At 44.5% G+C, this 144179-nt stretch overlaps 1 protein-coding gene across 3 annotated transcripts; it reads left to right on the top strand.

Moving 5' to 3' along the window:
* Positions 1-56681: 56681 nt before the first annotated feature.
* On the top strand, positions 56682-109474 carry OGN (osteoglycin). Of its 3 annotated transcripts, none has more exons than XM_078661393.1 (7): positions 56682-56865; positions 57513-57783; positions 75563-75632; positions 83551-83709; positions 88188-88390; positions 96219-96314; positions 108978-109474. In XM_078661393.1, exons 2-7 carry the CDS (start codon positions 57607-57609, stop codon positions 109146-109148), a joined length of 876 nt encoding a protein of 291 aa, XP_078517519.1. In that variant the 5' UTR covers positions 56682-56865; positions 57513-57606; the 3' UTR covers positions 109149-109474. The 3 variants fall into 3 exon arrangements, with proteins under 3 accessions (XP_078517519.1, XP_078517521.1, XP_078517520.1); XM_078661395.1 differs by lacking the exon at positions 56682-56865 and adding an exon at positions 57198-57274; XM_078661394.1 differs by lacking the exon at positions 56682-56865 and adding an exon at positions 57292-57389.
* The last annotated feature ends 34705 nt before the right edge of the window (positions 109475-144179 follow it).

The raw sequence follows: 144179 nt of genomic DNA on the forward strand, positions 1-144179 counted from the left end.
GAACAATAACCACAATATTATTACCAAACTAATTACGTAATCATTAATAAATATAAAAATTTTACGGAAAACAATTAATTAAACGAAAACCTTTTATAGACGGTTAAATTACATTTAAATATATTACATCAACAAAATCTTTACCATTCATCCGAATATATATTATATACCTAAAATCATAGCAATGCAACCACAACATTTTTTTAGCATTAACTACAAACATCTAAACAACAACCCAATACCCAATCGCCACTAGGTAGTTATAATTAAGACTTAGTTTCAATAGGAAGAGGTCACATTCAGATACCTATATCTCTAGCGCCTCTTGATGAATCTCTATGAAATGTGCTAAAAAAAATTGCCCGCTTCTTCAGATGGAGTCTGGAAAGTTTTGGGGTGTTTTGTGTAGAAGAGGCTGAGAAAAAAGGGTGTTCCAAAAGGAGTTTTACGCATGTCAATTTCCATAGGACCTTTGAACAAGCTTACAGCCCAAACGGCTGGACGGAAGTACACCAAATTTGACAGGAAGCTAGATTGTGGTTCGCAGATCGCGCTTCTTTTATTTGGTGTAAATCTGTTAAGTAGTTTGGGAGCTATTAACTGGAAAACAAATTTGTATATCTGGAAATGTGGATTATCCGCTGATCCAACTGTCCCGTGCTGTCATCTGATGGGCTAGCACCACTTCAACTAGGAAGTGTTGGCAGCCATCTTGGGACACGGCTTGAGCTGGTTCCCAGAAAAAACGTTACAAAAAAAAAGAAAAGGGGGCAGGGTTGAAATAGCATGACCCCTATGCCTCTTGAGGGGTCCCACAGGTGCAGTGGAAAAAAAGCATGTTTTTCAACGAATTTTGGTGGGAGTCATGCTGGATCCGCGGCTCTCGACGAAAAATGAAGCACGGGCTCCTGCACTTCATTAGTAATTGCCCCTGGGTGGTCCAGGTCCCGGAGCATGTTGCTAATAAAGGAGGAGGGTGCACGGGCATAATGACCTCCCCAGGTCGTATTCATTTTAAAATGGAGGGCCTGTCAACCTCCCCAGGCGCCAGGGACCACCACCTCCCCATAATGTATTATTGTTGGGGGGGCCTCTTGGACCGACCCTGGCCCAGGGTCCACTACCTCCCTAGGGCCATTATGAATTTGTCGGCTCGGACTGTGACTCTCAGGATGAAGGAGAAAGAATCAGAAAGCTCCCAGCCGGGCAAAAGAATTATAAAACGTTAAACTTTATATAAAAATAATTCCTAATTATTTTACTTTATTAAAAATTAATTTTAAAATATGTTTAATTAGTTCAATAGTCTAATTGTTGTAATATCTATTTTGTTACGTAATACTATTAAGATATATTTAACTTAATAATACATTTACATTTATTAAAAACTATAACAAAATCAATGTCAAATATTTGTATTATTTAAAATTATTTTCCAGAAGAATTATACAATTTTAAAATTCCATATAAAAATAATTCCTAATTATATGCATGAAAGTTTTAATTTTTTTTAATTTTAATAAGTCAAATGTATTAAAATGTTTAGATCTAATACCATTAATATATATTTTAAATACTGTTAAATTAAAATATATTAAAAACAAATTGTAAAATATTATTTTGCATAAACTTTTTTAGGAGTTTAACAGGCACCACTATTCACTGTAAGAGAAGAAAGTCTCTTGGTGACTCACTTTTACAATAAAGAAAAGAAGGACTTCTCACTTCAGAGCTTCTAACGAGCAGGCATAATGGAATAGCACTGAATTGATTCTGCTCGCAGTAATATTGGTAGCCTTCTTCTCCACCATTCTTAACCTACACTTGTTCTACACTGCCTCTAAAACACCACTGACAGCACTCAAGCATATGAGAGAACTACTTTTGTATATGACTATTGCCTGTAGACTCTCAGCCGGCTTATCTATTCATTTAATTTCAGGGTCCCTTGACTAATATGGAGACAAACAACCTAAGCTCTAGTGATAATTTTATGGTACTGGTGGGCAGTAATGCTTTCAAGATTAATTACCCCCCTAATCTATCTAAGAAAGCTACCAAGTGTTTCAAACATAATTTTCGCAAATGGAAAGCTGAAACACTCATATCTAATACCTACTGTTGTGCCAAAAAGTGAGTTGTAGTTACTGATCTAATTGTCTTCATCTACAAAAGAGCACAATGGAGAAGAGTTATAGGCGCAGCACTCCAGATAGGAACCAACAGGAAAATACCACATGGCCTCTGAATCACCATATCTCCCTCTGCGGTTTTCAAGGCAGAAGCAACAATCTCCCTTTACAATAATAGGAACGTTCTCATCCAATCTTCTGACCATAATCTAAAGACGTTTGATGAAACGTTCCTGAAGATCAAAAACATGGTTTCAAACAATGTTCCCATCTCCTCTCAAAGTCAGCCTCTACCCACCCAATCCGCGATCGAAACACAGGCATCACCCCGACCCACCTCTATCTTATCACCTATGCCTTCTCACACCCACCCGTGCAGCTGCAACACAAGAACCACCACCGATGGCCCTAGATCACCTGTTCCTAATGATGAGTCCTGCCCTGCCCCCATCACCCACGCAACTGATTTGAGCATGCCCTCGACTCATTGAAGGCTGGGAACTGATAGCCACAATCCGAGATTAGCCAACATTCTCAACTCAGAGATAAAAATGGTTACTGCACGGGGGCGTGGCTACGCAGGCGAACGGAATGGCCGCCTGATTGTAGAGCTCCGCCGAGCGAGAGTGGAACGGGGCCATTCGCTGGAGATCCGGCACTGCGCTGGGGTCGGGATATGACTGAAACTGACCCCTAACACCACCTGATGCAGCCTGCCAAGTTTGGAGGACGGGGGACGGCGAGAACGGGCGGAACAGCGGAGGGGTGCTGAGGCCGGCTGTGCCTCGCGGGCCGTTAATCTGCAGCACCGGAGCGCCTGGTGAGTCTTCTTGGCGGCCTCTGCGTTGCCCCCCTCGGCCCTGGGGTCGCTGTTGTGCTCTCCCGGGTCCGCTGCTTGGCCCCGGTTGTCTCCGTTGGTGGAGGTGCGGCCCCTCGGTACGCGACCGGCACTTGCGGCCTGGTCCGGCCTTGGGAGCCGGGGCCTCGATTTTTGGAGGCCGCCTGGGACGTGCGGCGGCGGGCGGGGGGAGCGGGCGGCGAGCTCCGGGGTTGGGGGGTGTGTGACGGGGGGTGCGACTGGCGGGCTCTGAGGCGCTCTCTGGACGGCCACGCATCGCTGCACTCGGTGGGGGCACGCCACCTTTGCCCTCACCATTAACGTGCACCCCATACCCGCGCCTGTCCCCCTGCAGGCCCAGAAACGGCACGCTCTCCTGCTCCCCTGCTGCTACGACTGGCCACGATTGTCAAACGCCTGTGCACATTTCCACGTCCGGCGCTGGCTGCATGACCTATGTGACTTTTGCCCATTTTGGCTGCTGATGCCTCGATGGCCTGAATACCTGGTCCCCCTACTACGCCACCATTTGTTACCTGTCTCGGCGGAGTCCTGGTCCTGCCGGCTGCTACTGAGGGATCGCCACGGCCATCTACTGGCCCTACTTACTACGCAGGGCCTCTAACGCTTTGCTCCAGCCGGGTTAATACCCCGACCACCTGCGAGACTCTGCCTTGGCGTCTCTGAGGCCCCTGCGGTGCGGCACAGCCCTAGTGCGGGGAGGTAGCGGGAGCCCCTGTTCCATTGGTCCCGACCTGAACACCTTGCTGTCGGGGGGCCCTGTGTCTGTGCTTGACGCTCTGGCTGGTCGCAGTTGTCTTTGGGTCCTGCGGTACTGGTGACCTGCCCGCCATTATTTCCAACATGGTAAAGAAAGATGTTACCCAGAAGAAGCTTACCTTCGGCACAGCGTCCCTCCGTGCGGCTGCGGTTTCGCCTGCAACTGAGGCAGACACCGGGGGCCAGGCTACAGCGAAGGACACCGCTGGTATGGTCGCTGAGATGATGGGTGAGATGCGGGCTAGATTCAAGGCCTTGGACTCCCGCTTCGATACCCTCGAAAAGAAAATGGCGGACATGGGCGCGACGATTCAACTGCACGATAGGCGCCTGGACTTGGCGGAATCCAGAGTTTCCGACATCGAAGATGGAGCTGCGTCGACGCTGAAAAGACTGGAACGCGTGGAAAAGATCCTTAAAGACGTCGCAATTAAGAACGAGGATTTAGAAGCGCGCAGTAGGCGCAATAATATCCGTATAATTGGTGTGGCGGAGACGACAGCAACTGGACGATTTGACACTTTTGTGGAACATCTCCTAATCGAACTGTTTGGTCGAGACACGTTCACGGCTGGCTTCGTAGTGGAGCGCGCACATAGATCGCTGGGGCCCCGGCCTAATCCAGGGCTGCCGCCCGACCCATTATAGCCAGGCTCATGAACTTCAGAGACAGAGACGCGGCGCTGAAGGCTGCCAGAGAGGCGGGCGGGGTTAGGTGGCAAGGTGACGTGCTCTCTTTCTACCCTGACTTCACAATCATGGTCCAAGATGCGCGCCGTAAGTACACTAGTGTCAAGGCTGCTTTGCGCAAACTGGGGTTACGTTATGGAATGCTGTACCCTGCCAGGCTCAGAGTGGACGTGGATGGCAGGTTTCGCATTTTTGATTCCCCGGCGGAGGCACAGGAGTTTTGTCGAGCCTACAAAAACAAGGGGTCGCCTCGAACCTCAGGCGATGCACAACGATCTCCCCCACACACAGACTCGCAGACTAGTGCTGACCTTTTTGCTGAAAGCGGTCAGGGTTGACTTGTTTCCACACCATCTTTTCCATGACAGGCCATTTACTTCAGTATTGTGCATCTAAAGATGTTGTTATTTTTCTGCAGTGCTTTCCATATTTGCTGAGAATTGAATGTTGCCCCGATTGCGGTTCTCGCATGGCGGAGCGTTGCCAACCCCCATGGCACGAGCCGTACTGTACTTTTCTCTTAATTTGTCTTTATTGTTCAGGTACGATTTTGGACAACTGTTTTTGTCTGTTGCTCTTGGTTTTCTTCTTAGGGGTGGGAAGAGCCTCCTGGGGCTTAAGGAGTGGCTGGGTGGTGGGTGGTTGGGAAGGGTGGTTTTATGCTCTGGTTCTACTGGTTGTGCAAATGCACTGTTTTTCTACGTGAATGATGCCTGTTTTGCGGGAGGGAGACGGCGGGTCTGACCACACATGTTTTATTGTGAATCCTACGGGTTTGAATGGCTAAGATAGGACAGCAGTCTGGTCCTTCCAGACTTACCTGCATGTCTTGGAATGTCCGGGGTTTGAATGACATGAGGAAAAGACGGCAGGTTCTAAACTACGCAACGCGACACGGGGTGGATGTATTGTTTCTGCAGGAAACACACCTGGTGAGGGCTGACTCTTCCTCCTTTGCAAAAGGCTGGGGCATGCACAGATTTTTCTCTAGCTATAGCAGATACGCAAGGGGGGTGGCGCTCTTGATACATAGGCGCGTCCCATTTGTGCACTCAGACAGTATATTTGATGTGGATGGCAGATATGTTGTAGTTACAGGGATACTTCTTGGCTTCAAGATCACCTTTGTTGGAATATACGGCCCCAACTCAGATTCCCCTGCCTTCTTCCAAAATCTCCAGGATGTTCTGCTACGCTTGGACACCGATATGTTAGTAATGGGGGGCGACTTTAACCTGTTGATGGACCCTACCAGGGACAGCACCTCCTCTTCCCCAGATTGTAAACCCCGTTCGCATGCTGTGCTGGCGGATATGTGCGCGCACTACCCACTCATTGACATTGAGGCCCGTTTACACTCCAACACACCCGCCTATACCCACCACTCGGGATACCACAACACTAGCACCAGAATCGACTATTGGCTCCTTTCCCCAGGGGTGGCCGGGTGGGTGAGGGACCATTCGACACTCCCACGCACGCTGTCTGATCACTCTCCCATTGTGCTGACCCTACTGATCCCCAGGTTGGGAGGATATGAGAAACAATGGCGCTTTCCTGGCAAGGCGTTATCTGATCCGGTCTTCAAAGAAGACATTCGTACTGCGATAGAGGAGTATTTTGAGTTCAACGAGGGCACGGTGGACACTTGGGCTACATTGTGGGAGGGATTCAAGGCCACTATTAGAGGGGTTTGCATCAATAAACATGTGGGGGCTTTGCGCGAGATCCGGGCCTCCCTGACCCGTATCGAGACTGAAATTGCTGCGCTAGACATGGGCACGCTCACAGATGCGGACGGCAGGGTGGAGGCGAAAAGGCTAGAGCTGCTGCAAGAGTTCAGGGACACTGCAGACAGGGAACTGACATATCTCTGCACACAACACTCAGCTAGACAATACAGTGAGGGTGACAGGCCTGGCAAACTCTTGGCCCAATTGCTCCGTCCTCCCCGCCAGGCTTCATACATCTCTGACGTGGTAGATGAATTAGGTGTTCGTCATCAGACCACCCCCGCCATTTGCGATGCCTTCCTATCCTACTACAAGGACTTGTACACCTCCACTCTGACGGCTGACTGTCGCGACCCAGGCCCCTATATCAACGAGATCTCTATGGTGTTCCTGGAAAAACATATGCAGGAATTTCTGGCGATGCCTATCGATCCAGACTGCGTTGTAGAAGCCATTGATGCATTAAAGGGCTCCTCGGCGCCGGGTCTGGATGGCTTTTCGGCCGACTTCTATAAGGAGTACAAGGAGGAACTGGTCCCTCGCCTGATCGAGGTGTATGCGGAGGCACTCGAGACCGGGGTTCTGCCGCCCACGCTGCGGGAGGCAGTCATCATTCTACTCCCTAAACCAGGCCGAGACCCCACGAGCTGTGGATCCTACAGACCCCTTTCCCTACTCAATCTGGACTATAAGATTTTGGCAAAAGTCCTTGCAACTCGACTGTCGTTACTTATGGAATCTATCATTTCGCCAGCCCAGTCCGGATTCGTCCCCCATAGATCCACCTCCTTTAATCTACGGACGCTGTTTTCTGTACTTAACAGAATTGACCCAGGTACACCGGCGGCTGCGGTGTTTTTGGATGCCGAGAAGGCATTTGACTCCCTGGAATGGTCGTTTTTTCTATCAGTCATGAACCGGATGGGCATGCCATCACTGTTTGTCTCCACGGTCGAGCTGCTTTATACCGCCCCTAGGGCGTGACTGTGCCTTAACGGCACGCTCTCTGATAGCTTCCCTCTTTCCCGGGGCACCAGGCAGGGATGCCCCCTGTCCCCCCTACTGTATATTCTGGCCATGGATCCCTTGGTGCGACACTTTCAGGAGCGCCACTTGCACCGCGGGCTCCAGTTTCGGACGGGTCCGTTACTCATCTCCCTCTACGCAGATGATACCATTCTATATGTCAGGTCTCCGGAGACCAACCTGGCGCCCTTGCTGCTTGAGGTGACACGCTTTGGGAAATATTCCGGCCTTCGTATTAATTGGCACAAATCTGATATCTTTCCACTCACCCCCTCCACTGCCCGCTGGGAATGTCCGTTCCCGCTTGAGTGGAATACTGATTCGGTGAAATATCTGGGTATCCACATTCATCTAGATACGGTATCCATGATTCGTCTAAATTACGGCCAGGCGTTAGACTTTCTAGAGGATAATATAGCGCGCTGGATTCGCCTCCCTCTCTCGATGGCAGGACGTATCGCCATAATCAAAATGATTATACTTCCGCGTTTTCTATATTTATTTAATAACTTGCCGATCCCGCTCACTCAAATCTTCTTTACCCAACTACGCTCTCTGTTGTTGTGGTTAGTGTGGGGGGACAAGAACCCGCGAGTCTCGTGGCGAATCCTGACGCTGCCTTATGAGAGAGGTGGCTTTGGAGTGCCAGACTTTTATATTTATTACCTAGTCGCGCAATGCGCCTATGCGCATCCTTGGTTCCATCCGGACGCTCGGATCCCATATATGAGGCCTGAAGCTGACTTGGTACTGCCGCTTGCCCTCAATTCGATACTGCCCAAAGGCTTACCCCGAGACCCGTTTGACATACAAACTGTGTCCACTACATCGTGGGCTTGGTTGCAATTGCGTAAACTGCTCCAGCTAGACGTGTTGTACTCTCCGGCTCTTCCACTACCTAACCCACACTGGCTCCCCATCACCGCGGAGGCAGTGGTCCGGAAAACGTTGTCCAAATTCCAGCTCGCCACAATAGGAGCTTTATTCCCAGACGGACATGTTTTTTCGGTGTCCGAGGACCCGCGATTCACGGACCGGACGTTTATGGATTCCTTTGTCCTGACCAGGGTGAGATCCATGCTTAGAGCTCAGTTTTCCTCGTTCCCACTACCGCCAGATGACATGGCAGCGCTGACTTTCCTACTCCAGTCACAAACGGGAGCTCACATGGTTTCCAGGCTGTATGGACTCTGTGTGGAGGCCCTTCCTGCTTCGGATGCGAGGGTTTGTGCGGCCTGGGAAGCTGATCTGGGTGGTCCTATCACGGACGACCAATGGACTGCCTGTTGCCGTGTCACTAAAGAGGTATCAGTCAACAGTAGGCATAAGCTAATACATTTTAAATTTTTGAGGCGCCTATACTTCACGCCGGCGCTGGCCCACAGAATTGACCCGGCCAGACCTCATCACTGCCCTAAATGCACGGCTCCACATGCCGATTTCGCACACCTCACATGGACTTGTCCAAAACTACACACCTACTGGCTACAGGTACACCGCATCTTGGGCGACATTTTAGAATGCGAACTGCAACACAGACCGGAGATTGCACTACTTGGGTATGTCGCTGAGTTCCCCCGCGCCACGCGTAAGCTTGCTGCCATAGGTTTCTTGCTGGCAAAACGGGAAATTGCTTTACTCTGGGGGTCCAGACGAATCCCCGATTCCAAGACATGGCTGCGCAGCCTTGCCCAATGCAATACCAACAGTGTGGAATACTCCACACAGGTCCCAACTGCCTCACGCCCGATCGACATCTGGGGCCCTTATCGACAATATGTTAGCAAGATAACGCGGGATACCCTCTCCCAAGCTGCTAGTTCTATTGTCCCGGAAGGGGTGGGCTAGGTGGTTTTGGTGGGACAGTCGTGCGCTGCCTATAACGTTCTAAAGGACTTAGCATATGCACACTATTGGAGGGGGGTATGCGTGAGCTGCTGATTTTAGTGTATATGCTGGTTGGGGCCAGAAGGTTTCCCTCCCCCGTTTCCTTGCATGTTTTGCCCCGATTGGAAAGGTTGCTTTACCCAAGTCTTTTCATTTGTCGTTTTATCTACCCTCGTATGCCTATGCCACTGCTGATGCCGTCTTGCTCGTAATTGCTGTGTTGCTTGCCGCTCTCTCTGTCACGAAGGCTCATTCGTTTTTGTTATGTTTGAAACAGGTTATGTCTCTTTGCATCAACTTTCCACATGTGCTATTCTCCTTGCGATCTGGAAAACGGAAAATAAGACTCTAGACTGTGTTACAATGCTTGTAATAGTATTGGTTTAGTCCTCCACTTACTAACTTTGTATAATGACCACTTATGTTTTCATTGTGAGCAGTTTACTGTGTGATTGTATGCTTGCACGAACCAATCTGATGCTAATAAAGAGATTTAAAAAAAAAAAAAAAAATGGTTACTGCACAACCTTCTTCAAATAAGATCACCCTCTTCGCCTTCCAAATCTGCCTGCAGTCAGTGACCATATAGATCATCCCGACCTCCAACTGGCTTGAAATGGCTCACCGATTTTGGAAAAGGGGGGTGGTGATGGACAGAGTTTCTGAATGATGCAGAATACTCTTACCAAGTCAAGAGATCATGAATTTAATCCATCACCGTTTTTTAGCTCAATGCACCATCCCAGCTCAGAACCTGGCTATATGCAAATTAGTCTGTTCCTGTCCCAGTGCATGATGGGAAAAGGGCAAACCAAACTACCAAGCCAATTCTTATACTGGGAAGGAAACAAGCTTCCGGGGACCGGTTTCTGGCATCACAGCCTTCTTCGGCCCGGCTTGCTTGAATCCTGATGGTGCAATGAGCAAGGGACTCACGTCTGAGCATACCCTCCCACACATAGTGTGGATAAAACCGATTTTGGAAAAGGGGGGTGGTGATGGACAGAGTTTCTGAATGATGCAGAATACTCTTACCAAGTCAAGAGATCATGGTTTTAATCCATCACCGTTTTTTAGCTCAATGCACCATCCCAGCTCAGAACCTGGCTATATGCAAATTAGTCTGTTCCTGTCCAAGTGCATGATGGGAACAGGGCAAACCAAACTACCAAGCCAATTCTTATACTGGGAAGGAAACAAGCTTCCGGGGACCGGTTTCTGGCATCACAGCCTTCTTCGGCCCGGCTTGCTTGAATCCTGATGGTGCAATGAGCAAGGGACTCACGTCTGAGCATACCTTCCCACACATAGTGTGGATAAAACCGATTTTGGAAAAGGGGGGTGGTGATGGACAGAGTTTCTGAATGATGCAGAATACTCTTACCAAGTCAAGAGATCATGGTTTTAATCCATCACCGTTTTTTAGCTCAATGCACCATCCCAGCTCAGAACCTGGCTATATGCAAATTAGTCTGTTCCTGTCCCAGTGCATGATGGGAACAGGGCAAACCAAACTACCAAGCCAATTCTTATACTGGGAAGGAAAAAAGCTTCCGGGGACCGGTTTCTGGCATCACAGCCTTCTTCGGCCCGGCTTGCTTGAATCCTGATGGTGCAATGAGCAAGGGACTCACGTCTGAGCATACCCTCCCACACATAGTGTGGATAAAACCGATTTTGGAAAAGGGGGGTGGTGATGGACATAGTTTCTGAATGATGCAGAATACTCTTACCAAGTCAAGTGATCATGGTTTTAATCCATCACCGTTTTTTAGCTCAATGCACCGTCCCAGCGCAGAACCTGGCTATATGCAAATTAGTCTGTTCCTGTCCCAGTGCATGATGGGAACAGGGCAAACCAAACTACCAAGCCAATTCTTATACTGGGAAGGAAACAAGCTTCCGGGGACCGGTTTCTGGCATCACAGCCTTCTTCGGCCCGGCTTGCTTGAATCCTGATGGTGCAATGAGCAAGGAACTCACGTCTGAGCATACCCTCCCACACATAGTGTGGATAAAACCGATTTTGGAAAAGGGGGGTGGTGATGGACAGAGTTTCTGAATGATGCAGAATACTCTTACCAAGTCAAGAGATCATGGTTTTAATCCATCACCGTTTTTTAGCTCAATGCACCATCCCAGCTCAGAACCTGGCTATATGCAAATTAGTCTGTTCCTGTCCCAGTGCATGATGGGAACAGGGCAAACCAAACTACCAAGCCAATTCTTATACTGGGAAGGAAACAAGCTTCCGGGGACCGGTTTCTGGCATCACAGCCTTCTTCGGCCCGGCTTGCTTGAATCCTGATGGTGCAATGAGCAAGGAACTCACGTCTGAGCATACCCTCCCACACATAGTGTGGATAAAACCGATTTTGGAAAAGGGGGGTGGTGATGGACAGAGTTTCTGAATGATGCAGAATACTCTTACCAAGTCAAGAGATCATGGTTTTAATCCATCACCGTTTTTTAGCTCAATGCACCATCCCAGCTCAGAACCTGGCTATATGCAAATTAGTCTGTTCCTGTCCAAGTGCATGATGGGAACAGGGCAAACCAAACTACCAAGCCAATTCTTATACTGGGAAGGAAACAAGCTTCCGGGGACCGGTTTCTGGCATCACAGCCTTCTTCGGCCCGGCTTGCTTGAATCCTGATGGTGCAATGAGCAAGGGACTCACGTCTGAGCATACCTTCCCACACATAGTGTGGATAAAACCGATTTTGGAAAAGGGGGGTGGTGATGGACAGAGTTTCTGAATGATGCAGAATACTCTTACCAAGTCAAGAGATCATGGTTTTAATCCATCACCGTTTTTTAGCTCAATGCACCATCCCAGCTCAGAACCTGGCTATATGCAAATTAGTCTGTTCCTGTCCCAGTGCATGATGGGAACAGGGCAAACCAAACTACCAAGCCAATTCTTATACTTTGAAGGAAAAAAGCTTCCGGGGACCGGTTTCTGGCATCACAGCCTTCTTCGGCCCGGCTTGCTTGAATCCTGATGGTGCAATGAGCAAGGGACTCACGTCTGAGCATACCCTCCCACACATAGTGTGGATAAAACCGATTTTGGAAAAGGGGGGTGGTGATGGACAGAGTTACTGAATGATGCAGAATACTCTTACCAAGTCAAGTGATCATGGTTTTAATCCATCACCGTTTTTTAGCTCAATGCACCGTCCCAGCGCAGAACCTGGCTATATGCAAATTAGTCTGTTCCTGTCCCAGTGCATGATGGGAACAGGGCAAACCAAACTACCAAGCCAATTCTTATACTGGGAAGGAAACAAGCTTCTGGGGACCGGTTTCTGGCATCACAGCCTTCTTCGGCCCGGCTTGCTTGAATCCTGATGGTGCAATGAGCAAGGGACTCACGTCTGAGCATACCCTCCCACACATAGTGTGGATAAAACCGATTTTGGGAAAGGGGGGTGGTGATGGACAGAGTTTCTGAATGATGCAGAATACTCTTACCAAGTCAAGAGATCATGGTTTTAATCCATCACCGTTTTTTAGCTCAATGCACCATCCCAGCTCAGAACCTGGCTATATGCAAATTAGTCTGTTCCTGTCCCAGTGCATGATGAGAACAGGGCAAACCAAACTACCAAGCCAATTCCTATACTGGGAAGGAAACAAGCTTCTGGGGACCGGTTTCTGGCATCACAGCCTTCTTCGGCCCGGCTTGCTTGAATCCTGATGGTGCAATGAGCAAGGGACTCACGTCTGAGCATACCCTCCCACACATAGGGGACGATTAGGATGGAGGATTTTCCGCCTCCTCCGGGCCGGCGGAAGCCACCTCCGGCCCGGAGGAGGTGGAAAATCCTCTGCGGAGTCACCAAAGACCCACCGCCGCATTACGATGGCTGGTGGGTCTTGGTTTCTGTCCGCTGCTTTTCCGCCGCGGTCGGATTACAACCGCGGCGGAAAACCTCTCATTTGGCTGGCAGTGTCTATCAGACACCGCCAGCCAAATTAGGAAACATTTGTAAACATGCTTTTCCGCGGCGGTTTTTCCGCCGTGGAAAAGCATGTGTACTTTTGATTTTGGGGGCCCGTTGCGGGCCCCCAGGGTGTAGGCGGGTGGGGGGTGCACATGGGGGGTACCTATGGTACCCCCCAGCATTTACATGCACAAAGCGGCAGGCACCGCGCGGTGCCTGCAGGGGCGTAACACAGGCCCCCGCAGCCCACGCAGTGCGGGGGGCCCCCAGGCTCCAGGGGCCCCCTCACTCTCAGCAGAGGAAGATAGCTGCAACCATTGCAAGCAAGGCAGCAAGCATAAATTAAACGACTGCGCGCACGTCATGGGCGGTGTCGGCTTCTTTTTAAACATTAAATTACAGGAGCGTATTAACACAGGCCCCCACAGGGGGCCCCCATGCTCGTGGGGCCCCCTCACTCACACTCTCAGCAGAGGAAGATGCAGTAAGCAGGCCTACAAACTGCTTACACACCACGGACGGTGACGGGACTCAGCCTTTATTTTAAACATTCATTATGGTTCCATGCGCACGCCCTGCCGGCCTGCCTAAGTCTTTTTAAATTAATTAAATAGTTGGTGCGCACTGCGCAGTACGCCCGGGCTGGTGGCTCTTCATAATTAAAATGTTCTGCTGTCTGGCCCGCTCACCTCCAAAGCTGCAGGCCAGCCAGGCCTAAGGTGAGGGAGTATGTCGTGTGTCCTGCTCAGGACTCGGACTCGGAGGATCTAGTGATTATGGAGCCGGCTGTGCATTCTCAGGTGCTGGTGGTCTGGAGAGGCGCAGAAGGGAGAAATGCCTTCTATTCCCAGTTTTCAGCAAAAAATCAAGACATAATTTACAGAATCGATTTTTAACACACCAAATTCCGTATGTTTGCATTTTTCTCCGGCCTTTTGCACCCATCCATTTCGGCAGGTGGGATAATTATAATACAACTGGTAATTTCGATCCTTGTGTAAACGTGCGTGCACGAGGTTCAAATTGTAGCCCTGGATTCGTGATAAGAGTTTAAGTGTTAAAAACGCATGCCTTGACTCAACCTCGGTGAGATTGGAGATGAACGTTGTTGAAGTAAGTTTTTTTAGCTCTTTGCTTGTTTAGTATGTTCTGTGTAAAACTTTTAGGCATGCTTGCCCAACTATCAGGGCCCATAAAATATCCGCAATAGTTTATAATCTAATGCTCACCCAACATGCGAAAATGTGTAGTTGAAATATATTTTGTTTCTGAACAGGCTGCTGTGGAACCGTTAAGGAAATATCCCTTAGGCACTGGCAGGGTTGGATGTCGATGAGATTGGGGGGGGGGGGGGGGGGGGAGGGGGGAGAGGGAGCAGAGATGGAGGAAGGAACGAGTGCCGGTAGTAGTGCTGAAAGCAGTAGAGTAGGTGGACCTGGGAGGGGAGGGGCCAGCAAAGCTTCAATGTTCCCCCTCAAGTGCCAAAGAGATGAGAGGACCCCAGCGCGAGCGTGGGTATAAAACCGGGTGGGATCCAGATAGCTGAGGGCTGGTGCTGTCAGCTGCAATGGGTGGTGATGTGGAGACAGCATAAGACCCCTAATAGATGGCGTAAAAAAGGGGGACCACGATATAGGATTGCATTACAGTACCGCTGGCAGGTGATAAGTGCAGGTGTCGCAGTGAAGTTGGCTTGCTGGAATTCCACGTCATCATGAAGGGGGAAGATCCCACCTAGAAAAAGGTCTCCTTCTCTGGATAGACCAGTCACCTCATTGACGGGAAGTCGACATGCCTGCTTCATCATTTGGGCATCGTTCACCAGCAGCACAAAGTTTATCAAGACACAGAGCGAGATCTTCTTAGAGAGTGACCGCTCCATGGGCCTTCCTGTAGTCATGGACTCCTTTGTCCAGGAGGCCACATTTGCCTCAGGCCAGAGATGGTGCAGCCATTATAAGAGCGAAAAGTTAGTCTAAGCTTAGATAAATCAAGGGTGGACACCAGAGTTCCTTCCCTCTGAAGAATTACTACTGGTGCTGATGCTGTGTTTGGGCAATTAGATAAATATTACTGCAAATATCTGCAGCAGATCTGTGGGGCTTCTATTGGTCTACTCACTTCAAGAAGTCATTAGCCTATGGATGATTAAAGGCTGGCCACTATAGCTATCACACTAGTACGGAGAGGGCAATCTCAATGTCCCTGGCAGTGCTCTACCAACACTGTACATACCTAAACAATATATTATGGTAGGACAAAGCATGCACTTAGTGTTTCTAACTAGCCCTGTCAACTACACTTCAGAAAGCAGGGACAGTGGATGTACAGATATTATCTGAACATCAGACTTGCTGTTTATAGTGTGAGGGGGAGCAGAACTCCAGCTTGGGCGTCCCCTCCTGCAAGCAGAGTGCCTTCACTCTGTCAGCTGGGCCTAGGACCAGGTGTGGGTCAACCAGCGAGTAATGTAGAAAGCCTCAGGTTTTATATACTTAGCCTGGCCTTTGTGTATGTGTGGGAGGGGTGAGATGAGAGGAGAAGAGATGTTCACTTTAAGTGCATAATTGCAGAATATCTTAATTTCTTTCCTTGCTATTATCAGAACTTCACCTGGGAAAACGCCCTGTGACTAGGATACAGACATTAGAGACTTGTTTTCCTCTAACATGCCCCCCCCCCCACTCTACGTGATGTTGTACACTGTGCAGGATGTAACACACATGAGCAGGTTGTGAGTCTGCTTCGATATTTCACTTCAGTGTTTTAAAAGCTGGTCACAACTGACCCTGTTTGCTCACTCATACCCAAATGCAATGTCTCACTATTCAATATAATCTGTCTTCTAAAATAACTATGTCCTATCAGTATGATCCACTACATAGTCTAGGTCCCGAATATGTAGTTCCATCGATAATATGCCGTAAAGATTTAGAGGACTCATTTACGAGGTTTTGGCGTTGGGCAGCGTTGCAAGGAATCTTGCACTGGTGCCCTGCACCAAAAGAAAAGGGGAGGAATGTGTCGTATCTATGAGATTTGCTGCATAACTGTTCTTTTCCCCTATGCCCTAGAAGTGCTCCGCTGTCTCTTCCATCCGAGCATCTATTCATTCATCCTTTCACCCTCCCATCCACCTTCTGCTATCAATCATTTCACCTTTACATTCTGTCATCCATTTATTATTTCATCAAACTTTCAATCGTTCACCATTCCATCCATTGGCCATTTTATCCATCTATCCATCCTCTAAGATTTTCATTTACTCTACCCTCTTTTCACCCTTCCTCAGATTTCCATTTACTCTGTCATCCATCCATCCTCAAAAATTTTCCTTTACTCTGTTATCCTTTTATCCACCCATGTATCTATCCTCTCACTTACTTATCCTCTCACATAACATATGCATTTGTAAAGCACACGTTCATGCACAAGGGTATCATGGCATTGAATAACAGATGTTTATTGTTACCCAACTCAATGGTATTCATTTTATCGACCCCAGAAGGATGAAAGTCTGAGTGGACTCGCCGGGATTTTAATCTGTGACTATGAGATCAAACACAAGCCCCTGCATTTGACGAATTAGTCCACTGAGCTACCAGACCCACTCATACACCTATCCTCTCACCAGTGACATAAAAATAGCCCCTGCACACCCAATGGTGCAGGGGGCCCAAGCTCCAGAGGGCCTCCTCCAGCACTGTGCATGAGTGGCTGGCCCCTGGCTTTAGATTTCCTGAATGGGTCCAGAGTGTGGGGGGGCCCCCTCAATGTACTTTGCAGGGGGGCCCCCTCAAGTTTCGTTACGCCGGTGCCTGCCGCTTTGTGCATGTAAATGTTAAATATGCACTTTTAACATTGCGGCGGGTGCTGCTTGAAGCAGCACCCGCCGCAATGTTAAATATCCAGGATGTGACCGCCAGGGTGGCGGTCACATCCTAATTTGCACGGAGGGACCACCGCAGCCCATGCGGACAGTCCCTCCACCTCTGGGATAACGAACGGACGCAAGTCCGTCCGCCATCCTAATCGGCCCCTTAGTGTGGATAAAACCGATTTTGGAAAAGGGGGGTGGTGATGGACAGAGTTTCTGAATGATGCAGAATACTCTTACCAAGTCAAGAGATCATGGTTTTAATCCATCACCGTTTTTTAGCTCAATGCACCATCCCAGCTCAGAACCTGGCTATATGCAAATTAGTCTGTTCCTGTCCCAGTGCATGATGGGAACAGGGCAAACCAAACTACCAAGCCAATTCTTATACTGGGAAGGAAACAAGCTTCCGGGGACCGGTTTCTGGCATCACAGCCTTCTTTGGCCCGGCTTGCTTGAATCCTGATGGTGCAATGAGCAAGGGACTCACGTCTGAGCATACCCTCCCACACATAGTTTGATGAAACGTTCCTGAAGATCAAAAACATGGTTTCAAACAATGTTCCCATCTCCTCTCAAAGTCAGCCTCTACCCACCCAATCCGCGATCGAAACACAGGCATCACCCCGACCCAACTCTATCTTATCACCTATGCCTTCTCACACCCACCCGTGCAGCTGCAACACAAGAACCACCACCGATGGCCCTAGATCACCTGTTCCTAATGATGAGTCCTGCCCTGCCCCCATCACCCACGCAACTGATTTGAGCATGCCCTCGACTCATTGAAGGCTGGGAACTGATAGCCACAATCCGAGATTAGCCAACATTCTCAACTCAGAGATAAAAATGGTTACTACACAACCTTCTTCAAATAAGATCACCCTCTTCGCCTTCCAAATCTGCCTGCAGTCAGTGACCATATAGATGATCCCGACCTCCAACTGGCTTGAAATGGCTCACCATCAGCATATGATCACCGTCACTGACACCCTTGTAGACCTCTTCCTAGCCCTCCTATCATCACATCCAGCAGTCCCTCTCCTACCCCCATTACACCAGTATTATCCCCAATTACTTCCCACACCACCTCTGATCCTTTATGGCAGCAGACCACCCCACACACCCTAGAGCGTAGCACTTTTCACCCTAAGTGGGATGGATATGCCCAGACGCGGGTCCCTTGCTCACTGTGCCACTGGATTCAAGCTAGCCTGGCTGATGAAGGGTGACATACCCTGAAACCGGTCCCAGGATGCTTGTTTTTGGTCCAGGGAGGACCTGGCTTGGCAGTTCGGTCTGGACTGTTCCTATGAGGTACAGGGTCAAGACTGATTTGCATATGGCTGGGTCTAAACTGGGCTGGCATGGTGAGCAAAAGAATGATGGATTTGCCAGAGATCTCTTGACTGGGGTGAATGTATGACTCATTCAGCATTCCGTCCATCATTTGCTTGCATAACACTTTTCACCCTAAGTGGGATGGGTATGCCCAGACGTGGGTCCCTTACTCACTGTGCCACTGGATTCAAGCTAGCCTGGCTGATGAAGGGTGATATACCCTGAAACCGGTCCCAGGATGCTTGTTTCTGGTCCAGGGAGGACCTGGCTTGGCAGTTCGGTCTGGACTGTTCCCATGAGGCACAGTTTCAAGACTGGTTTGCATATGGCTAGGTCTAAACTGGGCTGGGATGGTGAGCAAAAGAACGATGGATTTAACCCAGATCTCTAGACTGGGGGGTGAATGTATGATTCATTCAAGCATTTCGTCCATCATTTGTTTGTGGGAGCATCTGTGGCACAAGACTGTAATACCTGGGTATTCAAAGTAGTCTGTCCATATGAGGCATTTGTACATGGGAGTACTTGATGAAAATGAAAAGCTGATGTTTTGGGACCGTGCATTTCCCTAAAATCTGAAAACGGAAATTCTAAAGGCAGTTTTTGTTTTCAAAAATTGATTTTCTTCTGTTAAATTGAGTTTGTTTGCCCACAGTGGAAAGTGGTATTTGATAGAAAGAAGTGCACTTTCGGAAACTGATGAATAATAATTCAAGCTGAGCTAGGGAGACCTACTGCTGTATTTATATACTTTGTGCCATAGGGCATGTCTAGATTTGAATGTTACTTCATAAGTCAGGTGGAGGCATTTTATATTGATGAATGTTTTCCTGGCATTGCTGATGGTAACCGCATCAAGAATACTTGGGTGGTAACTACTGATAATCCTGCTTAGGGTGGTCATAGCGTAGTCACTCTTTTACAGTTATAAAGTTTGCTAGTAGCTCAGGAAGACTTTCCTTCAGCAGACGTAGCTCTCACTACAGAAAAGGTTGGAGACCCCTGTCCTAGAGAGCTCACAAGCATCTTCCACTTCTAGGTCACACCACACTCTCATCCAGACTGATGACCCCTCTTTTCTTACAGAATCCACGAGGTGTAACAGGCACCGTAGTCATAATTGGAATACATTTTGGACTACCCAGCTAAGCAAGCTGGAACACAAAATTGATAACCTAATCAAGGGATTAAATATAGCAAATCTGAACATCAGGGAAACTTCGTAAGTGGTCCAACAGATTAAGTCATACACACTAGATGCATTAATCCTAAAGGTTAACAGCCTTCCTCTTTCAATCACAAGCTATGTCACCCAACCATCCACTCTGCGGCACAACTGAGAGCATAACAATCGATTCACATCAGACATCAAAGTCCTGATGCTATACTTCATGGCTTCTGCACTGCCAGCCCCACCACCAATCTACAACATGCCATCTATCGACAGCAAGAAAAGTCGATGGCCACAGGATAAAAGTCAGAATACAAACCACAGGAACCTGATTGAGATCCCGCTAACACTAAATGTTAACCCCTCTCAAAACCAACCCAGAAATGCATGCTTATCAAATCCAGTTCAGCGATCAAACATGCCACACACATCGCCGAAGCTATCCTCCATTATGATTTGGACACGCTATTCCTGATAGAAACCTGGCTAAAGAAATGGTCAACATCCATGCTTGACATCATCGTGCATCCTAACCATCTAAACCTTCACTGACACCAACAACAGGGAGTAAGGATCGCTATCATTCATGAGAAATCCCTACAAGTCAAGACTTTCCGAGTAGACACTCTCACATCCTGAGAATATATAGGTGCAGAAATCTTCACAGCAAAGAAATCACTAGCCAAAGTACACCTCAGTTACCACCCTCTATTAGATAACCAGCTGTTCATTGAAGACATAATGGAAATAATTTAAAAAAGACAGCCAGCAGTGGTGTTTCTCGACAGCACCAGTCAAATATCCCAATCTTATAGTTCTCTTATGGCCACTCCTGGAGTTCTGCCTGCCCACAAAACTCAATCATTGGTAAATGCTTTCACAATAGTGGTTAGAAAAATGTGAGGTTTACAGGGGATTTTGGGTATGAAAACATTGCGGAATCCATGCACATACCGTTAGACTTCCCCGGGTGTATAGTTTTCAGAAATGTTTGGATTTCATAGGTTTCCTGTAGTAAATAACTCAAAAATACGATTGAAGTTCCAGGTAAGAGAAAATTTATTTTAAGCAGTTCTCCAACTGTCAAACCCTCCAGCTCACCAGAATACCTCTGAACATTCTATCATGCACTCTCAGTGCCTTCTTGGAAGGATCCATCGAAGTGGTTAATAGTTAAATTCCTAAAGGACATTACCACATTAACCACTATTAATACTTTGAAGGAAATTTGTGTGGAGGAAGGTGTACCTTCAGTTTTGATAACGGACAATGTCACTCAACTGACTTTTGTTGAGATGCCGAATTTTTTGTGTTCTTTTGGTATTAAGCACATTCGCACCTCCCTTTACAAGCCATAGGGCAATGGTATAGTTGAGAGGGCAAACCGCCTTGTCTTAGGCACTATTCAAGTAGCCATGTCCTGTGGGAAGGACGTTAATGTGCTAGTGTCTGAAATGCTTTGGGCATATCGCTCCAGTGTGCATGGGGTTACTAGCAAAACACCATCTGAAAGGATGCGTGGGGGGCTTCCTAATACTAAACTTGTTCCCACTTGGATTAAAGACATTGTATAAAAAGATTCTACTCCCATTGATGCTTTTCCCTCTTCTTCTCAACAAGGAGGATGTAACAAAAAGAAAGATGAAAAACGTATTTGCTCTGGTGTTTGGGTGAAAACACGAAGTGGAAGACCAGGTGCATGTTTCTCCAAGTTTTTAGGACCTTATAAAGTCAAGCATACTTGACCTTTTTGTGTTGTTTTGGATAATGGTGACAAATGGAATTACAGATGTGTAGCTTTGTATCAGAAAGGCAATACTGGTGATAATGTTAAAGCTAATTGTCAAAATGTGTGTTCTAGCAACACCTTCCTGTCAATGTCTGATAATGATCTCATTTGCAGTCCTCATGTCAGAAATTCCTCACACGGTGTTGTGCAAGGTTGCGGTGATGCTCCGGTTCCTTCCAAAGAAATTGAACCTATTGTGAGTGATGTGAGACATAATAGAGGTCATCATTCTCCAAGTTACCTGAAAGATTACATATGCACTTAATGTTCATGCATATGTTATTGTCATATTAATCACTCTTATATGTATAAGTGTTAGCAATATTAAAGTTAAAAAAAAGAATATTAATTGGTGCTCTAATCATTTCTTTTGCGCCTCACTGTCTGTGGTCTCATAGTGATTACCTATTTGTTTATCATTAATTATCTTAGATTACACTCTTTATGGTTTAAGGTTTCTCTCTTCCTTTTTCTGTTCCCTCTTTTCCTTCCCTTGATTTCTCTTCCCTCCTTCATGGTTTCTTTCATTGTTATAAGAGAAGAGGATCTGTAGTAATTTCCTGAAACTGTGTTCATGACACTGTGTTCTCTTCTAGCGCGGAGCGTGGACCACTGAGCCTAGTGCGTTCCACATTCCACCTAGGAGTGAATAGTTACACTCTTGGCAGTTGGAGACAGGCTGGCTTGGGATGAGCCACACTTTCCACACAGGCTACAACTCTCCAATAAAGAGCTTATTTATTTACTTACTTGACTTCAAGCTGCTCTTCAAATATACTTCTCAACAATATTCTTCCCTGATTTAGAAATATTTTCCAGATACAGCAGGTTTTATATTAAACTGGCCAATTTAAGGATGTTGCATAAAATCATAGAACGTAGGTCAGCATATTTAGAACTTTTTAAAATCTCCTAAAACACTTTGGGATGCAACCTCACATAAGCTCACATATCGCCATTCACCTAGGATTGCTCTTGTATTGAAATCTTGGCATAAGAAACTGCTTCTTAATAAGGGTAAACACATGTCCAGAGGCAGTACAGAAGTCAAATTGCATCCAGTTAAAGACACTACAATGCCTCCCTCAGAAAATACTTTGCAATGCTTTATTTATTATAACTCAAATTGCTATTTTAGACGAGTACTCTTATTTATCCAAGAGTAGTTTTTCTGCTAATCATTTCAGAGTGGTGTGGAGGGCACAGGTAAAGCATTATGGTACTGGGCCCCAACCGTGGGGGTTGATATTGTTTGCCTCTGATGCCCGAGGGACCTCCTTTGTACCCGCATACTCTTGTATTAGCTTATAGTCTTTTTAACTCAGTGATTGATTCACACCCAGGGAATATCTTTGAGGTCATGGACAGGTCTGAGCTTCCTGGGTGCCTGCCTCGTTTCTCTTATGCTCACCCGCTCATCCTGTTCCGGGCTGAATGTATGCCTAGAGTGCCTAGAGTGCCTCTAGACCTTCTCAGTGGTCACGTCAGGGTGATGCGCCTGCATTCCAGGGTGACTGCTCAGGGGAGTGCTAAATCATCTCACACTGGTGAGTGCTCGATGCAGCCCAGCTTGAGCTGTTTGGGCCATATTGGTGGGTCCCACACACAGCTGGTCTCAAGCAAATGGTGAGTCCTTGCATAGTCCTCCCTATTTAAATGGTGGACCACAGCTTCAGGCCCGCCATGATCTTAGGTCGCACAGCAGTTCTGGGTCACACTACAGCATGATGCAGATGCAGCAGCATCAGGCCACACTGTGAATTCACAACTCAGGTACACATTGAGCTCAGGCTATGCTTCAACCTTTAGACTGAGCACAGCAGCTCAGTTCACACAGAAATTTCATATTTTCCACCAAGAATCACACTGGAGGGTCTGGGGCTGAACAAACCAGGGCATACAGATCTCCATTTTCCATAGTTCTCCAATTCTGTAGATCCACCACACCGGGATAACACAGAATCTTGCATTGCTGATGTGTCACTTTTAACATGGGAAAAATTGATGTACGGGCGGCCCAAGGGGCTGCTTTAGAACAGTCAATTCTGCTGCAGGTTGTGCAGGCTCCTTTCCTGTCTCAGCAGGCAAGCTGGCTTCTGAAGGCTTAAGGACAGGTACCGAGCTCTTGCATCAAGGGGTGGACTCAGGTGTTTTCCCTTCACCTCTAGTAAGTAGCCTGTCAGGCACACCAAATATGATTTCGGCAGAGGTCCTCTCAGCAGCCATTTCTTTGTGAGGGTGGGGGCTTGTCACCCCCAGCCCACTGTGAGCAATGTCAACAATAAAAAAAGCAATGAAATGAGTTCATTGCCATTTTATTATTCACAAAGCGCGCTGCAGCTATCAGCCAGCCCAGGAGCTGAGATAAAGGAGGGGTGTGTCCTCTGCCAAGCGGAGGACTGGTGACGTGGCTTGCATGACACTGCAAAAATGCGCAAGTCAGTCAGTCCGGTTCTCTTGAGCCGACCAAAGTGACATGCCAGTCACTTTGGAGATCTCCACACAGCTTTCCTACAGACCAAGCACAGGCCTAAAGGAGTGTCTAGACAGTCAGCTCCACCAGATCCAGGCGCTTCTCTCATGCAACATCAGAACAGCGTTAGGATTGGTTAGGGAGGTTTTTCCTTCCACTGTTGCCCATCGTAGACTGCAAGGACACAGATGACTCAGCCCAGATAAGTGTTTATATTTTATTTTCTATGTAATTTAATGCATGGGAGTGCTCTTATTTTGTATTGCTCCTCAATGTAAATGTGTTTTGTGATGCAGTGGGGCACTTCACTCACCCCACCACTTTTATAAGTTACCAGAGGCTCCAGAGTCCTCTGAGTACTCTGCGGAGCATACCTTTCCCTGATCTAAAATCCAAAGGCTAAAGTGACGTTGTAGTTAGAAATGGTATTAAGATAGTTTCTGTTAGAAAAAACTTAGAAATGTATTTAAAATTCAAACATTAACATTACATTATAGTTAGGTATGGTAATTAGATCACAGCCTACATTAAAAAAAACGAAGGAAACCCCCTACAATTTCACTGGGGAAAAAAACAAAGCTTAAATGTGAGGTTACAGTTAGGTGTTGAAATAACAGAAAAAAAGTTTACAAAACAAAAATTCACCAGTTATAATTTAGTGAGCGAATTATAACGGGCACCCTTGCCATCACATATTACATCACTCATGACATGCTAAATGAAATCAGTGATGACATCAATGATGACATTGAAAATAACATCATTGATAACATTACTGATGGCATCAAAGCTACTGCTCCTCAAATTACTCTATCTATGGCTAGATCAATTAAATAAAACAAAGGTAGTAAATTGCCCACAGACATATACAACATAGATTGACTATATGTAAAAGTGTACAAAATAGAAACAGTGATAAAAGTTGCATGGTACATATATTAGCTACCAGTAAAGTTTCAAGTACAAACTTTACTCCATTTAAACAATGTAGAGACTGAGCACAATGAATGTGAGTTCTACACATATGTTTCAAATAGGCTGTGGCTTAAACGTAAAGGTCTGTTGCCAAAGCATGTGTAAAAAGGTGATTTTCACCTGTGTAAAGTACTGACCCTCTGCTAGGATTTGATGAACCATGTTTGAGAGTAAATCTGTTTTTTTCTACCATGATTTTCTTATAGAGGTTATGGAAGGTGCTCCAGAAGTTTAAATGAGAGTATATTTTCAGTAATTTCTAATCTTCCTCAGCCATATAGGAATAATATCTGATACACTAAGTAAAACGTACTTCCAACAGAAGCGGCAGCCTGTCAGTTGATTCCCCAGTGTTTTAATGTAGCCCCCCAAAGTTTTCTAATTAACATCTATAGGACTTACATTCTTATTTATGACAAAACTGTGGCACACCTAAAGCCAACTTGATTTTGTGATAGCACTTTTTCCCTGGTCTCCAATCTTACGCACTACTGATGAACCGCAAACAGTGTTAATCCCATAAGGATTTTGTTGCTCTCCAACTGGACTTGGTTAACAAGTAAATATACTATTACATAACATTTAAAAATTAAATGTAAATCACATTAGGCTTCATAATCAAAACTAACAAGTATTTTAGTAAAAACCATGAAGGTTTATTAAAAGTTGAAATCATTAAAAAAAGCAAATACATGGCTAAGGGCCTTATTACAAGTTTGGGAGTCCAATAGACCACAGAAACTGTAGTGTCGGTCCGCTGACCGCCAAATCGGCGGGTCGCCCACCTCATTTGGACTGTGGCTGTTGGACTACCACAGGACCACTGCTGCAACTGGGGATCCACGATCCAGGACAGTGGTGCAGCGGTCTGAGGTCCCTAATATGTTGGCACAGCCGCTGTGGCACTGTCAAGCATATTGAGAGTTTCCTCACCACCGCGCTTTTTGTGACAGTGCGACTACCATGAACAGTGTGGCAGTGAGGAAACAAAGCTGGCCTGCCTCTGCACAATGAAGTGCAAGCGGGGGGCACATAGTGTTCCCCCCTGTCTGCATGCATGCCCATGTCCCTGCATGGAACGAAATACACAACATGCTTTGATATTCCCATTGCTGTGCCTATTTCAAAGGCACTGCCATGGAAACGCCAAACAACTGCAGGCAACTCACTTAAAAAGTCATAATCTGGTGGGCGCACAGTTTTGGCTTTGGCAGTGTGGGAGCAGGCGGCATTGTAGCAGCCCCACTCCCACTCCGCCAAAGTCATAATAAGGCCCAAAGAGTCAGTTATTTGTCATTTGTCATATAAAAGCATGAAGCACAGAATAAAATGCAAATCATTAAAAAGCAGAACGGAGAAGATTGCAGCCCAGTAAATGGTTTAGAAATCAGACCAACAGAGTGTCGCCTGTTAAAGATCAGTGTAGAATGAGCCCAAAACCCTATGGGTAAGACCCATTTTCAGGGTAAATACATGACCCTTATACATTTTGGTGTGAACGTGCAAAGGCCCAAAATCCCCAAACAATTATATTACAGAAAGAACAATACAGTTTGAAACCACATTTGTCAGCACTCTCCCACAGATTGATGTAATGAAGTTCTCATACCAGAGTGCTGTTGTGACACGTTATGGTCAGTATAAATTCTTTCACAATCAAGGTAACAATTTAATAAGAAAATACATTGCAGTCCCAACAGGTTCGAAAAAAATAACCAGGCGAGACTTTGGGAAAGCATTAACTTTGCTAACACAGCATGAAACAAAGTTTCAGAATGAAACATCATGTTTTACTTGTGAAATGACATTGTTCCTATTGCCTGCTGAGTTAATGACGGGAAAGGACAGAGTAGACTACGTGTAAAGGAAGATGGCTACAGACTGCAACAACCATTGTGAATTGTAGCTTAAATTATTTATATTAAAATTAATACAGTTGGGAGGCGCTAGGGGGCGCACAGCGGAATGGCTGCCTGAACTGCAGCTCCGCCGGGCGATCCCGAATGATGTGATCCATTGACACCAAACCCTGCCGACTCACGCTGCGCGACCATGTACTGGTGTGGGAAGGTGTGGAGCAGCGTCGGACCTGTGCAACAACGGATTCTGCCCCCGCTGTGCTGACAAATACCGAGAACATCGCGGCGAACGTCGGACTGCCTGACAAAATGGCCGACGGTTACAGACAGAAACGCTATGGGCAAAAGCGTTAACAACAGCGGACTGTCCAGGCATCCAAGAGAACGTTACCGGAGGTGAGCGCGTGCTGCCGGGACTGACTGGACTGAATTGCGCTGTATTTGTCCCCGGCAATTACCGGCGGTACTCGAAAATGCTCCGGCTGGATGCCTGACAAGATGGCGGCGATCGTTGCTGGAAAGGCGGGCTCGGCAGTCTAACTTCGGCGGACAGACACTCGGCTTACTGTACTCACAGCCGGGGAACGATCATGTCATAAGACATAACACAGACGTTCTGCTACCAATCGAACTGGCTAGCGGGAGAGAGCGCGCCCATGTGACGGGCAGATAACGAGGTGTAGTCTCAACTACAGGGCTGATTGCAAAAGAATGCCCCCCCCAAGCCAAGAGCGAGCCCATCCACCACACTTCGTGGCAAAGCTGGAGTGACCAGTCCGCGCCCACATACATACCCCCTACACGCTGGTGGGAGTCAACGGCGGGTGGCCCTATTTGAAGCGGACTTGACCCACGTGCAGCTGCAGGCCACCGCTAACGAGGAAAAACGGCGGCGACGGCCAGGGTAACGAGGGCGTCTGGACCCACGGTTCGGAAGGTGCATTCACCGTCAACCGCAATGGGAAAACCTGATAAACAGCAACCGAAACTTTCCTTCGACAACCGGAAAGCGACTAAACCTACAGACGACATGGCGGAGGCCGGAGGATCTTCAGACTCACCGCCAACTACCAACATAGAGAAGATTTTAATAGCGATTCAATCAAATCTGCAGGACATAAATGGCAAGCTGGACAATCTGACGTGCAGGATGGATGGCATGGCTGCCCGCCAAGAAAAACATGACGAACGGTTGGACGAGGCCGAAACGAGGATATCAGCAGTTGAAGATGTAGCGCGAACATCCACCTCTAAATGCGCGGGCATGGAACGCATTCTGGAGGTCATAAAGGCGAAGGAGGAGGATTTGGAAGCGCGCTCGAGGCGCAACAACGTGCGTATCGCAGGCCTGCCGGAATCGACCAACACGGGGCGCATGGAGCAATACATAGAAGGTCTATGCAGGGATATTTTTGGAGCGGAGGCCCTGTCGCAGATCTTCATTGTGGAACGAGCCCATAGGTCGTTGGGCCCCAAGCCGCCACCCGGCGCTAAGCCCAGGCCGATTGTGGCGAGGATCCTAAACTACCGTGACAGGGACACGATCCTCCGGCTGGCAAGGGAGAAGGGCAAAATCAATCATCAAGGCAACTCGCTGGAGTTTTATCCTGATCACACAGTCGCCGTACAGCAAGCACGTAAGGAGTACACCGCAGTGAAGGCTAAACTACGAGAGTCAAACGTTGCGTATTCTATGTTATATCCTGCGCGACTTCGAGTGGTGTGGAAGGAACAGACGGTCGTTCTGGCGACACCAAAAGCAGCTCTTGAATTTGTCAAGAAGATACAGCGTGAGGCGAGGTCCGAATCCCGGAACGATCAGAACAGAGACTCGGACTGATGCAGCCGGTAATGTCCATCGTCGAACAATGGTAAGACTGACTGCACGAATGAATGCAAAGGCCGGGTGCGGTATCGTCCTCGGCTGGATTGAGCAGGGCTGGCTGGCATGAGTCTATTGAAGGTGAGATGGTGGTGTTGCATTTGACATTGTCCAGCGGCAGGGTGGTGATCGGCAGAGGGGAGGTGAATATAACGCAATACTATATTGCACTGTGTTGGAGGCCGTTGGCTGAACACTGATGCTGCGCTTCCCCGCTGGATAACTGGTTACGCGGCCGATTAAAACTGACAATAATGCCGCCACTGTTAAGCCGGGTCAGGGCCTGTTATATGAAGTATGCTCGCAGATGCTTTAGACTGAAGTGGGACAGCGAAGGTGGTGGTAAACCATTGAACACTGAGACGCGTTTCACGTTGCAGGGCATGGACAAATGAAGATGCATAGCCTCTGCGAGTTGCTGATTACCGTACTATATGTGGCCAGACAATGGCGATGTGGGGGGGGTGTTGTACTTTGGCGTTACTAAGTCTCATCCCTTCCATTGGCGTCTGTTCGTTGCAAAGAACGGCTACATCTCCTTAATGACTGCTCCACTACCTGCATCTGGGTGTGGGATGTGGGTGGGTCGGAGGGCCAATGGTTTAATGGACACATACATTGCGACTATTTCGATTCTTACTAGTATCGCCCGCACCTGTACACCGGGTGTAGAGGTGTGCCACTGGCGGTCCTCCACGAGGGTAATACCCGACACAAGTTTTGATATGAGCACCAAGTTGTTGTTTAAATGGTTGAGGGGAATGTGCTCTGAAGGGATATGGCTTCGGCAGGTTGGGGATGCTGGAGTGGGCGGGATGAGGGAGGGGGGGGTGTTTGACTGTTTAAGAAGACCGAGAGTATCACAAATGTACACATTATTTGGATATACACTGAGAAGTGTTGTGAATGCAACTTACGATCGATTTGATGGATGGGGTCGGGATCCGGGTGTGTTATTGGGGAGAGCAGGTATGAGTGGTATTGTATCATTTGAGGACCACAGGTTCTAGAAGTAAAGGCAGTAACGGTTTGAACGTTCTTACTTGGAATGTACGCGGACTCTCGCGCCCTCAGAAAATCAGACAGGTATTTGCTAGCCTCACTAGATGGAATATTGATATAGCATTCCTGCAAGAATCACATCTAGCGCCGAACACTCACGCTACATTGGGATCGAGGTGGGCAAGTTCATCCTACAGAGCCTCATACTCATCTTACTCAAGGGGGGTGATAATATTGATCAAGAAAGGGATCGACTTTGAGGAGAAGCAAGTACTACAGGACCCCACTGGCAGATATGTGCTGGTGACGGGTACACTGAGGGGCCAACACATAACACTCCTTAATGTGTACGGCCCGAATATTGACGCACCGGAATTCTACCGTGAAGTTTGGGGACACTTACAGACACATGCTTGCACGCACATATTATGCGGGGGAGACTGGAATGTGACACTACAGGATGGTCTGGACCGCTCTTTACAATCAGTGGAACAGCACAAACAGTCGAGGCAAATGGTGGGCCACATGTTGGAGGACTTGGCGCTAGCGGATATCTGGAGACTGCACCACACGGACGACCCAGGCGCTACACACTTCACCGCACCTCACAATAGTTGGTCCAGACTGGACTATTGGTTGGGCTCTAAGGACGTAGCTCTGTGGGCAAGTAAGGTGCAGGTGCTACCGCGCACATTGTCAGACCACAACCCGGTGCTATTGCAGCTGGATATCCCACATTACACACCCCCCCCTTTCAATGGCGTTTCAACTCCCAAGCCCTCACAGACCCAATATATGTTAACGCAGTGACTACGGCAATCAAAGACTACTTTGCTAATAATGCTCAAACTACTGATGACCCATGTCTCCTCTGGGAAGCCTTTAAGGCCACGTTGAGAGGCTTCTGCATCAGCACTACCATAGGAGTACTCAAAGACATCAGGGGCCAAATTCGCCGCTGCGAAAGTCAAATGAGAGATTTAGAACTGCAGTACGAAAAAACACAGGACGTATTGCTATTACCCAAGCTGCGCGACTTAAACACCGTACATGCTGACTTCCTAGCGTCAGAACTCAAATACCTAGATCGCAAACATGTGGCCAGGGCTTTTGGCGAAGGGGGTAGACCAGGAAGAGTGCTAGCGCGTAAAATTTGTGAGGGGCGGGGACAATCGGCGATACTCCGCGTCAAATCGGGGGATGGCATGCTCCGAACACATTCAACAGACATAGTGAACTGTTTTGTGGACTCCTATAGTGCACTGTACCAATCTCAACCCACAGCTACAACAGAGGAAACGTACGACTATTTACATGATGTGGCAATTGGCTGGCTGTCGGATGCCCACAGGGAATATCTAGCTCGGCCAATCACAGTAGAGGAAGTCACTGAGGTGATCGCCTCGCTCCCCAATGGAAAGGCGCCAGGTCCCGACGGGTACACGTCCGAATTCTATAAAAAATTTGTGGATATAATTGCCCCATACTTGGTGGATATGTATGGTGCTTCCTTTGATAATGGGTTACTCCCTCCCACGTTACGAGAGGCAATGGTAATAGCGCTCCTCAAACCATCTAAAGATCCTGAAAACTGCGATTCCTACAGGCCCCTATCCCTCATAAACGTAGACTCGAAAGTACTCGCGAAACTACTAGCTGTTAGGTTAACCCCTCTGATGACTCGACTGGTGCTGCCGGACCAGGCGGGATTTGTTCCCACTAGATCCACCTCACACAATACCAGATCCCTGTTTGCACTAGCACACTACCTGAAGCCCTCGGTTAGGGCGGTGGCTGTAATGCTCGACGCTGCAAAAGCGTTCGATTCCATTGAATGGCGCTATATGCTACTTGTCCTCAACAGGATGGGTTTCCCAAAACGATTTGTCCAGTGGATCTCCTTATTGTATACTAAACCGAGTGCGAGGGTCCGAATCAATGGCTATGTTTCAGATCCTTTCGATATTGGACGAGGAACGAGGCAGGGCTGCCCCCTGTCACCTCTGCTCTTCGCTTTGGCGTTAGAACCACTAGCGTGCATAGTGCGTCAAAATTACAAGGAATCGGCATTGCAATTTGTGTCCAGGCCGCTGCATATATCGCTATACGCAGACGATATGCTGCTGTATGTACGGGACCCGGTAGTACATCTGAACCCGCTACTTCGGGAGTACATCCGATTTGGGGGCCACTCGGGGTTAGCGATTAATTGGTCCAAGTCCTCACTCATTCCTCTCACTGACGCCACCGATTCCTTTGAAGTGGACTATCCACTAGAATGGCAGCAAGACCCGATCCGCTACCTGGGGGTCATGTTCCACAGGGACCCTGACGAAGTCATGCGCGCGAACTACGGTGTGGCACTCTCCAGACTGGAAGACAGGGTCCATCGCTGGATCCACCTACCATTATCTATAGCTGATCGAATAGCGATCGTAAAAATGAACATTTTGCCCAAGTTATTATATCTCTTTAATAACATACCTATTACACCTCCACAAGAGATCTTCCGTCGCATAAAGTCCTTGGTTCTAACATTGATATGGGCGGGTAAACAAGCTCGTATTGATCTACAGACACTAACACTCCCGATTGCACAGGGCGGATTCGGGGTGCCTGATTTTCTACTATATTACCTCTGTGCTCAGGCGCAGTACGCAGCTTATTGGTACCATGAGGTCCCCTATATCACTCACGTGGCCATTGAGGAGGGAGATGCCCATCCTGTCCCCCTATCTGCGATATTGTCGCACAAAAGACCGCCGCTTCACATGAAAGATATCAACACTGTAGACACAACAATCAAAGCATGGCACAAACTAGGGCAATTGGCTCACAAAACCCCTTTATATGCACCGGACATGCCGCTACGGAACCATCAGGCTTTATCAGTCACTAACGAAAAAGTGGGGATGTCTCTGCTGCACAGAGTTGGGATCGACAAAATGGGTGATGTGTTTCGAGAAGGCAAATTTTTGGACATTGACGACTTGACTTATATCCAAAACCAGACCCCCATGTTTAGATTCACATACTACAGACTGACGAGGGCATTACGGGAACACTACCCATCATTCCCAGCAGAGCCAGAAACCCTAGCCCCTTTGCAAATGCTGATCACTACAAGGGACCTCTCTCACTTGGTGTCCCGGCTGTACACTGCTGCACAATCCGAAATAGCGGGACACACACTCAAGGCTAAGGGAAGATGGGACGGGCTTTTAGATAATCCACTAACAGACACAGAATGGTACAGCTCATGCGCACTAACGCAGATACTGACACCAAATGGAAATCTGCGGATTATTCATTTCAAGTTCTTGCACCAGGCTTACTACACTCCTGTGAAAATGCGTAAATTTGGGCTACAAGAGGGAGACAGATGTAAGCGTTGTAATAGGGAAGGAGCAGACTTTGCACACCTGGCATGGAAGTGTGCGAAAGTGGCTGATTACTGGACGGAGGTCACTGCCGCACTCACGATTATGTTAGAGGATGAGGTGAAGTGCACTCCGCAGATTTGTCTACTAGGTATTTTACCCCAATTCAGGGCGCTGAAACGGAAATTTTGTGCTGTCGCCTTGCTGTTAGCCAAAAGGCAGGTGGCGCAATGTTGGCACAGCCGCAGGGTGCCAACCACGAAAGTATGGCTGCATGACATGTCCATATGTCGGGATAAACTCCTAACGTATGAGGAGGAATTACCAGCACAATCAAAACCCAAGGACATATGGGGTTTTTTGACAGACTATCTGAATTCCTTGCAGGACACTGAGGAAGACTAGCTGATACACTGGTTGTGCTGGAATGAATGTTGTCTGGTATGAGAGTTGGAGACGTCTGTGGGCTACACTAGGGATACCAAGACACGATCGCACTCACTGTATAGGGTGTATATGAGGGTACAGTAAGGTCTTAAGTTGGGGAATGTTGTCTTTTACTGTTTATAACATGTAAAATGTAAGACTCATATTGAAAGTTTGCTATGAGACCTACGTAGAACATGCGTGGAAGATACACTGAAAGTACAAACACTGTTTTTTCAGGACTAACATATGATGTATTGAACAAACAACGTGGAGTGGCGGGCCGGCCTCCGGGTTGTAGGCTCATGCTGTGTCAATTGCATTGTGTGAATAAAGGTCTTACAAAAAAAAAAAAAAAAAAAAAAAATAATTAATACAGTTCGAAGTGTCTCAAATGTATTATGTTAATCACATTATACTAATACAATTATGTATTTTATTAAAGTCACTTTACCAATTGAATCAAATGGAGGGGTTGGGGGGTAGGGGGGGGAGGGGGGGGGACTGGGAGCGAGGGGGGTGGGGGGGCGGAGGGGTGCAGATGGTTGAAAATGAAAAATGGGAATATAAAATGCATTACTGTTTTGATTGATTTGTCCGGACAAAAAGAGCAAACAAATAAGGGTAATAGAATTAAGTGTCAGGGCTCACAGGGTCATCAAACCTTTAGCTACGATGTTAGACTGTAATATCTGCACATTGAATGTGGGCGGTTTAAATGACTGGAGAAAGAGACAAAGATTGGGCCACTTTGTTAAATTCAATAAAATAGATATACTCTGTCTCCAGGAGACGCACCTCCCTTGGGCAAAGAGGCACCTTCTGTTTTTGAATGGTTATGAGCTAGTTGCATGCTCCTCTCAATCTACAATGATCAGGGGGGTCGCCATTTTGGTGAGGAAATCCCTGTGCGGTGTTAAAAGGGTCAAGACTGACAGTCATGGGAGATGGGCTATCTCAGAGTTGGAAATTGGCATAACTTTATGTGTAATTTATGGCTCTAATGGAGATGACCCAGAGGTTTTTGATTTTCTATAGATCGAATTAGCTGGCTGGCCGGGACCTCTAATAGTTTGTGGAGACCTAAATATTTCAGCAAACTGGGGGAACAATGCAAGGTATGGTGGTCGGAAGCCCAGGGTTTTCAGGGCAATTAAAGCACTTATGGGATCACTGGCCTTAACCGATGTTTGGGGCACTAAAGAACCACTAAACTCCGGCTTCACATATTTCTCGAACCCAGCCCAGAAGCATTCTAAATTGGACTATTTTTTTATTTCCTCCTCAGAAATTAATAAAGTTACCATCACTAGGCTACCGAGGGTGTTGTCAGACCACAACCCATTGGTAGTCCTGTATAAAAGGGTTGGCGGTCGAAGAGGTAAATCCCCTTGGACCTTTGAAAGGAGACTATTGGCAGACCTAAGATTTGTAACCCACTTAAAGAACTGGTCGGAAGCTTTTTTTGATGCGAATAGATATAGCGCCTCCCGTAATATTGTATGGGAATCTTTTAAAGCGGCTTTGAGAGGCGAGACCATCAGTTTTTCAGTAAAAATAAAAAAGGAAGATAGGTTGGAGGAAACCAAACTGTTGGAAAGACTATCTAATATTGAAGAAGAGCATGTCAGGGTTATAGCATCAGGTGGTGATGGAAACAATAGCTATAATGCCCTCTCCGCTATTAAGGCAGAGCTACAGAAATTGATCACCCAAAAGGCGATAGGGGAATATCAGGCCACTAGAACCAGTCGTTATGAAACAGGCGAACATGCCAGCAGAGCTCTCGCTCTCCGCTTAAGACAAGAGAGGTCTAAAATTGTAATCTCAAAGATAGTGGAAAGGGGTAAAGAATATACTGAAACCAAGGAGATTCTAACCGTTTTTAAAGAATTCTATAAGAAATTATATGATGAGGAGAGTAGGGTTGGAGAACAGCAAGATAGTTTGGAAGATTCAGGACCACGCCTTGATACCCTATTACGAGAAGAATTAGATAAGGATATTACTCAATTGGAGATTGACAGCCCTACACGACCTGGCATCAGGGAAGGCTGCAGGCCCCAACGGCATCCCTCTGGAGGTCTATTTATGCATAGAATCAGAAACTATTGCTCTCCTGGTAGATCTTTTTAATGGGATAGCCTGCACAGGTCAGACCCCGGACGCTTGGAAAGAGACGAATATTATTATATTCCATAAAAAGGGTAAACCTACTGAGAATCCGGGGTCTTACAGACCTATTTCGCTTATCAATTCCGATACGAAGTTATATTCTAAGATTTGGGCTTTGAGGTTGGGCAGGATCATAGGCGGTCTCGTCTCTCCGTGGCAGCATGGGTTCATTCCCGGACGTGGCACGACGGATCATACCAGCAGAGCTATTGCTCTATTTGACGCCCATGCCGCCACGGGGGGGGGGGAGATGGCCGTGATCCTGCTCGACGCGGAAAAAGCTTTTGACCGGGTGGTCTGGGGCTATCTCTGGGATATCTTAGCAGGAAGAGGGTTTGGACAGAAAACTATAAGAGCACTTAAGGCAATGTACCAAGATCCAGTTGCCTGTGTGACGGTTATGAGTGAGAAATCGAATTTGTTCTCCATAAAGAGAGGAACCTGTCAGGGATGCCCGTGCTCCCCGATTCTCTCCTCCCTTTTCATTGATCCACTAATACAGGCTATACTTGGGTGTCCTAGGCTAAGACCAGTGGTCTTTAATGGATATGAAAACAAAGTTTTAGCTTACGCGGATGATATCGCGGTATTCTCATCTGATCCTCAGCAGGCAATGGAGATTCTGTCCGATCTAACGAAAAAATGTGGTGCTAGGTCAGGATACTTATTAAACGAAGCTAAGACCCAGATTATTTGCACAAGGAATGTGGTGAAAGTTGATTCTAGATTTGTGGACGCAGCAGTTTATCTAGGGGTAACAATCAATGCTAATGTAGATAAAATTGTGGAAGATAATTTTACACCACTTATTAACTCAATCAAATACGATCTGAGAAGGTGGGACGGGCTACATTTATCATTGATTGGGAGGGTGAACGCTGTCAAAATGACTTTGTTCTCTAAAGTATTATATTTATTTCGAGCCATACCACTATTTCTTGAAGAGAAAATGATCGCGAATCTAGAGTCAATTTTTATTAAATTTATTTGGCAATTTGGGAAAGTCAGACGGTCCACTAATCTGTTGCCCCTACCAAAAGACAGGGGGGGTTTGGCTCTCCCCAATATAAAGCTGTATCATTGGACCTGCCTCCTGACCCAAATGACTGTGCTTTTCCAGCCTGAGACATTCCAAAATGATGTTACCTTAGAAATTGAGCATCCTCCTTCCATATTTGAGCTATTGTTAGTAAGAAAGGCGCTGGGGCTAATGCTTTGTGAGATTGACCGTAGATTCTATAAGAAGGCAAGGTTCAAGATTATTGATGGTGTCTGGCGAGTTTGGATGGGCTGTAGAAAGTTTTGTAATATCCCTAAAATTAATCCATACCTACACATTTATAACTCTAGTCTGCTCTTAGCGACAGAAGCAGATAGGACTTTCAAAGTATGGGGAGGGTTGGGTATCAAATCATTGTGGCAAGTAATTGACGGAGAGGGTGTAGTAAGCTTTGATGTTTTACAAAATAGGTATGGAATCCCCGACAACCATTGGTTTGTGTATACCCAACTGATACGCTCATTGAAGGCTCAGAGACCAAAATTGACACCCCCCGGTATTTGTCCCTTATTGGAGGCTTTGACTAGAGGGTGTAAAAAAATTAGGATCATGTATAACATTTTTATATCAGAGATCCAAGATGATATTGATAAGACCGAGGTAGCCTGGGCCAGAAAATTGGGCAACCCCGATATAGACGTTGATCAGGCCCTTCTATTGAATAAAAAGATTTTTAGAGCCACGAACTTAAAGGCCCAACATTACAAAACGGTATTTAACCTGTATTATACCCCGGCGAAATTATTTGCCTGGGGGGTTAGGACCGAAGATACGTGTCCAAGGTGTGGGGATGGCCAAGCAGACTTATTACATATGTTTTTCAATTGCAACCTTTTAACGCCTGTTAAAAATGAGATTGAAAAGTTTTGGGAGGGGCTGCTAGGTCTCAAGATCGACCTATCCCCTACCCTAATGATTTTGGGTATGGATTCTAATTTAAAACTAGGAAAAGAAGAAGCACTGATTTTTATTTCTGTGGCTGTACTTAGGCTTTTAATTTCGGCAGGATGGAAGGACACAGTGGCCCCCTCCTTCCAAATGTGGCTATCTAGGCTGCTGGGAATCCATAATATTGAGTCCTGCCTTTATGAACAAAAAGGACTAAAAACACGGAATTTTGGAAGAAGGCTCGGGGCACCCGTCACAGATTGGAGGAGGGTGAAGTTGTAGGAGCATTGATGACATTTTTCCATTACCACCATAACTACATTTTTAAGATCGAACTTTTATGAATTGTAAATAAGTCATACTTAGCCCTGCTGTATTGTGCTCCCAGAATATTTATATTTTAGCACTGTCGTAGCACCCTTTGACTGTGTATTGGTTATAAGTCTGACTTTTTAAGTACTACTGCTTTTACGTCCGGATTTTACCTGTATTGTTCTTCTTTTTCTATTCACTGTAAATGCATTAATATTTCCAATAAAAAAAATTTAAAAAAAGACATTCAGCCTGATTCATGTACGGGCCGTTTTGCGTGGCCCTAATAGCGAATCATAGCGACTCGCTATTGAGGACACGCAAAACGGCATTCATGTAGGAATTGCTAATTAAATAGCGATTCCTACATGTTCTTTATTTGCGAGTAGCAATTTGCTACTCGCAAAAACTCCCCATTCATTCCTATGGGCCAAGAGGCCCATAGGAATGAATGGGGAGTATCCCTTATTTGCGAGTAGCAATTTGCTACTCGCAAATTAGATAGCGATTTTAAGGGTGCCAGGGGTGTCCAAAGGACACCCTGTAGCACCCCTAAAAAGCACATTTGAACAGGTGTTGCGCACACACATGTCCAAAGGACATGTGTGTGTGCAACATGCAACTTAGAAAAATGCTTTTAAAAGCATTTCTCTGAGTTTTTGCTATTTACCGAGAGGTCTGACCTCTCGGTAAATAGCGGCCCCAAAAGTGCTAAATCGCAATTTCTTGATGTGTCATGAATAGCATTTGAGGAATCTCTAATAGAGATTCCTTAAATGCTATTCCTCGCATATTTGCAAATTCTTAAATAGCGATTTTTGCATTTGGGATCATGAATACCAAATGCAAAAATCGCACTCGCAAAGGGCCAGATTCTCAGAATCTGGCCCTTTTGCGAGCGCTATTGGCTACATGAATCAGGCTGCAAGTTCCTATTGCCTGCTGAGTTAATGACGGGAAAGGACAGAGTAGACTACGTGTAAAGGAAGATGGCTGCTGACTGCAACAACCATTGTGAATTGTAGCTCAAATTATTTATATTAAAATTAATACAGTTCGAAGTGTCTCAAATGTATTATGTTAATCACATTATACTAATACAATTATGTATTTTATTAAAGTCACTTTACCAATTGAATCAAAGCTGTAAAACCTCAAACATTTAGTTTAAAAATAAACAAAATGAGAGCGTTCATTTTGTCATAGAAATTATGGTTAGGGCTTTAGAAAGCAAAATTAGGATACATGTTCTATGACTGCTCAAATATTTTCCTCATTCGCTTCAGTAAAACATTCTGGCATGTAGACTAAAACGTACTTTCAACTCCAGCTACAGCCTGCCAGTTAATTCTCAGGTGATTGGCTGCAAATTTACCACAGTGTTCTATCCATTAAGCATCTAGAATGACAAATGTTTGGCACAACAGAGCACCACTTTCATGGAATCGGAGCTGTACAACTAAAGCATTTCCTACAGAGAATACTGCAATATATGAAGAAATGAGGGAGCCGGATAACAAAAAAGTCCCCGAAATTAAAGCCGGCCATGCAGAGCAGGTCATAGAGTTTGTGGCAGCACAATGAACCATGGTGGGCAAAAGTGAGGGGGTAGGGGCATGCACAAAATACCACTGAGGGTAGAGTGGAGTGGGGAGGGGCTGGACTCAAACAACAGAGGGTAGGTTGATGGGGGCGGGGGCAGCAAGCTAACCGCGTAAATCAGGGAGAAGGGGCAGTGGCAGCACAATGTACCATGTAGGGTATAAGGGAGTCGCAAAATAAAGGACCATGGAGGGCAGCAAGTTTTGATATGGGCATGGACTCGGAAAATGGAAAGCAAGGGGGAGGGGCAGGGGCAGCAAGATGACCATGGTGGGCAGGCAGGAGGGGCAGTGACAGCACTACGAACCTTGCAGGGCAGGTAGATTAGGCAGGGGCAGCACAATGCACCATTGAGGGCAGGAAGGAGGGGGGCAGGGGCACACATACAGACAACGGAGGGCAGGGGGAACAAGGCAGATAAAGCAAGCAAATCACACAGGGGAGGGGCAGTGGCAATACAACAGACCAAGCAGTGCTGGATTTTTGGGCTGGGGCTGCAGCATGAATGCAGACAATGGAGTGCAGCCGAAGGGGGTAGAGGCAGCAAACTAACCACAGAGGGCAAGCTCGAGGGTCAATGGCAGCACATCAGACCTTGCAGGGCTAGAGGTAGGGGGCAAGAGCATGGACTCTGACAACAGAGGGGAGAGAGGAGGTGGGTAGGAGTAGCAAGTTAAGTACAGAGGGCAAGCGGGAGGATAAGTGCCAGAACAAAAAACAATTCAGGGCGGGAGGAAGGGGGCAGGGGACATACTTCGACAAATGAGGGTAGGGAAATGGGGTGCAGCAAGCTGACCACAGGGAAAGTCCTGCATAGGAAGGGGCAGCACCAAAGACAAAAGAGGATCGTAGTGAGGGGACAGTGGCACACACATGAAGAATAAAGGGCAGAATCAGGGGCAGCAAGCTGACCACATAGGGAAGGCCAGCAGGGTCAGTAAGCTGCCCACAGATGGCTGGCATGATGGGGCAGAGGCACGCAGATTGGGAATGGATGGTAGGCAGAAGGGGGACAGGGGCAGCAATCTGACCAAGGTGAGCAGGCCAGCATGAGAAGGGTCAACACAATAGACCGTGAGGGGCAGGGACTTGCACATGTCGGCATGGGGTAATTGGAGGATAGCAAACCTACCACAGAGGGCAGGCCAGCAGGGGGCAGCACATTAGCCCAAGAAGGGCAGGCAAGAGTGGACAGGGGCCAGGCACACTGAGGACAGAGGACAGGTGGGCAGAGGCAGAAAGCTGACCAAGGATGGATGCCAGGAGGGGCCAGGGTCATGCAGACAGCATGCTGGCCATGAAGGGTAGGCGGTGGGGGCAGGGCCTTGCAGATGGAGAACAGAAGGCAAGACGAAGAGGAGCAGGGACAGCAAAAGACCACAGGCTGCAGTGGATTGGCCACCGGCAAGGGATGGACCTGTGCATACCCCCTGCTTCGAATGCATGAAGGCAGTGCAAAAAGGAGGTGTTGGAAGAAAATGTAAAAAAATAAAACTAGAGATTTAATAGAAAAACAAAAGGTTAAATAGACGTTGTAGTCGGGTATGGTAAACTAATCTTGTCTAACATCAAGAAATCTCAGAAATGTATTGACAAAGCACAAAGCTTAAAGTGACATTATGGTTAGGTATGGTAATAAGATCTTAGCTTATGCTAAAAAAGAACCTTAGAAATTCACTGAAAAAACAAGAGTTAATGTAACATTATAGTAAGGTATTGAACAGAGATCAGTGAAATAACAATAATTTGCGCTACTGCTATGCACTTATTATGACCTCATACGTTATATCACTCGACTTGTTAAATAACATCATTGATTATATCACTGGTGACATATCAAATTCGTTTTTCAGTTATATATATATATATATATATGTATATCTATATGTATTCACAGATATGTTGCTTGCCACTGGGAAGTTATAGTTAGGACCTAGTTACCATATGAAATGGATTTATTGTTTTGCTAATAAGTGGACGGTGTTTGATGAATCTTCATGAAACTTTCCAAAACTAAAGTTCATCCACTTCTGCTCCTTCACAGTGGGAGAGGTTCCAAGAGCTATCCATGGAGGCAGACAAGGTGCAGACACCTATGCCGGCTGACATGTAGACCATAGGTGAAAGAGGATGCTTCAGTTGGTGGTAGGGTCTTTGGCCAAATCTACCAGGAGGTCTTACACATAGGCTTGGGAGGAGTAAAGATCTGGGGGTGCCAGACAGAGGTCTGAGGATTGGAGTAGAAAAGAGGATGTAGTGCAGTTAATACGGAAAATGGTTGAGAAAGGCTTATCTAGGATCACGATAGCAGGAAAGTTGGTGGGTATTGCATTTATGGGCAAGTTTCTTTGAGGCTATGGACCATCAGCCAGGTAACTGGGAAGGAGGATGCCGGAGGGATGGGCAGAGAAAGGGGTCAGCGGCCCATAATACGGAGGCCATTGTCAAGGCATCTTTTTTGGCAACCTATTGAAGGCACTGCTAACAATATGCAACAGGATGGAAGGGACAATTTTCTGTCCAATGCTAATGTCATGGATGTTTTTGGTGCTTTCCTGTTGCCAGAACTGTTGTGGAGGAAAGGGGTTTGTGGGTTGGACTGGACAGATATTGGGGGTGCGGAGAGTAAGATAGAGTTGCACCTCTGGCAATCTAAGACAGATCAAAAAGCCAAGGATAGGACAGTGGTGCTACCTGCTTCCCCAGTCCAGGGCATGTGTCTGGTGATTTGGGGCACAAACCTGAGGGTGATTAGTGGGGACGGTCAGGAAGCAGTTTTTCATCATGCTAATGGAACGCGGGTGTCTGCACTACAGCTTCTTTGGGTTTCGCTTAAGGCATTACTGGGCCTGGGGGAAGCCCTGGGGGAGTATGGACCCATTCTTACGCGATTGGTATAGTCACGGAGGCTGCACAGAGGGGCTGAGAAGAGGTAGGCTCATGCAGCTGGGTCAGTGGTCTTCCGAGGTCTTTTGCTAGTATGTGAGGTTAGGAAAGGTGGGTTGTTGATTATGACACATTTCGGTTGTATCTCACACATGTTCTTCTTTTCAGGTGCAGATGTGGGTCCGGAGGCTGTTGATCTGTCTAGTTGGATCATGGGACAATCCTTTATTAAATGTGTCTAAAGACACAAACTACAAAAAGGTCAAGGTGCTAACCTCGGCCTTGCGGAAAGTTTGTTTAAAGTCACCTGGCATGTAAAAGGTGGTATGAAATTGTGAGAGCTTTTGCAATGTTTAAGAAGGTATAGATTTCCAGATGTACTAGGGCTTCCCTTGGGAGAGAACGACATGGTGGTGTGGAAGGTTCTGGCATTGCTAATGGAGATGAAGTCGGATTTGATGGAAATCAAAAAGCAATGGTTTGGATGTTTCACCCTATGAATGGAATTTGTGCCTAGGAGACATTGGAGGGGGTGAATAAGCATTCCGCCATTAATAAGGCCAGGCGAAAAATCAACAGGGACATGCAGGTGTTTTGCAGGGATGGAGGTTTTGGTCATTTGGAACACCCTGATTTAAAATATGATTCTGCTGAATTCTTTAGGGGGACGGGGTTCACTTGTCTCGCTACGGAATGGAGTTATACATGTTGCAAATAAAGGAAGTGAAAGAGAGAATATTGAATGTGCGTAGGTGAAGCAGTGGGTCCTGGGGGCTCAGGAAAGTATGAGAAGACATTTTCTGAATGGCGGATGGCAGTTAAATTGGCACGGCCCTAGATTAAGTTTATTGTTGTGAACAGTGGTTAATCAGGACAATGGGCTCTGTCAATAAAGTTACAAATGGATGAAACAAGAAATTGAGCGTTAAGATTTAGAATACTTAGAGAGTTAGATATTAAGGGAATTAGGTTAAAAGATTAACAGAGTTAAATGTCAACTGTTCAATAACAGGGTAGGTGTTACACATATATAAGAGAAAGATGTATGGGGTGGGAATCTTAGGAGTTGGGGGGGCTTAGTGACCTCAGGTGACTTATTGTATAGTGAGGTTTCATTTTGTAAGCGAAGGCCTAGGTTTATGTTATGATGTGCACCTGACTTCAAAAAAGCAGCCTCTTTCACACCGCGCGTGCTGCTCCCCTTTCACCCAATTGGTCTTTCGGGGGCAGCAAACAGCAGAGAGGTGAGACCCCCAGGATTATTGGCAGAATGGAACAGCCCAGGCCCCTTATGGGCTACATTTTGACTACATGTAGTATAGTTTAAATTCAATATAAATGCAGCCATTTTAAGTAACGTCACCATTTCCGGAGGGTGACACGGTGGCCGAATCGTAGAGCAAATATTTTCCCCTCCCTCCGTTTCCTGTTTCTTTTGGGTTTCTGGGGTCATGTTGCTGGTTTTTTTCTGTTCTTAGGCTAACTTTCGCTGATAACAGGTTGTAGTATCCCACTACAAGAAATACACAGACTCAGTGGTGCTTATCTAACTCCTTTATTAACACGTCTGCCCGGCTCCCCGTCCCTACTCTAACCGCCCCCTTCCTGTCCTGTCCCCTCCTCTTCCCCTCTGCCCACCTACTCCGCCCACTCAACTACTGGACTGCTAACTTTATTACATCTCCCCCTTTCTTAATAAAGCAACAAGTGAAAAACTAGAGGTTAGTCCATCTCTGCAATCAGTCTCTTGGGAGGCCGCACGTGACGGCGGGGTCTCGCAGGTGTGGACACGACAGCTTCGGATGAGGGCTCTTCGGCAGATGAAGGTCCGGTGGCAGGTGCGACAGTCTCAGGGTTGTCTCTGTTTCCAAGTGTGGGGACCACAGGTGTATTTTCATGGGTTTCAGGAGAGCACTTCTTGAAATGAGAAGCGTTGCGGGTGACTCTTCGTGTTTCGGATTCTGCCGTCACCATGGTGCCCTTTTGTTGGGTAATCGTTAGTGGCTCATCTTTGAAACGACAATCAGTCTTTTGACGTTGCTCCTGCTTGACAACAACTCTGTCACCTTCGTTCAGGGAGGGGGACCGGGCCCTTCGCTTGCGGTCCGCATACTCCTTCATCTTGTCCTTGCGGTGCCGATCCGTTATGGCCATGTCTCGGTGTTGTTGATCTGACAGAGGTTTTCTCAAGGCTCCGTCCCATGTGGGGATCCGATTTCTCATTGTCCTCCCAAGCATGAGAGTCGCAGGGCATTGGCCCGTTGTGGAGTGGGGGGTGGTCCGATAGGCACTAAGGACCTCGTTCAAGGCTGACTGAAGATCTTTCCTTTCAGCTGTGGCTTGTTGGAATGTTCTCTTGATGGTGGACATGAATCTTTCCACAGTGCCGTTGGCCTGAGGCCAGAGTGGCGTGACTTTGCGATGTTGAAAGTCCATGTGTTTCGCAAAGTCGCTGAACTCATGACCGTTGAATGGGGGCCCATTGTCCGTCTTGATGATCCTGGGGACACCCCAAGTCGCGAAGACCTCTTCAAGTACCTTGAGGGTGCAGGTGGCATTGGTTGATGATATGAACTGGGCCACTGGGAATCTGGAGTATTCATCCAGGATGACAATGACATACTTCCCAGATTGCAGGGGGCCATAAAAGTCCATGGCAACTTCTTGCCATACCCCATCAGGCAACGGGGTCATCTGTAGAGGAGCAGGTGGATTGCTGTGGCTGGTCAGTTGACATGGGTGGCAGTCTTTCAAGGTGTCCTCGACCATCTGGTCGAGAGCTGGGAACCAGACACGTTCTCTCAGTGCTCTTTTGGTGGAGACAACTCCTCGATGGCCTTCGTGGGCCAAATCAATTACTCCTTGTCTCAGGGTCGTTGGTATGACTAGTCTGTGATCTCTGAGGAGGAGGTTGTCACTGGTTACAGATAGTTCGTCGGAGACATGCCGGAAGGCTTGTAGTTCTTTCCTGACAGCAGGACATTCCTCTTCCTCCTTCGGGTGATATCTCCACCTGTTGGTTCGGGTGCGCTCAATCACTGTTTGTAAGGTGCTGTCGTGGCTGGTCGCTTCCCGAATGGCGTGCATGGGGATGGCTGGTGGACGAGCATGGTTGGTCACAAAGTGGATGTATTCCTCCGCAATGGAAGGCACAGTCTCTGATGAGTCTCGGGGGTGGCGAGACATATAATCGGCCGGATTCTCATCCTTCCCCGGTTTGTGGACAATTGAGAATGTGTACTCTTGCAGCCGCAAGCCCCATCTCTCAATCCTGGGAGGCATTTTGCACTTGGGATTGCCATAAATCGTGACGAGCGCCTGATGGTCAGTTATGAGCGTGAAATGTTTCCCATAAATGAAAATGTGAAAATGTTCGCACGCCCACACGACGGCTAGGCTCTCCTTTTCCGGTTGGGAGTACCGTTTCTCAGGGTCTGTTAAGCTCCTGCTGGCATAGGCAATGATTCGTCTCTGATCCGACTCATGGTCGTACTGTGCCAGGATGGCCCCTAAGCCCACCGGGCTTGCGTCCACAGTGATCTCTGTCTTTCTCCCCGGATTGAAGTAGGAGAGGCACTTGGCTGATTCCACAGCGTGTTTGATGTCTTTGAAGGCACGCTCGCACTCCGGAGTCCACACAAATTGTGCACCAGCTTTCGTGAGAAGCCTCAGAGGGTGACTCACCGTGGCGTAGTCACGAATGTAGCGGGCGCAGTAGCTGGCCATCCCAAGGAATGAACGCAAGTCGTTGACATCTGCTGGACTCTTGGTGTTGTTGAGTGTGGCGATTTTGTCTGGGTCCGGTTTCATGCCACTCGCAGAGAAGATGTGTCCGAAAAACTTCAGGGTCGACTGATGAAACTCACACTTCTCTTTGTTGAGAGTCAACCCAGCCTCCATCAGAGCGAGGCAGACACGATCGAGGGCGGCGTCATGCTCCTGCGTGTTGGAGCCGTAGACCAGGATGTCGTCGCTGTAGTTAAGCGCGTTGGGGATGTGGTGGATGACAAGGCGTATGGCCTCCTGGAAGATCTCGGCGGCCGAGGAGACGCCAAAGCTGAGGCGTTTGTAGCGGAAGAGACCAAGGTGAGTGGCAAAGGTCGTGATGGGGCGGGAGCTGTCGTCAAGCTCGAGCTGATGGTAGCCCTTATTCAGGTCCAGTTTCGAGAACACGGTTGCCCCGTTGAGGGCTGTGATCATGTCGCTCAGGAGCGGGCCTGGGTGCCGCTCCCGCTCGATTGCCTGGTTTGGCAGGCGCATGTCCACGCAGAGACGGACATTGTTCTGTGAGCCTTTCTTGGGGACAATCACCACCGGGGACACCCATGGGGTGGGGCCCGCCGTGCGCTCAATGATATCTGCGTCCAAGAGCTCCTGCAGTTCACGCTCGACAGCGGATTGCAAGTGGAACGGCACTCTTCTCGGGTGTTGGGCCACTGGTTTGATTTTCTCGTTGATATGCAGGTGGATCTGACGGCCCTTCAGCTTCCCCAGGCCTCGGAAGAGGGAAGGGAACTTTCCGGCGCAGTCCGAGATGTCGTGGACGTTGAAAAGGATGTGCACCAGTTGAAGACGTTCCGCCGTGGGGAGGCTCAACAGACAGTCAGCTTCAGGACCCTTGATCACGTGGATAACTGCTGGGATGGAGAGGTCGCCATATGTCAGGGTGGTGTCAAATTTGCCCAAACATTGGAGAGGTTTCTTTGCCATCCAGGTGTAGACGCGGACAGGTGCGAAGTGCAAACGTGGTTTGGGGTCCATACGGTCATGTTCTGCAACCGATATGTAGTTAAGTGATGCCCCGCTGTCCATCATGAACTTAGCTGCATGATTTCCCACTTTGATGTTAAGGCGTGGATAACGTTTGAACTGATCGTGGTCAGCAAAGTTGACATATTCAGTGGTGAAGGATGAGTGCCTGGAGGAGGACGATCTTGAGTCTCTTGAGGGGGAACGACGGTCCCACCGGGAGCGCCGCGAGTCACGACTCGAGTGTGAGGATGTGGGTGATCCAGGAGGGTCTTCCTGGACAGCTCTGATGTGATGACGTTTGGCCTCCGAGTGTGAGGGCCGCTGTGAACCTTCCCGTCTGCCGCCATCATTGCGTTGTTCTTTGTGGTAATCCCCACACATGGCCTCAAAGTGGTTGGACCGTCCACATTTCCGGCACCGTTGGCCCATGGCAGGGCAGGAGTCAATGTGAGGATAGTCGTATCCGCACCTGAAACATCGTCTTGTGCGTTCAGGCCGGCGGTCTCTTCTGTCGGATTCCTTCCTTCTGTAGTCCGGGCGTCGCCTGGGTGAGTACTTGGAGCGCCTTGATCTGTCTCGCGGGTGACGCCGTCCGCTGTCGCGCCGATCTTGACGTCCCTGCCGTCTCTCAGTGATGCGGTTGGCATGCTCACGGCTGGTACTGGGCCCTGTTTCAATTTCCGCCGCATTTTCTTCGGCCTGGTCGTACAGTCGGGAGTTTTCTTCGATGTCCGCAAGTTCTTGAGGTTTCCGCAGCAGTCGCCGTCTCAGGGACTCCGAATGGCACCCCGTGATTATTTGAGATTTGATGGCTGCGTCCGGCGAGAAGTTAGTAAAGTCACAGTGTAGGGACTGTCTCCGCAGCCGATGTATGAAGGAGCTCAGTGGTTCCTCCTTACCCTGGCGCTGCTGGTGAAATTTATGCCTCTCATAGTCGACGTTTCGTTTATGCAGAAAACGATTGTTCAGAACAGTTCTCACTTTGTCATATGTATCACCATCTGTGGCGGGAATCTCTCGTACAATCTTGCTTATTTCACGCCCCCCTAGATTGCGAAGGGCAATGATCTTATCCTTGTCTGGTTCAATTTTGGACCCTTCAATGTAGTCCTCAAAGTCCTCGAGCCAATCTTGCCATTTTTGTCCCATGCTGCTTCCCGTTGTGACTGACAACGGCTCTGGGGCGCGCAGGTGGGTGCCTCCCGTGACATCCTTCTTGGCGGGAGGGTTGGACATCGTGACACTGAGCTCGGACGCTCACGTCTGCCTCTTGCGTCAGCAACTGTCGTGCGTTACCACGTTTGTTTTTTTTTTTTTTTTCCACTTGCCGCTAGCAATGCTTGTTCGCCTCTTGCGACTGTCAATGCTTGTTTTCTCTCTCTTCTATCTTTCGCTGCTTCCAAAGCTTGTTTTCCTTTATTGCATGTATATTTTCCTGATGCCTGACTTCAAAATGGCCGCCTCTATTTTGCACAGGGAGGTCGTCCCAGAAGTCGCCTGACTTAAAGATGGCCGCTCCCTCTGCCATACACGAGGTTCTCTCTCTCTCCAATCACTCACACCCAGGGCTGCTGGACTTACAGGTACAGGTGGCTGCCGCTCCCACTTCACAGGGGTGGTTTGGGGGTCTCTCACTGCTCAGCGCGGCCTTCTCGCTGCGTGCGCCGCCCTGATGCTAATCCTCACGCATCAGGCGGTCGGGCTTCAATCTCCGGCAATGCCGGTGCCGTCTGGGTGCTTTGCCGCTTGCTGGCGCGGTGCTTTTTATCAGCGCGAGAGTGATGGGGCAATGTCGGAGTGGGCTCCCGACTCTCACTCACAGTTTTGGCGGGTCTTCACGCCCACTTGTCACGCGCGTCCCGCGCTGTCGGCTTCTCTTCTCCTGGCGCTTTTCCTTCGGCCTCACTGCGCAGCGGAGCTTGGAACGCTCCACGCTGCGGGACGGGGTGCAGTCTGGTGGGTCTGTTGCTGGATCCCACCCTCGTCGCCAGTTGTAGTATCCCACTACAAGAAATACACAGACTCAGTGGTGCTTATCTAACTCCTTTATTAACACGTCTGCCCGGCTCCCCGTCCCTACTCTAACCGCCCCCTTCCTGTCCTGTCCCCTCCTCTTCCCCTCTGCCCACCTACTCCGCCCACTCAACTACTGGACTGCTAACTTTATTACACAGGTGAGCAGGGCTAGGGTTTTGTATATTGTTGTTGCTTGAGGCAGGTGCAAGGCGGTTGGCAGCTAAACTGGCATGCTTCTAGATTAAGATTATTGTTATGAACATTGATGAATCAGGACAGTGGGGGGGCACTAAAGTCACAAATGGATGAAACAAGAACTAGAGAGTTAAGATTTAGAATATTTAAGAGTTAAGAGACGTAGGTTAAAATGTTAACGGAATTAAAGGTCAACTATTCAATGACAGAGTAGAAGGTACATATTTGCAAGATAATGATATAAGGGGGGGGCGGGACTCTTAGGGATAGCGGCGTAAGTGACCGTAGGTGACTTTTTGTATAATGAGGTTTAGTTTTGTAATGTGAAGGCCTAGATTTATGTTGTGATGTACTTTTATCTTTTTACAATCAGAGACTCTCTTTGGGATCTTAAACAATCAGTGTCAACTGGCTGTCAGAGACAACATTGTACACATCACTGAGTGGACTACATTTCAGAATTAGATGGATATTTTGTCAATCTTAGTAGACTGTTTTTCATTGGATGTTTTCCCTCTCTATTCTGTGTTTGTCCCGCACCCTTGTTTTTAATTGCATAGGATCTATTCTTCCACTGCTGAAGTTAAGGAACATCTTTTTAGGTCTCGCCTGAGACAGCGAATGGCTGTCTCTTCAAGACATTTAGTAAGTGGCTTTTAAAAGTGCCACCAGAGGCTTTTCCTGGCCTGAAGCTTGCGTTCATGAGCGCGTGCACACGCGCAGCCGCCATCTGTCTTACCTCCGCCTGGCCATCATTGCTCATAAAGCACAGTGCTCTCCCAAGCCCTCGCTCTGCCCCTTCCCCACCTCCTCGGCTGCTACAAAGGGTTTCATTAATAATCCATTTCCCTGTCTACAGACCGAAAAAAGATATGTTCATGCCATGACTTGATTTCAGTCTAAACACTGACTTTCAATAAATGCTAAAAGAATGTGGAACTCTTCATTAATAGGTGGCCACTGGAGAGAGATCGGAGGTATCTCGTGATACAAAAATAAAACTTTCTTATGACTGACTGTAGGCACATTTGGCTGTTAATAAGGAAGCAGTGCTTAATCACCCAAATGTCTATATCTCGATTCAATGCCACCTTTGACACACAAGCTCCCCTTTTGAAAACACTAAGCTGGAATGCGCAGGCCTCCGATCAAAGATACATTTACCAGAGTGCAACTTTTTAAAAGTAGCTATGATATTGTATGCTCAAGGAAACTTGGACCTTCAGCCTATGATGCTTGACGAATTTCAGTGCTTCAGTGTGTCAGCTTTGCCATCTCGGTCTCGCTGTGCTTCTAGAGGTTTAGCTGTCTGGTTAAATTTACTAACTCGTGGCTGTGCTGTGTCCCTGGTGACCTTTACCGTGGACTTCCAGGTTGTGCATTTTATGGGGGATTTAAGGTTGTATGTATGTATGTATCGCATACTTTTATAGCGCGAACTGTCACCCAAAGGGTATCCTGGCGCTTTGACTCTACCTAGCTTCACGCAATCACAAAATTAGACTGCCCTGGGAAAAAAGTAAGACTTCAGCCCTTTTTCAAAGGAGGAGAGTTCCTTCAGGCTCCTCAAAAACAGGGGAAGAGAATTCCAAAGCTTGGCAGCAGTGAAGCCAAAGGAACGGCCGCCCATCCGAATCCTCTGAATCCTAGGGACTGTCACCAAGCAGGCAGAGGAGGACCGTAGAGGTCTGGCTGCTGAATACCATGAGAAGAGATCTTGCAGCGCAACAGGCCCCTGTCTGTGAAGAGCACTAAAGACTATGCAAGACGCCTTAAAACAGATACGCTGATGGACAGGTAACGAGTGAAGGTCTTTTAGCGCCAAAGAAGAAGAGGCCGAGCGCATCCGAGAAAGAGCCAGCTTAGCTGCCATATTCTGTATGCGCTGCAACTTACTAATCAAGGTGCAGGGGGCACCCAGAAGTAGTGCGTTGCAGTAATCAAGCCTGCTAAGAATGATACTACGCACTACTTCCGGTCTAGCAGGTGCCGGAAGCATGGGAAGGATCTTACGCAATGTACGAAGCAGCATCATACATGTGGCAATTGTCTTATTTACAAAGGGGTCCAGCTGTAAATTTGGGCCAAACGTGACGCCCAAGTTGCGAGCAGCATCCGCTGCCTCAACGGTGCCCATAGACGAGGCTGCCAAAAAACGGTCGGCAGGGGGCGGGGGGTTCGGTCCAAAGAGCAATACAGCACCTCAGTTTTAGATCCATTGAACTGGAGGGTGTTACATCTCAACCAGTCCGCTGTAGCTGTCATGCAGCGATGAAAAGTCAGACGGCGTCTCTGCCTTCCAAGGAGAATATAAGCTGTGTGTCGTCGGCGTAATTAATTACCGAGATGCCAAAAGATTTAATCAGCCTAATCAGAGGATGGAGGTACAGGTTGAATACAATAGGGCTGATTGCCCACCCCTGAGGCACACCTTGCCCTACCTTTCTGATGGCAGATCTGAAAGGCGGCAGAGCCACCACCTGGTGCCTGGTATAGAGGTAAGAGACTAGCCAATCCCGGGCCAAGCCTGCTACTCCAATCTCTTCCAATCTGCTAATTAGTGTGGCATGGTTGACCGTATCGAACGCGGCCGACATGTCGATCAGCACTAAGAATGCTGCCCGACCCGTGTCGACCCGCGAACGAAGATCGTTCAGGGCAACCACCAACGCGGATTCCGTGCCGTGAGCAGGCCGGAAGCCGAACTGAGCCACATCCAGGCAGATATTAGTCTCTAAGAAACTGGACAGAGATTTGGTGACAAATTTCTCTAAGATCTTAACGGGGAAAGGGAGCAGCGAGATTGGCCTATAGTTCGCAACACAAGCGGGATCCAGCGTAGCCTTCTTCAGAAGGGGGGAGACCACCGCTAATTTCCAGCTTTCAGGAACCATGGCAGTGCTAAAGGACTGGCAACAGATGGAATAAAGAGGGGGAAAAAGTTTGTCATGGAACAGCTTCCAGAACTTATGGGGCAGCGGGTCCAGCGGAGAGCCTGAAGACACACCGTTGGCCAGAATACAGAAATCCTCATAAGAAGGAAGGGAGAAGCTGTCCAGCAGCGAATGCCCTGTGGCTTCCCAGTGAGCCCCTAGGGTAGACAAAGTGCCTGATCTATTGAGGGCTGAGAACAAGGAGTGCATGGGTCAGAGAGGCCACTCAAAATGGTGGAGATCTTGTCCTCAAATGCGAATGCCAAGGAGTCACATAAGGTCTGAGAGGCTTAGATATTATTAGTGGCACAGGCCGGGTGAGAAAGATCATTAACAATTTTGAACAGGGTCTGTGATTTGTTAGCTGCCTGAGCCAGCATATCCTCAAGATACTTGGCTTTGGTGCACTTAATCTGTGCTTTGTAGCCCAAGAGCAGCTGTTTAAAAAGGGCTCTGTCTGGCTCTAAATAATGCTTCCTCCAAGTTCTTTCTGCCTGTCTACAACGCAGTTTGGACTGGAGGAGGTCATTGGAATACCATGGAGTGGCGTACTTAGACCTAACCCTCGCTTTCCGCAGTGGAACCACTTTATCCAAGGATTCTGTGATCTGTTGACAAAGGCTCAGGCAGCTCTCCTCCACATCTCCCCCCAAGGTGAAACCACCCGGTAGTAAAGTTGGTAGCGTAGAGTTTTTCAAAAGTCTAGCCCACTGCCTACTAAGTTTGGTGTTGCCAGAGCTGCAATCTCTGGAAACATCGGCTGGGAGATGTAGAGAAAAAAGGATAAGGGCATGGTCAGTCGGCACTGAGTAATTATATCCCTAATCTCAACCTGGGTATCATCCACAAAGACCAAATCTAGGGTATGACCCTTCAAGTGAGTTTGGGAGAGCACCAACTGCTGAAGATGAATATTATTGCAGGCCTGGAAAAGATCTCTATAGGCTGTATCTGAGGGCCCATTTAGCCAAAGATTAAAATCTCCCAGAACTATTAGCCTGGCATGTGTGTTGGAGAGATCGTAGATAAGATCTACCGAATCGAGTGAGGCTGTCAAGGCACTCCGGGTGGTCTATAACACAGCAGGCCAGAATACAGAACTCCCTTCTGGCCATTTAGAGAAAAGCCCAAAAGTTCAAAACCCTGGACATCTTTAACCTCAAGCTGGGATATGGCTAGTGATTCCCTGAAAATGAACCCCACCCCTCCTCCTCTACCCCCCACACGAGGGTTGTGCCTGATCTTATAGCCCAAAGGGCAAGCCAGTCCAAGTTCTACCTCGCTATCGGCTCTAGTCCAGGTCTCCGTGGGAAATAACACATCCAGATCCTGGGATTCAATTAGAAGTGCAATTTCCACGTGATGTTTACAAAGGGACCGGATGTTGAGCAAGCCACAAAACAGCACCCTAGAGCAGCTGGTGGTTGCTAACAAATGGCTGCCCATACTAGAGCGCTGGCCTACCTGAACAAGCTCTTCCCTAGAGTAGGCCAGTCGAGTAAGGGTAGTAGAGGCAGCATGGCTGGTGCTGGTCGCGACCTGTGCGCGAACGGGCGCAAACGGGCTTGCCTCTGGCGCGCCTCCGGCGCGCCATCGCTGCGCTTGCTGCGCGCATGCGCTTGCTGCGCGCATGCGCTTGCTGCGCGCATGCGCTTGCTGCGCGCATGCGCTGCGCGTTTGGTTGCCCTGCATCTTAAATGCCGTTAGGCCCCGGTGTCCTACCAGGCAACCTATGGACCCGCGACCAAGATGGCGCCTGCAAATCGGCACCTTCCTGGTTCCCACACCCAAGATGGCGATCAAATCTCCGCGACGCGGTAAAAACGAGCCCTGGATCGGCCTGAATCCCGCAAAGTACGGGGTGAAAACCAATTATTGTGCAGGTAAGGTCTGAAGGATAATTATCACCCCCAGAGATGTCACAAGTAAAATAAGTGCCTGCGTTCTGAGTCAAGCAGCGCAAAAATGCTGAATGTTTTTAAAAGGAATAATAGCTCAGCAGAGTGATGGCAAAGTAGGCGTGCGCGCTGCAGGTAAGTAAAGTCTACCTGTGTCGGAGTGAGATCCTGCTTTTAAATGCTCCTCCAAGCGCGGGAGTCCTACCAGGCAACCTCTGGACCCGCGACTAAGATGGCACCTGCAAATCGGCACCTTCCAGGTTCCCACACCCAAGATGGCGGCCAAATCGCCGCGACACGGTAAAAACGAGCCCTGGATCGGCCTGAATCCCGCAAAGTACGGGGTGAAAACCAATTATTGTGCAGGTAAGGGCTACAGGATAATTATCACCCCCAGAGATGTCACAAGTAAAATAAGCGCCTGCGTTCTGAGTCAAGCAGCGCAAAAATGCAGAATGTTTTTAAAAGGAATAAAAGCTCAGCAGAGTGATGGCAAAGTAGGCGTGCGCGCTGCAGGTAAGTTGTACCTAGTTAATTTTTAAAACAGTGATTTCACCAATAATAAGTTACCTGCTCAAATATAAACAAGCAATGGCATAGCCAATAGGTCTCGCCTTTGGGACCTTATAGGTGTTTAGCCATGCAACAGTTGATGTTTTTGCACCAAGGGTATTGTGCTGCATAACTAAATACGTATAAGGTCCCAAAAGCAAGACCTATTGGCTATGCCAATGCTTGTTTTTGTTTCCCTAGCTGTTAGCACTTGAGACTGTTTGCGTTGTCCTTTATACTTTTGTTGAGAGCGCGCTTGTGTGCTTTACCTGTCCGCCCCACTTCCCCGCTCAGGCCCAAACGGTGCAATGCACATTTTAAGACATAAGTTAGCAACGATCTTGGAAATATAGCAAAGTCAATAGGTTCCTTGCAAATTCTCAAAGTGGGGCTAATTGGTTTTCCAGGGATTTTTTAATTTTATGGGGGGGCAGTTCCGCCAGCGGAGTTCACAGAGTTTTGCGTGAAGCGGTGCGGAGCGGAGTTTTATCACTTGTGTGGCTCGCCAACGTTACGTTTGCGAGAGTGAGCGAGGAAAATCATATGCTAGACCACCTCCCAGCGATATTACTCTACGTGGGCTACTGCTCACATTGAGAAACCTGCTGCTCGCTTTGAGAAAGCTGCAGCTCGAGTAGAATATCTACTAGAGCGGCAGATGAAAGCAGCACCTCCTTGCGCTGCACATGGTGCTGTTCGTGCTGATTTTACAGCGCTGTACAAACTCCTGCCGCTAAAAATCAGCACAAGCACTGGGACTTACCGCACTCTGCCGCTTGCAGAACTCCGCGGAGCGCGGCTGAGTTTTTTCGGCACTTCGCCGAGTATCGAGTTGTAGAACTCCGCAAACTCAGCCTAAGCCTCCTCCTCTGCTCTGATGTTTCAATGTTGGTGGTTTTCCAAGCGTTCACTACCACCTGAATGGTCTTTATGCAAGCTTGCCAACATTTTCAAACTGGGAGATTATGAAAAAAATTGGGGAAATGTGTTTTCACCATTAGCTTGTATTGAGGCAGAGGCAATTTTAGGTGGGAGGCAGGACACCTAAAATAAAGCCGTTTGCTTAAAAATCGGGAGCATCCCGTCTGAATCTGGTCTAGCAAGTCTGCCTATGGTAGCTGACATGGGTCTTTCAGCCTTCAGGGCTTTCTATACAAATCCTCTCTGAAAGTCGTCGTAGGGTAGGGTGACCAGGCGTCCCCGTTTTGCCAGGACGGTCCCTGTTTTTAACCAGCTGTCCCAGCAAATTTCAAGAAATTTAGCTCATGTCCCCGTTTTTAGAGAGGGTCGACTGAAAATGGTGGGAGGTGTTTTTTATGTTTTACAAAGCAGGGATACTTAGCAGTTGTTTCAAGAAAGCAATTTAATTAACAGGCAAGCTACTGGGCTTAAAAATTGCATTTTATGAATGTTCTTACTGCCTGTTCTGCAATTCTCTGCTGAGAAGCGCTCTCATCGCTTGAAGTAAAATGGCAGTCCTTCTTGTATTTTTGTGAAATGTCCCAGTTTTTGGCTTTAAAATTCTGGTCACCCTATCGTAGGGCCGTTCATTTCTTTATGCTTCGAGAAGTCCAGTTCAGGGCTAGAGAACCAGCTTGACATCTTCTGTTGTACTGCAGCTTTAAGGCTGACAACAACTGAAACTTTTGGCTACGTGAGGAAATAACACATCTCCCAGATGCAGCAATTATGGAGAAAAATTTGGACAAATAGATAAAAACGCCTGGCACAGTCGTGCAATAAAACACGGGCATATCCAAATCACGTACAACTGTGTAGTCGTAGACAAGTCGTTGCAGTTGGTTGATTATGCGTGGTTTACGTGTTGGTGTGAAGTATTTAAAAGAAAGATACGCAAATACATTATGGCCATTTTATATGTATTTTCTGGGATTGTCTTTCATTAGCAATGCATGCGAATGCATGTTTGTGTTTGTGGCTTTCTCTTTTGCCAAAGCATAGTACAGCTGTTTTGCACACAACCGACATATTAAGCACATGCCTCAGGAAAAGAAAAACTTCAAAAGGCTAATTTGAATAACTAGGATTAAGAACATGCATTACAGATGCTGAGTTCAAGCAGACCACACCACGTGACTATGGAGGTGATGTTGTCTTTCATGTACATTATAGGGAATGGCCAATTACCAGCTGCCTCCTGAGTTCTGTTCTCTGTTCTGGGATATTACTTCAGGCCCCGGGGAAGGAATGCTGGTACAGCCCCTCTCCAAGCTAAAGAAAAGTCCCTTTAACTCTGTCGAGCTCTCGGCAGAAGTCATTCTCACAGCATCCTGGAAAAAGACCATTTTGGGGTCCCTGTTGATCAGAAATTCCATTTAGCTTTTAAAAAAAAAAAGAAAGGCTAACTGGGGCCGTCTGATACGGTAGGTTATTTATTTATTTGAAATGGTGCTAATGTTTTAAAGAACGCGAGTTGGGCGACTATCAGGCAATGAACCTATGTGTTTTTTTTCTCTTGGAATAAAAAAAAATAAATCCTAATGTTATTTTTTGTGTAGAACTTTGAAGCAAAGGTTACTTTTCCTCTAAAACTCAATACACGACTAAACATAAAACTAATCAGTCCTCCGTGTGCTGTATTCTATGCCATAATATATCGTAATCCATAGCCCTACTGTATTCTCTTGGCAGTAAACCACATTTTACTTGCACGAACTGTTTAGATAAGCAGTATTTGAGCCAGGCAGTCTAGCACAAAATGAAATTTGCTCCATATGTTACAGATTATTTGGAAGAAAAAAAATAATAGACCTCTTGCATATAAATTGTTATGTAAGCTTTCTTACAACTTTCTTTTGTGCTCTACGTGGTATATCGGTTGGACAAGTACATGAATGTGCCCCACACATTCATATTCCCAAAAGTGTTGACTGAGTCACGCCTGCTTGTAATAAAACAACGCTAAGGGTTAACTTAGTGCATGCTTCGAGTGTTGTAGAACAACTTGGCAACTAGTCCTGTAGGCTCTAAATAGTGTGCTGATTAATTACACTTCTTTTTTTATTTTCAGACAAAGAGAAACGTTTCGTCGAAAGTCTACGCTTCACCGGTTGCCATTCAGCACACCGACCAGCCCAGGAAGGTACATCTGGGGGTCTGCGAACATGAAGAGCCCGCAGTCCGCGCTTTTTGTTGTGTTGATGTGCGCGCGCCTGGTGAATTTGGCACCTCCGAACCAACAGGAATCGCTCAACACCTTTGACTATGACACAGACGTTTTGGAAGGACAACTATTTAAAACAAACTTCGAAGACAAGTCACACGGAGCATTTTCAAAAAAGGTAATTTACGTTTGTTCTGTGTCCATACAATTAAGAACTCGGCTCAAGGGAACCAATTCGTGAAAAACACCCAGGGGAAACTTAATCCTATACATGTGCATTGTTCAATAATGTCTTAGATAGTCAAATACCTTGCCATGTATCCTTAAAGATCGCATGTCACACAGTATGGGCACACTTTAAAGGTATTAACCTACATAGAACATGTTCGCATATTTTCCTAAACCTACTTGTGAGTATTATATTCAATGCGCGTCTCATTCTCAGTCGAAAGGTTAAGTACATTGGAAATTTCTGGTAAAAGTTTTTTTTTATATTATACCTGTATGTCTGTTTTTCTGCAGCTTTGTATTGGACATGTCTGTGAGAACTGTAAAAACTGCTGCACTTCCCCACACTTTCTTCATCACTTACCCTTGTAACATCTGAGTGCAAGTTAGGGATTCAGAAAGGTGTGGGAATTTCTTCATCGGACACTCCCCTGGCAACGCCCTCTTTACCACCACAATGTATTTTCAAATTGTGTGTAGAATACCGATACTTTGCCCACAGCACACACAGGTCGAATATGTGTGCACAACTTGCATGACCTATTTTTAATCACCTCTATTTTATAGATATGCTTAAAGTAAAATATGGGTGCTTGCATTAAGGCTAAACTAGTTTCGTAAAAATCGTTCCACATTTACATTTTTTAAATATTAGATGAATGGAAAATGTCAGTGCTGCGCAAAATCATCCTATGGCTTCTTTTCCACAACAATCTATGTACTTTTGCTGCTCTACTCTGACTCGACCCCAAATCAACCCCAACCACCCAATCCCCTATCAATCAAATGAGGATAAAGAAGGCAGGGTGGGGGATTTAGAGCTAAAATGACCACTCCTTGAAAAACGAATGAGATGTTAGCAAGCTATAGAAGGTGGTAGGACCAGATGTAAGCATACAGAGCAAGTTGCAGAGAAAATGTGGTGAATATGAAACAAAAACCGGAACTCTACCACAATCCCATTCAAACGTTACTGGGTCCTTGTGTTTACATGCAATAGAACTGTATTCATTCCACAAAGCAAGGCAGGTATCTTATCTTTATGCCTCTGTGGCCATTAAGGCACTTGGGACTACTGAGAATGTGGTTGAGTGGGAGCACCACTATACATTGGCACTGCTCCAGCCCTGATAAACTTGAGGTTCTCTTGTGCTATTTAGAGTCGAGGGAAGTGCTGGGATTCCAATGGAGAAGCCTTAACTGGCTCCCCTGTCAGAAACATCTGACCAGCTGACCTCCCACTAAAGGGTCATAAGGTCATGGTGATGGTCGCCTGCTATAATCAGGGAGAGACACCCATCATTAGCTTTCCCTGGCTAAGACCAAAAGGCAAGGCATGGTGGTCATGGGCAAGAAAATCACCAGATCGCCTGCCTGCACAAGGAAAAAAATCCTGTGCATTGAGGCCATTGATTATTTTCTTTTCCAAAATAAACTTCCTCTGTGGCATCAAAAAGAGGACTTGCTCAGCAAAACTTCACAGCCTATTATGGAGCAGCTGAAGTGGTGGCGCCATTGAATGCAGCAAGATTCCTACCCACCTGAAGGGGATGGGCGGTTCTAAATATGATGGGCAGGCCTCCTTCGGGGGAAGTAGAGGCCATAGCCTCCACTGATATCTCAAGCCAGAGGGTCCACGGTGTTCTAAATTAATCCCCAATTGTATATCATCCTCGTAGATCTGCTGGAAACAGAAGCTGCTTGTTCAACTGCACATTGGACATTGCTGTCGCAGGGTGTATTTTAATTTCTTCATTATGTTAACTCAAAATGACTGTGAGTTTCAAACCGGTATTTAAGGAAAAATGAACGTGTGCCTTCAAGCAGATAAGCAACTGAAAATGTATTATTAATTTGTATTAAGTTACACATGGAATAACTCTTCCATCTACTGATTATGAGTCCAATTTCAAATTAATTAAATGTGATTCAGCATAAAGTGGATCCATAATTTTTACATAAAAAAAGCATGTGGGACAGCTTTAAACCTTCCACCTAACCAAGCTAGAAGTGGAATGTGTTATGGATTATATCCATGAGTTGATTCACTGTGACAGTTTGGAACATGTGAACATCCTCCTATCCCATGTCATATGGTTATTTGCCTACTTGTTCCTGGTCCATCTCTGAAGGATAGCTGGCGTGTGTGCTCTGATAAAAACTTTGTGAGGAGGTTTGAGAGATCCAGCTAGAGTAGTGAATGAATTTCAGTTGTTCTAGTCTTATAAGAAGCTCTACTCTTAGGTTTGGAGAGATAAGGACATTCCCTTCGATTGAGCTCACTCTTTGTATTTGGGTTTATATGTTCTATTGGTGTTGATCTCTTAGAGTCTGGATAGAGGCTTCTGGGTCATTTGAGTGTCCTAGCTCCTTTCTCCTTGACCACTTGCTTCCCAGTCTCATTACTGCCCATCCCATTTTATTAAACAGGCTCCTAGTGTTCTGGAAATTTTCTTTGAATCCACAGTGTCTATCTATTAAGAGGAAAAAGTTGTATGGATCATAAAAGGTACCAACATCATAAGTGATTCATTAATTGATATTCTTAAATGTGTACATATTATCAACTCAGTGAGGATGTCTGAAGAATGGTTTAGGCAAGACGAAAAGCTCAGGAATAAAAATCCCACACTGAATATTCAGGCTCAGCTATCGAGTGAACATTTGCTTTACTGGAAAGCCAAGATGGACAGTCCTAGAAAATCAAAGAAGTCTCTCCCAAAAATTTCACAAAAGCTGCCATGAATGTTCTACTTTCTATTGCATGCGGACATTCAACATTTGTCCACCAATGTGAATTTGGACTGAAACACCACTTCTACCCAAATCCTACACCATTGTTAGCCATGGAAGCATATCCTTCTAATACAGGAGCGAGCTAATACGTGTTATAGCACAGGTCCACTATGCATCTTTTTGGGGGTTTTGCCCTAAGACCCGTACACTCTGTTTGATTTCATTCCCATGTAGCTATACAACACCCATACAAATAGGAAGAATGCCACTCTACACGCTTTTTCAGTACTCAGAGAATCACAGGCGTCCTGGAATTCCCAGAGATTCACTGAGACCTAGGGAAGGGAACAATAATGGCCTTTAATGTATTTCAGCTGGCTGGTATAATCCCCTCACTCTGCCACACTCCTTGGTGAGTGCCCCTAATTGATTCTCTATCTATCAATCAACCAGACACGTCCTCTCCGCAGGACTCCTACTAACACATATCCCACGCATACACAGAACCAGAGCAGTAGGGCAGGTCTTCTCTTACATTGCTCTATGCATGGAATGACCTTCCATCATAGCCTTCTCTCTCTTTTTGAATTCCCCAAGTAGCCGAAGACTTGGTGTTTCTGTATTTGGACAAAATATTGAGTTACAAATATCAGCATACAGAAATATCAGAAACAAATAGCGCAGTACAAATATATTGTGATGCGGAAATATCATTGTCAAGTATTTCAATTTTTCAGGTAATATCGTTGTCAAGAATATCGTTGTTTTTAATATCGTTTTAAAAAATATAGTAGTAAAAAATATTGTTTTTTAATTATCTTAATGTGCTTTAGTTCATATATGAATTTTTTGTGTTATTATTGTTTGTATGATTGTTAATATTTTTAAATATAGTTTGCAATTTTAGGTGATTTATAATTCTGAATTTAATAGCTAATAGTACATTATAGTGTGTAGGGGTGTAGAGTGGAACGTTAATTAAGTAATATTCATTTAATAATTAATCATTGCTTTATTATTTATTTAATTGATTATTAATTATGAAAATTGTGTAGTAATTATATATGTTTAGGTATATATTAGGTGTGGGCTGCTGCGTTTGTAGAGGTATAGGATGGGAAGTTTATTAAGTGATAATTAATTAACAATTAATGTATTATATATTATTTAATTGATTATTAATTATGTATTGTGCAATAATTATATTTCTTATTGATATACTAGTTGCGAGATGCTGGGTTTATAGGTGTATAGGGTGGGAAGCTAAGTAATAATCAACAATTAATTATTCATTCATTATTAATTATTTAATTGATTATTAATTATGTAAATTGTGTATTAACAATATATATTAGTTATATTTTAGGTGTTGGCAATTGGGTTTGTAGTGATATAGGGTGGAAAGTTAATTAAGTAATAATGATCAAGTAGGTATTAATTATTAATTCTTTAATTGATGATTAATTATGTACATTATGTAACATTGATATATTTTAATGATATTTTAGTTGCGGTTTGCTAGATTTGTAGAGTATAGGGTGGGCATTAATTAAGTAATAATAAACACATAATTATTAATTGTTAAATTAATTAGTTAATTGATTATCAACTATGTAAATTGTGTTCTACTTATTTATTTTAGTTATATTTTAACAGTTAACAGTGGCAGCTAGATTTGAGGGGTACAGTGTGGGAAGTTAGTAAGTAATAAATTAGGGGCTCATTACGATGGCAAAACAATCGCCACAGCCGGCCCGGCGGTGGCGTTCGTTACGCCATCGGAACGAGAAATATCCCGCCATGGGTATCGCGGCGGACACAAAGTCTGTTCACCGCTTTTCCGTTGGTCGGCAATCGTTACGATTGCCGGCTGGGCGGAGCTGGGCCACTAATATGGTGGTGGTGCCTAGCAGGCACCGCCCGCCATATTAGGATGTGGGTGATTGATGGGCCTTTCCATGGCGGCGTTGGCTGGTGGGGATTGGCTTTGGGGGCCTGTTGTGGGCCCTCTGGGGGGGTACGCCCCTGTAGTTCCCTGCAGGGAAATGCTGTGCATGCCCTTTTACCATTAAGGATGGTGCTGCAGCCAGCAGCAACGTCCACAATGGTAAAAGGCCAGGATGCGCCCGCCAGTATGGCGAACGCATCCTAATTGGGCCGGTTTTGTCATTAGAGCTGTAATGACAGCGAAACACGTGTCAGGGGTTGCTTTTATTCATTTCAGGTTGGCTTGGGTGGTATTTTACCAATCCAAAGCTGTAATATTGTTCCTGGAGTGGAAAACGGCTTTTGTAATTTTACAGCTCGGCGTGGATAGCACTGTGCTAATCCTATGCTTAAAGACTTGCTGTACAAATGGCAAAAGACTTTGTCCATTTCTATCTCGGTGTGGATAGCACTGTGCTAATCCTATGCTTAAAAACTTTGATAGAAAAGCAGACATTTGAGGTGAGCAAATTTAGAGTGTCGCTGGTGTTGAAGGTGCTCTATACAGGAGCTGCCTTCCACCTAAACTTGGGAACTACCCAGAGTTCTCTCCTTCTTTTTTGCATAATTTATGTGTCACTCTATGCCTGCAAGGGTATTGTTTTGATATATATATATATATATATATATATATATATATATATAATATATATGTATATATATATATTTTCTTTTTTTTATTCTAATAATATTTGTAGTAAGTGTCAGTTTTTTGGATTTTATTGTATATGTAATTACTTGGTAATTTATTTAATGTTCTGCAGTTGCAGCAATGTTTTGCCTGTCTTGCAGGCTTGCTCACCAACACGGAAATAACGTTTTTCACTCATTTTAAACATACACTTTTTTTGTTGTGAATCATGTATGAACTACTGTGCAATTGAAACTCTAGACAGACACGTAGTTCTTTTCAGTTTCTTACGTTAACAAGTTATAGTTAAATTTGACTTTCATCTATTTACATGATGATTGATAAAAAAAAATATTTTGTACAATTTTTACCAAACTTTAACAGGATACCTCATGCGTATAGCAATGATTAGATAAAAAACGAATTACCCAAAATTCATCGCAAGTCTAGAAGGCATTATTCTAGAATAAATCGCATTCGCAAGGTTTTCCCTTCTGATAGTATTCTGGTTAAGCTGCAAATTCCGCCCAAGTGGGCTATTATGCACAGCTAATACATATCAACATTAAACTATTCAGCCCATGTGGGCATAATCTACAGCAGGAATTATTTTTCTTTTCAACAAACAGCTGTCTAAAGAAAGTGCAAAGTGCAAAATTTGCTCTCTAAACAACGAAAAATCTAACATTTAAAATCATGAATAGGGTATGAGAGGAAGTTTCATGTTTGAGTTTGAGTTTGAGTTTAAAATATTTCTTAAGCGCGCGTACACCGAGCGGTTTCATGGCGCTGTAAAGTACTAAATCCCTGAGGGGGGGGAAAGACAGGAACACAGAGAGAGGCTTTATGGTGAGAAGGCTTGTGTAAAAAGAAAGGTTTTGAGTGCCTTGCGGAAGAGGGTGTACTGGGGGCAGGTTTGGTATATAATCATCACAGATGAGTATGGAAGTCTCCTTCCATATTCAATCCTTTTGGAATTTTCATATTTAATTCAATTATGTAACACAACTCAAGCTTTCTCAAGTTTTTCTCACAATTGCCTCCTCTGTTATTCGGTGAGACAACATCAATCACAAAATACATTAAGCCTTGCTCATTTCTATTGTGGACGGTCTCAAAATGGCTTGCAACTGGATATGATCTATCGCCATTCTTAATGGCTCTTAAATGCTGACAAATCTGTTTGTGAACAGACAGAATAGTGCTGTCCAAGTACCTCAGGCCATATGGGCACTGAAGCATGTAGACAGCATACCCTGTTTTGCATGTAAATTCACCATTGATTTTCTCAACATGAGTTGATAAATTTGACATATAAGATACAGTGTTCTTCCCATGTGTGCAAGCCTTGCACTTAGTGCATTTTAAGAAACCTGATTTCCTCCTAAACCATGTTTACATATGTTCCGCAATACCATTTTGCCTAGTATTAGGTCATTTTGAAAAATGTGCTTGTTCGTGATGTTTCATACTTTGGCTTATTGGGTGCTGTATGTTGTTATCATTCTACAGTGATCTTTTCCTTGTAGTTCTTGTTTCTTTTTAGACTTGCTTTTGTCAAACCAGATATTTTCCCTTGTCATTTTATTCGCTTTTGTTATTGCTGTCCTGATACACTCATCTGTGTAACCTCTAGCCTTAGAGCGACTATTCATTCTACTCAGTTCTATACTCATCTGTTCTTAATTACTGCAATTTCTCATGGTCCTTAGGCATTCCCCATAGGGGATGCTTCTTATCAAGTTCTTTGGATGGAAGCTTGTTGCATGAAGCAACATGTTGCCTGCTGTCGGCTTCCTAAACAGTTTTGTCTCCAATTTCCCATTGTTTATATAAACAGTTAGATCTAAAAAGTTTACACTTGTGGAGCTTAATTCATAAGTAAACTAGGGATTAAGATTATTTGATTCAAGTTTCTTAATGAAATCTTTTGCCTCTTTCTCCATGTGGTACTTTGTCCGGACGACCTGCTCCTCCCATCAGCCCATATGCAAATTCGCATAGCTGGGGGCGAAGCAAGGTTCACATCGCAGTACCACAGGTCTGATGAAAAAAGTTCTTCATTGAAAAGGAAGTAATTATTAGTAAGGCACGTCTCTACCATTTGAAGTAGCCTCTGCGTATGCAACCATAATTTAAGTGGTCTACTGCCCAAGAAGTTTGAAGCTTAACCAGTATACTATAGGAAGGGAAAACCTTGCGATTGCGATTTATTCTAGAATAATGCTGTCTAGACTTGCAATGAATTTTGGGTAATTAGTTTTTTACCTATACATTGCTATACGCATGAGGGATCCTTTTCAAGTTAGGTAAAAATTGTACAAAATAAATGTTTTTATCAATCAGTATGTAAATAGATGAAAGTCAAATTTAACTATAACTTGTTAACGTAAGGAACTGAAAAGAACTATGAGTCTGTCTACAGTTTCAATTGCACAGTAGTTCACACATGATTCACAACAAAAAAAGTGTTTGTTTAAAATGAGTAAAAAACTTTACTTCCTTGTTGGTGAGCAAGCCTGCAGGACAGGTGAAACGCGTACAATTTGAGCCGGTGAATGAACCCATTTTTATGCACCTGTACACGGCGTTGTCATCCTAGTAAAGTTTAAAAAACAAACCAATATATGTAATATAATGTAATATATATATATATATATATATATATATATATATATATATATATATATATATATATATATATATATATATATATATAATAGTATATAATAGTGTTACATTATATATGTATATATGAACATAGACACATATATATATATATATATATATACATATACACACAAACATATATATTACAGCTCCACTTGCACCAATCACCGGTGCACTCAAAAGGCGGGTGCTCTTCTGCGGTGGTGCCCCACAGTCAATATCGCGCTCCAAATGACTACCTTGTATACTCTCAAGAAGTCGAAAACACTCAAGTCGGGTAGCGTAGCAGATTGTTTATTTCGCCAGCAGTACTTCAAGACAGACGCGTTTCGTTTCCTTCATCAGTGACGAAATAAACAATCTGCTGAGACAAGCTTCAGTCTTACCATACTTATGACCTTGTAATTTATCACAAAATTATAGAAAATAACAAGGTACGTCTTAGTTTCTCAGGAGTACGTTTTTTGGCTAATTTTAGGAACTGCAACTTTCTGTGATAAACTATATACATTTATAGTGTATCTGACCTCCAAAGAATAAGGTCTCAATTCTAAGATCTCTTACTGGCCAAGAATTCCTTATCAGTGACTGTGTAATTTAACACTGACTGCCTCCCTTTCATAAAAACGGCTCCTTTTATAGTAATTTGGAAATAGGTCTTATGATTTCAGAAAGCTGATAAGTGAACCTCCTGTATAAATTGGCAACGCCCACACAACTTTGAACATTCTTGACTAAAATTGGTATGGGCTACCAAACTATTGCTAAGATTGAAAGTCCCTTGGTTTTAATTATGTACCAAAAACAGCAGTGGTGAGGCAAAGTATGTATTCATCTTACTGAAAAGATGAACTTTCAATCATTGTAAAAATGTACAAACGTGACATATGAGTTTCTAAGAAATTAAATAGATCAAAATATAATCTAATTAGGCAGTAGAGAAGACATAAATCATCTCAGTAAGTCATCAATAAAATACTGAATGTTGCTGGAGCACTGCAAAGTCTGGAAAACATTACCTGGTATTTGAACAACCCAAACTTGGAGACTGGTTTTGATGTCATGGGACCGCCACTATTAGGCCGTCGGTGGTGGTCCGACCGACAGACAATACTTTGGTACGACCATTGCATTACAATGCAGGCAGTCTGACCGAAACCAATCGGGGGAAGACCGTCGCCTTCGACAAGATCTACGATCCCGTCATGGAGGCGGTCGGAATCATTTCCCTAGAATGGTGGCGGTGCCGAGGCAGGCACCACCATCAGGATTACGATGTCCCTTTCCGACAGCCTTTTCGTGGTGGTCCTACTGCCATGAAAAGGCTGCCGGAAGGGACTTTGGGGGGCCCAAACAGGGCTCTCGTCCCTCATGGGCCACTACAAAGTGGCCCTCTGGGGCACATGTAGTGCCCCAAGCACATCCATGCACCGTGTGCAGTGAACCACACGGTGAATGGATGTAAACAAAGTGCTCTTTACACTGTGGCTTGTTCTGTGGCCCTTTTCCTGGGCCGCAGCACAAGCCGCCGTGTTAAAGGGAACTTTTTGAACCGCCAGCATGGTGGTCGCATTCTAATGCTTGTTGGGCGATCTCCTGACCACCGTTATGGCGGGCGGTGTTCCAACTGCCGCTATCATAATCAGGCCCTTAGTTTGGCATGCCACTTGCCACTCATCACCCCCTCAGACACGTAGTAGATTACAAGCTACCTTGAAATCGAACTTTGTATTACCTTTGCATTTTGGATTTAATCTAACAGAAGAGACATTATTGACAAAGGGTAAAGATTCTTCATTGTGATCCAGTTAAGGAGTTAGTGATCTACATATGTTCTCAGCTCACCCCCTTATTGAGCACAATAAATGACAGAGAAGAAGCAGGAAATTGCGATAGCCTAATAAACCCATTAGCCAAATGTTTACCTAAATGCTATCTAAGAAATTATATTTCTGTTTAAATGAGTGTATACACTTGACTATATGCTCCACCAGTTTTCAAATCAAACTGTGTGGAGGTAAAAAATGTACTTTTTGTCTTACTGAAAACATCACTCTTCACAGCAAAGAATTATGTGAAATACACAGTCTTACAAGTACTTTAAAAAGTCAACTCTCTGGATATGCATGAAATCATACAACTAGTCAAATAACAATCAACTGAACTGTTCTTGTGGCCCAATAAGAGGTTAACCAAGATTGCTGTGAACTGAGGATTCGAATAAAAACAAATCTTTGCAAAATGATTCCCAACCACACCAAATAAATAATATGCACATAAAACTTCACTGGACCTCAATATAGACTAGAACCACCAAATGCCATAATCTCCACAGGGATAATTTTTCTTGATTAATAGAATTTCCAATGGTTTACAAAATCAATAGCCACATAATTCCCAGGGGCTCCAGAATGTAAAAGCCCTAAAATGGCTGTCTTCTGACCCTAAGGCAAAATCATCTTAATGGGAACTATGGTATGAGCCACAGCCGACTACATAGTATCAATGTCCATCTGGGAACTCATTTAATTTCTTCACTTTAAAAGGCAGTTTCTTTCATTGACGAGGAGTCTACTTTTCCGCCAGCTGGGGTCTTGTAATGTGCATAACTGCTACTGCAGCACTTTTAGAGGGTCCAGCTTTACTACTATGTTTTTTTCTGATCACCTATAATAGAAACATAAACTATGTACACTATTTATTTGTCTCTCTATTCTTTAGAACCCTCAAACACATCCTTTAGAGCCGTGGTACTCATAGTACAGCCCACGGGCCGCCAGCAGCCCGGCAGGCCTTCATTGGTGGCCCGCGGAAATTGCCTTGCTGTGTCTACGTTTCTAGTGAGGCCAGCAGTAAACACAGAAGATGACCGCAGGAGTATACATAGTGATCACATATTAAATAGGTATTCACAATGTATGTTCCTGCAGCCATCTTCTGTGTTTACTGCTGGCCTCTTTCACCTCACGGTACCGTTGGAAAGCTTCCAAAAAGGGAGAGACAGATGCAGATAGAGACAGATAGAGACAGACAGAGACAAAAACAGATAGAGACAGAGACAGACAGACAGAAACATATAGAGATGGATAGAGACAGATAGAGACAGACAGAGACAGAGAGAGAGATATAGAGACAGATAGAGACAGACAGATAGGGACAGAGAGAGACAGACAGATAGAGACAGATAGAGATAGAGACAGAGAGACATGTAGAGACAGAGAAAGATAGACAGAGACAGATACAGATAGAGACAGAGACAGATAGAGATAGAGACAGATAGAGGCCGACAGAGACAGACAGATAGAGACAGAGATAGAGATAGAAACAGATAGAGACAGACAGAGACTGAGACAGCCAGAGACAGAGTGAGAGTTAGAGACAGACAGAGAAAGATAGAGACAAACAGATGAAATGAAATGAAATGAAAAAGAAATTTATAAAGCGCTCTGTGGCCAAGCGGCTTCCTGGCGCTGAGGAACACATCGAAATCTGCCTAACTGGTGCGAGAGAGATTAGCCCGGGAAAGCCTGAAGAAAGAAAAAAGTTTTGAGGGCTTTCCGAAAATGAGAAAAAATGGCAATGGAGCGGATAGAGAGGGGAAGAGAGTTTCAGATTTGTGGAGCACGCACAGAGAAGCGGGTGCCCCCTGTGCGGGACTTACGGAAGCGGGGAACGTGAAGAAGAGAGAGGGAAGAAGATCGGAGGGAGCGGGGAGGGGCGTGGGAGGAGATCAGAGAATTGATGAAGAGAGGAGCGGACCGGGCCTGCGCCCGAAAGGCCAGGCAGGCAAGTTTGAACTGGGACCTGAACTGAACGGGGAGCCAGTGAAGGGTTTTTAGGGCGGGAGTGATGTGAGAGAACTTAGGTAAACGAAGGACAAGACGGGCCGCCTGGTTCTGGATGGCCTGGAGACGACGGGTCTCGTAGGCAGGAATGCCTACATACAGGCCATTACCATAATCCAGGCGGGATGTGATAAGGGCAGTGATGATAACTTTAAGGGCATCAACAGAAAAAAACCGGGAGATCTTACGGATGAGGCGGAGGGAAAGAAAACAAGAGGATACTACAGAACTAATGTGCGCATGCATCGAGAGGTCATTGCTGACCTTGATGCCCAGAGTCCGGACAGAGGGAACCGGGGAAGGTGGAGGACCAAAGGAAAGGGGCCAGTGGGCCGAGGACCAGGGGTTAGAGGGGCCACCAGTGAGGACAAGCTCTGTCTTGTCAGGGTTGAGCTTCAAATGATTGAAGCTCATCCACTGGGAAATAAAGACAAGAGTTGACCTGAGCTTGGGAAGAGAGTGAGTGGGAGAGGATAGATCAAAGACGAGCTGGAGGTCATCAGCGTAATTATACACTGAGACCCCCAGCTCAAGAAGAGAGGAAATGAGGGGGCGGATATAGAGGTTGAAGAGGAGGGGGGAAAGAGAGGAACCTTGGGGTACCCCACACGTGACCGGGAGGGGAGGGGCCGAGAAAGAGGAGAGATGGACTGCCTGCGAGCGTCCCTGCAGAAAGGACGCGATCCAGGAGAGGGCAACGCCCTGAATGCCCGCTGCGCTGACACGGTCAAGAAGAATAGTATGATCGACCGTGTCAAACGCAGCGGACAGATCCAAAAGGACTAAGGCCTGAGGAAGGTTACCATCGGCCTTGCCCTTCAGTTCGTCAAGGACCGCAAGGACCACGCCCTCAGTGGAATGGCCCGGTCGAAAGCCGGCCTGGTGGGAGGCCAAGATGTTATTCCCCTCGATGTAGGAAGAGAGACAAGATGTTACATGGCTCTCGAGAATCTTCCCTAGATAGGGGAGGAGGGAGATCGGCCTAAAGTTCGATGGAAGGGAGGGATCCAGGCCAGCTTTCTTCAGGATGGGAAGCACGATGGCAGACTTGAAAAAAGAGGGGACAGAACCCAGAGCCAGACAGGAGTTGAGGAAGGTTAGGGGGGGTGGGACAACTAGTGAATAAGGTTCTGAGGATGCGAGCAGGTGCGCAATCCACCGGAGAGCCGGACTTGACCTTAGCAAGGAGGTCAAGAAAAAGCTCAGGTGAGATGGGTGTGAAGTGATCCAAAACGGGGGAAGAAAGGGGGGGATGGTCCGGTATATCAGGGGGAGGAACAATCGGGATGTTGGCCTTAATGGTGGTTATTTTATTGATGAAATAGGTGTTCAAGGAGTGACAGAGGGATTGCGAAGGAGCAGGGGAAAGACCAGCACGGTCAGAAGTGGCCAGGCTACGGACCAGAGAAAAGATCTCACGAGTTTTGTTAGCCGAAAGGGCAACGCGGTCCGAGAAGTATTTGGATTTGGCTGTTAAAATAGCGGATTTGTAAATATTGAGGAGGGCCCTATATTTCAGGCGGAGAGTGGGGCAATAAGTGCGGCGCCAACGACGTTCCGACCGTCTGAGCTCAAGCTTCAGAGATCTGAGGTCATCGGAAAACCACCTGTGGGCGTCGTGAGGACGGGCCGATCGAATCTTTTTAAGAGGGGCGGCCAGATCGCAAGCCGCGGAAAGCCAAGTGTGGATGGCATCCGCCTGATTCTCCACAGAGAGGTCAGTCAGAGCGGGGGCAGATAGAGAGAGAGAGGAGGAAAGATCATTGAGATCAACCTTATTCCAGCACCGAGCCCAGATGTTCTTGGGCAAAGTAGATTTCTCGGGCTGACCTAAGGGGATTGAAAAAGAGATCAAAAAATGATCAGACCACCCACAAGGGGAGATAGAAGACACCAGGGGATTGCAACGGAGAGACCAGATCTGGTCAAGAGTATGACCATGGATGTGGGTAGGGGTCAAGACGTGGGATGAAAAGTTGAGACAGCAGAGAGTAGCAGAAAAGTCTTTCGAAAGGGGGTCCTCCTGCGGGTCGCCCGGCCAGAAATTAAAATCCCCCAGCAGAATTAGCGACGAATTGTCTACAGCCAGGGTGGCCAGGAGATCCTGCAAAGAGGACACAAAAGAGGGCATGTACTGAGGGGGACGGTACAGAAGAATCACCGTGAGAGGGACCGGGAGATTGAGAGAGCGGGCCACCAGAAAATCTACATTGGTAATGCCAGGATGTGAAAGAAGCTGGAATTGCAGGGATCGACGGACTATCATCGCCACGCCGCCCCCAGGTCTTCCATCTGGGCGGTCGGCACGGAGGGCATAGTGACTTGCAGGGAGAATGGCAAGAATATCAGGAAGTGAATGAGAGGAAAACCAAGTCTCAGTGAGGAAGAGAAAATCCGGGGGGTCCGTGTCCAGTAGATTGAAGAGAGCGGTTTGATTTTTTACGGCGGAGCGTGTGTTCAGGAGAATAGCAGAGGCATTAAGGGGGACAGGGGAAACACAAGGAGGGGGGGACAGAGAGGAGATCGGAGAAGACAAAGGAGGCAAGGCGACACCGGGGAGGGGGGGGGAGTAGATGCCATGCGAGGATAAGTGAAGAGCTATAGATGGGGAAAGAGGGATTGAGGCAGAGAAAGATGAAAGTTGGGCCGAAGAATACGCCAGACGAGGAGCAGAGTCTGTGGCCCCTAGTCCCGGTCGGTCGCGGACGGGCGCAGACGGGCTTGCCTTAGGCGCGCCTTCGGCGCGCAAACGGCGCTCCCGCTGCGCCCGTCCGCTGCGCGAACGGTAGAGGCACATGTTAAGTAGTGAGAGTGGGAGGTGAGATCCGGGGGGCGTGGCCAAGAAGTGGGCGTGGCCGGGAGGGCGCCCGCTGAAGGCGGGAAGCGAGTGTGAGGGCTACCGCTGCAGCGTCCAACTCGGCTGCGCGGGAGGGAGGGAACAAGGGCAAGGACCCTGAACAGGTAAGGAGAGGGTGGGTTTAAAAAGCGCACTCAGGCGCTGAGAACTCAAAATAATCAGGGCTAATAAGGTGTGGCTGCTAAAAGCTCCCGCGGAAGGCAGGGAGTGATCCTGTGGCGAGTCAGCTAGCACTCAGCTGCTAAATAGTGTCCCAGGGGGCGTGGCCAAGAAGTGGGCGTGGCCGGGAGGGCGCCCGCTGAAGGCGGGAAGCGAGTGTGAGGGCTACCGCTGCAGCGTCCAACTCGGCTGCGCGGGAGGGAGGGAACAAGGGCAAGGACCCTGAACAGGTAAGGAGAGGGTGGGTTTAAAAAGCGCACTCAGGCGCTGAGAACTCAAAATAATCAGGGCTAATAAGGTGTGGCTGCTAAAAGCTCCCGCGGAAGGCAGGGAGTGATCCTGTGGCGAGTCAGCTAGCACTCAGCTGCTAAATAGTGTCCCAGGGGGCGTGGCCAAGAAGTGGGCGTGGCCGGGAGGGCGCCCGCTGAAGGCGGGAAGCGAGTGTGAGGGCTACCGCTGCAGCGTCCAACTCGGCTGCGCGGGAGGGAGGGAACAAGGGCAAGGACCCTGAACAGGTAAGGAGAGGGTGGGTTTAAAAAGCGCACTCAGGAGCTGAGAACTCAAAATAATCAGGGCTAATAAGGTGTGGCTGCTAAAAGCTCCCGCGGAAGGCAGGGAGTGATCCTGTGGCGAGTCAGCTAGCACTCAGCTGCTAAATAGTGTCCCAGGGGGCGTGGCCAAGAAGTGGGCGTGGCCGGGAGGGCGCCCGCTGAAGGCGGGAAGCGAGTGTGAGGGCTACCGCTGCAGCGTCCAACTCGGCTGCGCGGGAGGGAGGGAACAAGGGCAAGGACCCTGAACAGGTAAGGAGAGGGTGGGTTTAAAAAGCGCACTCAGGCGCTGAGAACTCAAAATAATCAGGGCTAATAAGGTGTGGCTGCTAAAAGCTCCCGCGGAAGGCAGGGAGTGATCCTGTGGCGAGTCAGCTAGCACTCAGCTGCTAAATAGTGTCCCAGGGGGCGTGGCCAAGAAGTGGGCGTGGCCGGGAGGGCACCCGCTGAAGGCGGGAAGCGAGTGTGAGGGCTACCGCTGCAGCGTCCAACTCGGCTGCGCGGGAGGGAGGGAACAAGGGCAAGGACCCTGAACAGGTAAGGAGAGGGTGGGTTTAAAAAGCGCACTCAGGCGCTGAGAACTCAAAATAATCAGGGATAATAAGGTGTGGCTGCTAAAAGCTCCCGCGGGAGGCAGGGAGTGATCCTGTGGCGAGTCAGCTAGCACTCAGCTGCTAAATAGTGTCCCAGGGGGCGTGGCCAAGAAGTGGGCGTGGCCGGGAGGGCGCCCGCTGAAGGCGGGAAGCGAGTGTGAGGGCTACCGCTGCAGCGTCCAACTCGGCTGCGCGGGAGGGAGGGAACAAGGGCAAGGACCCTGAACAGGTAAGGAGAGGGTGGGTTTAAAAAGCGCACTCAGGCGCTGAGAACTCAGAATAATCAGGGCTAATAAGGTGTGGCTGCTAAAAGCTCCCGCGGAAGGCAGGGAGTGATAGAGGCAGATTGAGGCATAGACAGATAGAGATAGAGACAGAGAGACAGAGTCAGAGAGACAGATAGAGGCAGAGACAGATAGAGACAGAGACAGGCAGATAGAGACAGAGAGAGACAAACAGATAGAGATAGAGACAGAGAGAGACAGAGACAAATGAAGACAGAGACAGATGGAGACAGAGACAGACACAGACAGACAGAGATAGAGAGAGAGGTAGATAGATAGATAGATAGATAGATAGATAGATAGATAGATAGATAGATAGATAGATAGATAGATAGATAGATAGATAGATAGATAGATAGATAGATAGATAGATAGATAGATAGATAGATATGTGTATGACAGGTCTGGTGGCTTAGTGGACATATGTGTCTGCTGCAGGGGCCTGTGTTCAACCTCATGGACACAGTTCAACCTCATGGTCACAGTTTGTTTTGCTCTAGCTCTACCCCTCTCACTGACACTGCCCCCACAGGTGTGGCCCTCGGCCACAAACCACATTATAAATTTGGCCCCCGAGAGAAACATTTGTGAGTACCCATGCTTTGGAGCGTTCATAAACACCAAAACTGTATACGCTCAGAAATCTCTGTAACTCTATTCACTTCTAACTTTGGCCTTCCGTCTTGCACTGTGACTGACCATATTTTGTCTGGTCACATGTGCTAATCCACCTAAGAAAAAGAGCACTTCAGTGCCGTGACTTGTAGGTAAATACTTTACTTTGGCAATGCATATTTCATTACATTGTTTATCTTTGCTTAGTCATCCTTGTGTGTTTAAAAATGCCCTTTGGTTATAGTAATTCAAAACCACTAGTACCCTTTCTTTGCACAAATGAGACACATATTTCCCATAAAGTGTATCAAAATTTAAAAACGTGTTTCTAAACCTGTCCTCTTCTAAAGACACTAGCCTGCTAAAAAGCTCCTGTATTGATCTACTAAAACTGTATCAGATGAATATTTTTTTTTAATGTGTAAAATATGTTTGTGGGATATGCTTCCAGTTAACAAAAAATAACCATTATACTTCTTGCCAAAGCGAAACTTATTGGATTTGCCAATGCTTGCTTAATAAGGAATTGAAAAGCAAAAAAGTAATAGAGAACAATTCTTCTTCGAATATATGAGAGGATGACCTAGGAAAGAAATATTTCAACGAAGTAGCTTTTAGCCTAAAAGAGAGCAAGGAGGTCATACAATGTAACAACCCTCCAAGACAAACAATATTTTACTCAAAGCTAAAGCCCAGGTTGCACACAATGTACGAGTCTGTCACGGTAGCATCAGATTATGAGGTGGAATGTCTGATTATGTTGCAGATCTGCTTTTCACTTTGGCATAACTTTTTGTTTTGTAAGGGTAAGGGTGCTTTGATTCGTCCCCAGAAGGATGAGCCTACCACAGACTTGCCATCAACACAAGATGCAGGTAAGCAATGACAGACATTGGTAAAATCATGATGGAATTTCACAAAAAGAATGCACACAAAGTGGGTATTAATTCAATTAACGGTTTGAAGACACCCTGAAAGCCATTGTTAGCCTCAGTATGTTTTTGGTATGCTATGAATCCAAAAATGTAAACAGATGACTGCATTCTACTTTTAATCAATGCTTCGCTCAGATTGGATTAGACAGATTGAACAAAGTTTGAGTAATATCTTCATCAGCACAAAACCACCTATGGTTTACCCTTCATGCATTGTATTATGAACTGTGCAAAAGTGGTTGGTGCTGTTCAGGAGTAATTTGTGCGACTCATGCAGCAAAAAAAGTTAGCGTCCAGGCAAAGTAGAATCGTCTATACATTCAGTTAGAGTTTATCATACAACCTGTTATTTGTGTTCCAAAGTGCAACACTTCATATGAATTAACAACTAAAACGTTGCTGTGCCAAGTCACAAACTTGCTACCTTTATAGCATGTTCTAATCATACAAGCCAACCAGAAGCTCAAGGCTCACTCCCATTATAAACAGACCTTTCATCAAGGAACTAAAACCTTCTTGGGGACAATCTTTCCCTGTGGACAAAACTCATATAATAGAGATCCCTCCCTTTCCACCTCCACATTTTACCAAACACCAAGAAGTATGAGATAAAACCCCTCCTTGTCAGCACTGCATATTGCCTTGATTTGAAGTCCCTCTAAATTCTAGTTACCCTTTGCCTTCTCCCTGGTCCCTTCAAATCAGTGGAAATTGTTTTAAAGTAGGAAAACTCTATGAAAACTAAATTAATCAAAAGAAACTGTCTTGGCACATAACCTTAGCCTACTTCTTCTTGATGTCCTTCTTGGCCCATATCATAGCATTATGGGATCATTGTGCTACCAATCACAGGCACTTGCACTTCCCCAGCATGCCCATCTATGAATACTACAGGATGCATAGTGTAGTACAAAGACAGCTCCTACATTTAGCGCAACAAAATACATCACACCAGTGTCCAATTGCATCACTGGTTTCTTGTTGTCAAACACAATGTCCTTAATTCACTTTATATTGTTCCCCTGGCAATCCACTGCAACAGCCCAAACTTTAGGCTAGTTAAGCTTCAATGATATTTACATAATAGATCCCTTTGCTCAAGAATAGAGCCTCGGTAAATCATTACCCCTATGAGAAGAAATACATCAGTGCACACTTGTTATCCATGCAAATGGCAACAGTTTGATATCTGGGTAAAACAAGAAACATCCAAGTTCAGGAAGGAGGTGAAGACTTAACTGTTCCTAAACTGATGATGTTGGAACAACCCACAAATAAAAATTCACAAATCCTCTTTAACCTATTCATGGAGCCACTAACCGAAATCCTAAGTGCATCCAACATCCACTATCATTTATACTGATGATATCCAACTATATCTGAAAGTCTCCTTTCCTGAAGAAATCCGAGCCCTCAATCCTATTCTTCAAAATACCCAAAACTGGCTGTCATACAACCACCTCAAACCTAACACTAAAGAAACGGAGTTCTCTAAATCGCCCCTGTGAATCAGCTACACACTGTCCATGAATGGATGAAGCACAATTATTGATTCAGCAACATATCTAGGAATTACTCCTAACTAAAACCTCAATAAGCAGAAGCACATTAGTGCCACTACCAAAGGAGCAAACCTCGATGAACATATTAAGAATACTAAAATCCTTCCTCCCCCCAAAAGACCTCAAGTCTGCAGTGTAAGCCCTTGTGAATCCCAGATTGGAATATGGAACCCTTTCCTGCCTGCCCAAGACCACAACAGCCCCATTAAGGGCTTCCCTTTAACTCAATTTCAAGACTCATCATTGGTTCAAAAAGGAACAATCACATCTCTCTTGACCTGAAGTTCCTCAACTTGCTCCCCTATGAAGAAAGAATTCAGCTGAAAATTGCATGCATGACTCACAAAGCTCTTAATTTTTTCTAGATTAGATTACATTTTTTCTTCCTGTTCGAACAAACTTGTTCTGTTTGATATATGCATGCAGACCACATCTGACTGATATATATGTTTGTGCCTTGATTTGCTTGTAGAGCACTCTGATACCCATGAGGGTCATGTTCACGCTAAAACTTTTCAAGTAAAAATAAATAAATTGCCCATACAATGAAAATGTCATTATCAGATGATTCTGTGCCATACCACCTAACGAAACTGAGCCTATTCCCCGAACAGTGATGGTAGGTAAAATCACATGTGAAATTATTTTTCAATCTACTTCCAAAACACTTATCAGGGAGGCCACATTCATACCACAGGCTCTTCCATGATGTTTGATGTTTGATGTTTTTTGGTTTTTGTATAGCGCACATACACTCCATGGAGCATCTTAGCGCTTCTGATTTCACTGCAAAGATGAATTATCTGGGGGTAGAAGCTGAGCTTTGGATGTCCTTAGACTAGAGTCTTACATTTTGCATCAGATAATCCATAAATCCATGTTTTTAGGAGTTTTTTATAAATTTTTTCAGACGGTGATGCTCTAAGTTTAGCTGGCAGTGCATTCCAGGCCTTAGCGCCTAGGACTGCTAGGGATTTGCCACCCTTGGTGGTCAGTCGAAACTTGGGTATGGTCATTAGGTTAGCAGTAGCTGATCTGAGTTCCCTATTTGGGAAATATCTGTGAAATTTGTTTGACAGATATTTGGGTCCGCACTTATGAAAGCCTCTATATGTGATCAGAAAGACTTTGAATAGTATCCGTTTCTGGATGGGAAGCCAGTGCAACGCATTCAGAGCAGCTGATGCGGAAGATTTCCTAGGCCATCTTAAAACAAGCCGGGCCGCCGCATTTTGAATCATTTGCAGTTTGTGCAGGGTAGATTTAGCAGCTCCTGCATACAAACTGTTGCAGTAATCGATTCTCGATGTTATGAGAGCGATTGCAACTGTACGGCGGGCGGCCAGTGGGAGGTAATCAAAAAAAATTCTGAGGCCCTTGATTAAGTTGAAGCAGACACCGGCCACTTCTTTGGATTGCTGTTTGAAAGACAGCATATCATCAAATTTTATACCCAGGTTGCGTGTAGCCCTGATGGTATTGGGAGGGGCTTCTGCGTCTGATGGCCAGCATGTGCGAGGGGAGAAGATGTTATTTTTCCCGAAGGGCAGTATCTCTGTTTTCACAGAGTTGCACTTAAGATGGTTATTGTGCATCCATCCAAAAGTCGCAGTTAGACAGTCTTTCAGTATCTGTTCGGCCTTTCCTGTATCTTCATCCAAGACCAGGACCAATTGGGTATCGTCTGCATATGCAACCGTGGTTACATTATGCGTGGCAATTAGGTTGATCAGGGGTGCCATATATAAGTTGAACAAGGTAGGGCTCAGGCTAGAGCCCTGTGGCACCCCTGACCTAACCTCCTTCTCCTCTGAGTAGAAGTGTCCCAGTTTGGTTATTTGTTTTCTGTGGAGCAGAAAGTTTGTGAACCATTTCAACACGGTGCCCCCAAAAAGACAGAAGAATAATATAAAGCTCCAGAATTCTCTCCCCCGGCTGATAGTAAGGTAAGAACATCACCCTGGTCATCACAAACAACAACAAAACACTGTCAACAAATACCACAGTGCAATCCAGCATTCCTGCCATCCTACCACAGGCCATGGGAAAGCATGCTACCGGTCCACTAATTGTTTCAGTATCTCATCAAGGATACAACATGCTATATAAATGAACCACTGTAAAATACTGTGCACCAGTGAACTAACAGCCCACAATAGTGCACTTTGACAAGCAAGAGTCCTCTCAAATCTAGATCCACTGAAAAAGGAGTTGTGTAAGAACAGCTATTTAAGTTTGTCCAAGGAAAGGTGCATTTTTATTATTATTATAAAAATAATTATAGGCAACATGGCTCATTAAAAAGAATATCTGTAGACACAATATTTATACAGTGTATATTTAGCAAAAATCATTCTATAATAACTTTTTTTTGAGTAACAAGAACAAAAATGCAAGGAACAGGGAAAATAATAAATAAAAGTGCCTAAATAAATGAATGAATACTAAAACCATCTGCCACTCTATGGGAAAGCAACAGTCACATGTGCAAATGCCAAAAAGAAGTTTATGGGCCTGATTTAGATGTTGGCGGTATTACCGCCAAGCTGCATCGACGGTGGGCCTGAGAAGACCGTCAAAACGACGGTGTCCCGCCAGCCGTATTTGGATGTTTCAGTCCTGCATGAGGTGTACTAGTGGCTGTTCTCTGATGGCAGGAGACTGCAGCTGGACTCAATGGACTTCATACAATGGGAGTGGCCATGGAAGGGAGGTAAGTGACACACACACACACACTGTCCCTTAGCCATAGGTGCACCCCACACTGGCAGCAACGAGGGCAGGTGCTGTCTAGTCGTAGCCAGTCAAAAAGGGGTGGGGAAGTGGTGAAAAGGTGAGTTTTCACCCCTTCCCCCCATCCACAAACTAAGGAATGACGGTCAGACTGCCACTTTTTTCTTGGCGGTAAGGCAGATCTAAGTCTGCACAGTAGGAAAGATGACTGCGGGACTGCCGGCATCCCCATTTCCCTTTTCCACCATCAATGCAGTGATGTTTTGTGGCAGAGACGGCGGTTCAAATTCAGTCTTTTATATGTGGGTCTGCTAACATCTGACTAGGGCAGGCAGGTTTACATTTGCAAAGTTGACAGCAGAACTGTTACCGCCAACATCTAAACCAGGTCCTATGATTTTTTTTAAATTGTATTTCTTTTCTGATATATAATTCTACAGACCAATACATAAAACATCTCTGTGACATTTCAAAACGTTTAGAAATGTAAAGATTCTATAACCATTAATTCTGTCTGGAATAATTATTAACTTTATAGCTGCATGCAAATTTTCCGACTATTAAACCTCTTTGAAAGATGAAAAATATTACTTTTAGTTGCTCTACATGAAACAGAAGAATCACAGGGGTTAGAGTGTTTCATCTACAATTATAATCAGGCTAATTGGTATTTCAGATGGTGCCAGTGGCGTAGTAAGGGGGGCAGGGGGAATGGACAGGAGTTTTTGGGGTCAGCAGCCTCCCCCCGAGCCCCTGCTCCCGTAGGAATCATCAGCATCCCCACTGCTCTTTCATATGGCTGCCACAGATACCGCCGCCACAGGGTGGCAAATGCAGTGGCTGCCACAGGTGGCTGAAGGTCTAGCTACGCCACTGGATGGTGCTATCAAGAGCTCAAAGAAATCACATAGTATTAAATAAGTTTTGGAGCCAAAAATGTTATCCATGTACTTACACATGTGAACTATGATCCCTGTGATCTTCCCAAGAAGCATAAGCATGCAATCCTTCTCTTGAACAGTATTCGCTAAGCCAAACACCCTTCCTGAAATGATACAAAGTCAAGAAACATTTTTGAATTTTCATAAAAAACTGAAAATTCACTTATTTAAAATGTATTTGGACTAAGGGCCTGATTATGAGTTAGGTTGTCCTGGAGTGGGGCACCATGCCAGCGCCCCATTCCAGGACAGCCAAAACTCGACCACAGCCCGCCCGCCAGATGACGAGTAATCTCGTGGTCTGGCGGACAATCCTTTAGCATTCCTACAGGGGTGGCAATTAAAAAGACACCGCAGTGGGAACACTAAAGCCTGTTCCCGCATGGCATGGACTGTAAAGTCCATGCTATGCAGGAAAGGGGGTGACTGCAAACAGTGGGGGGCACAACATGAGCCCTCCTGCAGGCACACCATGGCCCAGATGCAACAGGTGGCCATGTATGACCCCCTTTGTTTCCTCACCACCACAGTTTTCATGGCCACCCTCACCGCCATGAAAACTGTGGCGGTGAGGAAACTCCTAATATACTCAGCGGTTCAACAGCAGCACTGCCAGCATTTTAGAGTCTCTCACCTCTGTGCCACCACCATGGGATCCATGATCCCCAGAGGTTGCGGTGGGCCTGTGGCGGTCCCACTGCCGTATTCGTAATACGACAGGTAGACCGCCAGTCCAGGGACTGCCACCACAGTTCAGCAGTCTGATGGACCGCTGAACTCGTAGTCAGGTCCTAAAGCTCGTTGGAACACTAAACACACACTCTGTGCACTTTCCTCTCTACCTGACATGCCTTTTATCTCCACCCATTCATTTCACTCTCCATTTCCTCGCTTCTTCTCAGTCCTGAAATCCAGAATTGCTTTTACTTTGGGTATGCAAATTACACTTTGGAACCATTTGCTCCTCCTTGTTTATTATTCCTTTATATTTTCGTTTTCTGTGCTCATCCCCCAACCTTCAACTCCCTTTCTTCCCTCTCTCTACCAGTTTCCTTTGACTAACCATTGAGTTAACAAGAAAACAACTTGCATCTTCCTTTTCTAACTGCCAGTTTAGATTTTTTATTGATGATATTCAGTGATATCTTTAAATCAATGGGGGAAGGAACAGCAAGATATTTATTGAGGTCCTACACCATGGCCCCACCCGGAAAGTAGTACATTTGTTATCAAAATCAGGGTAGTTCCTCCACTGCCAACTGGACAGAAATAGTAGAGCCAGTTGGCTAAGTTATGTGTCACTGGAAGATCTGAAAGTCAGATCTTGGTGCCCTCACACACATGTTAGGGTGTCATGCTTTATCATTGGGCGCTTCTCGTCTGGCTGGCGCTGCGATGCATGCTTTTTTACCGGAGATCTTTTGATCTGGAGATGCCGTAAAGATGAATGCAGGTAAGGGACTTAAGTGAGTTGTAAGTGACTAAAATAGGCTCTGATAACTCTAAGATTTATTTTTATGAAAACAAGGTACCAGCCAGGACAAAAAAAAAAAGATGGTGCTATTTTATAGCCTTCAGGTACCAGGATAGCTGCTAGACATAAAATGGTCACTAGTATGGTGTGGTCAACATGTTTCGTGACATTGGTGCCCAGTATTCGGGCACTTCGTCAGGACCAAAAGTCAGTTAATCCCTTATCTGGGGCTGACGGTCTCCTCTAGAGTAGCGAGAGACCTCTTAGTGTTTTGCCGGTACGTCCTGTGTGGGTGCCGGTCAACGATTCCACCTAGGAAAAGGAGACATAAGGTGGAAGGAACAAGCAACACACATTTTGAGATGATGTGTACCAAGTTAATGCAATTATTATATACCTCATCAGTGATACTGTGAGTAGATTAAACGTTGGGAAGCATTCAGACCCTAGCAGAATGTTCACCGAAATTGCAAGGAGGCAGAGGAACCTGGTGGTGGACTGTGAACCTTATTTAGATAAATCTGCCTGACTAGTATGGCTCTCTTTGGGTAAGGGCGACACCACATAGATGGCTCCCTTCACTACTCTTCAAACTTTTAGTTTTAAGGAAACAAACTTCTACAGCTTGAAGTTATTTTCTGTGAACAAAAATCAAATGGCCCTGATGTGCAGGGTGTATCTCCTTGTGGAATGAGACGTGGCAGATACAAGCATGAAAAATGATTGATGGCCACCCCACCCTCAGTAGGGCATGGTAGCCACCATAATGGCCTGCTAGTCGCTTGGCAGTCGAACCACCAGATCAGTGGTTACAATCAGTGGTGTCAACTGCGGCCTGATAGCATTTGCTCAGTAATTAAGGCATCTCTAAATGGAACAAGAGAACTGTGTTCTGCCTGTTCCACCATGCCCTAAATAAAGCCCATTGTTTTTCTGAAATATAATGGACCCTAATACTAAGTTGGAAGAGTTGGTAGAACTGTGCTATATAGTTAATAAATATAAATATGTAAATAAGAAAATGAAGTTAATCAAGTGGAATCAATGCATTAACAAGTGTTATAACTGGGAGGACATCATTTTACTTTCTTTACTCTTGATAACTGTCCTCTCTTTAGGTTTGATTAACGTTTACATTTTTCTTTCAGATTTGCCTACCTGCCTACTTTGCGTATGTCTAAGTGGCTCAGTTTACTGTGAAGAAACAGAAATTGAAGCTATACCCCCTTTGCCAAAGGAGACCTCCTACCTCTATGCACGCTTCAACAAGATCAAAAAGATAACTGCCAAAGACTTCGCGGACATTCGTAAGTGCATATATCCCATCTTAGTCTACTAGTTCCCTGCCACAGCTGTGGGTATTTTTTAGTAATGCATCGAAAATGCCTCATTGTTGCAAATGAATGAGAGAGGAAATGACTACTGATTCAAATGAATGAAGCTGAATTTGCATCTTGCCCAGTGACAGGAGCTGCTTTAAGCAGTGTGGAAGTGATCAAGTTACAAATACTCTTTTGGTATTTTCCCTTTGACTTTAGTATCAACACCATCTACATTACAGACACCCTTCTGGGAAGACCACAGTTCCAATAAATAGCTCATGGAATGTGCCAGCGCTGGATAACATTTTGCTAGACAAATATACTTAAGAATCATTGCCATGTACTGTTTTGAATGTGTAGATGACAACAGTCCTTGTTTCCGGTTTTTGCTACAAGTTCTCAAAGAAGGCAAGATCATTGAAGCACTCTTTATCAGTACAGAAAAGTTTTATAAATGCTAAGGGATGTGGGGTGTTTTAAAGACCACGTCAAATTAAAACGTACAAATAGCCCGAAGGATGTGGAAGTGAAGGAGGCACCTAGATGATATGATCCAGATTAATTATGGGGTCTGTACAATTAAGTCTTTTATTGTATGGAAAGAAATAATGTAAACTGGAGTAGATATTGCTTGGACATGGCACCATCAGAAGCCTTACATTTTAAAGGTTGCAAGAATGGGGTTATTGTTGATGGAAATCTTAAGATATATGCTAAAATAAGAATAGCAGACAAAATACAGCACTTGATCTGATCCCGAAGGTGCTGCTGCTGGCCAGAAGTCAGTTTCAGGGGTGTTATACTCATACATTTTGAGAACCTAACATGGCAGGCGAGTGAAGCTTGATGCACGTTTTAAAAATTGCAAATAATGAATTCACTGTCAGAATGTAGCTAGGAGCAGAGCTGTCATACTATGATTTTGACATTCTGCAGTTCAATATGGAAGTACTCTTGGCAAAATGTGAAATTAACACAAGGTTGGTTCCCTTTATTATTGCCTTGGTGGGGTCCCGAAGACACTATTAAAATGATGCTTCCTCCAATGATTAATATTTACCTTACGATGTTACCTATTAAAATTGCGGTGAAACATTTGCAAGCTCCTATTTTCAGCATCAATGGCCACCCCTGCCATATCCATCCATTATATTCCTATTTTATCCATTATCCATTATATTCCTATTTTTAACAAAGCCACAGCTCCACATCCACAAAGTCAGGCATAAAATCATTAAGACGAAGAGTTAACACTTTTCCAATCTGTACTTATTAGAAATATAGGGCGGTAGTTCTTCGATTGTGAGGGATCCCTGTCTTTTTTATGAATAAAACATATCATTGCTTCCATAAAAGAGCCAGATTTGTTCAATGTGAGGAAATGGGTAATTAATTTAAATAATTTAGTGAAGAGTAGTTTCAGAAATTGAAGATAAAATGTAAACGTGAATCCATCAGGACATGGCACCTTACCAACTGGAAGTTGTTTAACCCCAGTGAACAGTTCCCCCACTCGAAGAGGATCGTCGAGTGGAGTCGGGTCCGTTTTTGAAGATTTGTACAAGGAAGAATCAGAAAAGAACGAGGAAAGTGAGTCCTCAGATGGTGTGGCTTCAGGGGTGTACAGTATTTGGTCATCAGAAAACAGATAGCAATATCTGATCTCGGAAGAGTTAAGTACCAAATTGAGCAGTAATCAAAGCTATAGAGGACTTTTCTTTCCTGTTCCTAGGGTAGTTAGCTAACAAAGTCCCTGTTCTGTTAGGTCATTCATTGTATCTGGCATTTATCTTGAAAAGAATACCACATGCCTTTTCTGTAGCAGTTTTATTGAATTTAATTTTAGCTGCTACTAACTTGTCAAGATCAGTTCTAATATTTTTAAAAGTTAAAAACATATGTTCTAATCTCTAAATTTCATGAAGAATGGCAGCCGATACAGTCTCCAAAGCTCTTTGCTTATTAGAAACATGTCCGATAATAAAGTCTCTGGAAGCAGCCTTGAAAGCTTTCCAAAAGAAATGGAAAGCACACTCTCCCGTATCATTGATCTTAAAATATCCCTTAACAAATGCCTCATGAGAAGAGATCAAATCTTTATCACAGAGTAAATGATTATTGAATCTCCAACAAGATCAGGGAGTAGGGTTGCGGAGGATCTCTATATCAGTAGATAAAGAGGCATGGTCCGAAAATACAATTGAGCCAATCTAATAGTTCTCTATGTGTTGAGTAAGGTTTCTGTATAGGAATACATAATCTATCCTAGTCTGTGTTTTATAAGAGACAGAATAAAAAAAAAATCTTGAAGGGAGGGATGGGCCAGTCTCCAGGAATAATTGAGAGTACAATGTTAGCGGGAAGATGAGTGAGTTATTTGTTTAAATCCCATGGAACTGTTGAATAAGGAAACGGGCACATAGCCGGTCTGTAATGCAAGATGTGAGGATGTACTATGCTAATGGCAGAAGATGCTGACGAGTTGCAACGTTGCAGGATGCATGTCTTACTGATTACCCTGTACGGATGGGAAGTTATGTATAGGGGAGAAAAACGGAAAAAAGAAGCTGTTGAAATGATGAAAATTAATGCAACAATATGTTTCCTGTTATACAGCTGTGAATAAAGAGTTTAAAAAAAAAAGAGAGAGTACAATGTTTGATAGCATGCTTAAATGCTTTTTGGGCTCCATGAGGAAGGAATCTGGAAGATGAGTGATGATCCAAAAAGGGGTCATTTGGTTACAATCTCCCCTGAGGTGAAATTGTCATTATCGGTTTGTGTGATCAGTTGTGAAATAAGTTTCCAAAACAAAGGGTCAGGGTTAGTGGGACCATAGACATTGAGAATTGCAAACAGGAGCCCATCAATATAGAGGCATACCAGGGCCCATCTACCTTCCTTGTGATGTTCTTGGGAGACTAGAGAAATATTTAAGCGTTTATGACAAAGAATTACCACCCAATTTTTATGTTGTGTAGAGGTAAAAAGGAAAAGCTTTCCGACCCATTGTTTTTTTAGCTTGTTAGTATCCGCTTCGCTGAGGAGCACACTGCTATTTAGGCTTTCAGGCTTTACAAGTTTACACCTACAGCAGAAACCTACACTCGTCAATAGACACAGTTAGGTCATTGCCTACATCCATCTGAGTCGATTGCCTGTAACAGTATGGTAAAGAATGTAATACGGCCCAGAAAGCCCAAGCTAACTTTCATCAGATGATTCATGAAAAATAATCAAAGGGTTTCCCTGAAAAATTCTGGGAACAAGTTTACTGGAGTCGGGAACTGCATACTATTTGATACGTTTCTGTGAAAGACAGTGGCATTGTGTTTATTTTTATTTTTTAAATGTGCTTTACAGAGGGAAGTTTCTCACAAGGTATTACTGAGTTATTTACTTTCCATGCTCATTGGTACAATTATCTATTTTGTCAGCGGCTACAGGCTTAGTAACCGAGATGTCCATCTAAAGCAAATGATCCGATTCTGCAAGCATCTTTGAAGGTTTACCCGAATGAAGGATCAATAAATGCTGTGGATGTCCATGTGTGCCATGTAGAATGCCTTGAAGATTGAGTGCCTGGCTAACTGTGGGCAGTGACGTGCTTGCAGGACTATCACTTGGCTTCCAATAGCCCATTTTGATAATGTGTAACAAATACAAAATATTCATTTGAACACAATTACACATACCTCAGACACATCCAACATACCACAGACATGCACCATAGTTGATTATCCTCATCCACACAACACCACTTCCCACCATGCTGTGCAGTACATTAACATTCAATACAACTCATAATATTGAACTTCAAATAATCAGTAAAAACAGCTCTCCTAACCAAGGTTTAATATATATCAATGAGTCTATCTACTGATGTTGAAAATGCTTAAGTAATTGTCAGTTCCTTCCAGGACCGTCCTCAGGCATGAAATTATTCCCTCTACAGCATTGTGAATTACCAAATAACCAACAATGCACAATAACACAATATCGGTAACACAGCATTATCTGTAGTTTCCTCCTGCAACCTACCATTACTTCTCTTTCAGTGTACCATCTCAATCAATTGAGTGCCTGCTTTTGATATATCCAAGTAAAGTAAGACAAAATAAACATTAATACTTAAGGTGAATTTGTAGCATGCTATGCTTTAACTACATTATTATAAGGAATCAAAAGGTTTTCTAAGATAATCATCTATCTTCAGTTTTCTAGTCTAATGTCAAGCATCTCTTTTCTCAAAACAAGGTGTCCACACACAAACAAGGAAACATTATTGCATCAAAATAAATATCACTATAGTAAAGTGGTTGATTGCCATTTAATCTATTGTTTACGAATTCTACATATGGCGTAGCCCTGTATTTGGGCTGCGACTTTGTATACTGTACACATGGGAATGCTGAGAAATACATCATAAGAGAATCTAACATTACTCCTTCTTCTCTTCAAAGCTACCCTGAAAAGAATTGATCTGACTGGAAATAGGATCGAAGAAATTGAAGACGGAGCATTTGCAAAACTGAATTTACTAGAGCAGCTGTCTCTCGCTGACAATAAAATATCAAGACTTCCAGCATTACCTGTGAATCTGACATCATTTAATGCAAACAACAACAGAATTAAAAGCAAAGCCATCAAGGCAAATACTTTCAAGGTATTGTTGGTCCACAAACTACTAAATAACACTACTTGGGTAATGCATTGTGTTGATTCTCTTTGTTTTTGTTTAACTGTTCCACATATTTCCAGTTTTCAATGCAGTTGCATCATGATAACTAAAGTTATAACCTGTTTTTCAAATTCAATCCAACAAATTGAAACAAGTGACAAACATACTGCTCTAAATCCTGGCTGGATACCGCCTCTAGATACTATCATCTCTTTCACTTCTTTTAAATGTTTGTTTGGGACAACTGCTTCATTGCTTCAGACTGCTTCAATTTACATCCTCAGTCTGGGCGTCAATCAGCATAGATTAGAGTGTTCACCTCCAAGGAAATTTTATTTTTACCTCTGCATTTCCAATGTTTCATGAATGCGCAGCTAATGGATCTTGGTAACCTTTGATTTAGTAACTTAGGCAATTAAGTTTTAGGACTAATTCTATTAACATAATTATTAATCCATTCCTTATTCTTATTATTCTCTAATATCACACATTGCAGAACTTTGCTATGCCAGGTAGACTGACTTCTTGAGCCTGTACAAATTAGCACCCTTTTTATTTTATTCTCTTAATATTTGCCTAATATGGACTTAGAGGCAATTCAAGACACATAACAGGGCAGGCGGAATAGTATTCTCGGGCGGGATGCCACTCCATACAATCACAAATGCTCTAACCTTAAGATTACCAGATGCAGGAACATTGGCCCCCACTTCATCAGCTGAAAAAGCCCTCTGATAAAATTGCATGTGGATCAGGCATGAGGTGCAGGCACAGGCATCACCTGATCCTCGTTCGGCCTCTCCTGCACCAAAAGGAGAGCAAGCAAGCACCCCTTTGCCGGCCGTTAACCTGCCCAGACACCCTCTGCAGCCCAGCCAAGCATAAGCTCCACCTTGCTCCCCTTTACCACCTGCTCACAGCAGGTTGTGAGTACTGATTCCTGGAATTGGGAATCCCAATGTTCCCCATTCCGGGTACAATAACTTTTGATAATCACATTTAGGTGCAGGCTGGGATAAATCCAGAAATGTTAATTTTCACCATCCAGTATCACCAGTCCTAAATCTATGTAACTTGTAATCGGGCCCTAGGTATCCTATTACATTAAAAATCAAATTTCTCACCTGGGTGGTATGTCCTTGTAGAAATGAATTCATCAAATCCTTTTTGTGAAGGCCCATAGTAATAACAGGCCAAAGCAACCCATTTCACCACTACTATGCTTGAACATCACCATCCCTTCGCCGGAGTACAGGCTATTATCCTACTATTAGAATAATATAACTTTTTGGAGGATCACCAAAACTCCTGAGTGGCCGCCCAAGCAAGGCCGACACATTTGTCTCCTCTCTGACATTATCAAGACCACTCTCTTCTGATGTTGTAATCTGATAAACTACTATTTTGTAATCTGATAGAATACTACAGCACTGGTGGAAGGTGTTGTGACTCAAAAGGATCCAGTTCAAGGCTCTATGCTTAGCCTTTAAAATTCTTAAAACCGCCTCTCCCCCCTTGCTGAGTCCCCTCCTGTCTGTGTACACCCCTAGAAGATCACTCCGCTCAGAGGGACAACATCTCGCGACCATTCCCCGTACCAGACTGGCCAGAGTCGGTGGCCGATCCTTTAGTTTCCTGGCTGCCAAGCTATGGAACAGTCTGCCCGAGGTCATAAGGGGGATCCAAGACCTCTTAGCCTTCAGAAAGGCCGTCAAAACTCATCTCTTTCAATAATCTGTCATCTATCCCTGCTATTTGTTCTCTGCATTCTGTCCGTTCGCAGCGCCGGGACGCCCCTTGGCTGGGGCAGCCGTGCGCTATACAAATATCCATAACATTAACATAACATTTGCATGTTACCCATCCCAAGATAGGCTTTTAGTGTTGTATTTACAGTGGCTGTAGGAGAGCAATGAAACAAGTGCCTCTCATTTCTAGTGGTTATTCCATAACGGGCTCTAGCACCAGTGGTTCCCTAAAGCCCAGCATGCAATGGGGGCTTTCCTACTGTCTTAAGGTCTCTTTTAGGACTGCGTGTTGATTAGGCATCCGCTAAAAACTGCTGCATGCCCTGGCCACACAAGTTCTTTGATGCAATGTGAGCTGTTTCTTTCTGTCCAGCTCCACTACATTCACTATGGTGGTACCAGAGAGGAAAATAGCTAAAAAACATGTCCCACACATGCTGGATAAAACTCGTTTACCAAAGACAAAACACCACTTGACAGATTTGTCTTCGGAAAACAAAAACAAATGTTGAAGGTGCAAAATGCTATGGGCCTGATTCACAAAGGTAAACTTCCACTGTTATTAAAGTTTACAATTGTTTACTATTCAAAAAGGTATTTTACTATTAGTATCTTTATGAGTGAGGACTATCCGCACATAAAAAGATAGGAATGTCTTATCTTTTTATGTGCTAAGACTCTGCAATCGTAAAGATACTACTAGAAAAATATCTCTGTGAATAGCGAACAACCGTAAACTTACACAAAAGTGTAACTTTACCTTTTTGAACCAGTCCCTGTGGCACAGTTTGGTTCTGCCGAAGTGACTCCTACCATGTTGCAGAAAGAAGGTTAAGCAATTAAAAAAAACATGAGCTAAGGATTCCTTTAAATATGTATAGCCACCAAACCCTAAACCAAACCCTTACTCTTGATATATTCTCTCTTCAATTAATTTGTGAAGTTAATCTCCAGTATGTGGTGTAGGCCCACTTCCTACATAAATGGAAAAGATTTACCAAATTTCCATTAATGGCAATACATCCATTATTTACTTTCTGCCCAGACAGTTTTCAATCTCTCACAAAAGACTTGTTATTCAATCCCTTTTTCCATTGAGTCTCTTTTAAACTAAGAACACTAGCCTGGGGCATAGAGCTCATTTGCTCAGTTTGAAATTAAAGCATATACTGAGTATATGCTGCATGATATTTGAAGGTCAGCACACTGCTCAATGCTCTAAAGGTATTTGTTGGGACGGAAACGTTCCTCACATGGTGACGGACATGCACCCCTGCCTTGAGTGCCCCAGCGGCAATGATATTTGGATCCCTGGGGCTGTTGCTATACCATGGGCCAACTCAGAGCCTTAATAATATTTCAATAGGCATATATCAGTGAGGCTGACATCCTGGTGTGGCCCTCTTGTCACTGATATGGCCTGTGTTGTAGTGCTATCAAGAGTGGAGCCGCTCCTGCTGTGCCAGACTACTTCTTGGACAAAGCGCAAAACAAAGGAGTGGGCACTACAAAGTGCCCCCTCCCCCAACACAGCACAAACTTTGAAAGTCAGGACACCAAACCATATCTGTGTTTTGAAAAGTGTTTTTAAAATGGGAGCCTCCCAAAACTGTCAAAGTGGAACTGTACATCAGTGCAGAGAAGGTCAGCATATTTTCTACATTTTGTGACCAGGACTAGAGACTAAGGTTTGCCAGTCTACCACCCTAGAAACCGGAGCAACTGCGTCCGCCTACCTGACGAGATCGGAGGACCATGGGAATAGGAAGAGAGCGATGGATGGAGCAAGGTCCAGTGGAGATCCAGTTGAGTGGATCCCAGAAGAAAAGTGTGAGATTTGGGTCCATGTTGAGTACTGTGGTACTGATGTAGCCATCTAGGTGGGCTGTTTGGGACACCTGTATGCTAGGTGAGTGTCACAGTGAAGATAACAACTGTTGCCCTGGATCCCGGCACACTGTGCAAGAAATCAAGGAAAATAGGAACAGAAAATTAAAGATGACACACTCATGTAGTGGTGATATTTTTTTAAAGGCTTAAATACAAACCAAAATTACACCAAGGCAACTCTTAGGTAGCCAATTTACTCTGATATTAAGAATGTTTGATTTTGAATAGTATTATATTGGAAACCTACCTAAACATCAGATAGTCTGGATGAGATCTGTTTAAGCTCTGGTATTATGCGATACAGTCTGCTCAAAAAATATTCCAGAAAATCCAGAAGTAACTAATCTTGTTTGTTCTTAAAGCCATGTTTATATTAGGAGTAAAATATACATCAATTGATTTAGAAATCACCACATGTTATTGTTCTGTCCCAAGAGTTATGTATGCTTGTAGTGTAACAATAACTGAATATGTTTTTCCCTCCAGACTCAGAAATTATTTGGGAAGGCACCACACATTATTCTTCTGTTGCAGGAGCTATGATGTGTTCTTCCCTCCTTAAAAAATGTGGGAAGCCCTCTTAGATCTTTAACTGGTCCCTATGAATGGTCTATGTATGGGTGACCAACCAGCAGATAAAATGTTTAAAAAGGACTGAAGTTCATTAAGTTTCTGTATGCCCAAAATTCGATATAAGCGATTTTGATGATGGTGACCCTCGATCTCTTCAACTATCCTAGATTCAATAGTAAATAAAGTCTTATATCTCTGAGCCAAAGGTAGAGTACCCAATATGCCACTCAATTAATTTCTCTGAGGATGCCATACATAAATTGACTATAGTTCAGAATGTGATTCAATATATTTAGTTGGTGTAGTCACTAAGCATCAAAATTAGTATGAACATTTATTTTGCGAATTATAGGCTGCTTCCAGGGAACATTTAATAGTGATCAAACCCCTCCTGACCTTGGCTGAATTTACATTAATAGGCATAACCCCTTGTTTGATATTAAGTTGAATTAAAAAACTGTGGTATTGGCAAACTATAGAAGAAAATAATTGTTATATTATAAAATTTGGGAAGCGATGCTAAACATTGTTCAGGAAGAGGACCCTTGTGTGTTTTGGCACAAGATAATTATGGGTATGCAAACACTGTATAGCTGGGTGGAGTGCAACATCGCTGAATCTTTATTATTAAGGCAGGTAGACACATATTATTGATGATGTGCTCTTAGAATCCATAACTGTGGAGATGATCTCTAAATAAATCAGGTCAATCATCCCTTGCAGAGCATATGTTCATGATTTCATTCCTGCATGTTTATAGAGGAGAAATCCCAATTGGTGGGCACAATGTTGACACATTTTCTGAATGATCTTGAATTAAATAATCCCCCAAGCTTGGAAGGGAGTTGTAAACAAATTTTTTTTTTTATAGAAAGGTAGTAAAGATAATCCTATATGTCACCGTTTTATTTCACTAATGTATATGGCCCATTGTGTTTGTTCTAAATTTGTTCAGATGCTACAAATGTTTAGTGAAGTGAACAATATTTAAATCCGTTTGAACAGGCAGAATTTAAATGTGGCCAATCCACCACAACAGACCCATGTTTTGTACTGTGTGATGTGGTTCAGAGATCCATTGTGGCTAAAATGTATTTATTTTGTAGACTTTTGATTGTACCTGACTATGGTCCTAACTAGAAAACTGGGAGATCCTGCGAAAGCTTTTGCCAATTTCACAACAGTTATCCAGTGATAACTAGGCTGAATTGAAAGTACTGATAAAAGTCAAAATGTCCCAGGGTCATAACACTCTGAGTCAAAGCCAGTTCCTTCAGAGGCTGTAATTAGTCTTATCCACTCTCGCTGAAGCTGCAGTTTGGCAGGCCTGGGCACTTGTCACTGGTCTGGCAATGAGCAGAAGTCTTGGGCGAGGCAGCGGGGTCCAGGATGCTCCTACAATTATGCGGGAAGACTTCCTGAGTCTAAAGGCTGGTATTGAGTGCTCCTGAGTTAGCGTTGTTGAATCGATGCTTTGCTTCCACAGGTCATGACCTGCATTGTTGTGCACATCTCCATGGCCTCACCTGGCTTACGGGGGCACAAATAGTGTACGCAGGGTGACATCCCCTCTGGGTCACTGCCCGGGTGCCAGTCCACTTCTCGTCACAGAGCTGCGCCAGCCCTCACATCTGGCACAACTAACAACCCAATTTCATACAGAATGCAGAAGCCTACTAGTAGCAGTGGTTACCTCTGGCAACCCTTAGTTTACATCCGTGCTTCTTCTCAGTGCTTTAAATGGGAATAAATAAGTGCAGGTACTCATTAAAATGAGCTAGAGGTATAGTGAGGGGGCGGGGCTAGGGACAAGTCATGATGATCCTTAACGACTTCTATAACAGTTGCAGCACACTCCAAAACACATGATAAATGTGTTTATATAAACAAAGCAGGTTAACTCATTACACAAAAAACGAAAGAGAAATGCGATAATATGTTAACATTTCCTTTTTTTGCAATAGTTGCACCTTCTTAATGCCATACTGTTAATTGCTGTTGTTTGGCACAAAACTATATATTTTTGAGCACGTTAGTAGGAAGAAACTGAAAATACCCCCACTTCGAACCAAAGCTCTTATGGCACTAAGCAAATGAAGCAAATCATCATGATCCTCCCCAGAAGATATCTTGTCTCTTCCATCGATCTATCCATTCATCCTTTCATCCTAACATTTACCTGCTGATATCCACCTTTTAACCTTTACATTCTGTTGTCTATTCAGTTTTCATCCATCATTCAGTTTTTCACCATTCCGGCTGTCCCCCCTTCATATCCAAACCTATCCATCCATCCATCCATCCATCTTTAAACATATCTATCTATCCTTTCACTCATCCATCTATTTATCCACCCTTTCATTCATCCATCATCCCTTTCATTCCTTTATACCATCCACCCTTTCATTCCATCCACCCTTTCACTCAATCCCTCCTTTTAGTCATCCATCATCCACCCTTTCATCCATCCTCCCTCCCTTTCATTCATCCATTCAATCTTTCACTTATCCACCCATCATCCATCCTTTTATCCAATCCGCCACCCTCTTTTGTCCATCCATTCATTCACTCATCCATCCATCCATTCACTCATCCATCCATCCATTCATCCATCTATACATCCACCCTTGCACACTCATCCATCCACTCACTCACCCACCAATGCTCCCTACTACGTTATTTATGAACCTATGTCGCCAAGCAGATAGGTACACACAAAACTGCCACCCATTTTCTTTAAAATACCTCCTGAGAGTGTCTTGATTCTCTCTTTCGTATTTTCTTACAAAAACAGGCATACAAAGGCAGGCAAACACAGAAACATAAGCAGACACACAAATGACTCGGGTACATTAAAAGCCATGTTATACTCTTCCCCTACCATGGCTTTTTAAATTGCCACTGCCAGGGAACTGCCATGATTCCTGTGTTTGTGCTAATGCACAGGATAGTGTGAATGTGATTGACAGCCTGAATGGACCCTGCTGTGTCAAGCACATCGTGATGGTGAGCACCGGATATTATTCAAATGAGCCCTGCTGAATAGACTTGGTTAACAGACACGTTCCACTCATGCTCATTAGCACTCTCAGCCAATGAGCCCACCTTTTCATGAGTGCTGGTACTCTCCTCGGCAGTAGAGAAGTGCCGGTACTCAGAGTGATAAATGTAAGAGGTGCTGGTACTAAGTACAGGAGAGTACCGGCCCATTTAAAGCACTGCTTCTTCTGAAATGAGGCCACATTCACAAAAAGTGGATATGGGGGTGAATCATAGCAATCATTGTAAATGAAAGATTTCCCAATTATTTATAACAGCTAAGCTTGACTGTATGATTATGTTAAGATGCTACAACGTTCTATGGAGTTTTGTGGTGCTGAATAGAAACATTGCTGTCCCATTGAGCTGCACTCTGCCTGGTATATTTTATGTGTATGTGTAATGTTGGAAATGTCATATTAATGTCTCCATCCATCATATGAAGGTCTTGCTATGAATCTTTTCCTCAGGCCTTATGGTGGACTTAAAAGTAAGTAAGACGTTGCTTCTGAATGTTTTTTGATGTATTTAAAGTTGTTTTCTCTTTGATGTTTTGTTTGTAGAAACTGAATAATTTGTCCTACCTCTACTTGGCTGAGAACTCCCTTGAAAGCGTGCCACTTAACCTGCCAGAGAGCCTTCGTATACTTCACCTCCAGGTACTGTGCAATACAGTAAAGATTACTTCTCAAAGTCTATTCTAAAGCAATCTACAGCGGTTTGAAGTTGCAAAGGCGAATTATATCTTAGTCAGTTAGTGGAACGTCACAGGAATTGTAGGAGCTAAAGGCTTGCATGCCTCTGAGAAACAGAGGACTAAAATACAGCCTGACATCAATGTAAGTTGTAACATGACCACAGCGGTGCTTAAACAATAAGTGCAGGGCAGAAACGTTTTAAGTCATGGGCCAAGTGGGCAATTGCCCAAAGTCCCTACCTTCTAAGAGACCCCCTGGGAAAGTAAACTTTTTCTCTTTCTAATTCACCTCTGTCCATAACTATATTTGAAGCTCTTTTCTTTTCTCTGCCTACTTTTACGTCTGTCTCTCTTTGCTCAGCGTCATCTTAAGGATTTCTGGGGTCTTCAGAAGGACATATCGCAACCGTTTTGCATGAAACCCATTCATGAAAGTTTGTTTGGCATTATGCGGGATACAACTAGCTCGAAAGCCGATAATAAGATTCAAAGTGATTATGGACAGTGGCCCCCACAGTATGCCTTGCCCGGGGGCCCAAAAATCCTTAGGATAACACTGGTGCCGAAAGTTTCTTAAGAGCCCTCCTCAGGCGCTGTTGAATACCATGGTAGCCTTGTTTGGATAGCACCTCATGTCTCTTCCACCAGCTTGCTCTTCCTGTATCTTTATCACAAATTGCAGATTCGTTTTCAGCCATGCGTTCTCTCATTGTCACTTGTTTTTTTCTCTTCCTTCTTCTGTCTCACTTTTTTGCCTTTTTTGGCTCCCTCTGGGTCAAAGTTTGATGATGAAAAATAAAACCCAATCCAAAATATGAGTGCCAGTGCTCTCCGCCAGCAAACATCAGCAAAACTTAAGCACTGCTTGGCAGGGATTGCAATTGGGCCATGTAATTGGCACAATATATTGACAGAGATGTAGCCAGTCAAGAAGGAAAAAGGTGTTAAGAGTTACATTTACTTTATTAGGTATCGTGTTTTTGTTTATTCATATGTATTTCTTCTATGTCTATTATTACTATTGTATTCCATGTTCTGTTTCATCATACCAGCATGTGCAGCCCTGCAAGTGTGTATTTTCAAAGGCTGCATTCTTCAAGTTCTTGTCTACTCCAAGGCTCGAACTGTTGACTACCTCATTCAACAGTTACGCTTCAGTGTGGACAGCTGTACTCCTGTGTAGCTGCTGTTATCCTGGATTAAAGCAAATCTGGAAGTACCTTTGATGTCTTCATTTTCAGTTTAACCCACACTTTACATTTGGCGACGAGCGGGCAGCAGCTGCACTCATTTTGTGCAGATTATCATCCTTCACCTCTTCTCTTCACCCAGTGTCCTCCAAATGTGGGTCAAGTGCTGCTCATTGGATTAAGCACCTTCTGCGGTCACTGAGCCTCCTTTCTTGGACCGGCTGTGACCCCCACATCGCCTCTTATTGAATTGAGAGGGTTTTCCTGATTTTTCAAACAACACGCGTCGTCTTCCCCGTACGTTCACTTCATACGTCACATGCTCAACAAAACTTGATGAGGTAATCACACTAAGTGCCGCCATCTTTGAAGGATTTATAACGTGAGTTGAAAGCCACACATTTCATCGCATGTCAACAAGCAATTAATCTTTACGCAATGGTAATTTCAGCTGTTTCTTCGTTACACGATCGGTTTAAAATTTTGAAGCTGTTTTATTTTTCATCTTCACTTTCACTAATTCAAAAACGGAAAATACAAGGTATTTAAAAGACATTTAAAAAATATATTTTTACTTCTACACAAACTTAAATTGGAGAATTTCACATTCATTTTACTAGTCTCACTCTGCAATTTTACAACATTGACTTTGTGTACATTCAACTGGTTTTACAATTTTTTATCAAATCGATAATGAAACCACTTTCTTCCGGTCCCAGGTAAACCAAAAGAATTGTGGAAAACGTGGTTCCACAGTTTTGAAAGGTATTTAGTTGCACTTGATGCTGAGGAATATTCTCCAAAACACAAAGTAGCCATATTATATAATAATTCAGGAAGTGCTGGATGACAAATATTTGACAATCTCCCAGCCTCCATTGCTCCCCCAGGAAACGGTGATGGTTGGAATGTTTACACAGATGCTGTGCAGAGACTTTAATAAAAAGTTTCCTGAGCAACACAATGTAATGCTGGAACGCTTTAACTTTATGAAACGGAAACAAGATCCAAACAAGACAGTGGAGAAATTTGGCTGCGGACAGCAATTTTGGGGCTTCACTTGACATGGCCATTAGAGACCAGTTTGTATATAGTTGGTACCATAAAAAAATACACCAGCGTATTATAAGTTGTAGAGATCCAACCTTGTTAGAGGCTATAGACATGGCTAAAAGTATTGAGAAGGCCATCATTTATTCGAAATGTATCGCAAAGATGGTGTCTCCCTGTCAATTTAGTGCAAAATGAATCTGTGATTAATGCTATAGCTGTTAAAAACAAGTTTGCAAAATCTTTTCAAAAGAGAACTAATATTATTTGTTACAGATGCGGTTCCAAGACACATCTGGGCAATAGTCCCATTTGTGCAGCTCTTGGTAAGAGGTTTACCAATTGCCACAAACCAGGTCACTTTTATACTATTTACAGGAGCAAACAATTGGTTCGTGTTAGTTCTAATTCTTCAAATGAACAACCTGATCCTAATGTCCCTTCGATTGATTCGCATTTACAGAGTCTGGATATTAAAACTGTGCATGTAATTCCTCCAGTTGTGAAAGAAAAGATTATTTTTTCTATTGATACAAATGAAGAGTTGGTTAGCTCTGAACACATAAAAGATCCTTTTTGCGAAGTCACTATTGATAATAGATCTATCAACATGATGGCAGATTCAGGTGCACCTGTCACCATCATATCTGACTCACTTTTTGATTTGTATTGGGCTGCTAATGTTCAGTTCCAATCTTTAGACATTATACCAAAAGCCTATGGTGACAAAGACATAGATATGCTGGGTTTCTTTTACGCTGACCTAACTTGCTTGGGTAAACACATTAACACAAAAATGTTTATTGTTATCAAAGGCAAACATATTATTGGATGGAGAGATCTTGCTAAAATGGGTTTGAAGTTGGTACCGGGGTCAGAAAACCAAGTCCAGCTCAACGAGGTGTCCATTTCTCTAGTTACTAAACACTTGAAACCATTAATTGATAATATAATTTCTGAATTTCCTGATGTTTTCAATTCTTCCATAGGCAAAATTCTAAATTTTGAACATTTAATTAAACTCAAGCCTGGTGCCATACCAATCACACACAAGCTAAGATCTACTCCTATAAGTGTAAGGGATGATCTAAAAAAGTTACTAGACAAAATGGTTTAGGATGGTATTATTGAACCAACTAATTCATCCCAATGGGTTAGTCCCATTGTTATTATAAGAAAAAAGATTCCAGTGTCCGCCTGTGTGCCAATCTTCGCTCACGTAATCAAAATATAATCATTGATTGTCACCCTCTTCCCAAGATGCAGGATTTATTAGCTGGCATCAGTGGTTCAATTTACCTCACTTTACTTGATCTCCGTAGTGCATACCATCAAATCCCTTTAGCGTCACAATTCTCAGAAATAACCACTTTCATACTCCCTTTGGAGTATTTAAATAGTTGAGATTACCATTTGGTCTGGCTTCTCTGGCCAGTGTTTTTCAAATATTTATGGATTGTTTATTGAAAGACATTAAATGTGTACAAGCTTATCAAGACGATATACTTATCTTCTCAAAAAGCAAGGAAGCACACATTCGCACTCTAAGAGAAGATCTTTCTCGATTTAGGCACAGATAAATGCTAATTGTTTTAGACCGAAGTTGATTATTTGGGACACTGCATTTCTGCCAAAGGCATCAAATCAAACTTTTCTTTAACAAAGCCATTTCTTGTGTTACTGTTCCCAACAACAAAGATTCTTTGAGATCCTTTCTAGGAATAACTGAATATTATTCAAGATATATACAGGGGTACTCTCAAATTGTTCAACCATTGTGTGTCCTGTTAAAAAATAAATGTTGCATTTATTTGGTCCCCAGAAGTTGATATTGCTTTTAATCTTATCAAAAAGGTCATTATTCAAGCACCTGCTTTGTCTTCTTTCACCCCTGGTTTTAAATGTTTCATTTCTGTTGATGCCAGTCAATGTAGTTTAGGTGCAGTACTTTGCCAGTGGATTGATGCTAAAGAGCATACCATAGGTTTTACATCAAGAGCTCTCTATACTGCTGAAATGAATTACAGCACTATCGAGAAGGAAGCCCTTGCCTGCTCTTGGGCCGTAGAAATGTTTTAAAGTTTCATTTGGGGTTCTCATTTTATTCTTTTGACTGACCACAAACCACTTTTATATTTACTCAATGGCAACAGCACTGGCAAAGCGCCTGCAAGACTGGTTCATATTCTTTCAAGGCTGCATGAATATACCTTTAGCATGCAACATATTTCAGGGCGACATCTGCCTTTCTAGATTACCTCTACTGGATATATCCTAGGCTCCAAATACGATGATGTGGAATGTGTTGTTGCTTCAATTGAAGATTTCCCCATCACACTCTCACATTCGAACTTGATTCAGGCATTTGACAATGACTCTACACTCAAAGCTGTTAAGAATGTGATAATTTCTGGTTGGCCCAAATAGCGTTTGTTTTCTGCTCCTCTGAAATCATATGCTCAGATTTCAGATGAACTTTCTTTTGTCAACAACATCATAATGTGTGGTGATCAATGTGTTCCTCCCATGTCCCTTCGTTCAAAGCTTGTTCAAAGAGCACATGAAGGACATTTGGGCATAGGTGCCACCTCAAGGAAACTAAAGGAGCATTTTTGGTGGCCAGCTCTAGATAAAGATATCACTCGTTGGATCAACAACTGTGATACCTGTTTATTGTCAGATAAGCATTGGAATACCACTAAAATTCCTTTACATCCAGTACAAGTTCCTGAGGAAGCTTGGTTTAAACTCGCAATTGATTTTGCAGGACCTTTTGATTTGTTATCTTGTGATAAACGTTACATTATTGCTCTGATTGATTATCATTCTAAGTGGGTAGACCGTGATTTTTGTGAGACACCAAATACTTCTTCAGTCATCAATTTTCTAACCAAAGTGTTTCTTTCAGAAGGCTCACCCAGAGAAATTGTTTCTGATAATGCTTCTCATTTTTGTTCAACACTTATGAAAGAATTTTTTGTCATTCATGATATCAAACACCTCAAGGTTGCTCTATATTCACCTTCTTCAAATGGTCTCATCGGAAAAATGAACAGATTTATTAAGGAAGGCATTCAATCTGCCTTGGCCTGCAACATTGATGTTGAACTTTTTCTAAGAAGAAAAATCTTGTCCTACCTTGTCACTCCACATTCAACTACAGGGATTTCTCCTTATAGACTACTCAAAAAAAGGGATCCCAACAGAAACATTTGTCCCAATTGGATCAAGCTACTTAAGAAAAATACTATTAACTCATGCTTAGCCTGTCAAGACAGAGTACTTTTAAAAAAAATGTCTTGAGACAAGATGTACAAAAAAACATTTTGATTCCTCTTATTCTTCTTCATTCGTTGATTTTGAAATTGGTGATTGGGTTTTGAGCAAGAAGCCCAGCAAAGTAAAAAAAAGTTGACTCTAAGTTTTCTGCTCCCACTCAATTATTAAAAACCTCTAAAGGGTCTCTTTTTTTTGGAAAAAAGGGGTGGTGGTACAAGAGAGCTGTGGTTAAATTATTACCTGAACACGCCAACAAAATTATTTCATTCAAACACACTCTTGCAGATGTTAAGGATTGTTCACATTTTCCTTTGGGCGCTTCTTCTGACAACTTTTAGCACTCTCTCCATCCCACCTCCACATCTCATACTTCTACCATCATCAATTTACCTTCTTCTCCAGGCTCTGTTAGATCATCTTGAAATTGTTCTGTTCCTGTCAGATTTAAAGATTATTATATGTCATAACCTAACTTTCTTTTATAGGTTTTTTTCTCATTGTTTATAAAAAAAAGGAGATGATGTAAAGTGTTACATTTACTTTATTAGGTAACGTGTTTTTGTTTATTCATATGTATTTCTTCTATGTTTATTATTACTATTGTATTCCATGTTCTGTGTCATCATACCAGCATGCGCAGCCCTGTGAGTGTGCATTTTCAAAGGCTGCATTCTTCAAGTTCTTGTCTACTCCAAGGCTCCAACTGTTGAATAGCTCATTCAACAGTTGCGCTTCGGTGTGGACAGCTGTACTCCAGTGTAGCTGCTGTTATCCTGGATTAAAGCAAATCTGGAAGTACCTTTGATGTCTTTGATTTCAATTTAACCCGCACTTTACAAAAGGGTACCTCTTGACCAATTCTAAACACTAGCAATAGCCTAGTTTCATGTTCCACTAGTTCCCCCACTATGTATTCAGACCGAAGAGACAGTGCATATAGAAACAGAGAACATATTACAATGGATACCATTTTTTAAAGTAGAAGTAAGTACACTACACATCTGATTTAGAATTGGGCAGTAATGGAAAATCTTCCAGTTCCTAAAGGAATTACTAAATCCACAAGAGAATCCAGTGGTAGATGTCCGCCACCATTAAGAATAGTATGGTGTAAAAAATTCTACCGGTGGATTCTTAAATAGAATTACCATGATCTCCAAAAACGGAATGATTTTCTAAAATCACCAAAACTAACTTAGGTACTTGGGACATGTTTTAGAGTTTGGCGGATGAGTTACTACATCACAAACATTAGGGTTTTCCCATCCACCTTATTATATGTGCATTATATCCTGCAGCACTTGTGATAAGGAGGATGGGATATCCTCCATATTTGTGAGACAGTACCGGCCCACCAAACCCTAAATCAGGCCATTGGCATCCAAAGGGGCATTCAGGCCATTGTACTATATTTAATGCCATGTTGTGAATTGGTTGGAGTTAAAATTAATTATGAATGTATATTGATCTTCTTGGATCAGGTGATATACTGTACTTGCTGTCATGAATATGAATACAAGGGGTTTGAGTAAGCCTTCCTCAGCCACTGGTTGCTTTAGGTCCGCCTCTTTCAGTTAATACTTGTTTTATGTTATGTTATGTAGTTTTATAGAGCGCACAGCTGCCCCAGCAAAGGGGCGTCCCAGCGCTAATAGCAAAAAGAAGCGGAGGCTATTGACAGAAAGATGCCTATAGTGGAGGAAAGAGGTAGGTCTTAATAGCCTTACGAAAAGTCAGGTAATTAACAATGCTGCAAATGTGTATAGGAAGTGAGTTCCAGAGTTTAACTGCCAGTGTGCGGAAAGAGGCCCACCAGCACGTACCCTCCTTACCTGGGGAACAACCGCCAGATGATGACCTATCGAGTGGAGTTGGCGGGTGGAAGTATATGATGAAAGCAGGTTGGCCAAGATGCCAAGAGAGGAAAAATACAAGATCTTAAAAGCAAAGCAGAGGGACTTTTACATTTTTGTTCAGCTGACGGGAGTATTGCCCAGGTTTACATTTTGGAGAGGTGAATTCCAAAGCAGTAGTCCATCCCTAGATGTTAGAGAAATGGCACCCTCTTGCTGTCTACAAAGAAACGTAGGCCATATAGCACATATAAAGAAATAAACAGTGTGTGGGCAGAGGTGCTAAAGGTCATGTAAACAGGGAGTCTCTGTGGAGAGGATGAACCTCAGATGCATCATGATAGTTACTGTCAGTGCAATCCTAGACAAGACCCACACCACCCACCTGAGCTTCTACCCCTAACAGCAGAGGCAGTTTCTGCAGCTGCTCAAAGAACATTCTACCCTGCATAGAGCACTCTAGGATTTCAAAAACAGGCACTTGCAAATCAGGCTCCAGCTCACCTCTCATCTGCTGCTGTAGATGCCTGGTAGTTGCTGGTTGCCTCTTGCTCTTTTCAACTTTGCTGAAGGATGCCGCCCAGCATCCATCTTTTTCTGTACTAAGAGGTTGTTGCAGTCTTGGGTTGCATGCACAACTGAATCATCATTATTCTACGGTACTTAGGTACTTACCAGGTGTAACGTGCCATGTTTTTATGTTTACGCTTCCCAGAGTGTTTATGACTTTGCATGTCTCATTACTTAAGTGCTGCCCATTGCATACCATTTTGTGAATTTTATTTTAAAAGCAATGTGTGTAATGTCCTACAGAAAATAAAATGGCATGCAAAAGGCAAACATCTTTCAAAAACAGAATATTAAAAATAAAACATATGAGACTCTAGTCAAATGTCAGGAGAAATTCTAGACTGTCTGCCACCAAGTTAAATTCCAGATAATAGCACAAAATGTTATGGACAAGGTCACAAAGTGTCACTTTTAAAGACACAAATTTGGGAATGATTTCCTGTTTTCTCTTGTCTCTGAGGTTGACTGATCATTTTCATTGGTTAACAGTACACAGTCTGTTTATCTAATGATGGCCGAGATTCTCGTTCTTCAGTATCATCTCCCTTGTCGGCATAGAGATTGCACTATTCTAGGCGCTTGGTAGAATTGTAGGCCTGTTGTGCTTTTTTAATTAAAGTGCTTCTCGAAGGGTGATTGTGTGTGTGTGTGTGTGTGTGTGTGTGGTTGTCTGGATTATTTAGTGAAGTAATGCTAAAAGTCAAAAGGTCGATAAATGGATGAATAAATAAGAGAGTGCACAGACATTGTCATTCATCCTTCAATGCAGCCAGTCACTCTCTCAATGATGCATCCATAAACACCTACATTCGCCTACTGCATTTGCCACTTGTACATGCATTAGACACTCACACAAGCTTGCACTTTAATTAGTACGTACTTTCACTAATAAAAGGTCAGCCACTTGGCAGTGCTTATTCAACTTGCATCTACTACTTTCAAGGATTAGTAGATTTCTTAACTTGTTAGATGCTGTGCTTATTTGCTTAAGAAACAGATATTTTCTTTAAAGGTTCTGCAGTGTCATAAATTTGCCAGATCCTCTTTCTGTGAGGAAATACACCTTTCAATATTATTTATTCTAGATTATGCCTGAAGTGTTCTGTTTATATAACTTCTTACCGCCTTTGTCTTGTACCTTTCTTTCTTTAAAAAAAAATCCAGCAGTAAATTCCCATACCCAGACCTCGAATCAGCCTTACAACATGACACATTATTAGCATTGTTGATAAAATCATGATGCCCTCAACTAATCATTTACCCTATTGTTAGAAATGGGGGTTTCTAGTTGGCAATGGTTTGCACCTTTGTCCAAATAGGGACCCTTGCTTCTAGTCAGGGGGAGGGACTACACTTCTTAAATAACCCCTTCTCACCCCCTTGGTAGCTTGGCAGAAGCAGACAGGCTTATCTCAGAGGCAGTGTGTAAAGCATTTGTGAACAAATACAGTAATACAGTGAAAACAGTACAAATGGACACCACACCTGGTTAGAAAATAAGTCATCTTTACTAGACTTAACAAAAGACCAAACGACAAAAATCCACAATACTATAATAAAAATATGACTTTAAAATGGTAGAAATAGCTTAGTTCAATGTAGATGGTAAATGTGACACTTCACTCTCAAAGTACCTGGGATGCATCACGCAATACAAACAAAAGGGTCGCAGGGAAGGTGATGCGTCGGTTTCAACTTCAAGCCCATGAAGATCTTCCTCAAGATGATTAAAGTACAAACAAAGTTCCTTTTCTCCTTTCCTTGGCAATAAAGTAACCACTGCAGGTCAACCCCAAACAGTCATTATCGAAGGGGCAGTTTCCTCCTTCAGCTTCCTTGGTTCTTCTCCTTGGCAAAGGTATGTCTTGATTCCCAGAAGTGATCTAAAGTTCTGGGGTCTGGGTCCCAATATTTATACTGCAAAATCCTTTGTTCTCTGAAAGCAGAGAATGTCTGTCCCGGGTCAAAACCAGTTCTGTCCTCCTGGGTGCAGCTTCCTGGCAGGAGGTGGAGACAGCATTGATTGAGAGCAGACCTGGTCCAGCTAGCTGAAAGGAAATCTCCTCCCCCTACTCTCTATTCTATGAGTGCTCAGGTCAGTGAAAGGAAATCTCCACCCCTGCTCTTTATTCAATGCAAGTCCTATTCAGCCCACCCCTGACACATCAGACTGCTGGAGCCAAGGTCCTCTCCAGCCCCCTGTCACTCACAACCAAGACATGGAATACACAAACCTAGCAGAGGTAACTGGATGGTTAGGCAAGAAAATGCCTACTTTCTAAAAGCGGTATTTTCAAACACAAAATGTAAAATCACCCTGACTAAAAGATGTATTTTAACATTCCGAGTTCAGGCATACTAAACTCAAATTTCTGCCTTGTTCCCTGGGTCAGTTAGAATTATATGGTTTTATAATAAAACTGCCCATTCTGGCCTATGGGAACAGGTAGCCTTGCCATAGTGAAAAATGAAATAGGCTGTAATTCACTATCAGGATATGCCACACACATCAGGGCATGCCCTACCTTTTACATACTATGCACCCTGCCCTTGGGCCTACCTTAGGGGTGACTATTATGTAGAAAAGGGAAGGTTTAGGGACTGGCAAGTGGGTGCACTTGCCAGGTCTACATGGCAGTCCCAGACTACACACAGGTTATGCAATGGCAGGCCTGAGCCATACATTACAAGCTGCTTCTGTGGGTGGAACAACCAGTGTTGCAAGCCCACCAGCAGAATTTGATTTACAGGCCCTGTGCACACATGGTGCGCTGTACTAGGGTCTGGCAGGTAAATCAAATAAGCCAATCATGGAGTCACTAATCCATTACAAAAATTTACAATAGGGAACACTTGTACTTTGACACTGAACAGCAGTGGCAAAGTGCCCAAAGCATCTAGACCAATAAAAACAAAGCAAAAATACAGGAGGCAACAGCAAAAAATGGAAGAGAGATACATGCCAATGGTGCCAGGTCTAACACCTATGTACTTCTAATTTGCTTAATACCCAGTTACATCTTGTATGAATCTTTTGTGCATTCTTAATCACACCCAGTGTTTCCCAAGGTTGTCCCTCCAACCGCCCCTTGTGTATTTCCTGTTCATTGTTGTGTTGTTTGTGGGTTCTCTGTCTTCCCACCTTCTGCCTCTATTGTGTCGAACCATTCCAGCAGATATGTTCGCAGGGGTTCCCAAATATCCCTTGGTTGGGACGTAGGTGGCATCAACTCCGCAGATATAGTTAATTGCTCCTGGCAGAATATAGGATCATTTAGCCATTCCTTAAATTTGGGTGCCCCTCCTCTTCCCCACCTGCAGAACAACCTGCGTTTAGCCAGGCGTAGACCCAGTGAAACATACCGTCTGATTGGGGACTCAAGGTCCTTTGTGTATCCTAATAATGTGGTAAGCGGGGTATTAGTTACATGTGATCCAGTAATCTGATGCAAGGCTACCTTTCATTCCTTCTTACAATAGATTTCCTATCAATTTGATGCTTTCCTAAATGTGTTTCTTCAGATAGACTGCTCAGGAGATGAGCACAGCATAGGCTTGGATTACAGGTTTAGGACTAAATTCTGATCCCTTTGCAAAGAGGAGTTTGCAGAGTGATCGTAATTACAAGTTGTGTAACAGTTATCACACCATATCAGTTTTACCATATTAGAATCTAATAGGTCAAACCTGTGGAAATGTAATGGGGTAAAATGTCCGGGAAAAGGGAAAAATATGTGGAATTTGTTCATTTTTTCATGTTATGACTCATTTCCAAGTCAAAAACTTGGAAAGGAGTTTACTTTTCAATTACGCCAAGACACTGTTCTCATGGCAAACTAAAGTAGGACAGAATGTTCATTCATTCATCCATCCATTCACTCCACTATCCTTTTCAATCCAACTAACAGACTCACATGTTCACCACTCAAATTAATTTCATATTTCCCTACACTAATGCACCACTAATCCTATTTGGGTTCTGGAGTAGCGTGCTACTCATCGAAAATTGTTTTTGATGCCTCATCAGGGGTACAAAGGGCTATAAAAAATGCAAGTCCTTCCCTCTTATATCCCTCCACTATCTTTTTCAACCCACATAACAGATTCACATGTCCACCGCTCAAATTCATCTCATATTTACCTATACTAATTCATCACTAATCATTTTTTGGGTTCCAGAGTAGCGTGCTACTCACTGAAAAGCGATTCAATGCCTCGTCAAGGGTAGTAAGCGCTATATAAATGCAATTACAATACAATACAATACCATTCATTCATATCACATTCGAGAAATACCTATCCCGGGGGAATGGTATTTACCAGTGTGGTAAAATATCCAACCCTTTTCTACATAACTTACAATCAGGGCGTATGTCAGATTGTAATGATGAAATGGCTATTACACTGCTTCTTAACTGGCATTTTGAAAAAGGGCCAAAGAAAACCCAACACATAAACTAGACAGAGAATATGAAAATGATCTGACTGTAAATTGAACTAATCTGAAGCCAATGAGGTATCCACTGCGTTGCTCCACCTCGCAAAAATCATGTTTGCATTTCAGTGCCAGATGGTGATTTCTGAAAATGTGTGTGGTACAATTCTCCTTTCAAATTGCAGCAAGTGAGTGGTTTTTTTACTAATTCAAGCATGACTTAACAAATCCATTTTTCTGTTTTACAGTTCAACAACATCACATCCATCACTGACGACACATTCTGCAAATCCAACAATACACGCTATGTTCGAACAAAAATGGATGAGATAAGAATGGAGGGCAACCCAGTCATTTTGGGAAAGTATCCCAACAGTTTCACCTGCTTGAAAATGCTTCCGACTGGATCCTACTTTTAATAAATAGGAAAGGTAACACCAGAGCCTTTCGAAAGTCACGTACGCCTTTGGTGAAGAAGGCCTGAAATGATCTCTTCAATGAAAATTCTTTACAATTAAGCTTTTCGAAAAAAAGAACTGCATGGATGTTCTGCAAAATTTTCCACATTTAATTGAGCTGAATTAGCCAGTATGCTATTTTCTTAAAGCTAAACAGTAGCAAAAACTTTTTTTTGCAATATTTCTGTTTTGATGTCACCTTATTGTATGACTTCATTAAGTTATGTATGCAAATCTGTATTAAAGCTGTGCTTTATTGTCACAGATTAAACATTTTATGTAACTTCCATTGTTAAATGTTTACTTTTTGTTACTCATTATTGGATCCTAAACCTGGCTACCCAAATTGTCCACTCCCCTCCTAGACCTTGCACTACCCTCAAGTCTTGGCCATGCAACCTTGGCATAAGGGCAGGGTAAGATAAGCCGTCTTCAGCTGGTGTGATAGTAGCTGTCTCACCATCAACCTTATGTGTATTTGTATAGTGCACAACTCATCAGGAGGGTATCTTGGCATGGAAACAGGAGCTGAATGGGCCGAGCCAGGGTCGGGCTAGGTGAAGAGCCATGTCTTCGGTTTCTTGCTGAATTCAAGAATTGAAGAGGAGGCTCTGATGTGCAGGGCTAGGTCATTCCAGGTTTTAGAAGTGAAGCAGAAGGCACAATCGCAGGGTCTGGTTCTTCTTATACAGTGGGTATGGGTAAATATGAGTCTGTCTGAGAGCGGATATTTCTGGCAGGTTTGGGGAAGTTTATGCCTTTGTTAAGGTACGTGGGACCAATGTTGTGCAAGGTTTTGTTTGTGTGCATAAGGAGTTTGAAGAGTGCTTATCTGTGGACTGGGAGCCAGTGGAGTATTTTGAGGTGGAGCCTGATGTTTGAGGAATGTGAGGTTGAGGGCAAGCCTGGCCACAGAGTTTTGTATAGTGTGGTGTGTTCTGGTCATCTTAGCATTGATTCCAGCACAGAGTGTTGCCATAGTCTGGCTTTCTGGTGAGGAGTGTTTACGTGACTGTACTGTGAGTGTTGGTGAGGAGCCTTCTTGAACATCTTAAGTGTGTGAAAGCAGGAGACAGAGACAGCGTTCACTTAGCTGGTCATAGTGAGTTGGTTGTTGATTACTATTCTGAAATTCTCTGCATGGGTTTCCAGGATATGGGTCTGAGTTTGGCAGGGCACCAGATCGAGTCATGGAGCAAGGTGTCTCTGAGACTTGTGTTTTTCATCCATCTGGTGACTTTGGTCACTCAGGTGGAGAAATTGGTACTGTGTTTGGCGTCTTATTGGAGTGGGGGAGTTTGAACTAGGAGTTATCAGCATAGGAAATGGCATTGATTCCATGGGTGCGGATGATGCTGGCGAGTGGGTTCCTGTAGGTGTTAAAAGAGGGGGTTGAGTGATGATCTTTGTGGAACTCTGAAGATGAGGTTGAATGCGTCCGCGGGGAAGTGAGTCAGGCTGACGACTGGGTGCAGCCACTCAGGAAGGAGCAAATCCAGTTTATCTCCTCATCTGGGGGCAGCTCTGCTCTTAAATGTAAGGGTGAATGTAAGGAAAACATGGCAGAGCTGGAACTATCACCTACCCAATAAATGTCAGGCCTTGTTTCGTGGACTTCCTACTGCCTCCTATCACAAAAGTATTAAAGAGGACCAAAGACATCTAATTACGTTAAATGCATTGCTATAAACCAGATTCTAGCTATTATAATTTAAAGCAATGCCTAGTCTATGCTAGTTCTAGACACACCAGGTCACAAAGGAAATTGACAATGGGTGAATGGAATAGCACAGCAAAGTCCTAACAGAAGAGCTCTCCAACAGAACTAGGAAAATATCATATTAGGCAAAAATATAGGCGCTCATTAGTCACAACACAGATTACAATCAAGATATTCAAAGAAAGTCAAAACGTCACCATATAAATGGCTGGGAATATAAAAGCTAATGTGAGATGGGACAGTTTGGATCACAAACGTTTTTCACTGGTTCCAACTGCCATGTAATTTAGCATCACTCATGCACCATTATGTTTCCCTACTGACTAGTCTGAAATGTTATATTTGTATTGGTCACCACACCAGTATACATTTAATTTTTGCTCTGGTCATCGCTGCAAGTGTCACTGAAAACGTGCTTGCTACAGATACAGGATTGCCTAAAAAATCACAGAAATTGTCAGACCCAGAGAAAATGTATATGAGCTGGCCCACAGTGTGCTGAAATGGAATGGTAAAGACATTCGGCATTGCCCAAGTCGGAACATGGAAATAAAAGTTAATACTGGGCAGATAAATCAATCTTTATAGTAACTGCAAGAAAAATAACAGATTACTTTTTGTGTATGGTATATGCTTCATTTTCATATTAACTGATAGTAAAAATATTATTTCTTTTTTACAACATTAGCGTTTTGTTTTTCAGTATTGACAAGCATTCCTTTGCTTGTAAAGTTCTGAGAATGTTTGGCAAACAAGTAACAACAGGCTGTAGTGGCTACAAACTCAGTAACTGAGCTGCTAGCTTTGGTGACTGTTTTTGAGTTTTCATGTTTGATGTTTGTGACTGTTCAGGAGGGATTTGTAAAATAAATGTATTGTGCGTAAAAATAATTTGCGTCACTTATTTGAACACGACTTAAAGCTGATAAAACAGTAATTCAGGCATTTCCAAATTCCAAAGGACATTGAAAAGGACCAATATTTACTTTCTTATAGACGAACTCTGACTGGTCGCTCATATTCACTGTGAATGTTCATTGGTCCTTCAGTGAGGAACGTTTTCTATTAATCTTTCTAAAGTCTTCCACATTTTAAAAAAACAACTGGAAATGCGCTGTTTGCCTCAATCATTTGAAGAGAGAAGGTCACATTTAGGGGCAGAGCCACAACAGCCCTAGTTAATAGCTATACAAATTGAGCTTTTGGCTGATTCACAAACATGTTTATCCATTGTATGTATTAGTCACAATGTCATAAGTTACGTTCTTAAATGCGTAGCATTACCTTTATTGCTGACTTACAATGGCATTGCACACATTACGCATGTGCAGGATTTGGGAAAATTATTGAATTGTTGTTTGCCTTTTCAACTTAAATAAACTTGTCTTTCTACGTGAAGGCTGTTACAACTGCAAGTAGTGGTGCACTTCTCCCACTTTCTGTAATAGTTACTGTTTTTTGTAGACCTAAGTTAGGTGCAGCTTGTAAGAAATTAGGAGGCATATTTACAAGAAACTAGCGGAGCGTGGTGTTATGCCAAAATTGGTGATGCCGTTGCTCCGACAGTTTAAAAGTTCAGAGATGGACCATATTCACAAGAATGCGGCCCACCCCTGCGTTACCCCTAGCCCTGGCACTAAAATATGCCAGCACCAGCTCAGGCACCCTAGCCACACTTTGCTAGAGTGCCTGTGCTACAGTGGCAATTGTTTATGTGCAGGAAGGTGATAATCTTTTCAGGCGATTCGCTATATCTATGTTTGCTGAATGCTGCACATGTGGAAAGAGCAAAATACGGGGATAAATAAAACTTTCTCTTCATATCACCTGCTTAGGACCAGGTTATTCCCTTGCAAGATTTTTGGCACTGCCCCATACCTTGTAAATATGGGTCGGCGTCAAAAAACAATGGGCGTAGTAGAGGAATTTAATCACCAAAAGAAGTAGGAAAAGAGTATAGTGATAATAGGTGTCAAAAAGTGAATGAAAGGGAAATGCACCTTGCTTTAAAACTGCCCTCACACACAGCAAGCTGTGTCATGCTTCATCATAGGGCTGCTAACACACCTCCGTGTTTACCTAACACTGGAGGTGGAGCAATAGGGAGGGGAAGACAATACAACGTACAGTGTGAAATCAAGGGTGAGAAATGGTGAAGAAAAAGTGATGTAAAAGCTGGTCTCAGGGATTCCTTATTACAGTTTTAATGCTAGGTCCCCTGTCCAGGATTAAAAGATATAGAGAAATTAGTGGATGCTAGGTAGAGGAGCTTATAACGAGACTCCACCTGCTCCACGCTGCATCGGTGTCGACATGTTTCAGCCGGCAATTGACAATGCTCAAAATGGAGGGGGAGGAGAACAGCTTCCTATTAGCACTCTTGCTTGCGAGGTAAGCTGTTGTCGATCATTATCGTCTCTCCTGTCCACTGTAGGCTGACCGGAGAGATGATAATGGTCGCAACAGCTTACCTCGCAAGCAAGAGTGCTAATAGGAAGCTGTTCTCCTCCCCCGCCATTTCGAGTTTTAGACTTATATAAACTCGGTTCCCCTTCACATGCGAAGGGCTCCATGAAAGGTGACACCCCTTTTTACTTCTGAATTTATAGAAGGGAGGAGGAGCACCCAGGGTCACAGAGTGAGAGTCCTGAGGAAAGTCGGGGCATTGTCAATTGCCAGCTGAAATATGTCGACACCCAATCAGAGTGGAGCAGGTGGAGTCTCATTATAAGGTCCTCTACCTAGCATCCACTAGTTTCTCTATATCTTTTAATACAGGACAGGGGACCTAATATTAAAACTGTAATAAGGATTCCCTGAGACCAGCTTTCACATCACTTTTTCTGCACCATTTCTCACCCTTGATTTAACACTGTACATTGTTTTGTCTTCCCCTCCCTATTGCTCCACCTCCAGTGTTGGGTAAACACTAAGGTGTGCTGGCAGCCCTATGATGAAGCATGACACAGCTTGCTGTGTGTGAGGGCAGTTTTTAAAGCAAGGTGCATTTCCCTTTCATTCACTCTTTGACACCTATTATCACTATACTCTTTTCCCTCTTCTTTTTGTGAATAAAGTCTGAGCGGGAGGTTGAAGAGGGACCTGATCCTCTCACCCCTCTGTTATAGTGGGTTTTTTTGCGTAGCAGTGGAATGCCCACTGCAACACCCATTGCACGTCCCCTTCACGCTAAGTGCTGCGTGAATAGGGGCATTATTTACGAGGCGGTATTAAGCCATGTTAAGCGGCTTAACGCTGCCTTGTAAATAAGGAGAAGGAGTTAAAGCTATCAGAAAGATAGAAAAGGTGACATTCTGGTGACGTTAACTCCTTGTAAATATGCCCCTAGGTTGTTAGACAAGGGGGTTAACTATCCACCCTGAGCAACAAACACAGTCCTTTTCAAGGTGAACCACTAAAGTCTCTAAATTAACCTGTGCTTAACCCCCTGGTGCCTATGTCACAGAGTGGATAAGCTTAATTTCGAGGCATTGTGAAAGTATTTATCGAGTACTAAAACAGTATTAAAGTCGAAACACAACACAATAAAAATCTCAACCAATTTAGAAAAATAAAGTAAATTGTGATATGATGAAAGATATGATTTTGTAAAGTTTTCAATAAAAATAGCAAAAAAAGCATTAATGTCAAACACGCAAATTGAAGTCAATCGCAATGGAGAGCTGCTCGGATACAGAAATCAGGTTCGACTTAGTTAGAAGATTTACCTTGGGACCAAAAATAGATGTCCACAATCTTCAGTAGGGCATGGCAGCAGGCTGTATCATGAAGGCTCCACAAGATCAGATAACCATTGGATGCGTTGCTGGTGAAGCTATTGGTTTTTGGTTGAAATTACCCTAGCAGGAGAAGTTCAAGATTTGAGCCCAAAGAAGGTCCCTCACCAACCGGATACAGAAGATTTCTTCGTTCACACTTAGTTACTTTTTTGGGAGCACAGATTATTCCAGCTGGGCAAGCTGCAGGCAGTAGCCAAAGAGGGCTCTAGAAGGAAGTATACGTTTTCTACAAGGTCCCACTGAATTCGATTTGCTCCTGCGGAGTGGCCCAGAATGAAGAACCTTGAATATGACAGGGCAACACACCCCAGTCAAATCGGCTTGGCAGGTTTGTCCCGTTCCTCGAAGGTCTTTGGATCCCAAAATAATCTAAGTACCATGTTCTTAGAGATGTGAGAAGTCCAGCCAGACACAACCAAGAGTTCCAGAACCTCAAGAACAGCACTTGGGATCAGGACTCACCCCAGCAGAGGGCAATAGCAGGACCAGTAGGAACTGTTCAGCAGGACATTTGCAGGAAAGGCCTCCTGTAGCTTGTTGTGTGCCTGTGGCTTGAACATAAGTCCATCCTTACGACTCTTGTAAACCACTTCTTTATATAAGGTAAAAGATAGAGCAGGTCCAGTCCTTCAGAGATTTTCTCATGTCACAGAAAGAAGGTTCAGTCGTCTTCTGATCTTCCTCAACCTAGTAGTGGGTTTGGTGGAGGCCTCATTTATGTCTAATGAGTATGTCTTGACAGGTTTCAAACAATTTAGATTTGTTTTGCATGAGACGCTGCTTTAAAGTGTTGCTCGTGCTCCCCCCTAGCTTTTTCTTTACATTTATATTTAGTACCAGCTTGCAGGAGGGAGGGACAAATGGGTTAAAAGTTCCCATGGGTTATCCTATCAACCTTTGCAGCATATCCTGTGTAACTTACTGCAAACAATCCCACAGTGTCCCTTTCTGACTAAATCGAAGAGGGAGAACCCCTTCTCCTCTTTTGCAGAGCCTAAGTGACCACCCCAGAGGTGTGGCCCCTCCTCTTTGAATACTTCAAAACAGATCTGAGGACAGCTCCCTCCCCACTGAAATTTGAGCCTGGCTGACTCGGGGAACAAAGGAAGAGTCCTGTGCAGATGTCATTTGGCATCCAAACACATTACCATGGAGGCTATCCATGGTAGGGAAGTCGAGGCTACGGGGCCTAAAGGGTGAGCTAACCTCCAGTTGCTGACTGATACATAAAAATGAACCACCGAGTGAAAAACTTCAAAGTTATTCAATCAGCACATTATGCACAATGCTCATGTTAGGTCAGCCTAGTATTGGCTTTCATGTCATGTTCAGGTGTCATTCTGCATCATAGGACTCCCTTCGCTTTACAAAAACCGTGTTGGATAAATAGCAAGCCTACACCCTGGAGTCAAGAAGGCACTTTTCTCTAACTATGGATCCATGAAAATAAAGTAAAAACCAATGTGATACACCAACCAATATGACCTTTATATTTGATAGGGGACCAGTTAATATAAAAAATATACTGTGGGAATAGGGAAACTAGCACCCCATCACCACTCAAATCGTCAACATGTTTCTGCCTGTTGGTTCAAAAGAGTCCATGGCATTTTTCAGGAGGGAACATGGTATCCTCCCTTGGCATACATCCACTGCGTATGCAAGTTTTTGGCGGTCAGACCTTTGGTGCCAACTTATGTTGTCTGGTCCCTAAGTACCTTTAAAACATCAATGCCATAAGTTAAACTACGCAATTTATGATAGAGCCACTAGGACATTAGTCCCACTCATAACACGTGAGCATCAAACAACATGCATCATTTGCATGCAAAGTGGGTGTGATGCCTCACTTGTGTATTACACATGCTCTTGAGACTAGCTCACATCCCCTTACCCCAAAATTGGGTCATCTGGGTCAGATGGAGGAGGGCTCATGGCACCCTGTAGTCACACACTATAAGTGAGAGAAGGTGAAATATTCATCTCTTACTCATTCTAAGGTAGTCACACATATTCATCTAATCCAAAAGAGTTTTATCATAGGGGGTCAAGTATGGTAGCCCACCCCTATCCACTTACAACAACAAGGTGAGTTCCTCATTAATTCTTCAAAAAAGCTTGTACATTCTAAAAAGAAAATGCCTCCTCCACCTCGACAATTTATTTTTAGTAATTCCACAAGTTCCAATTTTTATTTCCACATTTTTCCCTTTTTTGCTATCATATTTACTTTTTTTAATCCTTCCTTTCTCTACTACTATCTTACACCTTTACTTCATTTTATCCCTTTCCCATTATTTTCTACATTTTAGAACTCTCTCTTTACTTCATTGATACTTTGTTCTTATTTCCTGTGATCCCCATTTCTTTCAGCCATTGCTCTTACTACTTCTATTTATTCCTTACATTTATCCTTTCTTTCCTGACTCATTTTCTCTTAACTCTCTGTTTTCTTTCTTTTATGTTTCATTCTTTCTTTCATCACTGGCTTTCAACAATTTTATGTCTTTGAACATTTTTGTTGTTGAAGACTTTTATTCTTTCTTTCATCCCATCTTTCTTTCATGTATCCTCCCTTTCTTTTATCATTCCTTCCATTTCTTTAATTCATTATTATACTGTTTATATTTCTTTGCTTATTCCTTTTGTCTTATTCTTTCATCCCATCTTTCTTTCATGTATCCTCCCTTTCTTTTATCATTCCTTCCATTTCTTTAATTCATTATTGTACTGTTTATATTTCTTTGTTTATTCCTTTTGTCTTATCTTTTAATGATCAAGTTTCTTCTCTTGCATTTACTCACTCCATATATTTCTTTCCACTTATTTTCTTTTCAATTTTCATAATTTTTATTTCCCTTTCTGCGTTCTTGCGTTTGGCTTCTTTGATGTCCTGCAGCCCTCACCCTTCAGCTACCTAATGTTGTTCTAATGCAGCTTTGTTTATTACGTATTTGGAGATCTGCATCTCATGTCAATTGATTAAAATGGCACAACTCTGCAACAGCTAATCCAGTGGTGCCTCTACAGAGGCTGCTGGCGTAAGGGGTTTATGACACCGTTATATCTATGCTTTGCTTATTCTGTAAGTGTGAAAAAAGAATTCACTGATATTACCTTTTCTCAGTCTGTTCAGTGTGTGATCCACACTAGGACTGCTAGCACCATTTTAGTACTCCTCAAGTTACCAGTAGTCAGTAGGATCTGGAGGTGTCTATCAGAACGAGTTAGTGTTAGCTGTAGAAGTAGAAGGAAAACCAGTGAAGTAGCATGTCACCCAATTCTGTTTGATGAATGATTATTGGGACTGATGTACTAAGACTCCATTCACAAATGTTGTTGTATGTTGCACACTTTTTGCAAACAGGCTCTAATATTGTGAAACAGCCTCTGTATTAATAGGTTGCGTCATGAAGTTACCATTCGCAGAGTGTCGCAGAATGACCTCCCTAATGTACATTAATTAGGCAAGTTACAATTTTCAAACCCCTGCAATTGCTGTAACATAATGAGGTGACTTTCAAGGGACATCAAATTACTATCCCTATGTTTGCATTTCCAGATGGAAACCCTCTTTTCTAAGGCAGCCAATGTTCCTTAAAGAAACCAGTGCACTTGGAAAAACCTCAGAGTGAGCAGACAGTAGTTGCTTAGACTACTGTCTACTTTCCCAGAGGCTGCCAGCAAAATTTCCAAAGGGGAAGGGTTACATGGGACCCCGCCCCCCATGAACGTGTTATCACCTCCTTCGAGATGTTAGTATCCGTTAAATGATACGAGACTGCAATTGCAATCACAAACCATTGAGACACCACATAACGAATTAACCTGGTTGACCCTGCCAGTTGCATATGCTTCTCTCAAAGATTAAGCCATGCACTTGTAAGTACACATGGCCGGTACAGTGAAACTGCATATGGCTCATTAAATCACTTAAGGTTCCTTCGATCGCTCCATCTGTTACTTGGATAACTGTGGTAATTCTAGAGCTAATACATGCCAGCGAGCACTGACCTCCCAGTATGCATGCATTTATCAGACCAAGACCAGTCTCGGCTCGCCTGACCACTTTGGTGAAACTTTTTCATAAGGACACATGGATCCAGGTAAATATTTGGGATGGAATGAGGCTCTCTCGTAAGATCCCGACAACAACTGGCCTCAAGCAAAGATGTGTTAGCCCCAGCGCTATTTAATTTCTTCCTGGCAGACCTCACACGAGATTTGGGCCAGATTAAAGTCCATAGGCTCACACTCAGAGGACAACTGGCTAGTATGTTCAGACCTGCTAACTGACACAGTGTCACCATGTGTCACACAGTTTTGTCTCCCTTCACAGAATCACCTGATGAGGAGCTGAAACCACATGGTGACAGGCAATGTGAGCTGGAAACAGCTTCACAAAATGGCTTTTCAGGTCGACTTTGCAGGCTGTAATCAGCTGTTGTTCATTAAGGGGTGTGAAAACACCCCACGACTTCAGTGGCAGCCTCCACCACCCTTTCTTTTTTTTGTTATTTGGAGGAGGTATGGGGGCAATTTGTAGAGGACATAGTGCTCTCATCACGAGACCTCGCCCTCTCTGGTCACACCCCTATTCATATGGTAAAAATTAGTTTTAGGTTGGCAGGTCTGCATGCTATATGCAAATTAGATCGTTCTTGTTAGTAGAACCAAGGTGGGCCTACAAAGGATACTACATAAGCTAAGCTCCTTCACTCTGGACCACAAACTTCAAATTAGTAGAAATAAAATAAATGTTAACTTTCAGCCAAAAGCTAAAGTCATTGGGATCCTGGCATGTAAACAGTCACAAACTAACCCAATAAAGTGAATGTAAGTATCTCAGAATCCAATTTGATACAAAACACACCTACCAATGGCATAATGAGCAAATTAAATACAAAGAAGAACCCCCACTTGCAGCCTTTCTATCTTTACAGAAAAGTATAGAAGGTTATTCTACCTATCGACCTATCTCTCTGCTGCCAGGGATCAGTAAAATCGCAGAGAAGCATGTCAACCATTCATTATCAACGTTCATTGAGAATGAGGGAGCCTTGCACGCCACCCAAACGGGCTTCAGAACGAAGCATGGAACAGAGACGGCTTTGGTCGCAGTAGTGGAGGAGACTAGAAAAATCGTAGATGGAGGAGCTGCGCGGCGGTGGTCCTGTTGGACCTCAGCGCAGCCTTCGACACGGTGAACCACACACTCCTGATCCACCGGTTGCGGGAGGCTGGCATCGCAGGGACTGCCCTTGAATGGCTCCAGTCCTTCCTATCGAAGAGATCCTTTGCAGTTTTTGAAGATGAAGCAGCATCCGAACAACTTCCACTGCACTACGGCGTTCCCCAGGGATCCTCATTGAGCCCGACCTTATTTAACATCTATATGAGGCCCTTGGCTGATGTGGTGCTTCCCTGGGGAATCCAGCTGGTCACCTACGCCGATGATACGCAGTTAGTTGTTTCCCTTGCTAGGGCGGATGCTGTGGATTCTGGGGCTAACAATCTGTCCCCGTGTCTCACCAAGGTCCTCGACTGGATGGATGCCTCCTTTTTAAAACTCAACGGTTCAAAAACCGAAATCATGATGTTGGGATACAAGGCCCCCATTAATCTTGACTCTTGGTGGCCGAGATGTCTGGGTCCTTCTCCTTCCCCCAAGGACCAAATCAAGAGTCTGGGGGTCTGGCTTGATCCCACCCTGGGTTTTCAAGTCCAGGCCCGTAAGGTCGCCTCGACTTGTTATGGCCTTTTGAGGATCTTAAGGAAGGTGTTGATCTTTCTTCCGTTCGAGGCGAGACGGATTCTTGTTCAGTCCCTGATTCTTTCGCGGCTTGATTACGCGAATGCGGTCTATCTGGGTGCACCTTTAGGGGCCATTAAGATACTTCAGTCCGTTCAGAACTGTGCAGCCCGTATGCTCCTAGAGGTACCGAGACATGGCTCGGCGAAGGCTGCCGTCCGGGCTCTGCATTGGTTACCGGTGCAGGAAAGGATCCGGTTCAAAGCCTTGTGTATGGCTCACAAATCAATAACCAACAACGGTCCGGCCATTCTGCGCCCCCTTTTCAGTCAGCATCAAGCGCCTAGAGCTTTAAGATCCAATTATCGCAATCTGCTCTCTGTCCCGAGGTTCAAGCGCTCTCGCACAGGCGGTCGACGGTTTGCAGTACAGGCAGCAAAAAGTTGGAATCAACTGCCCGATAACCTACGGCTTGAACCTAATCATCTATTGTTTAGAAAGCGGCTGAAGACTTTCCTGTTCTGCTGAGTGATGTTGTTTTGTTATGGGTCGAAGCGCTGGTATGCCTCCGGGTAGCCAGCGCTATACAAATCCGTACTCATTCATAGTCAAGGGGGACATAAACGCTGCAAAGTTACTCACCGGAGGCTGCTGGTCACTCGCCACGCCAGACACTCTTGGGGCCCTGACGCTGCTGGTCTCCCCTGCCGCCGCCGCAAGTACCACCGCGGGGCCGCAGAGGGCGGAGACTACAGCTCCCAGGCTCCTTTGCACGCAACGCCCACTTCCGCCAGACAGCGCGCCCGGAGGCGCATAAAGAACAGGAGCTCCCACTGAGGAGCGGGGAGACATAAACGCTGCAAAGTTACTCACCGGAGGCTGCTGGTCACTCGCCACGCCAGACACTCCTGGGGCTCTGACGCTGCTGGTCTCCCCTGCCGCCGCCGCAAGTACCACCGCGGGGCCGCAGAGGGGGGAGACTACAGCTCCCAGGCTCTTTTGCACGCAACGCCCACTTCCACCGGACAGCGCGCCCGGAGGCGCATAAAGAACAGGAGCTCCCACTGAGGAGCGGGGGGGACATAAACGCTGCAAAGTTACTCACCGGGGGCTGCTGGTCACTCGCCATGCCGGACACTCCTGGGGCCCTGACGCTGCTGGTCTCCCCTGCCGCCGCCGCAAGTACCACTGTGGGGCCGCAGAGGGGGGAGACTACAGCTCCCAGGCTCCTTTGCACGCAACGCCCACTTCGGGCGGACAGCGCGCCCGGAGGCGCATAAAGAACAGGAGCTCCCACTGAGGAGCGGGGGGACATAAACGCTGCAAAGTTACTCACCGGAGGCTGCTGGTCAATCGCCACGCCGGACACTCCTGGGGCCCTGACGCTGCTGGTCTCCCCTGCCGCCGCGGCAAGTACCACCGCGGGGCCGCAGAGGGGGGAGACTACAGCTCCCAGGCTCCTTTGCATGCAACGCCCACTTCCGCCGGACAGCGCGCCCGGAGGCGCATAAAGAACAGGAGCTCCCTCCGCGTCCCGGACGTGCGCGGGCGGCGCCGGGCTAAGCCCGGGCAAAGGGCGGGCCGTTTGTGGCCATCAGAGGACGGACGAGGCCGGGCTGGGCCACCCCCCTGAAGAATCCTCATTATGGGTAAGAGAAAACTTGTGCAATGGGGGGCAAGGTGGACAGAAAACGACAGTCCCCAGAAAAACTGACACTATTATATCATATCTGACATCAGCTGTGGAGGTCATTAGAAAAGAAATCGCTAATGCGGAAAAAGAGTTGGGCATAATACCCACGGTGACTGAATTGGTCCAGGAAGGAGCAAACCTAGACATTTTGTCCGCACAGTTAGATCTCCCTGTTGGACTAAGCCCCATCATATTGGCAGCGCCTGACTTAAATGTGGATATTCATGCATCACCGTCCACACACGAGGACGCACCTACTACATCAGTGCAACAGGCGAAGAGGGGTAGACCCATAAAGAAGTGTCAAAGAAAGACTAAACATGGGATCTACCGGCCGACTGACTGGGAGGATGTTATAGAAAGCAGACTTAGTGCTAAGATCGAAGGCTTAATCAGCTCACATCTAGAGCCGGTCCTGATAGGCATCGGCAAGGACACCGTGGACACCCTAAACACATGTGTTGCAGGATTACTTAAGAGATGCGATGCTTTAGAAGCTTTTGTACAAGTATCGGGGGTTGTTTGGTTCGGTGACTCTTCCCCAGCACCCACTCTTGTCCAAAGTAGGGCCAAACACCTGCATAACTAACGCTAGTTCTATTAATATTCAACCCGGCACAAATGTATCTGATGCTATTGTGGCCCCAGGTGAAACCCTGAGGGTTCTTTCCCCTCTGGGTAAGGCACGAGAAAAGGTACACAAACACAAACTACCTGAACTGAATCAGACAGTAAATAGGCCAATACCCGCTCACTGTCAAATAAAGCTACACCTCCCACCTGAAGCGGTGCCCTTAGTAGCAGTACTAACAGGGGTACCACCTTTGGGGCCGAACTCTGATGAAAGTACTCAGGAACTCCTGAGGAAAACCAGAAACTGGTGCAGTTATTATTCTACAGGTGATACAGACATAGCCGATAGCATAAGTACGGTCAGAAGAGTGGGGTGGGTTGGCCCACGTCAGAAATGCATAGAAGGTGACTGTATTGTCATTAATTTTAATAAATTTAACATCGCGGACCGCCTACTTTGGGATGGATCTGCACTATCTAACTCTGGCATAAGGCCACTCCCACTGGGCAATTTTTACCCTCCAAAAGATCAGGGCATGTAGATGTAGGACATAGTAAATCTCTTGTCCCTTACCAGAATGAGGTGCACTACCCACAGACAGCCCCAGTAGCCCGGGCACTGCCGCGGTTCTCTGAAACCCCGATGGACATGGGTTTACCACTGGCCAATCGTTTCTCCCCGTTATCCAACATGGAAGAGAACGACTGACTAAATGACAAAGTGGACCTACCAAGCTGGACTCAACTTCCTACATGCAGTATTGCGAGCTGGAATGTAGCTGGAATAAAAGCAAAAGTGGGCAATGATATTTGGGAGGGGTTTCTAAAAACATATGATATAATAGCTCTTCAAGAGACCTGGGACACACAAAATAGTTTTTCCCTGGACGGCTACACTCACTTCTGTATCCCGGCTAAATGTAGCAATGTGGGCAGGGCCAAGGAGGGTTTAATTAGTCTGTTTACTGTAGAGCTAAAGGGTTCATTAATACAACTTGACTCTGGCTGTCATAATTGTTTAATAGTGGAACTGACTGTATCTGAGATCCCAAAAAATGTATTTATTCACTTTTATAATTCTTTTTTTTTTTTTTTTTTTGGTAATTTACAGTTGCAAATACAAAAAGGTAAAAAAAACAATGTTAGGAATGGACTTCAATGAATGGCAAAAACAGTTTAAAGAAACAGGAATATTAAGGATATAACATAAAAGACGAAGCAACAAAGAAAAAACTATAACAGTTAGGTCCTAATTACACTCATTTATCCTCAATCGCAATTGTCATTTTTCCAATTTTCAATTGGTTTCCAAATCTCAATACCACGTGCTCTAGACTTTATCCCTTTACAGGCAAAAATTGCCTTTTCTTGATTGTACATACCTAAGAGCCGGGACAGCCAAATCTGAAAGTTAGGAGGATCAGCATCCTTCCAGCGGGCTGTTAATGTAATTCTATATACCGCTGTGCCCAAGAAGAGTGATACTTCTTCTGCCTTAGTATGACTCAGAGTGTTATCGTAGCCGAGAATATAGAGGGTGGGAGATTCGGCTACTGAATGCCCGAACACTTCCTGCCAGAACCCAGCAATCATTGTTCTCAGTGCTAGTAGTTTATCACATTCATAGAGCATGTGTAATAGATTAGCCGCTGCTTTACCACACCTTGGACACTCTGAAGTGGGCCTTATCCCCCAGGAGTAGAGTTTAGCGGGAGTAAAATACAAATCATAGATAGTTTTATATAATTGGGCTTTCAAGTTAGAAGACATAAACAGCTGTGTTGAAAGTATCAGAGACATGTCAATATCTACGTTAGGATTATTTAGTTTCCTCGACCAACCCACTTCAGTAGATTCTAAATCATCTTGTTGGTTTTCGATTAAGATGTCGTAGATAGTACCTATCCTGGTTGAGGGTCTAGACATACAATCAATTAAAGGGATATTATCCAAAGAGATATTAGTAAGTTTTGAATTTAAAATTGTGTTGATTTGTATAAATTTGAATACACTGTTGTTTGGGATAGCGAATTTGGATTGAAGTTGTTGAAATCTATGACCATAAGTGGGAAGCAGAAAGTCTCCTATTGTTAATACTCCTAATGTTTCCCAGCATCTAGAAATAGCGTCATATATTTGTGGTGGTAATATTAAGGAGTGCCATAATGAGATATATCTATTGTATTTAGGGATTTTCATATATCTCAAAATTTTCTTCCAAGTTTCCCATGCATTTGATATAACCTTGAACTTTACTTTCTTATAATATGAGGGTTCAACCTGTTTCAGTAACAGACCATTAGCCCTATCACCGATAGACAACTCATATATTGAAGGTATATGATTAACCCCCACCTCATTTTCCAACGGTTTAACATAGAGTAGAAACATCATCTGTTGTAGAAGAGCAGCCCATGAATAAAGTCTCAGATCAGGTATTGCCAATCCTCCTCTGGTGATGGGTAGTGAGAGCTTCCGAATAGATCTCCTTACTTTCCCATATCCCCACACAAATTTACTCATTTGGGATTCCAATCCCTTTAAGATGTTGTCTTCCACTAGAAGAGGAATCGCTCGAAACAGATATAGGACCCGGGGTAGAATATTCATTTTGAGGAAATTGCCTCTTCCGATGATTGAAAGGTGTAATCCGTCAATTCTTTTAAGATCTTTCTTTACTTTTTGGAGCAGTGGTTCATAATTAATTTTCACAATCTCGTCTATTTTGGCAGATATTCAAACTCCCAGATACACAGCGGATTCTACCCTTCTGGGATCAATGAAGTAGACATTATTTGTACAAATGACCATCGTTTTATCCCTGTTTAAGGAGTATCCTGATATTTGGCCAAAGGCTTGAGTAATTTGTTCTATTTCTAATATAGCCTCGGTGGGCTGTGTTGTTATTACTGCCACATCATCGGCATAAGCTAATATTTTTGTTTGGTAGGGTCCCAGTGTAACTGGTTTAATTGCCTCAGCCTTTAGTAGTTTTAAAATAAGAGGGTTTATGTAGAGGGCAAAAAGGATAGGAGAGCAAGGGCATCCCTGCCTAGCCCCCCGAGATATGGTAAAAAATCCAGATTCCTGGCCCATTACCAATACCCTAGCCTTCGGTGTGGAATACATTGCTTTAATTGATTTCATAAGGCAAGGTCCGACATTATTTTGTTCTAGTATTGCCCACAGGAATGCCCATGAAACCCTATCGAAAGCCTTCTCGGCATCCAAGAGGATCATCGACATCTGGCCCGCCATAGCGTTTGCGGCATCAAACAGTGCAATAGCGCATCGGGTATGGTCCGTAGTACCCTTGCCTGGAATAAAGCCATGTCATTTTTATAATTCTAATGATAATTAATACAATAATTCAGCTTCATTAGAAAAATTCCTGTCTGAATATAGTCAAAATTTAAATACTTTCGAGATTATACTGATGGGGGACTTCAATACTCATCCCTGTAATCAATCCTGTGTAGGTTCAGGATATGAGGGGCCTATATATTCTGTCCCCACTTACTTTGAACATTCCAAACAAGGTGAGGAATTGGAACTCTTCCTGGCCACCTGGAACCTCTATGAGTCGGGTTGTGGGGAGGGTGGTTGTAGGGTCCCAACGTTTAAAGGGAAAGACGCAGATACAATTATCGACTACATTTTTTTAACATCTTTTATTATATCTAGGGTTTTAAGGTACAAGACTGTGGTTTCTGTTTTTAGTGACCATAACCCTGTAATTCTCGAGATGGTGAAAGGGGAACACTTGGGTTTCAAGGATGTACCTCACAAGGGAGGGAAGGATGTTACTTTGGTAGATCAGGGAAGAAGATTAAAATGGGCCACAGTTGTCCCAGAAACCTTCCTCCAGGAAGTCCTGTCCAAGTCCGAGGCAGAGGTTGACATATGTATAGATAACAAGACGCAGGGCCCTCAAATGATTGCTGCCTTTGATTCCATCTGCACTAACATAAACCAAGGACTACAGAGAGGGAGAATCCGGAACACAAATACCGGAAATAGGTGGTTTAACAACATCTGTACCAAGGCACATGCCGCCCTCCTCAAAGCTTTAAAGGCTAGCATCAAAGACAGAGGGCTAAAAGCGAGACTCAGGACAGCATACAAAAAAGCAATAAATAGCAGGAAACTGGAATTAAAGGAGGAAGCGTGGTCCAAACTTACATCACCCGAGGTCTTGAGAGACAGTGGGAAATTTTGGGCGACGATAAATCAACCCCTGCTTGTAAATGATATGAACTCACCACTTGACTGTAACATACCAGATGATGACTGGATAGCCCATTTTGAGAAAATTTACAGCTTGCCAAACAAGGAGAATAGCCTAGATCCTATCCTTTCTGAGTGTATGGTCCCTTTGGTGGTTTTTGAGGTTTCAGAGGTTGAAAGGGCGCTAGGGGAGATGACTAAGAACAAGGCCCCGGCCCCGATGGGGTCCCAGCTGACTTATTCATGGCGGCCCCAAAACTCTGGTCACAAATTCTGACAAATGTATTTAACGTCCTGGCCACAAATAACATCCCGGCCTCCTGGCTCAAATCCATAATTATCCCGGTCTTTAAGAAGGGAGACAGGCGGGATCCCTCTTGTTACAGACCGATTTCCCTGATAGATTCCTCCGTAAAAATTTTGGGTCGTGTTATCCTACACAAACTGACGGAGTGGCTGGAAGACAGAGGGGTCCTGTCAAACGCTCAGTATGGATTTAGAGCAAAAAGGGGCACACTTGACCAATGCCTCAATCTCCAGCTATTAATTGATAAGTACACCAAAGCAAAAGAGGGATCGTTGTACATGGGGTTTATGGACCTTTCTTCTGCCTTTGACCTAGTTAACAGGTCAAAGTTATGGCAGATTTTATTAAACATGGGCTTTGACCCGTCCCTAGTATATTTTTTAGCTGACCTTCATACTGGTCTTTTAGCCTCTGTGAGGTCCACAAATGAGGGGCGCTGCACTAACCATTTTAGATCAGAAAGGGGGGTCAGACAAGGGTGTATTCTGGCCCCCCTTCTTTTTACTTTATATATCAATGCCTTGGAGCCAGCCTTAGGGGCGGCGTCTAAGGATATACCGCGTATAGGAGATCTGGTTATACCAGTTCTCCTGTACGCTGATGACGCCGTTCTTCTGGCACGTACGGGTGTAGGCTTACAAAGACTCCTAGATGCCTTTGGGAGTTTTATGGAGTCCCTCGACTTAAAAATTAATACTAAAAAGTCCCATGTAATGCTGGCAGGGAAGCGCTCCAGGAAAAGCAGAGCCAAAACTTTTATTTGTGGTGACGAGGTAATTAATAGAGTGCCGACGTTCCCTTACCTGGGTGTATTATTTGATGAAAGAGGAAGCTGGGCCCCGCAATGCAATAGCAGAAGAATTGCATTTGCTAGAACGACATCGGCTCTGTTGGGTTTTTATAAAAAGGCTGGGGGCTAGACCAGTAGAGGCAATAATTAAGGTATACAAAGCTAAATGTCTTGCGGTTGCCACGTATGGCTGCTCACTATGGGGTTATTCCGCTCAAGACAGAATTCAGGTGACTGAAAATCAATTTTTGAGATCAGTTTTAACAGTCCCCCAGTCCACCCCTACCTATTCGATCCATATTGAGCTGGGGGTGGGATACGTAACGGATCTGATAAAGACAGCTCCATTAACGTGTTGGATGAAGACCTGGCTCAACCACTAAATTTCCCTGAACCATAATATACTCAAAGATTGCCTTATGCTAGAAAATGTTAGAAAGATCCCTTGGCTCGCATATGTTAAATCCAGCCTGGAGATTATAGGGCGTCCTGAGCTCTTCATTTCCCCAGAGATGATAAAAAGAACGGACGTCTCACAGACGAAAAAAGCTATGATGAACCTGTTATCTTTAGAGAGAGAGGAGATAGAAATCAGGAAACCAACTGTAAGGGTAAACTACGCTATAGTTAGTTCCCCCGGACCTGAGCTCTATCTCACCATAGTGAACCGCCCCTACCATCGGCATCTTTTAACTAGATTTCGTTTTAACCTGATCCATTTTTCACTTGGCTTCTTTCCTAGTTGGAGTACCCCGGATAGGGCAAGTCCCTGCAATTGTGATGACTTCTCAATGCAGGACACCTTGCATTTTTTTATGTTTTGCGATTTCTATAGTGAAATCAGGAAGAAGTTTTTACTGCCTATCCTGAGGGAGGCTGGGTTCATACAGGTTAGGCCAGGCCTGCTGTATCTTCAACTTTTTAATACCCACCGTACAATATTCTCTGTTGCAAACTTTCTAGTAGCCGCTGTACGAATCAGGAACAGGAGAGCCAGGGCACTACCTATTTTAGCCAATCTGGATTAGGACGTTTTTTAACTTTATCTGCTTACACCATGAGAATAATTAAGATACGTTAAACAATGAGGTTGATGCAGTTTTTTATCATACTTTTTATTATGTTTTTACATAAATATTTATGCAAAAATATTCTTAAATGAAATGTATTGTCCCTGCTGTATGTTGTGTATATATTCTCCTTTATAATTGTATCACGTCTTTTTATGATATTAACTTATCGAATAAAAGTATTTTTGACTGACTGACATAGTCAAGCCTACTGGTGATGAGGTCCATCTAGTGTTCTGTGGCAACCATTTGATGATCTTTCGCAGCGTGTGTTTAGATATGAAAGCAGGAGGTGCTCACTGCATTGACTTGCGTCGTCATGTTGAGCTTGTCATCTAGGATGATCCCTAGATTTCTTTTGCAGTTTGGGTGTGTAGGTGTTGGTCCTCACTCCGACAGCCACCAGGTGAAGTCCCCTGGGGAGGTCTTGTTGCTAAAGAGCAGTCCTTCCGTCCAGTCGGAGTTGAGCTTCAGGCAGTTTATTTATTCATTTATTTGGCACACAAATCATCCCCGAGGGGATCTCCAGGCACCTTTACAGCATGGATTTGCATCCAGTCTAATACCATGGTCAAGCAGTTGTTGAAGTTGGTTCTGGTGTTGGTTATTTTGTCCGTCAGGAGAGGATGGTTTGGGTGTCATGTGCGTAGTAAATGACAGTGCTGTGTTGTGAACGGATGATGTTGGCGAGCAGTGTCATGTATATGTTGAAAACGGTGGGGCTGAAGGATGATCCCTGTGGGACTCTGCAAATTAGGTTCTTGGTCTCTGATGTGAAGGGTGGCAGTCTGACTCGTTGGGTTCTTCCTATGAGGAAAGTACAGACCTAATTAGTGTGGATCCTTGAATGCCAATCTCGTATAATCTTTTGATGAGGGTGTTGTGGGAGACGGTGTGTAAGGCCACAGAGGGGTCAAGCAGGATGAGCTGTTTCATTGCTGTAATCCTGATTGGGTGTTATCTAGAAGCTGGTTTAGATTGAGGTAGGTTGTGAGCTGCTTGTTGATGGCTTTCTCAATTACTTTGCTCGATAGGGCAGCAGAGAGATGGGTCGGAAGTTGCTCCATTAACTTGGTTCAGCTGTAGGCTTCTTGAGTAGGATGTTGATTTCAGCAAGTTTCCATTCATCCAGGAAAGTGGGTGACATGATGGAGGTCTTGATGATGTGGGTCAGGGTGGTGCTGATTGGTGATGTTCCGAGGTTGTAGATGTGGTGGGGACAAGTGTCCGCTAGAGTCCCTGTGTGGATGGTCTGCATGATTGCAGATGTGTTGTTTCTGGTGAGGGTTGTTGATTCGGTCAGGTGGGTGCCTTGGTTGGTGGTGGGCAGGTTGGCAATTAGTTCTCTGGGGTCGGGTAGGTGTGGGAAGTTGATGTAGATGTTTGTCATTTTGCTGTGGAAGAAGTTAGATAGATTGTCACAGAGTTGTTGTGAGGTAGTGAAGCAGTTGATGAGGCAAAGTCCTTGATGATCGAGAAAATCTGCTTGCAGCTGTTGGAGCTTCCTTCGACGTGTCCCATTAGCACTTTTTTCTTGGTGTCTCTTATTTGCTGGGGACAGAGTCTGAGTGTGGCCTTGTGGGTGATTATGTCGTTAGTGTCATTGCTGCCTCTCCTTTCCCACTCTAGTTGTTCAGTGTCGTTTGGTGTCTCAGAATACTTCTGTGTACCGGCTGGCTTGCTTATTTGATTTATTTTGCTTGTTGGGTTTGATGTGTGAAGATAGTCTGTGCAGTCCTTGACCCAATAATTTAAGTTTTTGATGTCCTTGTTGAGGTTGTCTGTGGGGCTGAGTTGATCTGTGGCATGGACACTGAGCCAGTCTGCTTCTGTTAATTTGCCCCAGTGCGGCTTGGAATGCTGATACTGCTTATGGTTTTGACTTGAGGTGTGTTAATTTGGAAGCAGATGATGGAGTTATGGGTCCATGTGGGTGGTGTGGTTGAGTTGTAGTTGATGCTGTCGCTGGTGACGAAGTGTGTTCTACGGTATGTGTTGGTTCTGAGGCGAGCTGGGTGAGTCTGATGTTGTCCATGTTTTATTTCCCTGTAAACGCACACTAACGCCAAAATATAGGGTGCCCTATTTTCATATAAAAGCACCCTGCCCTATGGGCTTACAAGGCACAATTTAAGAGTTACTTATGGATATATAAAACAGGCTATTCCTACATGGCAAATGTACTATTCTCTGCATTGTGGCAGTGCATTTAAAATGCAGCTCAGTGACAGCACAGTGGTGCTGGAGTCAGTTGTGATTGACAAAGTAATGTGTTTTTGAGTTTTTTAAGCCCAAATCCATGAAAGTGTTGCATTGTAATTTGATGGGTTTGGTTGACAGTGGTGTGTGTTTTGTGGCACGATGATAACGATCAAGATGGTGGCATGGTCTGACCGATAATGTATTTTAAAGACTGCATATCTGTAAAGATCAGATTGACAATACAGGCTTTGACTTGGGTTGGTTTAAAAAGTAGTTTGATGTTGAGAAGACCGAATAGTATTTCTTTCATAGTCTTTCAGGACGACTGGCCTAGGAGTTTGAAGTCCTCAGAGAGGTATAGTTGGGTTAGATGATGGATTATTTGTTAAGGAGGAATGTGATTTGCTCAAGGAAAATGTTGCTAGAAACAGTCGGTGCCCAGAGCCTTCCAAGTCAATTTTATTAGTCCCCACTTCCCACCACTTTCATCAAATTCAAAAGTGTAGCTTTTAGCTACATAGGATCCACTGAAATGCCTAAAGCTAAGAGAAATGTTAGCAACAATCACTTCAGAGAGACACAGGATCAAAGTACATAAGGTTCACCACAGGTGCAACAAATTACGGTAATATGTTTTGCGAAGCTTGCTTTCACACGGAAGAGAGCAACACGTTTTTCTTCAGGTCCAGCCTAGACCACATTAGATGAGAATATTTCTGCCGGCAGAAAGTGTGCAAACCTGTGTTTTCATTATACCAAATTTGATTTATTTGACATGTAATAATTGGAGCAAATACACTGTTCTCTACTTTCCTAATGTGAATGATGTTACTACGTCTGAAGCAAACTTGGTTTCCTTGATCCCTTGTGAAATGAAAAAAAAAGAAAAGCTTCACTACTGCAAAGGACAACTTACTCAAATCTTGGATGTGTTTACTATATATTTCTTGAAATGCGTTTACAACTTATTTTCTCCAATTTTATCCTGGTGCATAAAATTCTATGTACCATGGGACTATGTTTGCCTTCTTGCATGAAAGGGAACCAGCAAAAATTGGTAAAAATGCATTAGCACCAAAGATTTAGAACCAGTGCAAACAACAGCCTCAATCTTGCAAACTCACAGAAAGATTTCCATGTTAATGGCGATGTCTAAGGCCTTAAATGAACCATCAGGTGAACGATGTCACAACAGATCTAAAAACCCCAGCAGACGTCATCAAACAAAGCAATACTCGTTTCTCTTCACTGGATGGCCTCTTGAATAAAGAAACATAAAGGGTCGAGGTATCGTGGGCATGTTCCAAGTAAGTAGATTTGCTGACTGAATATGAAGAGAGAGTTCAAGCCAAAGTTGTAATGTTCTTTTTGGAAAGAACATTAAAGCAAAACGCCAATTTCATGTCAAGCACCCAATTAAAACCCTTGAAACGGTCCATATAACGCGAAAGCGTCGTGAATGAACAGACCTCTTTTTGCAGTGAAATGCTCTGTAAAACTGCCTTTACTATATTATTATTTTCCTTATACAATTTAGAAGTGTAAGAAGCCCACTTTAAATAAAGAAAGGCACTATTTAGCAGCGAATGTTGTATTTCCTTATATAAACTGGAAAAATAAATGTCACAAAGTACAGTTTTGACTCTACGCCAAATCAGACGTAAAAGTGAAGACTTCTGCTGCGGAAAGAAAGGCTGATACAAGTGTCCGCCCTCTTTTTCATTTCCAAACATTCCTTGTAAAAAAAATTTAATATGGACCAGATGTGTTTTAACAGGCTTCCCAGCTTGCATGCATTTTAAAGGAAGTACTGAGCACTTTGCAAAAACGTTTCAGATGCAGTCGAACTGAGAGTACACATTCATCAATAACCAAAAATAATGTGATTTTGTTATTATAATCAAAATGCAGTTCAACAAACCACATACATTTGATTTTTTTCTACATACTTATTGTTTAAAGACCAACGCTATTTCAAGAGAATCTATTGAGATTGCGTTAGAGGTGAATCTGTGCATGTGCATTCAGGTTGGTGGTTGCTTGTTAAAAGGTTGCAAAAACACTAAGGTAGGATACGCAAACGAGTTTTTTTCTATAGTCTAACACAAACTTAAAATTCTACGTTTATTTTGAGTGATAAACATGCACTTGCCCTTGGGTGTACACAGAGGGTCTGATTACAAGTGTGACGGTGCAGCCGCGGGACCACCCTGTCACCGCACCGCCAAACCCACGTGAGGACTGCCCGCCGTATTATTACTTTTTTAGTCATTTGTGGGCGATTCCTTTGGCGTTTCCACAGTGGTGCCTATAAAACAGGCACGACAATGGGACCGTCAAAAACAGTTCCAGCACAACATAGACTGAAAAGTCCATGCCGTGCTGGAACTTCTGTGCATGCACACAAGGGGGCACATGTTGTTCACCCGGTGTGCATCCACTGGGCGTGAAGCACAAGGGCCCCATTTGTTTCCTCTTGCCAGGAGTTTCATGGAAGAGGAACCGCCATGAAAACTCTGGCAGAGAGGAAACTCGTAATATGCTTGGCAGGACAGCATATTGATGCCTCTGAATGGCCGCGCCACCTCCATGGAACGGTGGTTCCATGGTGGTGTCAGAGGTCCCAGGAAGTCACGACCAGTAGGGTCATAATGTGGCGGTCAAAAGGCGGCCACCACCACTGACCGACCATGAGTCTGGTGGTCTGAGGACGCCAGACTCGAAATAAAGCCCAGAATGTTAGTGTCATAAAGAATTCTACAATTATCTGAAGATACTAGCTTTGTAGGACAAAAAACATGTGCACACCTGCACAATTCTCTAATAGGCAAGTCAAGTAACTTTGTCTATTTTGCAGCTTCCACAGATATGTGTAACTAAGTAGTCTGAAAGAGTCCAAATAATTGAGCCGACCTCTTGAAAATCAATGTCCAATCATTAACTACTTAAGAACGACAGGAATTCCCTGGCTATGTTCTGGCAGTTTTCATAGCTCTAGTCTCCTTCCTTGTTTTAAGTCCTAATTCATTGAGATGTACACAACTCTCCACAAGGAACCTCTTGCACCAGCCTCTAAGAACTAATCTTATATGTAACCCCAATTCATTCTTTATGTCCCATCTGGAGGCAAAAGACACACAGATGATAGATGGAATGCAGAGCAAATCAAACATTCACCCTCAGTCAATAGATATGGGTTAAATCCATCGTTCTTTTGTTCACCATGGCACTCCAGTTTCGACACAGCCATATGCAAGGCATTCTTGACCCTGTGCCTCATGGGAACAGTCTAGCCTAAACTGCCAAGCCAGGTCATTCCTGGACCGGAAACAAGCATCCTGGGACCTGTTTCGGAGCATCACCCCTCAGCAGCCAGGCTATCTTGAATCCAGTGACACAGTGAGCCCGGGACCCACCTCTGGGCATAACGGGGCACTTAGGGCAAGAAAGCAAAAGACACACAGATGATGGATGAAATGCAAAGCAAATCGAACAATCACCCCCAGTCAATAGAACTGGGTTAAATCCATTGTTCTTTTGCTTACCATGCCCCCCCCCAGCCTTAGACCCAGCTACATGCAAATCAGTCTTGAACCTGTGCCTCATGGGAACAGTCCAGCCCGAACATCCAAGCCATGCCTTCCCTGGAACGGAAACACGCATCCTGGGACAGGTTTTAGGGCATAACCCCTCATCAGCCAGGCTAGCTTAAGTCCAGTGACACAGTGAGCCCGGGATCCATGTCTGGGCATTCCCGGCCCACTTATGGCTAAAAAGCAAAAAAAAACACAGATGATGGACGGAATGCAGAGTAAATAAAACATTCACCCCCAGTCAATAGATCTGGGTTAAATCCATTGTTCTTTTGCTCACCATGCCACCCCAGTTTACACCCAGCCATAAGCACATCAGTCTTGACCCTGTGCCTCATGAGAACAGTTCAGCACGAGCAGCCAAACCAGGTCCTTCCTGGACCAGAACCAAGCATCCTGGGACCAGTTTCAGGGTCTCACCCCTCATCAGCCAGGCTAGCTTTAATCAGTAACACAGTGAGCCCGGGACCCACTTCTGGAATACCTGGCAGACTTAAGATGAGGAAGCAAAAGACACACAGATGATGGACGGGATAGAGAGCAAATCAAACATCCACCCCCAGTCAAAAGAAATGGGTTAATTCCATCGTTCTTGTAGTCACCATGACACCCCAGTTTGACCCAGCCATATGCAAATCAGTCTTGACCCTGTGCTTCATGGGAACAGTCCAGCCCGAACTGCCAAGCCAGGACCGGCCTGGACCAGAAACAAGCATGCTGGGACCGGTTTTGGGGCGTCATTTGTGCTCATCCCCCTGGTAATTTGGCCAAGCAGTCAGGCTTTTCGCAGAGGCAATGTGTAAAGCATTTGAGCAACACACACACACACATCAGTGACACAATAAATACACCACTAAAGAGACTTCACATAATAGTATATAAAAATACCTCATATATTTTAGATAATACAGAGACCAAACCACATAAATCATGCACACACCATTAAAAAAATCATCATTGTACATAATATGCAGATCCTGAAATGATACCTTTTATCCTATCATTGCATGGCATGAAACAACATACATCATAATATCAGAGCATACAAATGCAGCAGTTAGGTTAGGGATATCACATAGAATCATACATACAGTGCATACTTGGCAAACCTGCATTAGTACTCATAATCCCAACAGAGCAAGGCATAAACATGACATAATTCCTCACATCAGGGTCCAGAAATGCAGAACATTTAGAGTTATCCCAGCATCCCTAAGAACATATCAATACCATACATATCACCCTAAAATATTAGAGCACAACTCTACTGTGCCCATCTTAAACACTTTATGGTAATGTGGCACTGAAAACAACGGGTAGGGCCAGAAGCATCAGAGCTCCTAACAGGGATGTGGTAAGACCAGGACCGCCATGATATGAAAATCAAGGCCCTCAGGTATGTCTCCAAGCTGGCGGATGGGGTGGGAAACACACACCCATGACCTCCAGGGGGACTCCGCTGGACCCTCTGCCCCAACCAGGGCATGGCAGCTATAACAACAAAAAGACGGCTGCCAATGGTCAGTACCTGCTGGTAAGGTGATTTTACGCGGGAGCCCGGCGGGTACACTCCTCAGACTATTTTGGTGCCGCCTCCATGGATCACAATTGCGTCGCTGGCCCCTTGTCTGAAGATGCACCTGCCCTGAGTTGACGGCGGTGACTTCTTCTCGGCCGGCCAGGCCTTACGGACAGCAGGACGCAGACATTGGACCGGGGCAGGGTCAAGTGACGGGGAGGCTCACTCCACCCTGAGGCCTCCCAGGATATCCTAGGCAACGCGGGGGAAGCTTCGATGATGCGTTGAGTGGCAGCCTGGAACTGAACCACGTGATGAGGGCTGCTGTGGCTTCAGTATCCCCAATGCTCCTTGACAATGCCGTGATTTCCCCTGGGGTGGTAACGGCACAGCAGCACCTTGGGGCACAACTAAGCAGGCCATTTCTCAGCCACGCAGCTCGCCACATGAATGCTGATGAAAATGGAAATGCTTTCTCCATCCAAAAGCACTCCTCCTTCAAATGTAACGCAAAGTGACCACTCTTCATGCGCTCGGTTTCAGCCCAGAAGGCTCTAGTTGCTTGTACAAGGAATAAACTGAAGAGCTCACTAGCACTGAGTTGAGACAAGAGGGGGGAGTCCAAAGGCTTCCCAATGGACAGGGGTGGGGGGAAGCAACAAACCAGCCCCTGGAGAACAACTGGGGTGCATTAAAGCAGAGAAAAGCAGAAGGCCAGCGCATCAGGGTCATTGTGGAAAAGTGGCAGTCCGTCTTGTAGCCAGCAGGCCACAGGTCAGCACCACAAGCAAGTCAGTCCAATAGCGGTTCTACCTGGCAGCATAACAGTTCCTTCTGGCAATGTGCAGTCTGTACAGCCAGCGGCATCTGGTTACAAGCCAACGCAGAGTCTAAAATCAAGTGGTCAGAGCCCCTGTGCTTACACTCATAATGACTTTAGGAGTGCACAACACCACCATTCAATTTCAGCCGTGGCTCCAGACACTCTCCAGGGGGTGGACACAGCATTGTGAAAGGCAGGCCCAGCTCTATCCCGGTGCAGGTGATAACTCCTCCCACCACTCTAGCCAAGGAAGACCCATCAGGATATGTGGGGTACACCTCAGCTCCCTTTGTGACCGTCTAGAGTGAATGCACAAAACAGGCCCCTGTCAGTCTAAACCAGACTTTGATTGGATTCAGTCTGCAAAGCACAAAAATTCATAAGCTCACTGAAACGCCCACTTAAAAAAATGTCATTTCAGATATAGTAATAAAAAAATCTGCTTTCACCAATAAGCAGGATTTATCACCACTATTCTAAACATAACAAACAAGACAAAGCTACTCCTTTCAGATCAGAAATTATCACTGAACACACATATCCTTACAGCAGTGAGAACCCAAATAGACTGTTTGCCACTACCAGGATGTGCCACACAACAAAGGCACATGTCCCACCTTTCACCTACACAGCACCCTGCCCATAGGGTTACCTAGGGCCTACCTTAGGGGTGACCTATATGTAGTAAAAGGGGAGTTCCAGGCTTGGCAAGTAACTTTAAATGGCAAGTCAATGTGGCAGTAAACTGTGCACACAGGCCCTGCAGGGGCAGAGGCCAGAGACAGGTTTGAAAGGCTACTTCTGTGGGAGGTGCAAGTAGCACTGCAGGCCCACTAGAAGCTTTTTAATTTAAAGGCCCTGGGTATATGGGACACCATTGTACACGGGACTTATAGGTAAATTAGATATGCCAAACAGGTGTAGACCAATCATGCCAAGTTTACATGAGAGAGCACATGCACTTTAGCACTGCTCAGCAGTGGTAAAGTGCCCAGAGTCATAAAACCAACAAAAACAGGTCAGAAAAAATACAGGAGGAAGGCAAAACGTTTTGGGATAACCCTGCAAAAAGGGCAAGGTTTAACAACAATGATTCTATTTGAGTTCAGCACCAACAGTAATGCTAAGAGATGTGGCAGGTGGTACAAATGACAGTGAGGTACAGAGCAGGCAGAGAATGTTCAGCCATTCCATAAATTGAGAAGAGGAATCATTGGACTGCAGGATAGGAATTCTACTTTTTATTCAGCTCAGTTTTAGTGAACCACAATTCAACATGACATTATTATCTCTAGGAAGTTATTTGAAGCTGATAGAGTTGCTCGAAGGATTAGAGACTTTAAGGTATAGCTGAGTATCGTGATTGAACCTATGAATAAAAATGCTGTTTTCTTGGAACGTCACTTCTAGGAGTTCTATGTAAATATTTAATAGGGACATAAAAGAGTTTGGATTCTTGTGAAACACCACCGTTTGGAGGATATGAAGAGGATCTCGTGGATTCGAGTTCCACAAATTGTTCTTGTGATGTGAGAAATGATTGGAACCAGATTACAACTGTACCCTCTATTCCTATTCTTGAAGAGAGGATGGTTAGGAAGGCTTGTCTGGTTAATGATGATAAACATCACCAAAAGAGATAACAACCCAAGTAGACAATCATCAGCTTCAGGATTCTAAGGATATTATCTATCGTTTGAAGCAGGGAAGTTTCTGTGCTGCATTTTGGGCCGAAGCCTAACTGGAAATTTTTTCAGGTTATTTGTTGCCTGATGGTCGTTAAGATGCTCTGCCAAATGTTGCCAAAAATTTTACAGAGATATTGCTGTTTAAAAACAGATCTCACATTTTAGAGGTTGTTTTGGTCTAGGTTTTTTTTCTTAAGTAGGTGCTTGGTTAGACTCGTTTTAGGGTTGGGGGAATCAACTGTCATTTGAAGAGGTGTTGATTATATTAATTATTTTTAGAACAATATCCTCAGTGTACATTTGCCTTAGGGTAACAGGCAGGTGATAGTCAATGTTAATAGGTTAGTTGTAGTAATAAAGAGATGGTAATAATAATAATTACAATCATAATCCCATAATTTGAATGATCCACAAAGAGGTTTATGAACGGAGAACAAAAACGATTCAAGATTTCCGTGAATCTGAAGGGAGTTAGATGGAAGTGTGAGTATAACTGAAAAGCCCTGCTTGCATAAATCTTGGATAGGTTTCTAAATCTCCCCTGATCAAAGGAGGATTTCTTTTGAAACTATCCAGATTTAATGGGCTATCATGACAGAGGTGCAGATATTTGAAACATAATTTAAAATGGAAGTGGGGCAATGACCTTTGAACTCCCTATCACATCTCTGCTCCTGTGCATCTATGTGTAAGTACCTGGACATTTTGTTTGGTGACTGAGCAGTTTTCCAAAACATCAGTCATCTTTAAGATTAAAAGCAAATTCCCGGTGTTTCACTTTTAACAACCTGGCGAAGAAAGTGTGCAGTTCTTCATCAGAACCCTTGCTGCGGGAAGTTGTAAGCACATTTTTGTCATTACAAAATGATACGGCTGAGGAAACTCTGCAAATCTGCAAATTCTTTTTACCTGAATCAGTGTAAACCTTACAGAATGATGGTATATTGTTTAGTGAGCTCCATGTCACAGGTCTAAATTTATTTAGAATACAGCCTGACAAAGCAAGTTCTCCCACAACAAGTTAATTGTTAATTAACATTTGTTGAGCGCATGGCTACCCTGAAGCATCCCAGCACTGACGGCAAAACAGATCGAGGTAGATGGCTAGCAATTACTTTTCCAGAATAGCCAAAATTTAAGGCACTTCCAGAAGGTGAGGTGGGAAGTTTCAAGCCGAAGATTGAGAGGGTGGGTATTCCACAATCTGGCTATGTTGTATGAGAAGGAGCGACCTCCACTACGCTTCCTATCAATTTTAGGGATTGTGGCTAAATTTAAATTTGCCGAGCGAAATGACTTCTTAGAAAGATATGTGGTGATCAGAGAATGGTTGAGGCGAGGGCCTGGGCCTATGAGAGTCTTGTGAGAGGTGCATAAGTGCCTTGAAGGAAATCCTCTCCTCGATCGGCAACCAGTGTAAGGTTTTCAGACTGGACCTGGCCGACTGCGTTCTAAAACAGCCCGTCAAAAGTCGTACCACACAGTTCTGTGCCACCTGAAGCTTCCTTAGAGTAGGTTTTGGCACTCCCAAATACAATGAGTTACAGTAGTCCAGGCGCGAAAGAATCAGGACCTGGACCACGACTCTCCTTGCCTCTATGGGCAATAAGAGGGGAGGACTTTTTGCAGCATTCTGAGGATGCCGTGACATGCTCCTGCCACTGCTTGCTGGTAAAGTTTGAGAGAATTATCCAGCCACACACCAAGGCTCTTTATCTTGGCCTCCGGGACTGGAGGGGTGCCCAGGCAAGGAGGCCAGGACAGGGTGGGGACTAACTTGGCTGAGTTGCCTAAGTACATGATTTCAGTTTTGTCCCCGTTGAGTTCCAGGTTTGAAGGATCAGACCGCTGATGCTTTTGAGACACCACCAGCTGCATGTCATCCGCGTAGGTAACTACTTTAATCCAAAATGGCTGGATGACCTCGGCCAGTGGCCTCATATATACGTTAACAGTGTGAGACTTAAAGAGGATCCCTAGGGCACTCCATAGTTAAGAGGTAGAGGCCCGGATGTGGATTCCCCCGCGAAGACCTGGAAAGTCCTGCCATTAAGAAGAGATTGAATCCAAGAGATGGCTCCTCCTGCTACCCTGCAGTGTGTCAAACGTTGGTTTATGTTAAACAGAAGTCCATTCATGGTCACTAAAACATCTAATTTGAAAGGAAATTAAGTAAAAAAGAGACAGTAGAATCACCTCTTAGAATATTTACCTTCAAACCACAATATATTTACTCAATGTTAAGGAGCAATGGCTTACAAAAGTGAACAATGCCCTATTCAGGACAACTGTAAAAAACTCTCTTAAACTTCTATAGTGTAGTGTTTGGCTCACTCTTGGAATGTCTGTTGTACCTACTCCTGAGCCTGCATGTGCATGCCCGTCCTACTACATTGGTGACTAGGGTGGCTTCTCAGTCGTGAGAGAACCCTTTGGCCCTGACATACAGCTGCTCCATTTTACACCTTGATGCAGAGGCAGGTCCAGCAGGGTGTGTGCACCTCCTCTCTTTCACAGCTGTCCGTAAAGCCTCATGTTGCACCAATGATGGGGTGCTCACAGACACTACATTGGGAGAGGTGCTTGCTGTCTGCTGAGGGAGCTGGAAGATACACAGAGCTGAGTCTGTGCAGTACAATGCCTGATCTCCTCATGAGAGGACGCAGTGACTACGTGCACTGCCCAGAGGGCGACCATTTCAAGTGAGTGCTGTGAAGCTGGGCATCATCTGGATGGAGTACCATATTGTCCTACATACCTACAAGGGGCCACAACTAACATCACCCTGGACTGCATTGCATGCCCTGTGTGGGAGTTTCAAGGTAGACCAAGTGACAACCTGGCCCACAGTTCTACAGCCCATGTTATCTACTTTACCCACTCTGTATGCCCTACTGGGATCTGAGTGTCCAGATAGATCAATTTGTAAATAATCAACTGTGACTTCAGTACTCTGTTCTAAAGCCTGTGTGTTTTTATTTGCACATCTCTTTTACTTTAGTTATCAAACAAGATTAAACCATTATTTGCATGTCATCTTGTAAGGCAACACATATATTTTAAGAAAGTATTAAACAATCAAAACAATAGTTCATAAAACACCACAACATGTAAAACACAATTAACAAAGTTCACACTACAAAAATACATATATAATGCAAGTACCGCAATGGATGGATGAATGGATGTAGGTGTGAGTAGAAGAATGGATGGAAGACTAATGATGAAAGACTGTCTGGGTGGAATTGTGAAACTAAGGATAGATGAATGGATGGAAGCATAAAAAGATGGTTAGATAGATTGATGCATTGAAAGGCTTAAATGGATGGAGAGATTGATGGAAGAAGGGATGAAGGGACCTCATCTGGAATGGGCAAGGCTTACTCACTTCCCTTACCTGATGATGTTCGAGGTAGGGATCAAAGTGGGGGATTATTTTAATTTTCTGGCTACTTCCTTGGCTGTGGGTTCTCCCCTTTGAGATTAGTGCCTGTCGATAGGGACAAACTCCAAATCAATTCAGAGGCTCATTAAACTGTCTCTTGCAAGCAATCGAAAGAGCAGTGCAAGCAAATAGTATATGCATAATAGACTCATGCTTATAGCCACAGTCTGCAACATTTTGTCATGCATGTATCGGATAAGTGTGTAAAGTCAATAGTAACAGACCACATCGATATTTCATTAGCTTCAGTTTATAAGGTGCGGGAAAGCGTGCTCCCAAAAAGGTTATCTGTAGCATCCAGATGTTCACCCACCCTTCACCACAGACTTTATACTGCAAAGAACCTGAGGCGGCTGGATGGCCTAGGGTTCCCTTTCAACTTGTACTGGGATTGTAGACCTCTAGGCCCAACAGAGGTGGGCACTGTTTCTCCACTTGAAGTTTCACCGTTCACAACATTCATTCTTTTTATCCATCCACAAATTCACCTTCCCTTTATCAATCAACCAATCCATTCGTATACCCTTTATCCAGCCTTACATTCATCCATCCACCCATTCATCCAGCTTTTCATCATTCTAGCCACTTTCATTCACCCACCCATGCACATGTTGTTCTACCCTTCCATCCATCAGTCTCTCACCATTTCATTCATCCTTTAGACCCTTCATTGCTGTCATACATCTTCAACAAAGCAAGCTCCACCATCGCACCCCACATCCGCAAAATCAACAACTCCTTCGAGACAAGCACCTTCCTAGAGAGCTGGAAGTACGCCGAGATTAACGCCTTACTCAAGAAACCCAAGGCTGACCCTAAGGACGTCAAGAACTTCTGGCCCATCTCCCTACTCCCGTTTCCGGCGAAAGTCATCAAGAAGATCGTCAACATTAACTGACCTCCTTCCTCGAAGAGAACAACATCCTGGACTCTTCCCAATTCGGTTTCCGCAGCAACCACAGCACCAAAACAGCCCTCATCGCCGCCACCGATGACATCAGAGCCCTGCTGGACAACGGAGAAACCGCAGCCCTCATCCTCCTGGACCTTTCGGCTGCCTTCAACACCGGCTGCCTTCAACACAGTCTGCCACCACAACGCAGGGATCCATGAGAAAGCCCTGGACTTGACCGCCTCCTTCCTCACTGGCAGAGTGTCCACCTCCCCTCATTCCGATCTAAAGACACCAAGATCATCTGCGGCGTACCCCAAGGATCATCCCTCAGTCCGACACTCTTCAACATCTACATGGTACCGCTCGCCAACATCGTCCGATTGCACGACTTCAACATCATCTCATACGCCGATGACACCCAGCAAAAGCTACAGGAATGTTTTCACACCTCGCGGCCACAGTCTACAGTCTGCACTTCCAGCACAAAGGAAGAGAGGTAGTTTGTTGATTGCTGACTGCAGGGTTGGCTTTAGAGTTGGTGGCGCCCAGTGAGACCATCTCGGTGGGCGACCCAACAAACTTTTTTATTTTGAGTTATGTGGGAAAACAATGCTGGTGTAATGTTTGTTATGGGACTCAGATATACGGCGCTCTGAGCACATGAGATGTAAAATATGCTATTTACAGCACTCCTGAAAACAAGATAGGTATTTGGACTAGAGGCACACAAAGTAAAGGAATAGAAAGAGGTGCCCAGAATGCAATAGGCGCACACTGCTGCAAGGCATTGTGCGGCACACACAGTGACAGGTGCAAGGCTACGTGAAGCACAGCTAGTGCACGGTATTTAAACCAATGAGACTTCTAGAATAAAATGCAAAAAAAAAAAGACTGA

Source organism: Lissotriton helveticus, chromosome 9 (assembly GCF_964261635.1).
Source record: "Lissotriton helveticus chromosome 9, aLisHel1.1, whole genome shotgun sequence".
Lineage (NCBI taxonomy): Eukaryota > Metazoa > Chordata > Amphibia > Caudata > Salamandridae > Lissotriton > Lissotriton helveticus.

Excerpts from the sequence above, each read along its gene's own strand:
- OGN (XM_078661393.1), top strand. The coding sequence starts at position 57,607 with ATGAAGAGCCCGCAGTCCGCGCTTTTTGTTGTGTTGATGTGCGCGCGC. Across the intron at positions 83,710-88,187 it reads CAAAGACTTCGCGGACATTC|CTACCCTGAAAAGAATTGAT; the intron begins GTAAGTGCATAT and ends TTCTCTTCAAAG. Across the intron at positions 96,315-108,977 it reads TTCGTATACTTCACCTCCAG|TTCAACAACATCACATCCAT; the intron begins GTACTGTGCAAT and ends TCTGTTTTACAG.